The following is a 144179-nucleotide window of genomic DNA, read 5'->3' on the forward strand; positions in this document are numbered from 1 at the left end:
AGTATACATCGCGATCTCCCGGCCAGTGAAGAAGCCGCCGGGAGCTGCAACAGGGATCGGGAGCCGGGAGGAACATCGGGGACACCGGAGGGTGAGTATTAATGTATTTATTTTTATCATTGACTCGTGTATAAGCGTATATACGGTATATATACGGTAATATAGAGGAAATCTCATTTGTTTTTGCATTGCCATCTTTTCGGAGACGTAACTTTCATATTTTTTGGTTGACAGAGCGAGTTTAGGACTTATTTTTTACTTGTTGAGTTGTCCTTTTCAGTGGTACCATTTTGGAGCACATAAAATGTTCTAAAAAGTGATCAAAAAAAAGTTAAGAAAAATGTACATTTTTGGTGAGTTTTTCGTGTTTTGTTTTTACTCGTTCACTGAGTGGGCCCAATAATGTTTCTGAGTTATTTTACAGATTATTACGGACGCGGCGATACCAAATATGTGGGGGGGTTTTGGCGATTTTGTGGGGTTTTTTTTTTACTTTATTACATGTGTATAGGGAATGTTTGTGTTTAGGGGACTTTAACTTTAATTAATTCTTTTTATTAAAAAATGTTTTTATTTAATGTTTTTAACTGTTTTTATTCACTTTTACAGGTTAGCTTGAACAAACGATCAACTGATCACTTTCAAGCTATTCTTCACCTTACACAGTGTAATACAGATGTATTACACTGTGTAATGTAACACACTGAGCACAGAAGGCAGGACCCGGTTCCAGGAGGAGGATCGCACAGCGCCGGACTCAAACACGAAGCACAGAGAGCGACTGTGCAAAATGTGGTGAGTATAAACGCGACGGTGCAGATTCCTTTCATGGGCACAGACCCACACTATATATATATATATACACCCACACACATACATATACATATATATATACACCCACACACATACATACATATATATATATACACCCACACACATACATACATATACATACACACACATCAACTGCATTCTGGAGCATTGGTCCATCATAAATGGCTGCTGAGCTCCAAATCCTCAGGGGCTCCACCCGCCCTAACCTGGTCACCTCGGAGAGTCTCCAGCTCCCCTTCTCCTGGAAACTTGTATACTGGGAGGGGACCTGCCCCCCACTCATGATGCCCCTTTATAGTATTCACATTGAAGGTCTCCTTCCCAAGTGACGCCTTCGAGCCATTGGTGCATGAGGTGCGCCCCCCCCGACTAGCTGACGCTTATCAGTGCTGAGACCCCACAGACCATGGAAGCTCCATGGAGTTTAATGGTCCTGTGAGGCAGCGGAGGTACCTGGGACCCCATGTGTTCGTGATCTGTGGGAGTCTCATCCCTGAGACAACTTCTGTTCGTGGGAAAACCCCTTTAGGCCATTAACGCTCTGCGCCGCAGCTCTCTGAGCAGAGGTGGAGGGGGTGTATGAAGAGGGGTTCCGGGCTCAGTCCCCTTCATACACAGGTGGGGGATATTGCATATTGCAGCAAAGACCCATCGCTAATACCCGCAGTCCGAGCTTGCACTGATCACGGCTATTAACTCCTCCGATGCAGCCGCCATCTTGGCTCTGATCGTCGCTCCCCTGAACATCATCGCTATATAATGCATATACAGTAGTATTGCAGTATATGGTAGGAATGATCAGACCATCTAGGGTTAATGTACCCTAAAGGGTCTAAAAAAAATAATTAAAAATGTTATAAACCTAAAAATTCAAATCACCCCCCCCCCCCCAGAACTGACATAAAACGTAATAAACAGTAAAAGTCACGGACACAATAGGTATCAACGAGTCCCAAAATGCCCGATCTATGTGGTGACCAGGGGGATTGTGGGAGATGTAGTCTTCTAGCAGAGTGGGGGCAGCCATCTTGGAGTGATGCAGCGAGATGAGAAGTGACAAGTGAAGGAAAGGTAAGTATATACAGTCCCGGGGTGAGGTGAGGGAGTGCAACTATAATAAATGCAAAAGAACTGAACAGTTTAAAAAAATAAGTACATATAGCGACCGGAGAACAACGGAGGGGCGAGATGTATATATCGGGGGGGAACGTATCGGCGTATATATATCGGGGGGGAATGTACCGGCGTATATATATGGGGGGGGACACACACACACACACGTACCGGCGTATATATATCAGAGGGGGGGGGGGGGGTGAAGTACCGGCGTATATATATTGGGGCGGAACGTACCGGCGTATATATATCGGGGGGGGGGTTTACCGGCGTATATATATCAGGAGGGGTGGGGGGAATGTACCGGTGTACATATATTGGAGGGAATGTACCGGTGTACATATATTGGGGGGAATGTACCGGTGTACATATATTGGGGGGAATGTACCGGCGTACATATATTGGAGGGAATGTACCGGCGTATATATATTGGGAGGAATGTACCGGCGTATATATATCGGGGGGGAATGTACCCGTGTATATATACTGGAGGGAATGTACCGGTGTACATATACTGGAGGGAATGTACCGGTGTACATATATCGGGGGGAATGTACCGGTGTACATATATCGGGGGGAATGTACCCGTGTACATATATCGGGGGGAATGTACCGGTGTACATATATCGGGGGGAATGTACCGGTGTACATATATCGGGGGGAATGTACCGGTGTACATATATCGGGGGGAATGTACCGGTGTACATATATCGGGGGGAATGTACCCGTGTACATATATCGGGGGGAATGTACCGGTGTACATATATCAGGGGGAATGTACCGATGTATATATATCGGGGGGGAATGTACCCGTGTATATATACTGGAGGGAATGTACCGGTGTACATATATCGGGGGGAATGTACCGGTGTACATATATCGGGGGGAATGTACCGGTGTATATATACTGGAGGGAATGTACCGGTGTATATATATCAGGGGGAATGTACCGATGTATATATATCCGGGGGAATGTACCGGTGTATATATATCCGGGGGAATGTACCGGTGTATATATATCCGGGGGAAATCATCAGAGGGACAAACACAGGAGGCGGAGCTAAGCTTAGGTAATTGTAAGAACAAAAGATAAATGTGATATTCATGAGGTAAAAGTCAGACAGCAGTGAAAGGATCTAATCCTCAGGGAAAAGATAAGGGGGAGAGTTTCCTATAATCGGGGAGATCTACGGACAGGATTCTTATACCCAAGTAATAGAGATAACAGAATCCATCCACAATCTCCAATAATACCAAACGCCTCGTCTTACCACGTATTCACACAGGACCTCGTTCTCCTAATAACACCTCTATGGTAATAGTGACATGTAGGTCCCTCTCCTGAGGTAATTTCCCTGATCCTGAGGTAATTTCCCGCTCTTTTGTGAGCTTCTGGTCTTGCCCGGTGACAGCCAGTAATTAGTCAAAATACGGCCAATGGGGGAAAGACGTGGCAGCACCTGGAGACAGCTGTGGATTGGTGGAGGCCGGAGCTGGGGGTGAGGTGTTTATATCTCGGGTCTGACAGGATTTTTACCTCAGGCCTCTGTCAGACTTTGAAGCTGCTCGACCTCCCCAGAGAGTTTATATTTGGGCCTTTAGAAAGTTTTATGGAAAACAACATTTTTTATATTCTGTGAGGTCGTGCCACAAAAAAAAAAAAAGGTACTTCTTCCACCACAACTGAAGTTTATTGTAATTATTGTCTCCGTAGGTTATAAAATACCAAGGAAACTACAAAAAAAAAAAACTTTTAAAAAATGAGAACGATAGAACTACTTTTCTTTCCGATTCTGTTGCTGTACAAGGTGCGATAATCCACCAAGTGATGGGAACAGCCCTGGGGGCAGAGTGGTAATTACATACCTAGACGATGGGTTGGTGGCCACGGCCATGAAGGAACATATAAAGACTTAATGAGGGGGTCCCCACTAGTGCCCAATACCTCAAATATCAAAAAGACAATCCCAATCTCCTCCATCTCATAGGGGGAAGCTGCAATTTGTAAGCAAAGCAGCCAATTACTGAACAAAACAAACATGACCGCAGTGACGTACAGTGTGAATACGTAGACAACAAAATGATCCCTTCTGTGCGGAGACACCATAACGGCGATCTGTGACTATCCGGGAAATGCTGATGGGCGGGGCATAAGTAGCGCTCGCTGCATGCCTGTCTCGGTCACTCGTTATCTCCTCCCCTCGATGCATTGTATCCGGTCATACGGCCTCTAGCAGTCCGTATAATCCTGGTACACACTGCTGGAGCCCCGCGGGTGAGGAGCGGGAACTAAGCGACTAATCATTTACCACAGATGATAGTGAATGAGACCCCAATGTTAAGCATGAGCTTTATGGTTCATTGGGGGAAAGAATAGAACATGACTTGTGACATAAAACGACTTATTATAAAATTAATGAACACAGATGGTGCTGGGGGAGAGGGGGGGGGGGGCGGCAGAGCAATTTATATCCTAAGAATTTTCAAATGATTCAGTTATACTCTAAACAATGAGCGTAATGCCAGTCACCGTTGGGGTGAGCATGTAACCTCTAAAACAAAGTACCGCCGTAACCATAACCCACCATCAAGGAGAATGCGGACCCCTAACTTGGTTCGCCTTTGAGGTGAGAAGCTGCAACGCCTGCTCCACACCCTCCTGGAGACCTGACAGAAAGATGTCCAGGCCGGCCTCATTCAGATGGACCCCATCAGACAACAGCAGCGCACGATTGTCACCCTCCAGCTGCCGGTTTCTGATGGACATCCCTCCCAGGGAACGAATATAACGGGAGACCCTAGTATTCAGGAGACGTCTTGACTTCTCCACCGCTGACATCTTCCGGGCCCCAGGCCACACCGTCCTAGGCACCACCTCCGACCAGACCAGGACGACTTCACAGAAGAACGAACAAAAACGATCCAGGTCCGTGCAGATGAGCGTCAGCAGATCACCAAGTTTGGTCTTGCAGATATCATTCCCGCCGGCATGAATCACCACAACTGTGGGAGCGGACGTGGCGCGGCTCGCAGCCACCACAGCGGGCATCACCTGCAGCCATTTCAGGCCCCGGACCCCATTCCAAAAAATATCTGCATTCTGGAATCCTAAAGATGAACCTCCGGGGCGAGTCCTCGCCGCTTGCTCTGCACATTGGATGAAGCTGTCACCGATCATCCAGACGACTGGACGGCGCCCTGAAAAAGAACAAACAAACAATTAGAGAACCAAATAAGGACGGACAGAGCCAGCAAAAACACGAGGAGCAGAAAAAACTAATCCCGACGGGGGCACATTAACATCCAACAGCAATAGGAATTGCAAACCGCTGAAAGCCAGAAGCAAAGAAAGCAACTAAGTCGCCTTATAGAGGGAGAAGAACAGAGAAAAGGCACAATAAGAGGTCAAAAGAAACAGGAAAGCGGCAAGCGACTTCCAACCACACCTGATGGATAAGGGAATTCCCCGGTATATCCCCCAACCGCCCAATGCAATGGCCTCCTGCACCCAGACAACATGCAAGCCGGAGCCCAGAGCTTCCAGATCCAGCCACTCATGCCGAGACTTACCATGACTGAGCCGTGCAGAAGGTGCAACAGACGTTTGCATCAAAGGCAAGAGGCGACGTTCAGCATTCATAGGAAAGCTGGGCATCGGAAAGCCTTCTGATCCTCCTGTATGTAAAACTGCCGAAAAACCAGTCACTGGGAACGAGAGAGAAAGAGGCAGCAATAAGGTTCACAAATCCAGGAGTACGGCAAGCCCTGAGGCACATATTACATTGTACAGCGAGAACCAGGAGTCTGAGGAAGAGCCTTGTTGATCCAGTGACAGTGAGGAACCCTGAGGATAGGGGAGAACTCAATCTAACTTCTCTACCTCCTTCTTGGGACAATGCCCATGGTGGGAGACCTGGAGGATGCGTTAAGGGAGTGAGGAGTAAGGACACACCCTACCACCCATCTCCACCTTCTTCAGCACTTCCTGACACCTTAGAGATAGCACACGTAGGTGGCCTCCCATTTCTGAGGGTTCGGCTCCAGCAATGGGAGCTTCTCTACGACATGCATCGACATCCGCAGGCTGTCATGACCCCGAGTGCGTGATGATTGAGGCTGCTGATTGGTACATCCTGCAGGATGAAGACTTGTGGTGAAATTTCTAAGTGACAAAGAACCTGCAACGTCCCCCATGAAAGGGCCAGCAGGCCTAGGTCCTAATAGCAGGGGTGTGGGAGGTCAGGAAAGGGCCACTGGGACATCACAAGGCACAACCGTACATAAGCTGCCCTGGAATCCCAGACGACCTTGGGGCCTAGAGAAATCCGACTCCTGAACTCCTCGGAGACCGAACATCTAAACACATAGAAGAAGAGGACGGCCGCCATATTGGGAAACTTTACACTATAGACACAGACCAAACCCGAGAAGCTCTGGAGCCGGTTATTACAGGTTTTGGTTACCACCTCCTCTATCTCCGCTCCCGGAGTCGGCCATTGAGGCGTTGGAGGTCAGATATCAATACAATTATTTTGATAAATCTTGACCTGAGTCTCTCCAGACATAAGAGAGCAAAACACTGCAATAAGCACTGTCCCTAAAAGTCCACACAAGAGACAAGGGATGGGGGAGGGCTGAGCGCCCCTAACACAAGGGACATGAGACTCACCAATACCAGATGTCACAGGAGCAGAAGGCTGGGGTCTGGGCTCCACAGCGGGAGGTGCGGCCGGGGTCACAGGCTGGGCTGAACGTTCCTGGGATGACCGGGGAACCCTTCGCCTGCGGTGGCGCTGACGCCTACGACGGGTTCGTTCAGGACTGAGGGAACCAGAATAGGAGGATCCAGAGGAATATGAAAAGGATGAACCAGAGGTGGACGAGAACGATCGTGACCTCTTGTGGCGTCTGCGAGAGGACAATCTATCACGTGACCTCTTGTGGCGTCTGCGTGAAGTCGAGGACGATCTACCACGTGACCTCTTGTGGCGTCTGCAGGAGGTCGATCCATCACGTGACCTCTTGTGGTGTCTGTGGTGCCGGTGTCTCCGGCACCGGGAGTGTGAATGGCGAGACCTGCTCCGTCTGCGTCTATCAGACTCTGAGGGCCTGGCGGAAGGGGCAGGGGGCACATCCACATCGAAGTCCACAGGTAGCCCCCATGCAGATGGTGATGGGGCTGGCAGGAACCCCATGGCGGAGGAGGAGGGAGCGGCCACAGAGGACATGAGTGCTGTGAGGGGCACTAGAGAGCGAGCATCGTGGTCCCCAGCTGCAGGGAGCTCAGAGGAATTAGGATAGGAGCCTGTAGCATAGCGCGCTCTGGCCAGAAGCTCCTCCACTGCTGCCTGGACACGGGACACAGAAGACAGCGCCGCATCATGTGCAGGAGCTGCAGGATGACCGCCTGTGGAGGGCGCTCTAGTGGAGACCTGCGCTGCACTATAACCGCCTGTGGAGGGCGCTCTAGAGGAGAGATGATCTAATGCTGCAGTATAAGAGCCACCAGTAGATGGAGCTCTAGAGGAGAGATGATCTAATGCTGCAGTATAAGAGCCACCAGTAGATGGAGCTCTAGAGGAGAGCTGCTCTGCAGTATAAGAGCCACCAGTAGATGGAGCTCTAGAGGAGAGCTGCTCTGCAGTATAAGAGCCACCAGTAGCGGGCGCTCTGGAGTGAAGCTGCGCGGCTGCAGTATAGGCGCCACCATTAGAGGGCGCTCTGGAGACATGATGATAATCTATTGCTGCAGTATAGGCGCCACCATTAGAGGGCGCTCCGGAGAGAAGCTGCTCTACCGCCTCCCGCACACGTGACACCGGAGGCCGCGCTGCAGCCGGTGCGGGGATCCAGCCGGGGGAGGGGGAGCGGCGGCGGCCACGTGGTGGGGAGGGAGAGGGGGGCCGGGCAGGAGGCCGCGCAGCAGAGGCCGGGGCAGCGCGGGCCACCAGCGCGAGGAGCCAGCCGGTGCCTTCAGCCCGGACCCGGGCCCTGATCTGCTCCGCCAGCACCACATCATCCGCCATCGCTGAGTCTGAGTGAGGAGAGGGCGGGGCCACACACGTGGCTTGTGTCCGGACCATGTGATCAGCGACGTCACGGCAGGTCCTTCTGCCGGCGGGAAAGTCTAAAGTGGTAAAGAGCTTAACCACGTGACAATCCATGGGCGGAGTCTCCGGGAGACCTCCATTAACTCCTTCCTGCCGGTGTCCATTTCTTTACTCCCGCCCTTTAACCCCTTCAGGACTCCGCCCTTTTTCTTTTTTGCATTTCTGTTTTGTTTCTTCCCTCGTTCCAGAAGTGACGTCTCTTTTATTTCTACATTTAATAATAATCTTTCTATATTTCCATCAGATTCTGTAAAATATAACATTACATGTTTGGTTTTTTTTTGGAAAATAGACAAAAAAGAAAAGTGGTGAATCAGACATTTTGCCGCTATTTTTTGTTAATCTTTGTTATATTCCGATGGATCAGATCACGGCCATACCTACATGGTTTTACATGGTTTTATTTTTAAAAACATTGTCTTACTATTATTCCTTGCCCCCTAGGGTACTTTAACACTTGGGGGTCTGATTGCTCTTACAATACACTTCAGTATAACTTTGTTGCAGTATAAAGTACTTTTTCTTCTGATCCCTAATAACTGTCACCCGCAGGCGATTAGAGATCAGGATCCACGGCCGGGCTATTACCCCCTGAGACTGTAGGCTGTCATGACAACCAATCAGCATCCTCCGATGACATCACAGGGGGCACCGATCAGCCATCCAAGATGGCGGCGCCCACCGTCAGCAAGTGCCACAGTTGAGCAGGTTGACTGCCCCGATCAGAGCCAGCACCAAGCCCAGCAGTTAGGGGCAGGTGTTTGCTGCGTTATACTGCTGACACCTCTGTGCTACCGTACCCCAGAAATAGAGCAGCAGCGCCTCGCCATGGAGAGGGGAGGGGTGATCAGTGGCTACGGCCAGGGGAGAGAGGGGCATACGGCCAGGGAGGGGGCATATGGCCAAGGGGGGGGAATACGGCCAGGGGGGGGGGGGGGGCATACGGCAGTGTGAGACCAGCCATAGTCTCTATTATACTGTATGTATTGGTGCCCTCGTACGCTGTTATACTGCAGTATTGCAGCATGTGGGGGGCTGTGGTCACCCTGATAATGTTTCCTGCGTTGTGTGCGCCCGCGATAGGAAAGTACCATCTGCATTGTACCTTCTGCCATTAAAGAGACCGTGGGGCTCATTCACTAAGCTCCAGTGCCAGTTTTTTGTTGGACTTTGCAAGTTTTTTCTAGTACAAACTGCCTGGACATATATAAGAAGTGTCTGCGCCACATTTGTGCCTCACGTGACCATTTTGTGGCACAGCTGCGCTATTCTGCATGTGTCACATGTTTATGCACTGCGGGGGGGGGGGGGGGGGGCGGCCGACCGCGCGCCAGATTTATCATGGGGAGAACTATAAGTTACAGGCAGATAAGTTGTTTATCTGGGGAGACACAGCAGATCTAGTGTGTTGTGGAATAGCAGAGCTGACAATGCGTAATCTAATAGATCTCATCTCTCTGTCTATGTGTCAGTGTGTTAGTACAATGTGAGATGCCAGAAGAAAGTGCAAATACACCTTGTACCCTGATAATGTCACCCCACAAAACTAGATGGGTCATACTGGGGCTCATTTACTTACAGGGTCACCGGACGTCACAGAAAGTGCATTGTCCGTGTATAATGTGCTGTGCGGGGAGTCACTAAGATCCTGCGCCCGATATCCTGCATGTGTCACTTCCCTGCTCAGGTCCCCGGAGTTCACCTTCTTCTTCCTGGTGCATGTAAGTGCATTGTCCGTGTATAATGTGCTGTGCGGGGAGTCACTAAGATCCTGCGCCCGATATCCTGCATGTGTCACTTCCCCGCTCAGGTCCCTGGAGTTCACCTTCTTCTTCCTGGTGCATGTAACTGCATTGTCCGTGTATAATGCGCTGTGCGGGGAGTCACTAAGATCCTGCGTCCGATATCCTGCATGTGTTGCTTCCCCGCTCAGGTCCCCGGAGTTCACCTTCTTCTTCCTGGTGCATGTAAGTGTATTGTCCGTGTATAATGCGCTGTGCGGGGAGTCACTAAGATCCTGCGCCCGATATCCTGCATGTGTCGCTTCCCCGCTCAGGTCCCTGGAGTTCATCTTCTTCTTCCTGGTGCATGTAAGTGCATTGTCCATGTATAATGTGCTGTGAGGGGAGTCACTAAGATCCTGCGCTCGATATCCTGCATGTGTCGCTTCCCTGCTCAGGTCCCCGGAGTTCACCTTCTTCTTCCTGGTGCATGTAAGTGCATTGTCCATGTATAATGCGCTGTGCGGGGAGTCACTAAGATCGTGCCCCCGATATCCTGCATGTGTCGCTTCCCCGCTCAGGTCCCCGGAGTTCACCTTCTTCTTCCTGGTGCATGTAAGTGCATTGTACATGTATAATGCGCTGTGCGGGGAGTCACTAAGATCCTGCGCCCGATATCCTGCATGTGTCGCTTCCCCGCTCAGGTCCCCGGAGTTCACCTTCTTCTTCCTGGTGCATGTAAGTGCATTGTCCATGTATAATGCGCTGTGCGGGGAGTCACTAAGATCGTGCCCCTGATATCCTGCATGTGTCACTTCCCCGCTCAGGTCCCTGGAGTTCACCTTCTTCTTCCTGGTGCATGTAAGTGCATTGTCCGTGTATAATGCGCTGTGCGGGGAGTCACTAAGATCCTGCAGCTGATATCCTGCATGTGTCGCTTCCCCGCTCAGGTCCCCGGAGTTCACCTTCTTCTTCCCGGTGCATGTAAGTGCATTGTCCGTGTATAATGCGATGTGCGGGGAGTCACTAAGATCGTGCCCCCGATATCCTGCATGTGTCGCTTCCCTGCTCAGGTCCCTGAAGTTCACCTTCTTCTTCCTGGTGCATGTAAGTGCATTGTCTGTGTATAATGCGCTGTGCGGGGAGTCACTAAGATCCTGCGCCCGATATCCTGCATGTGTCGCTTCCCCGCTCAGGTCCCCGGAGTTCCCCTTCTTCTTCCTGGTGCATGTAAGTGCATTGTCCGTGTATAATGCGCTGTGCGGGGAGTCACTAAGATCCTGCGCCCGATATCCTGCATGTGTCGCTTCCCCGCTCAGGTCCCCGGAGTTCACCTTCTTCTTCCTGGTGCATGTAAGTGCATTGTCCGTGTATAATGCGCTGTGCGGGGAGTCACTAAGATCGTGCCCCCGATATCCTGCATGTGTCGCTTCCCTGCTCAGGTCCCTGAAGTTCACCTTCTTCTTCCTGGTGCATGTAAGTGCATTGTCTGTGTATAATGCGCTGTGCGGGGAGTCACTAAGATCCTGCGCCCGATATCCTGCATGTGTCGCTTCCCCGCTCAGGTCCCCGGAGTTCACCTTCTTCTTCCTGGTGCATGTAAGTGCATTGTCAGTGTATAATGCGCTGTGCGGGGAGTCACTAAGATCCTGCGCCCGATATCCTGCATGCGGCGCTTCCCCGCTCAGGTCCCCGTTGTTCACCTTCTTCTTCCTGGTGCATGTAAGTGCATTGTCCGTGTATAATGTGCTGTGCGGGGAGTCACTAAGATCCTGCCCCCGATATCCTGCATGTATAGCTTCCCCGCTCAGGTCCCCGGAGTTCACCTTCTTCTTCCTGGTGCATGTAAGTGCATTGTCCGTGTATAATGCGCTGTGCGGGGAGTCACTAAGATCGTGCGCATAATATCCTGCATGTGTCGCTTCCCCGCTCAGGTCCCCGGAGTTCACCTTCTTCTTCCTGGTGCATGTAAGTGCATTGTCCGTGTATAATGCGCTGTGCGGGGAGTCACTAAGATCATGCGCCCGATATCCTGCATGTGTCGCTTCCCCACTCAGGTCCCCGGAGTTCACCTTCTTCTTCCTGGTGCATGTAAGTGCATTGTCCGTGTATAATGCGCTGTGCGGGGAGTCACTAAGATCCTGCGCCCGATATCCTGCATGTGTCGCTTCCCCGCTCAGGTCCCCGGAGTTCACCTTCTTCTTCCTGGTGCATGTAAGTGCATTGTCCGTGTATAATGCGCTGTGCGGGGAGTTACTAAGATCGTGTGCCCGATGTCCTGCATGTGTCACTTCCCCGCTCAGGTCCCCGGAGTTCACCTCCTTCTTCCTGGTGCATGTAAGTGCATTGTCTGTGTATAATGCGCTGTGCGGGGAGTCCCTAAGATCCTGCGCCCGATATCCTGCATGTGTCGCTTCCCCGCTCAGGTCCCCGGAGTTCACCTTCTTCTTCCTGGTGCATGTAAGTGCATTGTCTGTGTATAATGCGCTGTGCGGGGAGTCCCTAAGATCCTGCGCCCGATATCCTGCATGTGTCACTTCCCCGCTCAGGTCCCCGGAGTTCACCTTCTTCTTCCTGGTGCATGTAAGTGCATTGTCCGTGTATAATGCGCTGTGCGGGGAGTCACTAAGATCCTGCATCCGATATCCTGCATGTGTCGCTTCCCCACTCAGGTCCCTGGAGTTCTCCTTCTTCTTGGTGCATGTAAGTGCATTGTCCGTGTATAATGCGCTGTGCGGGGAGTCACTAAGATCCTGCCCCCGATATCCTGCATGTGTCGCTTCCCCGCTCAGGTCCCTGGAGTTCACCTTCTTCTTCCTGGTGCATGTAAGTGCATTGTCCGTGTATAATGTGCTGTGCGCGGAGTCACTAAGATCCTGCACCCGATATCCTGCATGTGTCACTTCCCCGCTCAGGTCCCCGGAGTTCTCCTTCTTCTTCCTGGTGCATGTAAGTGCATTGTCCATGTATAATGCGCTGTGCGGGGAGTCACAAAGATCCTGTGCCCGATATCCTGCATGTGTCGCTTCCCCGCTCAGGTCCCCGGAGTTCACTTTCTTCTTCCTGGTGCATGTAAGGGCATTGTCCGTGTATAATGCGCTGTGCGGGGAGTCACTAAGATCCTGCGCCCGATATCCTGCATGTGTCGCTTCCCCGCTCAGGTCCCCGGAGTTCACCTTCTTCTTCCTGGTGCATGTAAGTGCATTGTCCGTGTATAATGCGCTGTGCGGGGAGTCACTAAGATCCTGCGCCCGATATCCTGCATGTGTCGCTTCCCTGCTCAGGTCCCCGGAGTTCACCTTCTTCTTCCTGGTGCATGTAAGTGCATTGTCCGTGTATAATGCGCTGTGCGGGAGTCACTAAGATCATGCGCCCGATATCCTGCATGTGTTGCTTCCCCGCTCAGGTCCCCGGAGTTCACCTTCTTCTTCCTGGTGCATGTAAGTGCATTGTCCGTGTATAATGCGCTGTGCAGGGAGTCACTAAGATCCTACATGCGATATCCTGCATGTGTTGCTTCCCCGCTCAGGTCCCCGGAGTTCACCTTCTTCTTCCTGGTGCATGTAAGTGCATTGTCCGTGTATAATGTGCTGTGCGGGGAGTCACTAAGATCCTGCGCCCGATATCCTGCATGTGTCGCTTCCCTGCTCAGGTCCCAGGAGTTCACCTTCTTCTTCCTGGTGCATGTAAGTGCATTGTCCGTGTATAATGCGCTGTGCGGGGAGTTACTAAGATCCTGCATCCGATATCCTGCATGTGTCGCTTCCCCACTCAGGTCCCCAGAGTTCACCTTCTTCTTCCTGGTGCATATAAGTGCATTGTCCGTGTATAATATGCTGTGCCGGGAGTCACTAAGATCCTGCCCCCAATATCCTGCATGTGTCGCTTCCCCGCTCAGGTCCCTGGAGTTCCCCTTCTTCTTCCTGGTGCATGTAAGTGCATTGTCCGTGTATAATGCGCTGTGCGGGGAGTCACTAAGATCCTGGGCCCGATATCCTGCATGTGTCACTTCTCCACTCAGGTCCCCGGAGTTCACCTTCTTCTTCCTGGTGCATGTAAGTGCATTGTCCGTGTATAATGCGCTGTGCGGGGAGTCACTAAGATCGTGCCCCCGATATCCTGCATGTGTCACTTCCCCGCTTAGGTCCCTGGAGTTCACCTTCTTCTTCCTGGTGCATGTAAGTGCATTGTCCGTGTATAATGTGCTGTGCGGGGAGTCACTAAGATCCTGCGCCCGATATCCTGCATGTGTCGCTTCCCCGCTCAGGTCCCAGGAGTTCACCTTCTTCTTCCTGGTGCATGTAAGTGCATTGTCCGTGTATAATGTGCTGTGCGGGGAGTCACTAAGATCCTGCGCCCGATATCCTGCATGTATCGCTTCCCCGCTCAGGTCCCCGGAGTTCACCTTCTTCTTCCTGGTGCATGTAAGTGCATTGTCCGTGTATAATGCGCTGTGCGGGGAGTCACTAAGATCATGCGCACGATATCCTGCATGTGTCACTTCCCCGCTCAGGTCCCAGGTGTTCACCTTCTTCTTCCTGGTGCATGTAAGTGCATTGTCCGTGTATAATGTGCTGTGCGGGGAGTCACTAAGATCCTGCACCCGATATCCTGCATGTGTCGCTTCCCCACTCAGGTCCCCGGAGTTCACCTTCTTCTTCCTGGTGCATGTAAGTGCATTGTCCGTGTATAATGCGCTGTGCGGGGAGTCACTAAGATCCTGCGCCCGATATCCTGCATGTATCGCTTCCCCGCTCAGGTCCCCGGAGTTCACCTTCTTCTTCCTGGTGCATGTAAGTGCATTGTCCGTGTATAATGCGCTGTGCGGGGAGTCACTAAGATCATGCGCACGATATCCTGCATGTGTCGCTTCCCCGCTCAGGTCCCCGGAGTTCACCTTCTTCTTCCTGGTGCATGTAAGTGCATTGTCCGTGTATAATGCGCTGTGCGGGGAGTCACTAAGATCCTGCGCCCGATATCCTGCATGTGTCACTTCTCCACTCAGGTCCCCGGAGTTCACCTTCTTCTTCCTGGTGCATGTAAGTGCATTGTCCGTGTATAATGTGCTGTGCGGGGAGTCACTAAGATCGTGCCCCCGATATCCTGCATGTGTCACTTCCCCGCTTAGGTCCCTGGAGTTCACCTTCTTCTTCCTGGTGCATGTAAGTGCATTGTCCGTGTATAATGTGCTGTGCGGGGAGTCACTAAGATCCTGCGCCCAATATCCTGCATGTGTCTCTTCCCCGCTCAGGTCCCCGGAGTTCACCTTCTTCTTCCTGGTGCATGTAAGTGCATTGTCCGTGTATAATGCGCTGTGCGGGGAGTCACTAAGATCATGTGCACGATATCCTGCATGTGTCGCTTCCCCGCTCAGGTCCCCGGAGTTCACCTTCTTCTTCCTGGTGCATGTAAGTGCATTGTCCGTGTATAACGCGCTGTGCGGGGAGTCACTAAGATCCTGCACCCGATATCCTGCATGTGTGGCTTCCCCGCTCAGGTCCCTGGAGTTCACCTTCTTCTTCCTGGTGCATGTAAGTGCATTGTCCGTGTATAATGCGCTGTGCGGGGAGTCACTAAGATCCTGCGCCCGATATCCTGCATGTGTCGCTTCCCCGCTCAGGTCCCCGGAGTTCACCTTCTTCTTCCTGGTGCATGTAAGTGCATTGTCCGTGTATAATGTGCTGTGCGGGGAGTCACTAAGATCCTGCACCCGATATCCTGCATGTGACACTTCCCCGCTCAGGTCCCCGGAGTTCACCTTCTTCCTGGTGCATGTAAGTGCACTGTCCGTATATAATGTGCTCTGCGGGGAGTCACTAAGATCCTGCCCCCGATATCCTGCATGTGTCGCTTCCCCGCTCAGGTCCCCAGAGTTCACCTTCTTCTTCCTGGTGCATGTAAGTGCATTGTCCGTGTATAATGCGCTGTGCGGGGAGTCACTAAGATCATGCGCCCGATATCCTGCATGTGTCGCTTCCCCGCTCAGGTCCCTGGAGTTCAACTTCTTCTTCCTGGTGCATGTAAGTGCATTGTCCGTGTATAATGCGCTCTGTGGGGAGTCACTAAGATCCTGCGCCCGATATCCTGCATGTGTCGCTTCCCCGCTCAGGTCCCCGGAGTTCACCTTCTTCTTCCTGGTGCATGTAAGTGCATTGTCCGTGTATAATGCGCTGTGTGGGGAGTCACTAAGATCATGCGCCCGATATCCTGCATGTGTCGCTTCCCCGCTCAGGTCCCTGGAGTTCAACTTCTTCTTCCTGGTGCATGTAAGTGCATTGTCCGTGTATAATGCGCTCTGTGGGGAGTCACTAAGATCCTGCGCCCGATATCCTGCATGTGTCGCTTCCCCGCTCAGGTCCCCGGAGTTCACCTTCTTCTTCCTGGTGCATGTAAGTGCATTGTCCGTGTATAATGCGCTGTGTGGGGAGTCACTAAGATCCTGCGCCCGATATCCTGCATGTGTCGCTTCCCCGCTCAGGTCCCCGGAGTTCACCTTCTTCTTCCTGGTGCATGTAAGTGCATTGTCTGTGTATAATGCGCTGTGCGGGGAGTCACTAAGATCCTGCACCCGATATCCTGCATGTGTCGCTTCCCCGCTCAGGTCCCCGGAGTTCACCTTCTTCTTCCTGGTGCATGTAAGTGCATTGTCCGTGTGTAATGCGCTGTGCAGGGAGTCACTAAGATCCTGCGCCCGATATCCTGCATGTGTCGCTTCCCCGCTCAGGTCCCCGGAGTTCACCTTCTTCTTTCTGGTGCATGTAAGTGCATTGTCCGTGTATAATGCGCGGTGCGGGGAGTCACTAAGATCGTGCACCCGATATCCTGCATGTGTCGCTTCCCCGCTCAGGTCCCTGGAGTTCACCTTCTTCTTCCTGGTGCATGTAAGTGCATTGTCCGTGTATAATGTGCTGTGCGGGGAGTCACTAAGATCCTACACGCGATATCCTGCATGTGTCGCTTCCCCGCTCAGGTCCCTGGAGTTCACCTTCTTCTTCCTGGTGCATGTAAATGCATTGTCCGTGTATAATGCGCTGTGCGGGGAGTCACTAAGATCCTGCGCCCGATATCCTGCATGTGTCACTTCCCCGCTCAGGTCCCTGGAGTTCACCTTCTTCTTCCTGGTGCATGTAAGTGCATTGTCCGTGTATAATGCGCTGTGCGGGGAGTCACTAAGATCGTGCACCCGATATCCTGCATGTGTCACTTCCCCGCTCAGGTCCCTGGAGTTCACCTTTTTTTCTGTGGAGCGCCTTTAACATGGGGTGTGCAACACCATTTAAAAGTTAAATCCTGCTCTCAGTCTGAATCAGTTAAATCGCTCGACAGATCGCCCCCTAGTTTGTGTCACATGGCAGCTGCGCCACAAGTGTCACGTGCGACACAATCCCAGTGCACACACTTATTATTCCTGTGCAAGACATTTTAATTCCAAAAAAAGGTGCACAGTCTGACTAACGTACACAGCATAACCCTTAGTAAATGAGCCCCATTGTGTCTGCTTAGAGAGACCCCACCCACACTCTGAAATTTTTCACTGAGCAGCCTAGGGAGTGATAGGAGCTACAACATTCAATAAAACAGCAAAATTGTGAAGTAAACAGTTAAAAATGATCCTGAATCTGGTGCCCGCTGCACACAACACAGGACACCCTGCACATAGTACACAGGACACTGCACATAGTACACCCCCTGCACATAGTACACCCCCTGCACATAGTACACAGGACACCCTGCACATAGTAGACACTGCACATAGTACAAAGTACACCCTGCACATAGTACACAGGACACTGCACATAGTACACACCCTGCACATAGTACACACACCCCCTGCACATAGTACACACTGCACATAGTACACACTGCACATAGTACACACACTGTACATAGCACACAGGACACTGCACATAGTACACAGGACACTGCACATAGTACACAGGACCCTGCACATAGTACACAGGACACTGCACATAGTACACAGGACCCTCACATAGTACACACCCCCTGCACATAGTACACACCCCCTGCACATAGTACACAGGACACTGCACATAGTACACACCCCCTGCACATAGTACACAGGACACTGCACATAGTACACATTGCACATAGTGCACACCCTGCAAATAGTACACAGGACCCTGCACATAGTACACAGGACCCTGCACATAGTACACAGGACACTGCACATAGTACACAGGACCCCTGCACATAGTACACAGGACCCCTGCACATAGTACACACACCCTGCACATAGTACACACCCCCTGCACATAGTACACCCCCCTGCACATAGTACACCCCCCTGCACATAGTACACAGGACACTGCACATAGTACACACCGCACATAGTACACACTGCACATAGTACACAGGACACTGCACATAGCACAGAGTACCCTGCACATAGTACACAGGACACTGCACATAGTACACACCGCACATAGTACACACTGCACATAGTACACAGGACACTGCACATAGCACAGAGTACCCTGCACATAGTACACAGGACCCTGCACATAGTACACAGGACACTGCACATAGCACAGAGTACCCTGCACATAGTACACAGGACCCTGCACATAGTACACAGGACACTGCACATAGTACAAACTGCACATAGTACACAGGACCCTGCACATAGTACACAGGACCCTGCACACAGTACACAGGACACTGCACACAGTACACAGGACACTGCACACAGTACACAGGACACTGCACACAGGACACTGCACACAGTACACAGGACCCTGCACATAGTACACAGGACCCTGCACATAGTACACAGGACCCTGCACATAGTACACAGGACACTGCACATAGTACACAGGACACTGCACATAGCACAGAGTACCCTGCACATAGTACACATGACACTGCACATAGTACAAACTGCACATAGTACACAGGACCCTGCACATAGTACACAGGACTCTGCACATAGTACACAGGACACTGCACACAGTACACAGGACACTGCTCACAGTACACAGGACACTGCACATAGTACACAGGACCCTGCACATAGTACACAGGACCCTGCACATAGTACACAGGACTCTGCACATAGTACACAGGACACTGCACACAGTACACAGGACACAGTACACAGGACACTGCACACAGTACACAGGACACTGCACACAGGACACTGCACACAGTACACAGGACCCTGCACACAGTACACAGGACCCTGCACACAGTACACAGGACCCTGCACATAGTACACCCCCTGCACATAGTACACCCCCTGCACATAGTACACATCCCCTGCACATAGTACACACCCTGCACATTGTACACACTGCACATAGTACACAGGACACTGCACATAGTAGACACTGCACATAGTAGACACTGCGTATAGTACACCCCCTGCACATAGTACACCCCCTGCACATAGTACACACTGCACATAGTACACATCCTGCACATAGTACACAGGACCCCTGCACATAGTACACAGGACACTGCACATAGTACACCCCCCTGCACATAGTACACCCCCCTGCACATAGTACACACCCCCTGCACACAGTACACTCTGCACACAGTACACACTGCACATAGTACATCCCCTGCACACAGTACACCCCCTGCACATAGTACACACCCCCTGTACATAGTACACACTCTGCACACAGTACACACTGCACATAGTACATCCCCTGCACACAGTACACCCCCTGCACATAGTACACCCCCTGCACACAGTACACACCCTGCACATAGTACAACCCCTGCACATAGTACAACCCCTGCACATAGTACACACACTACACATAGTACACACCCCCTGCACATAGTACACAGGACACTGCACATAGTGCACACAGTACACCCCCTGCACATAGTACACCCCCTGCACATAGTATACACCCTGCACATAGTACACACTGCACATAGTACACACTGCACATAGTACACACCCTGCACATAGTACACACCCCCTGCACATAGTACACACCCCCTGCACATAGTACACACCCCTGCACATAGTACACACCCCTGCACATAGTACACACCCCTGCACATAGTACACACCCCTGCACATAGTACACACCCCTGCACATAGTACACCCCCCTGCACATAGTACACCCCCTGCACATAGTACACACCCCCTGCACATAGTACACCCCCTGCACATAGTACACCCCCCTGCACATAGTACACACCCCCTGCACATAGTACACCCCCCTGCACATAGTACACACCCCCTGTACATAGTACACCCCCTGCACATAGTGCACACCCCCTGCACATAGTACACACCCCCTGCACATAGTACACACCCCCTGCACATAGTACACCCCCTGCACATAGTACACCCCCTGCACATAGTACACACCCCCTGCACATAGTACACACCCTGCCCATAGTACACATTACACATAGTACACACTGCACTGTTTTGATAAATGTGGGCTATCAGTGATACCGCAATGTTCCATCATATACTGCAATACTGGCTGGGATTATATTATACAGTGTATTACCCCTCGCTGACAGCAGGTGGCAGCACAGTAATAGAAATACATCATAGAGAATGTTCAGTGATTGGAGATACATATCAATGTGTCCGGGAGAGATAGGAAATAAAATCAGCTATAATCTGCTTATTTATTGTAAAAAGTATTAATAGGATGGTTACAGTTATATATATGCATTCTAATATATAAAGCTGAGTGTGTGTATGTATATGTATGTATGTGGGTGTGTGTATGTATATATGTGTATATTGTGTGTGTATGTATATGTATGTATGTGGGTGTGTGTATGTATATATGTGTATATTGTGTGTGTATGTATATGTATGTATGTGGGTGTGTGTATGTATATATGTGTATATTGTGTATGTATGTATATGTATGTATGTGGGTGTGTGTATGTATATATGTGTATATTGTGTATGTATGTATATGTATGTATGTGGGTGTGTGTATGTACATGTATGTATGCATGTGTGTGTATGTACGTGTATGTATGTGGGTGTGTGTATGTACATGTATGTATGCATGTGTGTGTATGTACGTGTATGTATGTGGGTGTGTGTATGTATATGTATGTATGTGGGTGTGTGTATGTACATGTATGTATGTGGGTGTGTGTATGTACATGTATGTATGCATGTGTGTGTAGGTACATGTATGTATGTGGGTGCGTGTAGGTACATGTATGTATGCATGTGTGTGTATGTACGTGTATGTATGTGGGTGTGTGTATGTACATGTATGTATGTGGGTGTGTGTAGGTACATGTATTAATGGGGGTGTGTGTAGGTACATGTATGTATGCATGTGTATGTATGTACGTGTATGTATGTGGATGTGTGTATGTACATGTATGTATGTGGGTGTGTGTATGTACATGCATGTATGTGGGTGTGTGTATGTACATGTATGTATGTGGGTGGGTGTAAGTACGTGTATGTATGTGGGTGTGTGTATGTACATGCATGTATGTGGGTGTGTGTATGTACATGTATGTATGTGGGTGGGTGTAAGTACGTGTATGTATGTGGGTGTGTGTATGTACATGTATGTATGTATGTGGGTGTAAGTACGTGTATGTATGTGGGTGTGTGTATGTACATGTATGTGGGTGTGTGTATGTATATGTATGTATGTGGATATGTGTTTGTACATGTATGTATGTGGGTGTGTGTATGTACGTGTATGTATGCATGTGTGTGTATGTACGTGTATGTATGCATGTGTGTGTATGTACATGTATGTATGTGGGTGTGTCTATGTATATGTATGTGGGTGTGTGTATGTACATGTATGTATGTATGTGGGTGTGTGTATGTACATGTATGTGGGTGTGTGTATGTATGTATGTGGGTGTGTGTATGTATATGTATGTATGTGGGTGTGTGTATGTACATGCATGTATGTGGGTGTGTGTATGTACATGCATGTATGTGGGTGTGTGTATGTACATGTATGTATGTGGGTGGGTGTAAGTACGTGTATGTATGTATGTGGGTGTGTGTATGTACATGTATGTATGTGGGTGGGTGTAAGTACGTGTATGTATGTGGGTGTGTGTATGTACATGTATGTGGGTGTGTGTATGTATATGTATGTATGTGGATGTGTGGATGTACATGTATGTATGTGGGTGTGTGTATGTATATGTATGTGGGTGTGTGTATGTACGTGTATGTATGCATGTGTGTGTATGTACGTGTATGTATGCATGTGTGTGTATGTACATGTATGTATGTGGGTGTGTGTATGTATATGTATGTGGGTGTGTGTATGTACATGTATGTATGTATGTATGTGGGTGTGTGTATGTATATATGTGTATATTGTGTATGTATGTATATGTATGTATGTGGGTGTGTGTATGTACATGTATGTATGCATGTGTGTGTATGTACGTGTATGTATGTGGGTGTGTGTATGTACATGTATGTATGTGGGTGTGTGTATATACATGTATGTATGTGGGTGTGTGTATGTACATGTATGTATGTGGGTGTGTGTAGGTACATGTATGAATGGGGGTGTGTGTAGGTACATGTATGTATGCATGTGTATGTATGTACGTGTATGTATGTGGATGTGTGTATGTACATGTATGTATGTGGGTGTGTGTATGTACATGCATGTATGTGGGTGTGTGTATGTACATGTATGTATGTGGGTGGGTGTAAGTACGTGTATGTATGTGGGTGTGTGTATGTACATGCATGTATGTGGGTGTGTGTATGTACATGTATGTATGTGGGTGGGTGTAAGTACGTGTATGTATGTGGGTGTGTGTATGTACATGTATGTATGTGGGTGGGTGTAAGTACGTGTATGTATGTGGGTGTGTGTATGTACATGTATGTGGGTGTGTGTATGTATATGTATGTATGTGGATGTGTGTATGTACATGTATGTATGTGGGTGTGTGTATGTACGTGTATGTATGCATGTGTGTGTATGTACGTGTATGTATGCATGTGTGTGTATGTACATGTATGTATGTGGGTGTGTCTATGTATATGTATGTGGGTGTGTGTATGTACATGTATGTATGTATGTGGGTGTGTGTATGTACATGTATGTGGGTGTGTGTATGTATGTATGTGGGTGTGTGTATGTATATGTATGTATGTGGGTGTGTGTATGTACATGCATGTATGTGGGTGTGTGTATGTACATGTATGTATGTGGGTGGGTGTAAGTACGTGTATGTATGTATGTGGGTGTGTGTATGTACATGTATGTATGTGGGTGGGTGTAAGTACGTGTATGTATGTGGGTGTGTGTATGTACATGTATGTGGGTGTGTGTATGTATATGTATGTATGTGGATGTGTGTATGTACATGTATGTATGTGGGTGTGTGTATGTATATGTATGTGGGTGTGTGTATGTACGTGTATGTATGCATGTGTGTGTATGTACGTGTATGTATAAATGTGTGTGTATGTACATGTATGTATGTGGGTGTGTGTATGTATATGTATGTGGGTGTGTGTATGTACATGTATGTATGTATGTGGGTGTGTGTATGTACATGTATGTGGGTGTGTGTATGTATGTATGTGGGTGTGTGTATGTATGTATGTGGGTGTGTGTATGTATATGTATGTGGGTGTGTGTATGTACATGTATGTATGTAGATGTGTGTATGTACATGTATGTATGTGGGTGTGTATGTATATGTATGTATGTGGGTGTGTGTATGTATATGTATGTATGTGGGTGTGTGTATGTATGTATGTATGTACATGTATGTATGTGGGTGTGTGTATGTATATGTATGTGGGTGTGTGTATGTATATGTATGTATGTGGGTGTGTGTATGTACATGTATGTGGGTGTGTGTATGTACGTGTATGTATGCATGTGTGTGTATGTACATGTATGTATGTATGTGGGTGTGTGTATGTACGTGTATGTATGCATGTGTTTATGCTTTTGTGTCCTCTCTATATTATTACTGACTGAGTTATAACAAATGCTTATTACTTTTACAATCAGCAGGAAGGAATAGACGAGCCGGAGCCGACACCACAGGATATTCCTCTGTGACCACAGAGCAGGTGTAAGTATTCACAGCTCTGCAGCTCATCTCTGGGGAAGGAGAGACCAAAGGGGGGACCTGTGTTATGTTCCTCCACAAGTTAGGACGAGACAAAGGAGATATCCTAGCAGTCCATGTTACAGGGGAGAGTTATAGGATCCAGATACCCTCTAGTAACAAAAAAGAACGAGCCATCTCCAGCGCAGACACTGAGGTCTCCTAAAATCCAATTCTTTATTAGTGATACAGCAAACGTTACATCGGGTAAAACACAGACTTGCGATCGAGGCGTTTGGGCTGAGCACCTAAGGCCGGCGGCACACGTGGCGTTTTGAATCCGTTTTTGGGACATTTTTCAGCAGTCCCTTAATGGGTTTCTTAGCCGTTTCAATTAGGATAATTGGTAAAACGGGTCAAAAGCGCAGGTGTTATTTAACGGACTGTTTAAAAACGGCCCAAAAACGTGTTCAAACATTTATGTGTGCCCCCGGCCTAAAGTGACGCGAGCGAGACGACACATTAAGGCTACATTCACACTGTAGCATAGCGGGCACACGGCAGTGCCGGGGAGAGGAGGAGGGGGGAGGTGAGCGCCCCTCTCCGTAGGAATATATGGCGCACTGTGCCGTATTCCAGAGAGAGATATGACAGGTCCTATTTTTCTACTGGGTACGGAGCGGTACAATGCCGCACATGTGGTGAACCGTACCGCTCCCGTTGGGCACGGTGAGCCCATTGCCATGTATGGGGGACGTATATCGTCCGTATATATGCCCCCCATATGTTTGTGTGAATGTAGAGGTTTATGGTATCAGACACGTGGCGTCTGATGCGAGTCTTCCCTGGACAGATCGTGCACCCTACATACTGAACCCGAAATGTAATACAAGCAGCTATGTAAATCACATGAGACAATGGGGCAGATTTACTTACCCGGCCTATTCGCGATCCAGCGGTGCGTTCTCTGCGCTGGATTCTGGTCCGGCCGGGATTTATTAAGGCAGTTCCTCTGCCGTTCACCAGGTGGCGCTGCTGCGCTGAAGAGCATCGGAACGCACTGGAATATACCGAGCCGGGCTGAGTGATGGTAAGTACAAGCTCCGCGACAGATTTTCCGTTTTTAAATGCGGCGGTTTTTCCGAATCCGTCGGGTTTTCGTTCGGCCACGCCCCCCCGATTTCCGTCGCGCGCATGCCGGCGCCGATGCGCCACAATCCGATCGCGTACGCAAAAATCCCGGGGCAATTCAGGGAAAATCGGCGCAAATCGGAAATATTCGGGTAACACGTCGGGAAAACGCGAATCGGGCCCTTAGTAAATGACCCCCAATGTGTCAGTTGATAAAATTCTTTATATTGAATGTAGTGTGTGTAGTGTAGGAGGTGAAGGTCTCCCCTCTGTGTATATAGTTACTCGCTTTGTATTCTCTACATGGAAAAAGTTAGGGGGGGGGGGGGGGGCGACTATCATAAAGTATTATATAGAGAATCCTATTGGATATTTGTTTAGGGCACTGGACACACAGAGCACTGAGCCCCCGACACGTTCCCATTACCAGTTATTACAGTGTGACCTGCTACTGAGATATTGGGGGTCATTTACTAAGGGCTGATTCGCGTTTTCCCGATGTGTTACCCGAATATTTCCGATTTGCGACGATTTCCCCTGAATTCCCCTGGATTTTGGCGCACGCGATCGGATTGCGGCGCATCGGCGCTGGCATGCACGCGACGTAAATCGGGGGGGGGATTCAGAAAAACCGCCGCACTTAAAACAAAAAATGTGTTGCGGAGGTTGCACTTACCTTCACTGGGAATAGGCTGGTGAACTCCAGTGCGTTCCGATGCTCTTCAGCGCAGCAGCGCCACCTGGTGGACGGTGGAGGAACTGCCTTATTGAATCTCGGCCGGACCCGAATCCAGCGCAGAGAACGCGCCGCTGGATCGCGAATGGACCGGGTAAGTAAATCTGCCCCATTAGCTATTCATGTCACATGTGATGGACATTGCCGTCATATTACTGTGTTTTGTGCAATGTTGTAATATTATATCACATAATATCAGCCCGATGGCTCATCGTAACGTTTGCTGTATCAGTAATAACCTCAGTGTCTGCGCTGGAGTTTGTTCTTCCCTGTCTGCTGATGCCTTTGCCTTGGGCACTCGGAGCGAATCAACGTCTCATCAGGTGAGAAGAGAATGAGCTGAATAGTATCAGGGACGAGACCTGAACGCCGAGGCCAAAGCTTCTTATTCTTTTTATTATTTTTTTTTATTTATTGCACAATAAATACAGTGTTTAAATATATGACATAAAAAAAGAAAAAGAAACACTGTTTGGTGTACATCTTACATCTAGTGCATTTTTTCTTCCCCTCTAAGAAAACCCACCCCAACCCCCCAATTGGTTACGTTCTTATTCCTAATCCATACCAACATACCTTAATAATAAACTTCTTAAAAACCACTCTGAAAAAAAAAAAGGGATTCTCTCTCTAGCCCCGCCCCCCCTCCCATCACTCCCCGCCCCCTCCTCCCATCACTCCCCGCCCCCCCTCCCATCACTCCCGCCCCCCTCCCTCACTCCCCGCCCCCCCCTCCCATCACTCCCCGCCCCCCCCCCCTCCCATCACTCCCTGCCCCCCCCCCTCCCATCACTCCCTGCCCCCCCCCTCCCATCACTCCCCGCCCCCCCTCCCATCACTCCCTGCCCCCCCCCTCCCATCACTCCCTGCCCCCCCCCCTCCCATCACTCCCTGCCCCCCCCCCTCCCATCACTCCCTGCCCCCCCCCTCCCATCACTCCCCGCCCCCCCCTCCCATCACTCCCCGCCCCCCCCTCCCATCACTCCCCGCCCCCCCCTCCCATCACTCCCCGCCCCCCCCTCCCATCACTCCCTGCCCCCCCCCCTCCCATCACTCCCCGCCCCCCCCCCTCCCATCACTCCCCGCCCCCCCCTCCCATCACTCCCCGCCCCCCCCTCCCATCACTCCCCGCCCCCCCCCTCCCATCACTCCCCGCCCCCCCCCTCCCATCACTCCCCCCCCTCCCATCACTCCCCCCCCCCTCCCATCACTCCCCGCCCCCCCCTCCCATCACTAACCCGCCCCCCCCCTCCCATTACTCCCCGCCCCCCCCTCCCATCACTAACCCGCCCCCCCCTCCCATTACTCCCCGCCCCCCCCTCCCACCACTCCCCCCCCCTCCCATCACTCCCCCCCCCTCCCATCACTCCCCCCCCCTCCCATCACTCCCCCCCCCTCCCATCACTCCCCGCCCCCCTCCCATCACTCCCCCCCCCTCCCATCACTCCCCCCCCCTCCCATATTTCAGCTTCTTATTCTAACAAAATGTCCCCTTGGTTTTACTTTCAGTTTCATGTCTCCATATAAAGGAGGAGGAGGAAGAGCGGGAAATAACCTGATAGACTTGTTTACAATCATGGAGAGAAGAGCCTCATACCCCCCGTCCTCTCCAGCACCGGAGGCGTCACTGCTGCTCAGTAAGTGACAGGAGAGGGAATTATATATACACAGATTATCACAGGCCAATAGAATAACACCAGACGTATCTAATCCTGTAGATACAGTGCAGGAGCCTATCGGGGGGGATTGCGAATACGAGTGGGACTAGATTCCTGTACATAGGGGGCAGTATTATAGTAGTTATATTCCTGTACATAGGGGGCAGTATTATAGTAGTTATATTCCTGTACATAGGGAGCAGTGTTATAGTAGTTATATTCCTGTACATAGGAGGCAGTATTATAGTAGTTATATTCCTGTACATAGGAGGCAGTATTATAGTAGTTATATTCCTGTACATAGGGGGCAGTATTATAGTAGTTATATTCCTGTACATAGGGGGCAGTATTATAGTAGTTATATTCCTGTACATAGGAGGCAGTATTATAGTAGTTATATTCCTGTACATAGGGGCAGTATTATAGTAGTTATATTCCTGTACATAGGGGGCAGTATTATAGTAGTTATATTCCTGTACATAGGGGGCAGTATTATAGTAGTTATATTCTTGTACATAGGGGGCAGTATTATAGTAGTTATATTCCTGTACATAGGAGGCAGTATTATAGTAGTTATATTCCTGTACATAGGGGGCAGTATTATAGTAGTTATATTCCTGTACATAGGGGGCAGTATTATAGTAGTTATATTCCTGTACATAGGGGGCAGTATTATAGTAGTTATATTCCTGTACATAGGAGGCAGTATTATAGTAGTTATATTCCTGTACATAGGGGCAGTATTATAGTAGTTATATTCCTGTACATAGGGGGCAGTATTATAGTAGTTATATTCCTGTACATAGGAGGCAGTATTATAGTAGTTATATTCCTGTACATAGGGGGCAGTATTATAGTAGTTATATTCCTGTACATAGGAGGCAGTATTATAGTAGTTATATTCCTGTACATAGGGGCAGTATTATAGTAGTTATATTCCTGTACATAGGGGGCAGTATTATAGTAGTTATATTCCTGTACATAGGGGGCAGTATTATAGTAGTTATATTCCTGTACATAGGGGGCAGTATTATAGTAGTTATATTCCTGTACATAGGGGGCAGTATTATAGTAGTTATATTCCTGTACATAGGAGGCAGTATTATAGTAGTTATATTCCTGTACATAGGGGCAGTATTATAGTAGTTATATTCCTGTACATAGGGGGCAGTATTATAGTAGTTATATTCCTGTACATAGGGGGCAGTATTATAGTAGTTATATTCCTGTACATAGGGGGCAGTATTATAGTAGTTATATTCCTGTACATAGGGGGCAGTATTATAGTAGTTATATTCCTGTACATAGGGGGCAGTATTATAGTAGTTATATTCCTGTACATAGGAGGCAGTATTATAGTAGTTATATTCCTGTACATAGGGGCAGTATTATAGTAGTTATATTCCTGTACATAGGGGGCAGTATTATAGTAGTTATATTCCTGTACATAGGGGCAGTATTATAGTAGTTATATTCCTGTACATAGGGGGTAGTATTATAGTAGTTATATTCTTGTACATAGGAGGCAGTATTATAGTAGTTATATTCTTGTACATAGGGGGCAGTATTATAGTAGTTATATTCTTGTACATAGGGGGCAGTATTATAGTAGTTATATTCCTGTACATAGGGGGCAGTATTATAGTAGTTATATTCTTGTACATAGGGGGCAGTATTATAGTAGTTATATTCCTGTACATAGGGGGCAGTATTATAGTAGTTATATTCTTGTACATAGGGGGCAGTATTATAGTAGTTATATTCTTGTACATAGGGGGCAGTATTATAGTAGTTATATTCTTGTACATAGGGGGCAGTATTATAGTAGTTATATTCTTGTACATAGGGGGCAGTATTATAGTAGTTATATTCTTGTACATAGGGGCAGTATTATAGTAGTTATATTCTTGTACATAGGGGGCAGTATTATAGTAGTTATATTCTTGTACATAGGGGGCAGTATTATAGTAGTTATATTCCTGTACATAGGGGGCAGTATTATAGTAGTTATATTCCTGTACATAGGGGGCAGTATTATAGTAGTTATACTCCTGTACATAGGGGGCAGTATTATAGTAGTTATATTCCTGTACATAGGGGCAGTATTATAGTAGTTATATTCTTGTACATAGGGGGCAGTATTATAGTAGTTATATTCTTGTACATAGGGGGCAGTATTATAGTAGTTATATTCTTGTACATAGGGGGCAGTATTATAGTAGTTATATTCTTGTACATAGGGGGCAGTATTATAGTAGTTATATTCTTGTACATAGGGGCAGAATTATAGTAGTTATATTCCTGTACATAGGGGGCAGTATTATAGTAGTTATATTCCTGTACATAGGGGGCAGTATTATAGTAGTTATATTCTTGTACATAGGGGGCAGTATTATAGTAGTTATATTCCTGTACATAGGGGGCAGTATTATAGTAGTTATATTCATGTACATAGGGGGCAGTATTATAGTAGTTATATTCCTGTACATAGGGGCAGTATTATAGTAGTTATATTCTTGTACATAGGGGCAGTATTATAGTATTTATATTCTTGTACATAGGGGGCAGTATTATAGTAGTTATATTCCTGTACATAGGGGGCAGTATTATAGTAGTTATATTTCTGTACATAGGGGGCAGTATTATAGTAGTTATATTCTTGTACATAGGGGCAGTATTATAGTAGTTATATTCCTGTACATAGGGGCAGTATTATAGTATTTATATTCTTGTACATAGGGGGCAGTATTATAGTAGTTATATTCCTGTACATAGGGGGCAGTATTATAGTAGTTATATTTCTGTACATAGGGGGCAGTATTATAGTAGTTATATTCTTGTACATAGGGGCAGTATTATAGTAGTTATATTCCTGTACATAGGGGGCAGTATTATAGTAGTTATATTCCTGCACATAGGGGGCAGTATTATAGCAGTTATATTCTTGTACATAGGGGGCAGTATTATAGTAGTTATATTCCTGTACATAGGGGGCAGTATTATAGTAGTTATATTCCTGTACATAGGGGGCAGTATTATAGTAGTTATATTCCTGTACATAGGGGGCAGTATTATAGTAGTTATATTCTTGTACATAGGGGGCAGTATTATAGTAGTTATATTCTTGTACATAGGGGCAGTATTATAGTAGTTATATTCCTGCACATAGGGGGCAGTATTATAGCAGTTATATTCTTGTACATAGGGGGCAGTATTATAGTAGTTATATTCCTGTACATAGGGGGCAGTATTATAGTAGTTATATTCCTGTACATAGGAGGCAGTATTATAGTAGTTATATTCTTGTACATAGGGGGCAGTATTATAGTAGTTATATTCTTGTACATAGGGGGCAGTATTATAGTAGTTATATTCTTGTACATAGGGGGCAGTATTATAGTAGTTATATTCCTGTACATAGGGGGCAGTATTATAGTAGTTATATTCCTGTACATAGGGGCAGTATTATAGTAGTTATATTCTTGTACATAGGGGGCAGTATTATAGTAGTTATATTCCTGTACATAGGGGGCAGTATTCTAGTAGTTATTGAAGGAAAAAAAGAAAAGAAAAGTAATGGTATCGGCTCACCCCAATGTAGCAGCAGCTTGTGTTCGACGTGAGATCAGGCCAGGTGCACGGAATGTTCCCACTCACTGGTCCGGCAGTCCACAGTGATATGCTTCATAATGAAAGGAAAACGAAGGAAAAAAGGGTCGGGAATCCGGCAGCCATACAAGAATGTCCAAGGGTAAACGACTTCTTAAAAAAGTATTCCAAAAAGGTTTATTTCAACAAAGTTAAAAACATCACTAGCCCACATGCTAGGATATGGACACAGAGGCAGGCAGACAAAAGAAACACAGCACAGTGTGGTGGAGGTAACGCGTTTCGGACTTTGTAAGCTTCTTAGTCCTTAATCATACCTGTCAAACTTCTAATCCCTGCTGGAGTTAAGTAGAATAGCTAATGGGTGTGTGTACGTCTGTTCAGGTGTGGGGATAGAACCACACCCCCACAAAGGTGGGGGGGAGTGAAGTGTAGCGAACTGACTGACAGGATGTGAGTTTTAGTAGAAATACAAAAGATCCTGTCTGTGGTTTAACCCTTTGGGGTAACGAGTGTCTAAATTCAAAATCCAATAAGCTTCTTTAGATAGAAGCTTTTTCTTCCAATCCCCTCCTCTCATGGGGCGAGATACTTGCTCAATAGCAGTCACTAGCATGCCCTTCATGTTGCCTGAATGCACTTCTTTGAAGTGTTTTGAAATACCCGACAGGTTACGGGTGCTGGAAATAGTTTTGGGGTTAGCCCCTGTGACATGTTCACTGATTCGGTCTTTGAGCTTTCTCATGGTACATCCTATGTATTGTAGCGAACATCTGGAGCACTGGATGAGATAGACTAGATGTGTAGATTCACAATTCATGTAAGTTCTTATGTTGTAAATGATATTCTTATGAATAGAGGAGAATTGTGTAGTTTTGTTAATGTATTTGCATACGTTGCAGCGCAAACCTCCACAACAATAACTACCTGTGGTTTGCAACCATGTTTTATTATGTACAGTGTTGGTGAAAGTATTGGGAGATAGGATATCACCTAGAGTTTTAGCTCTTGTGGACACAAATGAAACTCCATTGTCTAAGATCTTTCTGAGTGTAGGGTCACGGTTAAGGAGAGGTAAATGTCTCTTAATGATGTTAGTGATGTCATAAAATTGTGAACTGAATTCTGAGCTGAATGTAAGTTTGGGACTATCTTGTTTATTTTTAGGTAGAGTTTGTAGATATGCAGATCGAGTTTTTTTGTTGACAATATGCATGGCCCTTTTACAGGAATTTTTGGAGTAGCCCCTGGCTTTGAGGCGCTGGGTGATGGTGTAACATTCTTCCTTATACTTTGACTCTGTGGTACATGCTCTCCTGGCTCTGACAAATTCCCCGATGGGGAGATTCTTAACAGTATGAGGGGCATGGCAGCTAGTGGAGTGTAGCAGGGTATTACCAGATGTTTTTTTGCGAAACAATGATGTTTGAACCTGGCCTGTTATATTGTCTCCAACTAAAGTAATGTCAAGGAATGGAATGGTATGTTTCTCAAATGCACAAGTGAATTTTAGATTATAGGGATTCTTGTTGATGTACTCCATAAAAGGGATGACTGTCTCCTGGTCGGAATTCCAGACCAGGAGACAGTCATCAATGTATCTGCCGTACCATGTTATGTGGCAAGAGAAGGGGTTAAGAGGTGAAAATAAGTAATGTTCTTCCCATAGAGCCATATAAAGATTCGCTAACGAGGGCGAGAAACTAGCCCCCATAGGACAACCCAGTTTTTGGATGTAATACTTGGTGTTGAAAATGAAAAAATTGTTGGATAACAAAAAAGTCAAGACAGAAATCATATAGTCCTGTAACACAAGATCATAATTGCTGAACTTTCTGAGATGGTATTCCAGAGCTTGGTTACCTATCCAACCAAGTATACCTCAAGGCAGGCCAACCTCGGCATAAGTCAATTTTGAGGAGAAAACCAAAAAATAGAAAAATAAAACCTAAAGTTACCTTTTCATCCTCTGAGTGTGAATCGGAACCAAACTCTGACATGTCAGACACTGAAAGAAATACCAGTACTGCCACCATGTCAAAAAACGACAGAGCCAGGGGAAACAAACCCCCAAAAAAACACGACGAGCGGGTAGGAAACACCCCAAAAGACATCCAACCCAGAAGTTACACGACACGTCAAACGAAAAAATGATTCATTCTATAGATTCAGAAACCTATAACCCTACCACCCAGGATTCCACCACATATATACAGAATACAGAATCCACAGGTAATTGCAAGGAAAGAAGCCAGACCTCTCATTCTACAAGTGTTATCAATATTTCAGCATGCACCTTAACCAAGGATCAGATCAAGGTACTTAATAAAGGTCTGTCGTTTGCACCTACTAACAACATGAACTTGTACAACACAATTAAGGACGTCAATAAATTTATGCGCCTCCTAACAGTAAAAAGATATTTTTTCAATAACGCAGAAAATATTACTGATACGGACATCAAGCATATTCCAGCAGCGATAAACAACAAAGGCCAAGAAAGATTCCATCTCAAAAACTCGTTTGAGGAAAATGTCACACTATTAACCCTACTTGAACTGGACACAGTGGAGACACAGTCAATTCCAATGCTCAACACGTCTCATTTAGTTAGCACAAAAAACGCTTCCTTTTATCCAGTATCAAGTAGAACAATGGAAATGGATCTCTTCCAGGAGATCATCGAAGAAGAACTTAAGGAACTGTCCGTCAACTCCATGACCATACAGCCAAGATCTAACCTTACACAACAAGAATACAGAGCCATAAACCAACTTAAAAGAAATCCATACATTTACATACGTCCCTCCGACAAAGGGGGCTCTGTAGTAGTTCTTGACAAATCTCTGTATCTCCAGGAAGTCGAAAAAATGTTAAATGATACCAGCACTTACCAGAAATTGTCATCAGATCCTACAACCACTATCATGAAGAATCTTCAATCCTTGCTAGACGAAGGACGACTTCTGGGCATTCTGGACGATAAAATTGTTCAATTCTTGCTACCTAAAGATCCAGTTACCCCCTCACTCTACGCCTTACCTAAGACACATAAGTCTAATTTTCCACCTCCGTTTAGACCCATTGTCTCAAGTGTAGGCTCATTAAACGAAAGGCTGGGCATCTGGCTCGACAAACTCCTACAGCCTCTAGTTTTGCGTCTCCCTGGTTTTTTACAAGACTCAAAAGCGGTACTTTCAGTCATGGACAATTTCACCTGGTCTTCTTCTTCCAACTGGCTTACATGTGATGTAGTCGCATTGTACACGTCTATCTCGCATAACCTGGCTAACCAAGCTCTGGAATACCATCTCAGAAAGTTCAGCAATTATGATCTTGTGTTACAGGACTATATGATTTCTGTCTTGACTTTTTTGTTATCCAACAATTTTTTCATTTTCAACACCAAGTATTACATCCAAAAACTGGGTTGTCCTATGGGGGCTAGTTTCTCGCCCTCGTTAGCGAATCTTTATATGGCTCTATGGGAAGAACATTACTTATTTTCACCTCTTAACCCCTTCTCTTGCCACATAACATGGTACGGCAGATACATTGATGACTGTCTCCTGGTCTGGAATTCCGACCAGGAGACAGTCATCCCTTTTATGGAGTACATCAACAAGAATCCCTATAATCTAAAATTCACTTGTGCATTTGAGAAACATACCATTCCATTCCTTGACATTACTTTAGTTGGAGACAATATAACAGGCCAGGTTCAAACATCATTGTTTCGCAAAAAAACATCTGGTAATACCCTGCTACACTCCACTAGCTGCCATGCCCCTCATACTGTTAAGAATCTCCCCATCGGGGAATTTGTCAGGGCCAGGAGAGCATGTACCACAGAGTCAAAGTATAAGGAAGAATGTTACACTATCACCCAGCGCCTCAAAGCCAGGGGCTACTCCAAAAATTCCTGTAAAAGGGCCATGCACATTGTCAACAAAAAAACTCGATCTGAATATCTACAAACTCTACCTAAAAATAAACAAGATAGTCCCAAACTTACATTCAGCTCAGAATTCAGTTCACAATTTTATGACATCACTAACATCATTAAGAGACATTTACCTCTCCTTAACCGTGACCCTACACTCAGAAAGATCTTAGACAATGGAGTTTCATTTGTGTCCACAAGAGCTAAAACTCTAGGTGATATCCTATCTCCCAATACTTTCACTAATACTGTACATAATAAAACATGGTTGCAAACCACAGGTAGTTATTGTTGTGGAGGTTTGCGCTGCAACGTATGCAAATACATTAACAAAACCACACAATTCTCCTCTATTCATAACAATATCATTTACAACATAAGAACTTACATGAATTGTGAATCCACACATCTAGTCTATCTCATCCAGTGCTCCAGATGTTCGCTACAATACATAGGATGTACCATGAGAAAGCTCAAAGACCGAATCAGTGAACATGTCACAGGGGCTAACCCCAAAACTATTTCCAGCACCCGTAACCTGTCGGGTATTTCAAAACACTTCAAAGAAGTGCATTCAGGCAACATGAAGGGCATGCTAGTGACTGCTATTGAGCAAGTATCTCGCCCCATGAGAGGAGGGGATTGGAAGAAAAAGCTTCTATCTAAAGAAGCTTATTGGATTTTGAATTTAGACACTCGTTACCCCAAAGGGTTAAACCACAGACAGGATCTTTTGTATTTCTACTAAAACTCACATCCTGTCAGTCAGTTCGCTACACTTCACTCCCCCCCACCTTTGTGGGGGTGTGGTTCTATCCCCACACCTGAACAGACGTACACACACCCATTAGCTATTCTACTTAACTCCAGCAGGGATTAGAAGTTTGACAGGTATGATTAAGGACTAAGAAGCTTACAAAGTCCGAAACGCGTTACCTCCACCACACTGTGCTGTGTTTCTTTTGTCTGCCTGCCTCTGTGTCCATATCCTAGCATGTGGGCTAGTGATGTTTTTAACTTTGTTGAAATAAACCTTTTTGGAATACTTTTTTAAGAAGTCGTTTTACCCTTGGACATTCTTGTATGGCTGCCGGATTCCCGACCCTTTTTTCCTTCGTTTTCCTTTCATTATAGTAGTTATATTCTTGTACATAGGGGGCAGTATTATAGTAGTTATATTCCTGTACATAGGGGGCAGTATTATAGTAGTTATATTCCTGTACATAGGGAGCAGTATTATAATAGTTATATTCTTGTACATAGGGGGCAGTATTATAGTAGTTATATTCCTGTACATAGGGAGCAGTATTATAATAGTTATATTCTTGTACATAGGGGGCAGTATTATAATAGTTATATTCCTGTACATAGGGGGCAGTATTATAGTATTTATATTCCTGTACATAGGGGGCAGTATTATAGTAGTTATATTCTTGTACATAGGGGGCAGTATTATAGTAGTTATATTCCTGTACATAGGGGACAGTATTATAGTAGTTATATTCTTGTACATAGGGGGCGGTATTATAGTAGTTATATTCTTGTACATAGGGGGCAGTATTATAGTAGTTATATTCCTGTACATAGGGGGCAGTATTATAGTAGTTATATTCCTGTACATAGGGGGCAGTATTATAGTAGTTATATTCCTGTACATAGGGGGCAGTATTATAGTAGTTATATTCCTGTACATAGGGGGCAGTATTATAGTAGTTATATTCCTGTACATAGGGGGCAGTATTATAGTAGTTATATTCCTGTACATAGGAGGCAGTATTATAGTAGTTATATTCCTGTACATAGGGGGAAGAATTATAGTAGTTATATTCTTGTACATAGGGGGCAGTATTATAGTAGTTATATTCCTGTACATAGGGGGCAGTATTATAGTAGTTATATTCTTGTACATAGGGGGCAGTATTATAGTAGTTATATTCCTGTACATAGGTGCAGTATTATAGTAGTTATATTCTTGTACATAGGGGGCAGTATTATAGTAGTTATATTCCTGTACATAGGGGGCAGTATTATAGTAGTTATAATCTTGTACATAGGGGGCAGTATTATAGTAGTTATATTCCTGTACATAGGGGGCAGTATTATAGTAGTTATATTCCTGTACATAGGGGGCAGTATTATAGTAGTTATATTCTTGTACATAGGGGGCAGTATTATAGTAGTTATATTCTTGTACATAGGGACAGTATTATAGTAGTTATATTCCTGTACATAGGAGGCAGTATTATAGTAGTTATATTCTTGTACATAGGGGGCAGTATTATAGTAGTTATATTCTTGTACATAGGGGGCAGTATTATAGTAGTTATATTCCTGTACATAGGGGGCAGTATTATAGTAGTTATATTCTTGTACATAGGGGGCAGTATTATAGTAGTTATATTCCTGTACATAGGGGGCAGTATTATAGTAGTTATATTCCTGTACATAGGGGGCAGTATTATAGTAGTTTTATTCCTGTACATAGGGGGCAGTATTATAGTAGTTATATTCCTGTACATAGGGGGCAGTATTATAGTAGTTATATTCCTGTACATAGGGGGCAGTATTATAGTAGTTATATTCCTGTACATAGGGGGCAGTATTATAGCAGTTATATTCCTGTACATAGGAGGCAGTATTATAGTAGTTATATTCCTGTACATAGGGGGCAGTATTATAGTAGTTATATTCCTGTAAATAGGGGGCAGTATTATAGTAGTTATATTCCTGTACATAGGGGGCAGTATTATAGTAGTTATATTCTTGTACATAGGGGGCAGTGTTATAGTAGTTATATTCCTGTACATAGGGGGCAGTGTTATAGTAGTTATATTCCTGTACATAGGGGACAGTATTATAGTAGTTATATTCCTGTACATAGGGGGCAGTATTATAGTAGTTATATTCCTGTACATAGGGGACAGTATTATAGTAGTTATATTCCTGTACATAGGAGGCAGTATTATAGTAGTTATATTCCTCTACATAGGGGGCAGTATTATAGTAGTTATATTCTTGTACATAGGGGGCAGTATTATAGTAGTTATATTCTTGTACATAGGGGGCAGTATTATAGTAGTTATATTCTTGTACATAGGGGGCAGTATTATAGTAGTTATATTCTTGTACATAGGGGGAAGTATTATAGTAGTTATATTCTTGTACATAGGGGGCAGTATTATAGTAGTTATATTCTTGTACATAGGGGGCAGTATTATAGTAGTTATATTCTTGTACATAGGGGACAGTATTATAGTAGTTATATTCTTGTACATAGGGGGCTGTATTATAGTAGTTATATTCTTGTACATAGGGGGCAGTATTATAGTAGTTATATTCCTGTACATAGGGGGCAGTATTATAGTAGTTATATTCTTGTACATAGGGGGCAGTATTATAGTAGTTATATTCCTGTACATAGGGGGCAGTATTATAGTAGTTATATTCTTGTACATAGGAGGCAGTATTATAGTAGTTATATTCCTGTACATAGGGGGCAGTATTATAGTAGTTATATTCCTGTACATAGGGGGCAGTATTATAGTAGTTATATTCTTGTACATAGGAGGCAGTATTATAGTAGTTATATTCTTGTACATAGGAGGCAGTATTATAGTAGTTATATTCTTGTACACAGGGGACAGTATTATAGTAGTTATATTCTTGTACATAGGGGGCAGTATTATAGTAGTTATATTCTTGTACATAGGGGGCAGTATTATAGTAGTTATATTCTTGTACATAGGGGGCAGTATTATAGTAGTTATATTCCTGTACATAAGGGACAGTATTACAGTAGTTATATTCTTGTACATAGGGGGCAGTATTATAGTAGTTATATTCCTGTACATAGGGGGCAGTATTATAGTAATTATATTCCTGTACATAGGGGGCAGTATTATAGTAGTTATATTCCTGTACATAGAGGGCAGTATTATAGTAGTTATATTCCTGTACATAGGGGGCAGTATTATAGTAGATATATTCTTGTACATAGGGGACAGTATTATAGTAGTTATATTCTTGTACATAGGGGGCAGTATTATAGTAGTTATATTCCTGTACATAGGGGGCAGTATTATAGTAGTTATATTCCTGTACATAGGGGGCAGTATTATAGTAGTTATATTCCTGTACATAGGGGGCAGTATTATAGTAGTTATATTCCTGTACATAGGGGACAGTATTATAGTAGTTATATTCCTGTACATAGGGGGCAGTATTATAGTAGTTATATTCCTGTACATAGGGGGCGGTATTATAGTAGTTATATTCCTGTACATAGGGGGCAGTATTATAGTAGTTATATTCTTGTACATACTGGGCAGTATTATAGTAGTTATATTCCTGTACATAGGGGCAGTATTATAGTAGTTATATCCCTGTACATAGGGAGCAGTGTTATAGTAGTTATATTCCTGTACATAGGGGGCAGTATTATAGTAGTTATATTCTTGTACATAGGGGCAGTATTATAGTAGTTATATCCCTGTACATAGGGAGCAGTGTTATAGTAGTTATATTCCTGTACATAGGGGGCAGTATTATAGTAGTTATATTCTTGTACATAGGGGCAGTATTATAGTAGTTATATCCCTGTACATAGGGAGCAGTGTTATAGTAGTTATATTCCTGTACATAGGGGGCAGTATTATAGTAGTTATATTCTTGTACATAGGGGGCAGTATTATAGTAGTTATATTCCTGTACATAGGGGGCAGTATTATAGTAGTTATATTCCTGTACATAGGGGGCGGTATTATAGTAGTTATATTCCTGTACATAGGGGGCGGTATTATAGTAGTTATATTCCTGTACATAGGGGGCAGTATTATAGTAGTTATATTCTTGTACATACTGGGCAGTATTATAGTAGTTATATTCCTGTACATAGGGGCAGTATTATAGTAGTTATATCCCTGTACATAGGGAGCAGTGTTATAGTAGTTATATTCCTGTACATAGGGGGCAGTATTATAGTAGTTATATTCTTGTACATAGGGGCAGTATTATAGTAGTTATATCCCTGTACATAGGGAGCAGTGTTATAGTAGTTATATTCCTGTACATAGGGGGCAGTATTATAGTAGTTATATTCTTGTACATAGGGGCAGTATTATAGTAGTTATATCCCTGTACATAGGGAGCAGTGTTATAGTAGTTATATTCCTGTACATAGGGGGCAGTATTATAGTAGTTATATTTTTGTACACAGGGGGCAGTATTATAGTAGTTATATTCTTGTACATAGGGGGCAGTATTATAGTAGTTATATTCCTGTACATAGGGGGCAGTATTATAGTAGTTATATTCTTGTACATACTGGGCAGTATTATAGTAGTTATATTCCTGTACATAGGGGCAGTATTATAGTAGTTATATCCCTGTACATAGGGAGCAGTGTTATAGTAGTTATATTCCTGTACATAGGGGGCAGTATTATAGTAGTTATATTCTTGTACATAGGGGCAGTATTATAGTAGTTATATCCCTGTACATAGGGAGCAGTGTTATAGTAGTTATATTCCTGTACATAGGGGGCAGTATTATAGTAGTTATATTCTTGTACATAGGGGCAGTATTATAGTAGTTATATCCCTGTACATAGGGAGCAGTGTTATAGTAGTTATATTCCTGTACATAGGGGGCAGTATTATAGTAGTTATATTCTTGTACATAGGGGGCAGTATTATAGTAGTTATATTCCTGTACATAGGGGGCAGTATTATAGTAGTTATATTCCTGTACATAGGGGGCGGTATTATAGTAGTTATATTCCTGTACATAGGGGGCGGTATTATAGTAGTTATATTCCTGTACATACTGGGCAGTATTATAGTAGTTATATTCCTGTACATAGGGGGCAGTATTATAGTAGTTATATTCTTGTACATAGGGGGCAGTATTATAGTAGTTATATTCTTGTACATAGGGGGCAGTATTATAGTAGTTATATTCCTGTACATAGGGGGCAGTATTATAGTAGTTATATTCCTGTACATAGGGGGCAGTATTATAGTAGTTATATTCCTGTACATAGGGGGCAGTATTATAGTAGTTATATTCCTGTACATAGGGGGCAGTATTATAGTAGTTATATTCTTGTACATAGGGGGCAGTATTATAGTAGTTATATTCTTGTACATAGGGGGCAGTATTATAGTAGTTATATTCCTGTACATAGGGGGCAGTATTATAGTAGTTATATTCTTGTACATACTGGGCAGTATTATAGTAGTTATATTCCTGTACATAGGGGCAGTATTATAGTAGTTATATCCCTGTACATAGGGAGCAGTGTTATAGTAGTTATATTCCTGTACATAGGGGGCAGTATTATAGTAGTTATATTCTTGTACATAGGGGCAGTATTATAGTAGTTATATCCCTGTACATAGGGAGCAGTGTTATAGTAGTTATATTCCTGTACATAGGGGGCAGTATTATAGTAGTTATATTCTTGTACATAGGGGGCAGTGTTATAGTAGTTATATTCCTGTACATAGGGGGCAGTATTATAGTAGTTATATTCTTGTACATAGGGGGCAGTATTATAGTAGTTATATTCCTGTACATAGGGGCAGTATTATAGTAGTTATATCCCTGTACATAGGGAGCAGTGTTATAGTAGTTATATTCCTGTACATAGGGGGCAGTATTATAGTAGTTATATTCTTGTACATAGGGGCAGTATTATAGTAGTTATATCCCTGTACATAGGGAGCAGTGTTATAGTAGTTATATTCCTGTACATAGGGGGCAGTATTATAGTAGTTATATTCTTGTACATAGGGGCAGTATTATAGTAGTTATATCCCTGTACATAGGGAGCAGTGTTATAGTAGTTATATTCCTGTACATAGGGGGCAGTATTATAGTAGTTATATTCTTGTACATAGGGGGCAGTATTATAGTAGTTATATTCCTGTACATAGGGGGCAGTATTATAGTAGTTATATTCCTGTACATAGGGGGCGGTATTATAGTAGTTATATTCCTGTACATAGGGGGCGGTATTATAGTAGTTATATTCCTGTACATACTGGGCAGTATTATAGTAGTTATATTCTTGTACATAGGGGCAGTATTATAGTAGTTATATCCCTGTACATAGGGAGCAGTGTTATAGTAGTTATATTCCTGTACATAGGGGGCAGTATTATAGTAGTTATATTCTTGTACATAGGGGGCAGTATTATAGTAGTTATATTCTTGTACATAGGGGGCAGTATTATAGTAGTTATATTCCTGTACATAGGGGGCAGTATTATAGTAGTTATATTCCTGTACATAGGGGGCAGTATTATAGTAGTTATATTCCTGTACATAGGGGGCAGTATTATAGTAGTTATATTCCTGTACATAGGGGGCAGTATTATAGTAGTTATATTCTTGTACATAGGGGGCAGTATTATAGTAGTTATATTCTTGTACATAGGGGGCAATTTTTATTAGTATAAACAAACAAAATACATAGTACATTCCAATCAGAATTTAACAGAAATCATACATTGAAATTAATAAATAAATGTATAATAAGTAACTTAAATGTCCATCATTGGTTAAAGGGAAAAGGATTAAACATAATTACACGATGCATTAGTCCAAACATATATTTCTCCATAACTTCCTATTCGCATCTCTTTTCCCAATCTCTATGTATCTGATCCACCTGAGCTCAGACATTATAAGTGTGACTGCGGTCATGTGCTGGAAGGTCTCGCTGTGGATGGAGACTCGGGTCCTGTTGTGCCAGTGATAATACTTTATGGTGGTGATAATGAGGTACATGGTCTCACTGTTGATGCCATCTACATGTGATGTTACCCCATAGATGATATCTGGGTAGCTTAGAGACTGTAGACGTGGTATCCTAAGCCTGCGCGACACCTCCTGCCATATCTGCCTCCCTCCCTGGCACTCGGTGGTAAAGTGCTCCATGGTCTCCTCTTGGTGACATCCTAAGGGACACATACGGTCAGGGAGGCTCAGGAATTTTAAATTGCCCCTAACAAAGAGCCTCCCATGCAGGGACAACCAGGTGATGTCAAATAATTTTGCAGGAAGCCTAGGACTATTCAGAAACTTCAGACTCTCCTGCAGGGCGGCCGTTGTGCAGTCCCTCAGAGCTGGCTGTAATGTATAGAATGATCTACAGACACTCATATAAAGGTCCTTCCAGGTCTTACTCTCCAGATAGGTCTTATCTATTCTCCACTTTTTCAAACACCTGAGACCATACTCCAGATACTGGGGGAGGAAGCCAGGAGTCCATCGGCCCCTCTTGAGACTGCCGCCTCGCACCCAAGACTCTGCAAAAGGCAATATCCAGTCCCTGACACTACTTACCCACAGGAGACTGTTATTTGAGTCCAGGCAGCCAAAATTAACTTTCAGAAACATGGAGTCAAAGAAAACCCTTGGATTTAACATATCCAGTCCACCCTCTCTCCTCCGTAGGTAGGTTATCCCTCTATTTACTGGGTTCAACCTGTTCCCCCATAAAAGTTGGAAGAACAGGCTAAAGAGCCTAGCGGAGAAAGATTCTGGCAAAGGAAAGACGACAGAGACGTAAAGGAAGACAGGGACCAGGTAAGTCTTCAGCAGAGTAACCCTTTCTCTATAGGTCAGCCTCCAGTTCTTCCATCGCTGAACCTTTACATTTCCGGTTTCCAATTTCTCTTCCCAATTTAGTTTGGCATTATCTTCCCTCCCAAATTTAACCCCAAGGATTTTAATATGGGTGGAGGCCTTGGCGAACTGTGGCAGATCAAAGCCAGGAGCAGCATCCAATGTCCAGAAAGCCTGACTCTTCTCAAGGTTGACCAGAGACCCGGAGGCCTCTGAGTAACTTCTGATGGCTGCAGATAACATCTCCACCTCACGAGGTTCAGATATCACCACAGTCACATCATCCGCGTAGGCGACTACCTTCAAAGGCAAGCAATGGGGGACAGGCACCCCCTGAAAATCACACCGCTGCAGTGATCTCAGGAACGGGTCGATAGCAAACACATACAGCAGTGGACTCAGGGGGCAGCCCTGTCGCACCCCGGCCTCTACCCTGAAAGTGTCCCCCTGCCAACCATTGATCAGAGGAAAGCTCTTCGCCTCTCTGTATAAAGTTCTCAGCCAATCTATAAACTGTCCCGGAATACTGTACTTTGATAAAGTGGCCCATAGATAATCGTGATCAACCCTGTCAAAGGCTTTAGCCTGGTCCAGACCTACAACATATCTCCCACACCTCAGAGCTTTACATCTCTCAAACATCTCCCTTATCGAGATGACTGCTCCAGAGATGTTCCGCCCTCTTACTGTGCCGTACTGAGAGCCTGCCAACAGTGCCGGGGACAAACAGACTAATCTAGAGAATAGAATTTTTGCCAAAATCTTCCTGTCAACATTCAAGAGGGCGATCGGCCTCCAGTTCTTGATGTCACTAGGCTCCTTACCTTTGGACAGCAGAATAAGGGAGGACACTCTCATGGATGGAGGCATCAGGTGATTCTCTAGACAATTGGTAAACACATCCACAAGGATCGGGGCTAAGAGGTCTTTAAACTTTTTATAAAATTCAGCTGTAATACCATCAGGACCTGGTGCCTTCTTCAGATGTAACTTATCAATGGCCTCTTTAACCTCCTCCTCTGTTATTCCTGCTGTCAAAGGAGAAAAGTCCAAATCTCTAGTGTCAGGGCCTGGAGTTGCCTCCAAGAATTGAGCCATTTTGTCTTTATCCAAAACCTTCTTCTGAAATAACTCAGCATAGTAGGATCTCACCACCCCCAGGATACCCTCCCGAGATTCCTGCAAAACTCCCTGGGAGTCAGTGAGACCTGTGATCGATTTCTTGGCCACACGTTCCCGGCAATTTTCATACGGATCAGGAACGCCCAGTTTTCCGTAACTCTTTCTATTACCAGGGACGTGTAGCGGCTGTACTGATACTGCTTTATTTCAGACTTCAGTCGGTCTATCTTTTGTTTGTCCCCCCCTCCCGCCGAATACAGTGACTCCAATTCTTTCCGCAGCTTGAGATACTGGCTGTACTTATTCTTACCCTTCTTCACTGACAGTCTCTTTAAGAGGGACCGGATCTCCTCCTTGACATCCTCCCACCAGTCAGATATGTTGTCATAGAAGTCTTGTCTCTGGAGCTCCTGAAAAAGGGAGTGGATGCAATTCTGGACATATACATCATCCAGGATGCTGGAATTAAGCCTCCATAACCCCCGACCAATATCCGAGCGGTTAGTGGCTCCTAGGTGAAACAGTAGGACAAGATGGTCAGAATATGGGACGACTCTCTCGCTCATCCCACAAACAGTCTCTGAGGGACTTACAAACGCCATCTCAATTCTACTGTTCCTGTCAGCACATGTGTAGGTGTATTTAGGTTTCCTTCCGTCCAGGGTGAACACATCACATAAATGGGCCTGTGATACGATGTTCTGTAGGACTTTGGAGTCTCTGACCACTGCTCTGCCTGAGGACCTGTCACCCGATGTCATGGTAACATTAAAGTCGCCCGCCATTATCACAGGGATAGAGGTGAAAAGATACTGCTGTACCTCATGGAACAGCTGGATTCTCTCTGTCACTGTCTGTGGGCCATAGATGTTGATCAGCCGGAGCCGCCCACCATGGATGGTCACCTCTAGCACCAGGCACCTCCCCATAGCGACCTCCGTCAGCCTGTGCACCGTCACGTCTGTGGTGTTAAACAGTATAGCGACCCCGGCGTACGGCTCCACAGCCAGTGACCAGTAAGAAGGACCAGACCGCCACTCACGCTCAGCCTCACGGAGATGCCCTAAGGTGGTCAGACGGGTCTCCTGCAGGAAGATGACATCAGCGTCCAGATATCTCAGGTGGTCATACACGGCGTGTCTGGTCCTTCTTACTTTAATGCTGTTGATGTTGCTAGAAGCAACTTTTAGAGAGAATCCAGCCATCACAATGATAAAGAGCAGAGCAGCGACCCCCATCATCATATGTCAGAGTCTCCCTGTACACCACCAGTCTCCATGTCCGACTCCTCAGCAGCCTCTACAGGAGGGGGCTTCTTCTTAGTTGGGGGGTCTCCTGTGTCCACCTCACACTCATTATCAATGCGCTGTAACTCGCGCTCATAATCACCTTCTGACTCAGACAGAACATCATATCTGTTAGATAGGACCATGACCCCAGTATCACCACTGGACTTTTTCCTGGTTTTTGGACCTAAGTTGCTTTCTTCCTCTGGTTTACGGGAGGATTTATCTTTTTTCTTTCTTTTGTTCTTTTTCACCTCCTCATATTGACCAGGAGCTACAGAGGCTGCTGCCTGAGGCTGTTTGTGAGTCTCCACCTCCATACTCCCCTGAGTGCTCTCTGACTGCTGGGGTTCTGGTACTGTCTCACCTGACCCCTGTACCTCCCGCCTGGTCAAAATTTGCCCTGACAGCAAGGCCTCCTCCTCTAAGGCGTCTGCCTCCTGCACCATCTCATCATCTGAGAAGTCCCTGGCGATGTTATGCCAGGCCTCCGGGCAATCCTTGTGTGGGTGGCCCATCTCTCCGCAGAGGTTACATCGGACCGTCTCACAGGTGGCACTGAGATGGCCGACCTCCCCACACAGATTACATTTTACCACTGTGCATATATTGGCCACGTGCCCGATCTTACCGCATCTAAAACACTTTCTTGGTTGCCTGGGATAGAAGCAGACGCCTTTCTCTCTCCCTATAAAGAAGGAGTTGGGGAGGTGTAGGGTGATATTATTGAACTGTCTCAGTTTTACTAGAACCTTCCACCCTCCAGTCCAGATACCGTCGGCGTCCCTGTTCTTAGTGAGGTCAGACACCAGATCACAATGGCGCCTGAGCCACACTAGAACATCCTGACTCGTTCCAGAATATTATATTGACCACCACGGTACCCGGCCTGGATATGGGGACAAACACGAACTTGCTCCAACCATCAGTGTCCCTGAACCGGGGGAGTTTGTCCCAGAACCTGTCCAGACTGGACATAAGCTTAAAGCTGACATCATAGCCCTGTCTGTCTGGAAGGTTGATGACCGCCAGGATATCATCAGGCGTGAACCCCATCTGGCTGCACAGGAGATCTCGCACCACAAACCTCCTATCTGGGAGATCTTCCTTTGCGCCTCTGTGTTTAAAGCGCACCACGTTCCTCCTCTTAAATGCCTGCCCTGAGTATTGTGCGCCGGAGGTGAAGGAGGGAGCGCCGCGGCTCCAGGCATTTCTGGGAGGTTCATGACGGGGTTCACTCTGGGTATTGGGGGGAGGGTCTGATCTAGAGGGACCCGACTCAACTGGGGGGCTCGATGTTATAGGGGGGAAGTCACTTACATTGTCCTGTACAACCCCCTTTCTCCCATCCACCTCTATGTTATCCTCAGGTGACTGCACATCCCATACAGATTGAGGGTCCCCTCCATCCCCCGACCCCTCAGGAACATCATGATGACCCCCAGTGTCCCCAGTGTCTGCTCCAGCAGTAGAACGGTCCTGGGTTACCACATCACCCTGACACATAGGTGTATGTCCACTGTCCTGCTGCGGTGTAGTGCCTCCTGGGACTTGTGGTGCCTGTGCCTGCTCCTGCTGTGGTGTAGTGCCTCCTGGGACTTGTGGTGCCTGTGCCTGCTGCGGTGTAGTGCCTCCTGGGACTTGTGGTGTCTGTGCCTGTGCGTGCTCCTGCTGCGGTGTAGTGCCTCCTGGGACTTGTGGTGCCTGTGCCTGCTCCTGCTGTGGTGTAGTGACTCCTGGGACTTGTGGTGCCTGTGCCTGCTGCGGTGTAGTGCCTCCTGGGACTTGTGGTGTCTGTTCCTGTGCGTGCTCCTGCTGCGGTGTAGTGCCTCCTGGGACTTGTGGTGTCTGTGCCTGTGCGTGCTCCTGCTGCGGTGAAGTGCCTCCTGGGACTTGTGGTGCCTGTGCCTGTGCATGCTCCTGCTGCGGTGTAGTGCCTCCTGGGACTTGTGGTGCCTATGCCTGCTGCGGTGTAGTGCCTCCTGGGACTTGTGGTGCCTGTGCCTGCTGCGGTGTAGTGCCTCCTGGGACTTGTGGTGCCTGTGCATGCTCCTGCTGATGGACGGCTGCAGACCTTGGCAGCTGCTGTTTTCCCTTCTCGCCCTCATGAAACACAAAGCTTGGTGCCTGCAGTATGGGACGTGTTCCTCTCTCATCAGGGGACATGCTGGACACTGACGCAGCGTTAGAGGGTCTGGACATAGATGTAATGTTCTGTTTGGCAAAGCGTTCCTTGTTCCTATAGGACTCAGACAGTGGCCCCATCTTCTCCAGGACACAGTCCATCTCTCCCACCACCACCGCCAGCTCTTTGCTCAGTGAGTGCAGCTTAGAGTCATACAGGGCGCTACTCTCAGGGTGCGCAGTTTTTAGTGAGTACATACAGTCTATTTGCATTTGCAGCATCTGTTTGTGGTGACTTAGCTCCCCCATCCTCCTTACCAGTGCTGGGATCTCCTCCGCCATCTGCAGCTCCCCCATCCTCCTTACCAGTGCCGGGATCTCCTCCGCCATCTGCAGCTCCCCCATCCTCCTTACCAGTGCCGGGATCTCCTCCGCCATCTGCAGCTCCCCCATCCTCCTTACCAGTCCTGGGATCTCCTCTGCTAACCTCAGCTCCCCCATCCTCCTTACCAGTCCTGGGACCTCCTCTGCTAGCCTCAGCTCCCCCATCCTCCTTACCAGTCCTGGGATCTCCTCTGCTAGCCTCAGCTCCCCCATCCTCCTTACCAGTCCTGGGATCTCCTCTGCTAACCTCAGCTCCCCCATCCTCCTTACCAGTCCTGGGACCTCCTCTGCTAGCCTCAGCTCCCCCATCCTCCTTACCAGTCCTGGGATCTCCTCTGCTAGCCTCAGCTCCCCCATCCTCCTTACCAGTCCTGGGATCTCCTCTGCTAGCCTCAGCTCCCCCATCCTCCTTACCAGTCCTGGGATCTCCTCTGCTAACCTCAGCTCCCCCATCCTCATTACCAGTCCTGGGATCTCCTCTGCTAGCCTCAGCTCCCCCATCCTCCTTACCAGTCCTGGGATCTCCTCTGCTAGCCTCAGCTCCCCCATCCCCCTTACCAGTCCTGGGATCTCCTCTGCTAGCCTCAGCTCCCCCATCCTCCTTACCAGTCCTGGGATCTCCTCTGCTAGCCTCAGCTCCCCCACCCTCCTTACCAGTCCTGGGATCTCCTCTGCTAGCCTCAGCTCCCCCATCCTCCTTACCAGTCCTGGGATCTCCTCTGCTAGCCTCAGCTCCCCCATCCTCCTTACCAGTCCTGGGATCTCCTCTGCTAGCCTCAGCTCCCCCATCCTCCTTACCAGTCCTGGGACCTCCTCTGCTAGCCTCAGCTCCCCCATCCTCCTTACCAGTCCTGGGATCTCCTCTGCTAGCCTCAGCTCCCCCACCCTCCTTACCAGTCCTGGGATCTCCTCTGCTAACCTCAGCTCCCCCATCCTCCTTACCAGTCCTGGGATCTCCTCTGCTAACCTCAGCTCCCCCATCCTCCTTACCAGTCCTGGGATCTCCTCTGCTAACCTCAGCTCCCCCATCCTCCTTACCAGTCCTGGGATCTCCTCTGCTAGCCTCAGCTCCCCCATCCTCCTTACCAGTCCTGGGATCTCCTCTGCTAGCCTCAGCTCCCCCATCCTCCTTACCAGTCCTGGGATCTCCTCTGCTAACCTCAGCTCCCCCATCCTCCTTACCAGTCCTGGGACCTCCTCTGCTAGCCTCAGCTCCCCCATCCTCCTTACCAGTCCTGGGATCTCCTCTGCTAGCCTCAGCTCCCCCATCCTCCTTACCAGTCCTGGGATCTCCTCTGCTAGCCTCAGCTCCCCCATCCTCCTTACCAGTCCTGGGATCTCCTCTGCTAACCTCAGCTCCCCCATCCTCCTTACCAGTCCTGGGATCTCCTCTGCTAGCCTCAGCTCCCCCATCCTCCTTACCAGTCCTGGGATCTCCTCTGCTAGCCTCAGCTCCCCCACCCTCCTTACCAGTCCTGGGATCTCCTCTGCTAGCCTCAGCTCCCCCATCCTCCTTACCAGTCCTGGGATCTCCTCTGCTAGCCTCAGCTCCCCCATCCTCCTTACCAGTCCTGGGATCTCCTCTGCTAGCCTCAGCTCCCCCATCCTCCTTACCAGTCCTGGGACCTCCTCTGCTAGCCTCAGCTCCCCCATCCTCCTTACCAGTCCTGGGATCTCCTCTGCTAGCCTCAGCTCCCCCACCCTCCTTACCAGTCCTGGGATCTCCTCTGCTAACCTCAGCTCCCCCATCCTCCTTACCAGTCCTGGGATCTCCTCTGCTAACCTCAGCTCCCCCATCCTCCTTACCAGTCCTGGGATCTCCTCTGCTAACCTCAGCTCCCCCATCCTCCTTACCAGTCCTGGGATCTCCTCTGCTAGCCTCAGCTCCCCCATCCTCCTTACCAGTCCTGGGATCTCCTCTGCTAGCCTCAGCTCCCCCATCCTCCTTACCAGTCCTGGGATCTCCTCTGCTAACCTCAGCTCCCCCATCCTCCTTACCAGTCCTGGGATCTCCTCTGCTAGCCTCAGCTCCCCCATCCTCCTTACCAGTCCTGGGATCTCCTCTGCTAGCCTCAGCTCCCCCATCCTCCTTACCAGTCCTGGGATCTCCTCTGCTAACCTCAGCTCCCCCATCCTCCTTACCAGTCCTGGGATCTCCTCTGCTAACCTCAGCTCCCCCATCCTCCTTACCAGTCCTGGGATCTCCTCTGCTAGCCTCAGCTCCCCCATCCTCCTTACCAGTCCTGGGATCTCCTCTGCTAGCCTCAGCTCCCCCATCCTCATTACCAGTCCTGGGATCTCCTCTGCTAGCCTCAGCTCCCCCATCCTCCTTACCAGTCCTGGGATCTCCTCTGCTAACCTCAGCTCCCCCATCCTCCTTACCAGTCCTGGGATCTCCTCTGCTAGCCTCAGCTCCCCCATCCTCCTTACCAGTCCTGGGATCTCCTCTGCTAGCCTCAGCTCCCCCACCCTCCTTACCAGTCCTGGGATCTCCTCTGCTAGCCTCAGCTCCCCCACCCTCCTTACCAGTCCTGGGACCTCCTCTGCTAGCCTCAGCTCCCCCATCCTCCTTACCAGTCCTGGGATCTCCTCTGCTAGCCTCAGCTCCCCCATCCTCCTTACCAGTCCTGGGATCTCCTCTGCTAGCCTCAGCTCCCCCACCCTCCTTACCAGTCCTGGGATCTCCTCTGCTAGCCTCAGCTCCCCCATCCTCCTTACCAGTCCTGGGATCTCCTCTGCTAGCCTCAGCTCCCCCATCCCCCTTACCAGTCCTGGGATCTCCTCTGCTAGCCTCAGCTCCCCCATCCTCCTTACCAGTCCTGGGATCTCCTCTGCTAGCCTCAGCTCCCCCATCCTCCGTACCAGTGCCGGGATCTCCTCTGCCAACTGCAGCTCCCCCATCCTCCTTACCAGTGCTGGGATCTCCTTTGCCAACTGCAGCTCAGGCGCTCGGGTGGTCTCCTTCACCTGCTGTGCTGGTCGCTGTAGTCCTCCAGGCTGTGTGCATCCACCCGTCTCCTTGTGTGTCACATCTCCAGGCTTGCTGCTTGCACCGGCCTTTGCAGGGACATGTTGTGGCTTCACAGCAGATCTGGTGCGGCCTGGAGCGGCCATGCTGGACACCACATCCCTCTGCTGCAGGTTTTCTTGCAGGGTTTGCTTCTCTATTGATGTTCTCCTCTGTCTGGGTGCAGGAGTGGGGGGCTGTGCACCTGCTGCTGCTCTGACAATCTGCTTCACCTGTGCTGCTCCATGCTGGACTGGTGAGGAACTTTCTTCTTTCTTCTTTCTTTCTAGAATTGTTTGGGAGTTCACTCCCGGTGTAGGCCTGGAAGCCTGGGCCTCGCTTGGGGAATCTCCTCACCCAGGGTGGCCCCGCCCTGGGCTAGCTCCAGACATCAGGAGACTCAGGAGCTCAGCTCTAACACAACCTCCCAGCAAGGGGGCAGTATTATAGTAGTTATATTCCTGTACATAGGGGCAGTATTATAGTAGTTATATTCCTGTACATAGGGGCAGTATTATAGTAGTTATATTCCTGTACATAGGAGGCAGTATTATAGTAGTTATATTCTTGTACATAGGGGGCAGTATTATAGTAGTTATATTCCTGTACATAGGGGGCAGTATTATAGTAGTTATATTCCTGTACATAGGGGGCAGTATTATAGTAGTTATATTCCTGTACATAGGGGGCAGTATTATAGTAGTTATATTCTTGTACATAGGGGGCAGTATTATAGTAGTTATATTCCTGTACATAGGGGGCAGTATTATAGTAGTTATATTCCTGTACATAGGGGGCAGTATTATAGTAGTTATATTCTTGTACATAGGGGGCACTATTATAGTAGTTATATTCCTGTACATAGGGGGCAGTATTATAGTAGTTATATTCCTGTACATAGGGGGCAGTATTATAGTAGTTATATTCCTGTACATAGGGGACAGTATTATAGTAGTTATATTCCTGTACATAGGGGGCAGTATTATAGTAGTTATATTCTTGTACATAGGGGGCAGTATTATAGTAGTTATATTCGTGTACATAGGGGCAGTATTATAGTAGTTATATTCGTGTACATAGGGGGCAGTATTATAGTAGTTATATTCCTGTACATAGGGGCAGTATTATAGTAGTTATATTCTTGTACATAGGGGGCAGTATTATAGTAGTTATATTCCTGTACATAGGAGGCAGTATTATAGTAGTTATATTCTTGTACATAGGGGGCAGTATTATAGTAGTTATATTCCTGTACATAGGGGGCAGTATTATAGTAGTTATATTCCTGTACATAGGGAGCAGTATTATAGTAGTTATATTCCTGTACATAGGAGGCAGTATTATAGTAGTTATATTCCTGTACATAGGGGGCAGTATTATAGTAGTTATATTCCTGTACATAGGGGCAGTATTATAGTAGTTATATTCCTGTACATAGGAGGCAGTATTATAGTAGTTATATTCCTGTACATAGGGGGCAGTATTATAGTAGTTATATTCCTGTACATAGGGGGCAGTATTATAATAGTTATATTCCTGTACATAGGGGGCAGTATTATAGTAGTTATATTCCTGTACATAGGGGGCAGTATTATAGTATATTCCTGTACATAGGGGGCAGTATTATAGTAGTTATATTCTTGTACATAGGGGGCAGTATTATAGTAGTTATATTCCTGTACATAGGGGGCAGTATTATAGTAGTTATATTCCTGTACATAGGGGGAGTATTATAGTAGTTATATTCCTGTACATAGGGGGCAGTATTATAGTAGTTATATTCCTGTACATAGGGGGCAGTATTATAGTAGTTATATTCCTGTACATAGGGGGCAGTATTATAGTAGTTATATTCTTGTACATAGGGGGCAGTATTATAGTAGTTATATTCCTGTACATAGGGGGCAGTATTATAGTAGTTATATTCCTGTACATAGGGAGCAGTATTATAGTAGTTATATTCCTGTACATAGGGGGCAGTATTATAGTAGTTATATTCCTGTACATAGGGGGCAGTATTATAGTAGTTATATTCCTGTACATAGGGGCAGTATTATAGTAGTTATATTCCTGTACATAGGGGCAGTATTATAGTAGTTATATTCCTGTACATAGGGGGCAGTATTATAGTAGTTATATTCTTGTACATAGGGGGCAGTATTATAGTAGTTATATTCCTGTACACAGGGGGCAGTATTATAGTAGTTATATTCCTGTACATAGGGGGCAGTATTATAGTAGTTATATTCTTGTACATAGGAGGCAGTATTATAGTAGTTATATTCCTGTACATAGGGGGCAGTATTATAGTAGTTATATTCCTGTACATAGGGGGCAGTATTATAGTAGTTATATTCCTGTACATAGGGGGCAGTATTATAGTAGTTATATTACTGTACATAGGGGGGCAGTATTATAGTAGTTATATTCCTGTACACAGGGGGCAGTATTATAGTAGTTATATTCTTGTACATAGGGGGCTGTATTATAGTAGTTATATTCCTGTACATAGGGGGCAGTATTATAGTAGTTATATTCTTGTACATAGGGGGCTGTATTATAGTAGTTATATTCTTGTACATAGGGGGCAGTATTATAGTAGTTATATTCTTGTACATCGGGGGCAGTATTATAGTAGTTATATTCTTGTACATCGGGGGCAGTATTATAGTAGTTATATTCTTGTACATAGGAGGCAGTATTATAGTAGTTATATTCCTGTACATAGGGAGCAGTATTATAGTAGTTATATTCCTGTACATAGGGGCAGTATTATAGTAGTTATATTCCTGTACATAGGAGGCAGTATTATAGTAGTTATATTCCTGTACATAGGGGGCAGTATTATAGTAGTTATTTACTTGTACATAGGGGGCAGTATTATAGTAGTTATATTCCTGTACATAGGGGGCAGTATTATAGTAGTTATATTCTTGTACATAGGGGGCAGTATTATAGTAGTCATATTCTTGTACATAGGGGGCAGTATTATAGTAGATATATTCTTGTATATAGGGGGCAGTATTATAGTAGTTATATTCCTGTACATAGAAGCAGTATTATAGTAGTTATATTCTTGTACATAGGGGGCAGTATTATAGTAGTTATATTCCTGTACATAGGGGGCAGTATTATAGTAGTTTTATAGTAGTTATATCCCTGTACATAGGCGGCAGTATTATAGTAGTTATATTCCTGTACATAGGGGGCAGTATTATAGTAGTTATATTCTTGTACATAGGGGGCAGTATTATAGTAGTTATATTCTTGTACATAGGGGGCAGTATTATAGTAGTTATATTCTTGTACATAGGGGCAGTATTATAGTAGTTATATTCTTGTACATAGGGGGCAGTATTATAGTAGTTATAGTCCTGTACATAGGGGGCAGTATTATAGTAGTTATATTCCTGTACATAGGGGGCAGTATTATAGTAGTTATATTCTTGTACATAGGGGGCAGTATTATAGTAGTTATATCCTTGTACATTGGGAGCAGTATTATAGTAGTTATATCCTTGTACATAGGGGGCAGTATTATAGTAGTTATATTCCTGTACATAGGGGGCAGTATTATAGTAGTTATATCCTTGTACATAGGGAGCAGTATTATAGTAGTTATATTCTTGTACATAGGGGGCAGTATTATAGTAGTTATATTCTTGTACATAGGGGGCAGTATTATAGTAGTTATATTCCTGTACATAGGGGGCAGTATTATAGTAGCTATATTCCTGTACATAGGGGGCAGTATTATAGTAGTTATATTCTTGTACATAGGGGGCAGTATTATAGTAGTTATATTCCTGTACATAGGGGGCAGTATTATAGTAGTTATATCCTTGTACATAGGGAGCAGTATTATAGTAGTTATATTCTTGTACATAGGGGCAGTATTATAGTAGTTATATTATTGTACATAGGGGGCAGTATTATAGTAGTTATATTCCTGTACATAGGGGGCAGTATTATACTAGTTATATTCATGTACGTAGGGGGCAGTATTATAGTAGTTATATTCTTGTACATAGGGGGCAGTATTATAGTAGTTATATTCCTGTACATAGGGGGCAGTATTATAGTAGTTATATTCCTGTACATAGGGGGCAGTATTATAGTAGTTATATTCCTGTACATAGGGGGCAGTATTATAGTAGTTATATTCTTGTACATAGAGGGCAGTATTATAGTAGTTATATTCCTGTACATAGGGGCAGTATTATAGTAGTTATATTCTTGTACATAGGGGGCACTATTATAGTAGTTATATTCCTGTACATAGGAGGCAGTATTATAGTAGTTATATTCCTGTACATAGGGGGCAGTATTATAGTAGTTATATTCCTGTACATAGGGGGCAGTATTATAGTAGTTATATTCCTGTACATAGGGGGCAGTATTATAGTAGTTATATTCTTGTACATAGGGGGCAGTATTATAGTAGTTATATTCCTGTACATAGGGGCAGTATTATAGTAGTTATATTCGTGTACATAGGGGGCAGTATTATAGTAGTTATATTCCTGTACATAGGGGCAGTATTATAGTAGTTATATTCTTGTACATAGGGGGCAGTATTATAGTAGTTATATTCCTGTACATAGGGGGCAGTATTATAGTAGTTATATTCCTGTACATAGGGAGCAGTATTATAGTAGTTATATTCCTGTACATAGGGGGCAGTATTATAGTAGTTATATTCCTGTACATAGGAGGCAGTATTATAGTAGATATATTCTTGTATATAGGGGGCAGTATTATAGTAGTTATATTCCTGTACATAGAAGCAGTATTATAGTAATTATATTCTTGTACATAGGGGGCAGTATTATAGTAGTTATATTCCTGTACATAGGGGGCAGTATTATAGTAGTTATATTCTTGTACATAGGGGGCAGTATTATAGTAGTTATATCCCTGTACATAGGCGGCAGTATTATAGTAGTTATATTCCTGTACATAGGGGGCAGTATTATAGTAGTTATATTCTTGTACATAGGGGGCAGTATTATAGTAGTTATATTCTTGTACATAGGGGGCAGTATTATAGTAGTTATATTCTTGTACATAGGGGCAGTATTATAGTAGTTATATTCTTGTACATAGGGGGCAGTATTATAGTAGTTATAGTCCTGTACATAGGGGCAGTATTATAGTAGTTATATCCTTGTACATTGGGAGCAGTATTATAGTAGTTATATCCTTGTACATAGGGGGCAGTATTATAGTAGTTATATTCCTGTACATAGGGGGCAGTATTATAGTAGTTATATCCTTGTACATAGGGAGCAGTATTATAGTAGTTATATTCTTGTACATAGGGGGCAGTATTATAGTAGTTATATTCTTGTACATAGGGGGCAGTATTATAGTAGTTATATTCCTGTACATAGGGGGCAGTATTATAGTAGTTATATTCCTGTACATAGGGGGGCAGTATTATAGTAGTTATATTCCTGTACATAGGGGGCAGTATTATAGTAGTTATATTCCTGTACATAGGGAGCAGTATTATAGTAGTTATATTCTTGTACATAGGAGGCAGTATTATAGTAGTTATATTCCTGTACATAGGGAGCAGTATTATAGTAGTTATATTCCTGTACATAGGGGCAGTATTATAGTAGTTATATTATTGTACATAGGGGGCAGTATTATAGTAGTTATATTCCTGTACATAGGGGGCAGTATTATACTAGTTATATTCATGTACGTAGGGGGCAGTATTATAGTAGTTATATTCTTGTACATAGGGGGCAGTATTATAGTAGTTATATTCCTGTACATAGGGGGCAGTATTATAGTAGTTATATTCCTGTACATAGGGGGCAGTATTATAGTAGTTATATTCCTGTACATAGGGGGCAGTATTATAGTAGTTATATTCTTGTACATAGGGGGCAGTATTATAGTAGTTATATTCCTGTACATAGGGGCAGTATTATAGTAGTTATATTCTTGTACATAGGGGGCACTATTATAGTAGTTATATTCCTGTACATAGGGGGCAGTATAATAGTAGTTATATTCCTGTACATAGGGGGCAGTATTATAGTAGTTATATTCCTGTACATAGGGGGCAGTATTATAGTAGTTATATTCTTGTACATAGGGGGCAGTATTATAGTAGTCATATTCTTGTACATAGGGGGCAGTATTATAGTAGATATATTCTTGTATATAGGGGGCAGTATTATAGTAGTTATATTCCTGTACATAGAAGCAGTATTATAGTAGTTATATTCTTGTACATAGGGGGCAGTATTATAGTAGTTATATTCCTGTACATAGGGGGCAATTTTTATTAGTAAAAACAGACAAAAAAATATATATATAACAATACATTCTCATCAGAATGATCAAACAATTATTTAACAGAAATCATACATATCAGAATATAATAAATTGATGATAATATTAACTTAAACAAAATCCATCACTGGTAAGAAGGGAAATTAGGAAATTACATGACATGATCAATTACCCCAGATATATGTTCCTCCATAACTCAACATAATTACCCTTTTTGCTAATCTCTATGGATCGTATCCACCTCAGCTCTGATAGTATTTGGGTTACAGCGGTCATGGGCTGGAAGGACTCGCTGTGCGCAGACACTCTGGTCCTGGTGTGCCAGTGGTAATATTTGAGAACGGTGATGATCAGATACATGGTCCCCCTGTCGATGCCGGTTACTTGTGAAGTCATACCATAGATGATCTCTGGGTATTTGAGAGACTGTAGACTTGGTATCCTAAGCCTGCGGGACACCTCCTGCCATATCCGCCTCCCTCCCTGGCACTCGGTGGTAAAGTGCTCCATAGTCTCCTCCAGCTGACATCCTAAGGGGCACAAACGGTCAGTGACACTCAGAAACTTTAAATTTCCTCTGACAAAGAGCTTCCCATGCAAAGATAACCAGGCGATGTCATAGAACTTTGCGGGAAGCCTCGGACTATTGAGGAGCTTCAGACTCTCCTGCAGGGTGGCCGTTGTGCAGTCCCTCAGAGCTGGCTGAACAGTATAGAAGGTCCTACAGATATTAGTATACAGCGCCTTCCTGGTCCTACTCTCCAAAAATATCTTGTCTAGCCTCCACTTTTTCATGCACCTGAGACCATACTCCAGATACTGGGGGAGGAAGCCAGGAGTCCATCGGCCCCTCTTGAGACTGCCGCCTCGCACCCAAGACTCTGCAAAAGGCAATATCCAGTCCCTGACACTACTTACCCACAGGAGACCATTGTTTGAGTCCAGGCAACCAAAATTGACTTTCAGAAACATGGAGTCAAAGAAAACCCTTGGATTTAACATATCCAGTCCACCCTCTCTCCTCTGCAGGTAGGTGATCCCTCTTTTTACTGGGTTCAACCTGTTCCCCCATAAAAGCTGGAAGAACAGGCTAAAGAGCCTAGCGGAGAAAGATTCTGGCAAAGGAAAGACGACAGAGACATAGAGGAAGACAGGGACCAGGTAAGTCTTCAGCAGAGTAACCCTTTCTCTATAGGTCAGCCTCCAGTTCTTCCATCGCTGAACCTTTGCATTTCCGGCTTCCAACTTCTCTTCCCAATTTAGTTTGGCATTATCTTCCCTCCCGAATTTAACCCCAAGGATTTTAATATGGGTGGAGACCTTGGCGAACTGTGGCAGATCAAAGCCAGGAGCAGTATCCAATGTCCAGAAAGCCTGACTCTTCTCAAGGTTGACCAGAGACCCGGAGGCCTCTGAGTAACTTCTGATGGCTGCAGACAACATCTCCACCTCACGAGGTTCAGATATCACCACAGTCACATCATCCGCGTAGGCGACTACCTTCAAAGGCAAGCAATGGGGGACCGGCACCCCCTGAAAATCGCACCGCTGCAGTGATCGCAGAAACAAGTCTATGGCAAACACATACAGCAGTGGACTCAGGGGGCAGCCCTGTCTCACCCCGGCCTCTACTTCAAAAGTGTCCCCCTGCCAACCATTGATCAGAGGAAAGCTCTTCGCCTCTCTATATAAAGTTCTCAGCCAATCTATAAATTGTCCCGGAATACCGTACTTTGACAAAGTGGCCCATAGATAATCGTGATCAACCCTGTCAAAGGCTTTAGCCTGGTCCAGACCTACAACATATCTCCCACACCTCAGAGCTTTACATCTCTCAAACATCTCTCTTATCGAGATGACTGCTCCAGAGATGTTCCGCCCTCTTACTGTGCCGTACTGAGAGCCTGCCAACAGTGCCGGGGACAAACAGACTAATCTAGAAAACAGAATCTTTGCCAGAATCTTCCTGTCGACATTCAAGAGGGCGATCGGCCTCCAGTTCTTGATGTCGCTAGGCTCTTTACCTTTAGACAGCAGGATAAGGGAGGACACTCTCATGGATGGAGGCATCAGGTGATTCTCTAGACAGTTAGTAAGCACATCCACAAGAATCGGGGCTAAGAGATCTCTGAACTTCTTATAGAATTCACATGTTATACCATCAGGACCTGGTGCCTTCTTCAGATGTAACTTATTAATGGCCTCTTTAACCTCCTCCTCTGTTATTCCTGCTGTCAAAGGAGAAAAGTCCAAATTTTTAGTGTCAGGACCTGGAGTTGCCTCCAAGAATTGAACCATTTTGTCTTTATCCAAAACCTTCTTCTGAAATAATTCAGCATAGTAGGATCTCACCACCCCCAGGATACCCTCCCGAGATTCCTGCAAAACTCCCTGGGAGTCAGTGAGACCTGTGATCGATTTCTTGGCCACACGTTCCCGGCAATTTTCATACGGATCAGGAACGCCCAGTTTTCCATAGTCGCGCTCGATAACCAGGGACGTGTAGCGGCTGTACTGATACTGCTTTATTTCAGATTTCAGTCGGTCAATTTTATGTTTGTCCCCCCCTCCCGCCGAATACAGTGACTCCAATTCTTTCCGCAGCTTGAGATACTGGCCGTACTTGCTCTTACCCTTCTTCACTGACAGTCTCTTTAAGAGGGACCGGATCTCCTCCTTGACGTTCTCCCACCAGTCAGATATGTTGTCATAGAAGTCTACTCTCTGGAGCTGGTCCTGAAAAAGGAAGTGGACACAGTTCTGGACACAGACATCATCCAGGATGCTGGAATTGAGCCTCCATAACCCCCGACCAATGTCCGAGCAGTTAGAGGCTCCCATACAAAATAATAAGGCCAGATGGTCAGAATATGGGACAACTCTCTCGCTCATCCCACTTACATTCTCTGAGGGACTGACAAACGCCATATCAATCCTGCTATGTCTGTTAGCACAGGAGTACGTGTACTTAGGTGTCCTACCACCCAGGGTGAACACATCACATAGATCGGCCTGTGATACGATGTTCTGTAGTACTTTTGAGTCTCTGACCACTGCTCTGCCCGAGGACCTGTCACCCGATGTCAAAGTAACATTAAAGTCGCCCGCCATTACAACAGGGATAGAGGTAAAAAGATACTGCTTCACCTCATTGAACAGCTGGATTCTCTCTGTCACTGTCTGTGGGCCATAGATGTTGATCAGCCGGAGCCGCCTACCATGGATGGTCACTTCTAGCACCAGGCACCTCCCCATAGCGACCTCCGTCAGCCTGTGCACCGTCACGTCTGTGGTGTTAAACAGTATAGCGACCCCGGCGTACGGCTCCACAGCCAGTGACCAGTAAGAAGGACCAGACCGCCACTCACGCTCAGCCTCACGGAGATGCCCTAAGGTGGTCAGACGGGTCTCCTGCAGGAAGATGACATCAGCGTCCAGATATCTCAGGTGGTCATATACTGCGTGTCTGGTCCTTCTTACTTTAATGCTGTTGACGTTGCTAGAAGCAACTTTTGAGAGAATCCAGCCATTATAACCAGAAAAAGCAGAGCAGTGACCCCCATCATCATGAGTCAGAGTCAAAGCCCTCCTGTCTACCACCTGTCTCCATGTCTGAATCCTCAGCGGTATCTACAGGAGGGGGCTTCTTCTTAGTTGGAGGATCCCCTGTGTCCACCTCACACTCATTATCAATTCTTTCTAGCTCTTTTTCAAAGTCCCCATCTGACTCTGACAGAGCATCAAACCTGTTGGAGAGGACCATGACCCCGGCATCACCACTGGACTTCCTCCTGGTCTTAGGCTCCGCACTGTACTCCTCAGGCCGACGGGAGGATTTGTCTTTTTTCTTCCTTTTATTCTTTTTCACCTCCTCATATTCAGTGGGTACTACAGAGGTGGCGGCCTGAGGTTGGTGTTGAGTTACAACCTCCACACTCCCCTGAGCACTCTCTGACTGCTGGGGTTCTGCATCACCTGACCCCTGTACCTCCCGCCTGGTCAGAATTTCCCCCAACACCAAGGCTTCCTCCTCTAAGGCATCTGCCTCCTGCACCATCTCATCATCAGAAAAGTCCCTGGCGATGTTATGCCAGGCCTCCGGGCAATCCTTGTGTGGGTGCCCAATCTCTCCGCAAAGGTTACACTTGACCGTCTCACAGGTGGCACTGAGATGGCCGATCTCCCCGCACAGGTTGCATTTAACTACCGTACATACTTTGGCCACGTGACCAATCCTACCACACCTAAAGCACTTTCGTGGCTGCCCGGGATAGAAGCAGACACCCTTTTCTCTACCTATATAGAAGGAGTTGGGGAGGTGCAGGGTAATGTTGTTGTATTGCCTCAGCTTCACCAGAACCTTCCACCCTCCAGTCCAGATACCGTCGGCGTCTCGGTTCTTAGTCAGGTCTGACAGCAGATCACAATGACGCCTGAGCCACACTAGAACATCCTGGGGAGGAACCGACTCGTTCCAGAATATAATATTCAGCGCCACGGTACCCGGCCTGGATATGGGGACAAACACAAACTTACACCAGCCATCAGTGTCCCTGAACCGGGGGAGTTTATCCCAGAATCTATCCAGACTGGACATAAGCCTAAAGCTGACATCATAGCCCTGTCTGTCTGGAAGGTTGATGACTGCCAGGATATCATCTGGGGAGAACCCCATCTGGCGGCACAGGAGATCCCGCACCACAAACCTCCTATCTGGGAGATCTTCCTTTGCGCCTCTGATCTTCAAGCGCACCACGTTCCTCCTCTTAAATGCCTGCCCTGTGTAGTGTGCGCCGGAGGTGAAAGAGGGAGCGCCGCGGCTCCAGGCATTTCTGGGAGGTTCCTGATGGGGCCCACTCTGATTACTGGGTGGAGGATCTGATCTAGAGGGACCTGACTCTACTAGGGGGCTCGATGTTAAAGGGGGGAAGTCACAAGCATCATTCTGCACCACCCCCTGCCCCCCATCCACCTCTATGTTATCCTCCGGTGGCTGTACCTCCCAGATAGACTGAGAGTCCCCTCTGTCCCCCGACCCCTCAGTTACAGCAGAATGTCCAACAGTGTCCCCAGTCTCAAGCACATTAGAGTTCTCCTGGGTCACCGCATCACCAAGACACATAGATGAAAGTCCACCATCAACAAACACTGCTGGGACTTGTGGTACTACAGGTCCATGCACCTGCTCTGGGACCGCTGCGGGGGTCTGTGGCTGATCTTGTGTCTGTCCCTTCTGGAATGAGAAGCTTGCAGGCTTGATAATCTGTGCAACATGTGGGGGGACAGGTCCTGCTTGTGCTGTAGGGGCCCGGGGCCCAGAGTCACAGCTCTGCCTCTGCTGGGAGAAGCGCTCTTGGTTCCTGTATGACTCAGCAAGGGGTCCCATCCTCTCCAGGACACAGTCCATATCCCTGACCACCTGTGCCAGCTCTATGCCGAGTCCCTGCAGCTTAGTGTTATACAGGGTGCTGCTTTCAGGGTGCACAGTTCTAAGTGAATACATACAGTCAATTTGCATTTGCAGCATTTTCTTATGGTTAGTCAGCTCCCCCATCCTCCTTACCAGGGTAGGTATCTCCTCTGCCATCTGCAGCTCCGGTGCCCGTGCGGTCTGCTTCCCCTGCTGTACTGGTCGGGGTGCAGCTCCAGATGGTTTGGGTGCACCTGTCTCCTTCCCAGGCTTGTGGCTTGCACTGGCAGGGGCCTGTTCACACTGTGCAGTGCTCATGGTAACACTCTGTGGCTTTACTGCTGACCTGGTGCGGCCTGTGCAGGCCATGCTGGACACCACATCCCTCTGCTGCAGGTTCTCTCGCAGGGTCTGTCTCTCCAGGGACGTTCTCCTCTGTCTTGGTGCAGGAGTGGGGGGCTGTGCACCTGCTGCTGATCTCACACTCTGCTGCATCACCTGTGTTCCTCCACGCTGGCTGGTCATGGGACTTGCTGCTTTCACTACAGTATTCACGTTCAAATCTTTCTCTTTCTTCACAACAACAACATCATGTCCACAATCTTCATTACAAATCACTTTGGGATTTGCATCCCTTGTAGAAAGTTTGTGGGAGTTCACTCCCGATGTAGGCCTGGAAGCCTGGGCCTTGCCTGGGGAATCTCCCCACCCAGGGTGGCCCCGCCCTGGGCTAGCTCCAGACATGAGGAGGGTCAAGAGCTCACACCACACACAACCTCACCTCTAGGAGGCAGTATTATAGTAGTTATATTCTTGTACATAGGGGGCAGTATTATAGTAGTTATATCCCTGTACATAGGCGGCAGTATTATAGTAGTTATATTCCTGTACATAGGGGGCAGTATTATAGTAGTTATATTCCTGTACATAGGGGGCAGTATTATAGTAGTTATATTCTTGTACATAGGGGGGAGTATTATAGTAGTTATATTCTTGTACATAGGGGCAGTATTATAGTAGTTATATTCTTGTACATAGGGGGCAGTATTATAGTAGTTATAGTCCTGTACATAGGGGCCAGTATTATAGTAGTTATAGTCCTGTACATAGGGGCAGTATTATAGTAGTTATATCCTTGTACATTGGGAGCAGTATTATAGTAGTTATATCCTTGTACATAGGGGGCAGTATTATAGTAGTTATATTCCTGTACATAGGGGGCAGTATTATAGTAGTTATATCCTTGTACATAGGGAGCAGTATTATAGTAGTTATATTCTTGTACATAGGGGGCAGTATTATAGTAGTTATATTCTTGTACATAGGGGGCAGTATTATAGTAGTTATATTCCTGTACATAGGGGGCAGTATTATAGTAGTTATATTCCTGTACATAGGGGGGCAGTATTATAGTAGTTATATTCCTGTACATAGGGGGCAGTATTATAGTAGTTATATTCCTGTACATAGGGAGCAGTATTATAGTAGTTATATTCTTGTACATAGGAGGCAGTATTATAGTAGTTATATTCCTGTACATAGGGAGCAGTATTATAGTAGTTATATTCCTGTACATAGGGGCAGTATTATAGTAGTTATATTCCTGTACATAGGGGCAGTATTATAGTAGTTATATTATTGTACATAGGGGGCAGTATTATAGTAGTTATATTCCTGTACATAGGGGGCAGTATTATACTAGTTATATTCATGTACGTAGGGGGCAGTATTATAGTAGTTATATTCTTGTACATAGGGGGCAGTATTATAGTAGTTATATTCCTGTACATAGGGGGCAGTATTATAGTAGTTATATTCCTGTACATAGGGGGCAGTATTATAGTAGTTATATTCCTGTACAAAGGGGGCAGTATTATAGTAGTTATATTCTTGTACATAGGGGGCAGTATTATAGTAGTTATATTCCTGTACATAGGGGCAGTATTATAGTAGTTATATTCTTGTACACAGGGGGCAGTATTATAGTAGTTATATTCCTGTACACAGGGGGCAGTATTATAGTAGTTATATTCTTGTACATAGGGGGCACTATTATAGTAGTTATATTCCTGTACATAGGGGGCAGTATAATAGTAGTTATATTCCTGTACATAGGGGGCAGTATTATAGTAGTTATATTCCTGTACATAGGGGGCAGTATTATAGTAGTTATATTCCTGTACATAGGGGGCAGTATTATAGTAGTTATATTCTTGTACATAGGGGGCAGTATTATAGTAGTTATATTCCTGTACATAGGGGCAGTATTATAGTAGTTATATTCGTGTACATAGGGGGCAGTATTATAGTAGTTATATTCCTGTACATAGGGGCAGTATTATAGTAGTTATATTCTTGTACATAGGGGGCAGTATTATAGTAGTTATATTCCTGTACATAGGGGGCAGTATTATAGTAGTTATATTCCTGTACATAGGGAGCAGTATTATAGTAGTTATATTCCTGTACATAGGAGGCAGTATTATAGTAGTTATATTCCTGTACATAGGGGGCAGTATTATAGTAGTTATATTCCTGTACATAGGAGGCAGTATTATAGTAGTTATATTCCTGTACATAGGGGCAGTATTATAGTAGTTATATTCTTGTACATAGGGGGCAGTATTATAGTAGTTATATTCCTGTACATAGGGGGCAGTATTATAGTAGTTATATTCCTGTACATAGGGGGCAGTATTATAGTAGTTATATTCCTGTACATAGGGGGCAGTATTATAGTATATTCCTGTACATAGGGGGCAGTATTATAGTAGTTATATTCTTGTACATAGGGAGCAGTATTATAGTATATTCCTGTACATAGGGGGCAGTATTATAGTAGTTATATTCCTGTACATAGGGGGAGTATTATAGTATTTATATTCCTGTACATAGGGGGCAGTATTATAGTAGTTATATTCCTGTACATAGGGGGCAGTATTATAGTAGTTATATTCCTGTACATAGGGGGCAGTATTATAGTAGTTATATTCTTGTACATAGGGGGCAGTATTATAGTAGTTATATTCCTGTACATAGGGGGCAGTATTATAGTAGTTATATTCCTGTACATAGGGAGCAGTATTATAGTAGTTATATTCCTGTACATAGGGGCAGTATTATAGTAGTTATATTCCTGTACATAGGGGCAGTATTATAGTAGTTATATTCCTGTACATAGGGGGCAGTATTATAGTAGTTATATTCTTGTACATAGGGGGCAGTATTATAGTAGTTATATTCCTGTACACAGGGGGCAGTATTATAGTAGTTATATTCCTGTACATAGGGGGCAGTATTATAGTAGTTATATTCTTGTACATAGGAGGCAGTATTATAGTAGTTATATTCCTGTACATAGGGGGCAGTATTATAGTAGTTATATTCCTGTACATAGGGGGCAGTATTATAGTAGTTATATTCCTGTACATAGGGGGCAGTATTATAGTAGTTATATTACTGTACATAGGGGGGCAGTATTATAGTAGTTATATTCCTGTACACAGGGGGCAGTATTATAGTAGTTATATTCTTGTACATAGGGGGCTGTATTATAGTAGTTATATTCCTGTACATAGGGGGCAGTATTATAGTAGTTATATTCTTGTACATAGGGGGCTGTATTATAGTAGCTATATTCTTGTACATATGGGGCAGTATTATAGTAGTTATATTCTTGTACATCGGGGGCAGTATTATAGTAGTTATATTCTTGTACATCGGGGGCAGTATTATAGTAGTTATATTCTTGTACATAGGAGGCAGTATTATAGTAGTTATATTCCTGTACATAGGGAGCAGTATTATAGTAGTTATATTCCTGTACATAGGGGCAGTATTATAGTAGTTATATTCCTGTACATAGGAGGCAGTATTATAGTAGTTATATTCCTGTACATAGGGGGCAGTATTATAGTAGTTATTTACTTGTACATAGGGGGCAGTATTATAGTAGTTATATTCCTGTACATAGGGGGCAGTATTATAGTAGTTATATTCTTGTACATAGGGGGCAGTATTATAGTAGTCATATTCTTGTACATAGGGGGCAGTATTATAGTAGATATATTCTTGTATATAGGGGGCAGTATTATAGTAGTTATATTCCTGTACATAGAAGCAGTATTATAGTAGTTATATTCTTGTACATAGGGGGCAGTATTATAGTAGTTATATTCCTGTACATAGGGGGCAGTATTATAGTAGTTATATTCTTGTACATAGGGGGCAGTATTATAGTAGTTATATCCCTGTACATAGGCGGCAGTATTATAGTAGTTATATTCCTGTACATAGGGGGCAGTATTATAGTAGTTATATTCTTGTACATAGGGGGCAGTATTATAGTAGTTATATTCTTGTACATAGGGGGCAGTATTATAGTAGTTATATTCTTGTACATAGGGGCAGTATTATAGTAGTTATATTCTTGTACATAGGGGGCAGTATTATAGTAGTTATAGTCCTGTACATAGGGGCAGTATTATAGTAGTTATATCCTTGTACATTGGGAGCAGTATTATAGTAGTTATATCCTTGTACATAGGGGGCAGTATTATAGTAGTTATATTCCTGTACATAGGGGGCAGTATTATAGTAGTTATATCCTTGTACATAGGGAGCAGTATTATAGTAGTTATATTCTTGTACATAGGGGGCAGTATTATAGTAGTTATATTCTTGTACATAGGGGGCAGTATTATAGTAGTTATATTCCTGTACATAGGGGGCAGTATTATAGTAGTTATATTCCTGTACATAGGGGGCAGTATTATAGTAGTTATATTCCTGTACATAGGGGGCAGTATTATAGTAGTTATATTCCTGTACATAGGGAGCAGTATTATAGTAGTTATATTCTTGTACATAGGAGGCAGTATTATAGTAGTTATATTTCTGTACATAGGGAGCAGTATTATAGTAGTTATATTCCTGTACATAGGGGCAGTATTATAGTAGTTTTATTCCTGTACATAGGGGCAGTATTATAGTAGTTATATTATTGTACATAGGGGGCAGTATTATAGTAGTTATATTCCTGTACATAGGGGGCAGTATTATACTAGTTATATTCATGTACGTAGGGGGCTGTATTATAGTAGTTATATTCCTGTACATAGGGGGCAGTATTATAGTAGTTATATTCCTGTACATAGGGGCAGTATTATAGTAGTTATATTCTTGTACATAGGGGGCAGTATTATAGTAGTTATATTCCTGTACATAGGGGGCAGTATTATAGTAGTTATATTCTTGTACATAGGGGGCAGTATTATAGTAGGTATATTCCTGTACATAGGGGGCAGTATTATAGTAGTTATATTCCTGTACATAGGGGCAGTATTATAGTAGTTATATTCTTGTACATAGGGGGCAGTATTATAGTAGTTATATCCCTCTACATAGGGGGCAGTATTATAGTAGTTATATTCTTGTACATAGGGGGCAGTATTATAGCAGTTATATTCTTGTACATAGGGGGCAGTATTATAGTAGCTATATTCCTGTACATAGGGGGCAGTATTATAGTAGTTATATTCCTGTACATAGGGGGCAGTATTATAGTAGTTATATTCTTGTACATAGGGGGCAGTATTATAGTAGTTATATTCCTGTACATACGGGGCAGTATTATAGTAGTTATATTCTTGTACATAGGGGGCAGTATTATAGTAGTTATATTCTTGTACATAGGGGGCAGTATTATAGTAGTTATATTCTTGTACATAGGGGGCAGTATTATAGTAGTTATATTCTTGTACATAGGGGGCAGTATTATAGTAGTTATATTCTTGTACATAGAGGGCAGTATTATAGTAGTTATATTCTTGTACACAGGGGGCAGTATTATTGTAGTTATATTCCTGTACACAGGGGGCAGTATTATAGTAATTATATTCCTGTACATAGGAGGCAGTATTATAGTAGTTATATTCCTGTACATAGGGGGCAGTATTATAGTAGTTATTTACTTGTACATAGGGGGCAGTATTATAGTAGTTGTATTCCTGTACATAGGGGGCAGTATTATAGTAGTTATATTCTTGTACATAGGGGGCAGTATTATAGTAGTCATATTCTTGTACATAGGGGGCAGTATTATAGTAGATATATTCTTGTATATAGGGGGCAGTATTATAGTAGTTATATTCCTGTACATAGGAGCAGTATTATAGTAGTTATATTCCTGTACATAGGGGACAGTATTATAGTAGTTATATTCCTGTACATAGGGGCAGTATTAAAGTAGTTATATTCTTGTACATAGGGGGCAGTATTATAGTAGTTATATTCTTGTACATAGGGGGCAGTATTATAGTAGTTATATTCTTGTACATAGGGGCAGTATTATAGTAGTTATATTCTTGTACATAGGGGGCAGTATTATAGTAGTTATATTCTTGTACATAGGGGGCAGTATTATAGTAGTTATAGTCCTGTACATAGGGGCAGTATTATAGTAGTTATATCCTTGTACATTGGGAGCAGTATTATAGTAGTTATATCCTTGTACATAGGGGGCAGTATTATAGTAGTTATATTCCTGTACACAGGGGGCAGTATTATAGTAATTATATTCCTGTACATAGGAGGCAGTATTATAGTAGTTATATTCCTGTACATAGGGGGCAGTAATATAGTAGTTATTTACTTGTACATAGGGGGCAGTATTATAGTAGTTATATTCCTGTACATAGGGGGCAGTATTATAGTAGTTATATTCTTGTACATAGGGGGCAGTATTATAGTAGTCATATTCTTGTACATAGGGGGCAGTATTATAGTAGATATATTCTTGTATATAGGGGGCAGTATTATAGTAGTTATATTCCTGTACATAGGAGCAGTATTATAGTAGTTATATTCCTGTACATAGGGGGCAGTATTATAGTAGTTATATTCCTGTACATAGGGGCAGTATTAAAGTAGTTATATTCTTGTACATAGGGGGCAGTATTATAGTAGTTATATTCTTGTACATAGGGGGCAGTATTATAGTAGTTATATTCTTGTACATAGGGGGCAGTTTTATAGTAGTTATATTCTTGTACATAGGGGGCAGTATTATAGTAGTTATAGTCCTGTATATAGGGGCAGTATTATAGTAGTTATATCCTTGTACATTGGGAGCAGTATTATAGTAGTTATATCCTTGTACATAGGGGGCAGTATTATAGTAGTTATATTCCTGTACATAGGGGCAGTATTATAGGATTTACATTCTTGTACATAGGGGGCAGTATTATAGTAGTTATATTTCTGTACATAGGGAGCGGTATTATAGTAGTTATATTCCTGTACATAGGGGGCAGTATTATAGTAGTTATATTCTTGTACATAGGGGGCAGTATTATAGTAGCTATATTCCTGTACATAGGGGGCAGTATTATAGTAGTTATATCCCTGTACATAGGGGGCAGTATTATAGTAGTTATATCCCTGTACATAGGGGGCAGTATTATAGTAGTTATATCCCTGTACATAGGGGGCAGTATTATAGTAGTTATATTCTTGTACATGGTGGGCAGTATTATAGTAGTTATATTCCTGTACATAGGGGGCAGTATTATAGTAGTTATATTCCTGTACATAGGGAGCAGTATTATAGTAGTTATATTCTTGTACATAGGAGGCAGTATTATAGTAGTTATATTCCTGTACATAGGGAGCAGTATTATAGTAGTTATATTCCTGTACATAGGGGCAGTATTATAGTATTATATTCCTGTACATAGGGGCAGTATTATAGTAGTTATATTATTGTACATAGGGGGCAGTATTATAGTAGTTATATTCCTGTACATAGGGGCAGTATTATAGTAGTTATATTCTTGTACATAGGGGGCAGTATTATAGTAGGTATATTCCTGTACATAGGGGGCAGTATTATAGTAGTTATATTCCTGTACATAGGGGCAGTATTATAGTAGTTATATTCTTGTACATAGGGGGCAGTATTATAGTAGTTATATCCCTCTACATAGGGGGCAGTATTATAGTAGTTATATTCTTGTACATAGGGGGCAGTATTATAGCAGTTATATTCTTGTAAATAGGGGGCAGTATTATAGTAGCTATATTCCTGTACATAGGGGGCAGTATTATAGTAGTTATATTCCTGTACATAGGGGGCAGTATTATAGTAGTTATATTCTTGTACATAGGGGGCAGTATTATAGTAGTTATATTCCTGTACATACGGGGCAGTATTATAGTAGTTATATTCTTGTACATAGGGGGCAGTATTATAGTAGTTATATTCTTGTACATAGGGGGCAGTATTATAGTAGTTATATTCTTGTACATAGGGGGCAGTATTATAGTAGTTATATTCTTGTACATAGGGGGCAGTATTATAGTAGTTATATTCTTGTACATAGAGGGCAGTATTATAGTAGTTATATTCTTGTACACAGGGGGCAGTATTATTGTAGTTATATTCCTGTACACAGGGGGCAGTATTATAGTAATTATATTCCTGTACATAGGAGGCAGTATTATAGTAGTTATATTCCTGTACATAGGGGGCAGTATTATAGTAGTTATTTACTTGTACATAGGGGGCAGTATTATAGTAGTTATATTCCTGTACATAGGGGGCAGTATTATAGTAGTTATATTCTTGTACATAGGGGGCAGTATTATAGTAGTCATATTCTTGTACATAGGGGGCAGTATTATAGTAGATATATTCTTGTATATAGGGGGCAGTATTATAGTAGTTATATTCCTGTACATAGGAGCAGTATTATAGTAGTTATATTCCTGTACATAGGGGACAGTATTATAGTAGTTATATTCCTGTACATAGGGGCAGTATTAAAGTAGTTATATTCTTGTACATAGGGGGCAGTATTATAGTAGTTATATTCTTGTACATAGGGGGCAGTATTATAGTAGTTATATTCTTGTACATAGGGGGCAGTATTATAGTAGTTATATTCTTGTACATAGGGGGCAGTATTATAGTAGTTATAGTCCTGTACATAGGGGCAGTATTATAGTAGTTATATCCTTGTACATTGGGAGCAGTATTATAGTAGTTATATCCTTGTACATAGGGGGCAGTATTATAGTAGTTATATTCCTGTACACAGGGGGCAGTATTATAGTAATTATATTCCTGTACATAGGAGGCAGTATTATAGTAGTTATATTCCTGTACATAGGGGGCAGTATTATAGTAGTTATTTACTTGTACATAGGGGGCAGTATTATAGTAGTTATATTCTTGTACATAGGGGGCAGTTTTATAGTAGTTATATTCTTGTACATAGGGGGCAGTATTATAGTAGTTATAGTCCTGTATATAGGGGCAGTATTATAGTAGTTATATCCTTGTACATTGGGAGCAGTATTATAGTAGTTATATCCTTGTACATAGGGGGCAGTATTATAGTAGTTATATTCCTGTACATAGGGGCAGTATTATAGGATTTACATTCTTGTACATAGGGGGCAGTATTATAGTAGTTATATTTCTGTACATAGGGAGCGGTATTATAGTAGTTATATTCCTGTACATAGGGGGCAGTATTATAGTAGTTATATTCTTGTACATAGGGGGCAGTATTATAGTAGCTATATTCCTGTACATAGGGGGCAGTATTATAGTAGTTATATCCCTGTACATAGGGGGCAGTATTATAGTAGTTATATCCCTGTACATAGGGGGCAGTATTATAGTAGTTATATCCCTGTACATAAGGGGCAGTATTATAGTAGTTATATTCCTGTACATGGTGGGCAGTATTATAGTAGTTATATTCCTGTACATAGGGGGCAGTATTATAGTAGTTATATTCCTGTACATAGGGAGCAGTATTATAGTAGTTATATTCTTGTACATAGGAGGCAGTATTATAGTAGTTATATTCCTGTACATAGGGAGCAGTATTATAGTAGTTATATTCCTGTACATAGGGGCAGTATTATAGTAGTTATATTCCTGTACATAGGGGCAGTATTATAGTAGTTATATTATTGTACATAGGGGGCAGTATTATAGTAGTTATATTCCTGTACATAGGGGGCAGTATTATACTAGTTATATTCATGTACGTAGGGGGCAGTATTATAGTAGTTATATTCTTGTACATAGGGGGCAGTATTATAGTAGTTATATTCCTGTACATAGGGGGCAGTATTATAGTAGTTATATTCCTGTACATAGGGGGCAGTATTATAGTAGTTATATTCCTGTACATAGGGGGCAGTATTATAGTAGTTATATTCTTGTACATAGGGGGCAGTATTATAGTAGTTATATTCCTGTACATAGGGGCAGTATTATAGTAGTTATATTCTTGTACATAGGGGGCACTATTATAGTAGTTATATTCCTGTACATAGGGGGCAGTATAATAGTAGTTATATTCCTGTACATAGGGGGCAGTATTATAGTAGTTATATTCCTGTACATAGGGGGCAGTATTATAGTAGTTATATTCCTGTACATAGGGGGCAGTATTATAGTAGTTATATTCTTGTACATAGGGGGCAGTATTATAGTAGTTATATTCCTGTACATAGGGGCAGTATTATAGTAGTTATATTCTTGTACATAGGGGGCAGTATTATAGTAGTTATATTCCTGTACATAGGGGGCAGTATTATAGTAGTTATATTCCTGTACATAGGGAGCAGTATTATAGTAGTTATATTCCTGTACATAGGAGGCAGTATTATAGTAGTTATATTCCTGTACATAGGGGGCAGTATTATAGTAGTTATATTCCTGTACATAGGAGGCAGTATTATAGTAGATATATTCCTGTACATAGGGGCAGTATTATAGTAGTTATATTCTTGTACATAGGGGGCAGTATTATAGTAGTTATATTCCTGTACATAGGGGGCAGTATTATAGTAGTTATATTCCTGTACATAGGGGGCAGTATTATAGTAGTTATATTCCTGTACATAGGGGGCAGTATTATAGTATATTCCTGTAAATAGGGGGCAGAATTATAGTAGTTATATTCTTGTACATAGGGGGCAGTATTATAGTATATTCCTGTACATAGGGGGCAGTATTATAGTAGTTATATTCCTGTACATAGGGGGAGTATTATAGTAGTTATATTCCTGTACATAGGGGGCAGTATTATAGTAGTTATATTCCTGTACATAGGGGGCAGTATTATAGTAGTTATATTCCTGTACATAGGGGGCAGTATTATAGTAGTTATATTCTTGTACATAGGGGGCAGTATTATAGTAGTTATATTCCTGTACATAGGGGGCAGTATTATAGTAGTTATATTCCTGTACATAGGGAGCAGTATTATAGTAGTTATATTCCTGTACATAGGGGGCAGTATTATAGTAGTTATATTCCTGTACATAGGGGGCAGTATTATAGTAGTTATATTCCTGTACATAGGGGGCAGTATTATAGTAGTTATATTCCTGTACATAGGGGCAGTATTATAGTAGTTATATTCCTGTACATAGGGGGCAGTATTATAGTAGTTATATTCTTGTACATAGGGGGCAGTATTATAGTAGTTATATTCCTATACACAGGGGGCAGTATTATAGTAGTTATATTCCTGTACATAGGGGGCAGTATTATAGTAGTTATATTCTTGTACATAGGAGGCAGTATTATAGTAGTTATATTCCTGTACATAGGGGGCAGTATTATAGTAGTTATATTCCTGTACATAGGGGGCAGTATTATAGTAGTTATATTCCTGTACATAGGGGGCAGTATTATAGTAGTTATATTACTGTACATAGGGGGGCAGTATTATAGTAGTTATATTCCTGTACACAGGGGGCAGTATTATAGTAGTTATATTCTTGTACATAGGGGGCTGTATTATAGTAGTTATATTCCTGTACATAGGGGGCAGTATTATAGTAGTTATATTCTTGTACATAGGGGGCTGTATTATAGTAGTTATATTCTTGTACATAGGGGGCAGTATTATAGTAGTTATATTCTTGTACATCGGGGGCAGTATTATAGTAGTTATATTCTTGTACATCGGGGGCAGTATTATAGTAGTTATATTCTTGTACATAGGAGGCAGTATTATAGTAGTTATATTCCTGTACATAGGGAGCAGTATTATAGTAGTTATATTCCTGTACATAGGGGCAGTATTATAGTAGTTATATTCCTGTACATAGGAGGCAGTATTATAGTAGTTATATTCCTGTACATAGGGGGCAGTATTATAGTAGTTATTTACTTGTACATAGGGGGCAGTATTATAGTAGTTATATTCCTGTACATAGGGGGCAGTATTATAGTAGTTATATTCTTGTACATAGGGGGCAGTATTATAGTAGTCATATTCTTGTACATAGGGGGCAGTATTATAGTAGATATATTCTTGTATATAGGGGGCAGTATTATAGTAGTTATATTCCTGTACATAGAAGCAGTATTATAGTAGTTATATTCTTGTACATAGGGGGCAGTATTATAGTAGTTATATTCTTGTACATAGGGGGCAGTTTTATAGTAGTTATATTCTTGTACATAGGGGGCAGTATTATAGTAGTTATAGTCCTGTATATAGGGGCAGTATTATAGTAGTTATATCCTTGTACATTGGGAGCAGTATTATAGTAGTTATATCCTTGTACATAGGGGGCAGTATTATAGTAGTTATATTCCTGTACACAGGGGGCAGTATTATAGTAGTTATATTCCTGTACATAGGGGGCAGTATTATAGTAGTTATATTCCTGTACATAGGGGGCAGTATTATAGTAGTTATATTACTGTACATAGGGGGGCAGTATTATAGTAGTTATATTCCTGTACACAGGGGGCAGTATTATAGTAGTTATATTCTTGTACATAGGGGGCTGTATTATAGTAGTTATATTCCTGTACATAGGGGGCAGTATTATAGTAGTTATATTCTTGTACATAGGGGGCTGTATTATAGTAGTTATATTCTTGTACATAGGGGGCAGTATTATAGTAGTTATATTCTTGTACATCGGGGGCAGTATTATAGTAGTTATATTCTTGTACATCGGGGGCAGTATTATAGTAGTTATATTCTTGTACATAGGAGGCAGTATTATAGTAGTTATATTCCTGTACATAGGGAGCAGTATTATAGTAGTTATATTCCTGTACATAGGGGCAGTATTATAGTAGTTATATTCCTGTACATAGGAGGCAGTATTATAGTAGTTATATTCCTGTACATAGGGGGCAGTATTATAGTAGTTATTTACTTGTACATAGGGGGCAGTATTATAGTAGTTATATTCCTGTACATAGGGGGCAGTATTATAGTAGTCATATTCTTGTACATAGGGGGCAGTATTATAGTAGATATATTCTTGTATATAGGGGGCAGTATTATAGTAGTTATATTCCTGTACATAGGGGCAGTATTATAGTAGTTATATTCCTGTACATAGGGGCAGTATTATAGTAGTTATATTATTGTACATAGGGGGCAGTATTATAGTAGTTATATTCCTGTACATAGGGGGCAGTATTATACTAGTTATATTCATGTACGTAGGGGGCAGTATTATAGTAGTTATATTCTTGTACATAGGGGGCAGTATTATAGTAGTTATATTCCTGTACATAGGGGGCAGTATTATAGTAGTTATATTCCTGTACATAGGGGGCAGTATTATAGTAGTTATATTCCTGTACATAGGGGGCAGTATTATAGTAGTTATATTCTTGTACATAGGGGGCAGTATTATAGTAGTTATATTCCTGTACATAGGGGCAGTATTATAGTAGTTATATTCTTGTACATAGGGGGCACTATTATAGTAGTTATATTCCTGTACATAGGGGGCAGTATAATAGTAGTTATATTCCTGTACATAGGGGGCAGTATTATAGTAGTTATATTCCTGTACATAGGGGGCAGTATTATAGTAGTTATATTCCTGTACATAGGGGGCAGTATTATAGTAGTTATATTCTTGTACATAGGGGGCAGTATTATAGTAGTTATATTCCTGTACATAGGGGCAGTATTATAGTAGTTATATTCGTGTACATAGGGGGCAGTATTATAGTAGTTATATTCCTGTACATAGGGGCAGTATTATAGTAGTTATATTCATGTACATAGGGGGCAGTATTATAGTAGTTATATTCCTGTACATAGGGGGCAGTATTATAGTAGTTATATTCCTGTACATAGGGAGCAGTATTATAGTAGTTATATTCCTGTACATAGGAGGCAGTATTATAGTAGTTATATTCCTGTACATAGGGGGCAGTATTATAGTAGTTATATTCCTGTACATAGGAGGCAGTATTATAGTAGTTATATTCCTGTACATAGGGGCAGTATTATAGTAGTTATATTCTTGTACATAGGGGGCAGTATTATAGTAGTTATATTCCTGTACATAGGGGGCAGTATTATAGTAGTTATATTCCTGTACATAGGGGGCAGTATTATAGTAGTTATATTCCTGTACATAGGGGGCAGTATTATAGTATATTCCTGTACATAGGGGGCAGTATTATAGTAGTTATATTCTTGTACATAGGGGGCAGTATTATAGTATATTCCTGTACATAGGGGGCAGTATTATAGTAGTTATATTCCTGTACATAGGGGGAGTATTATAGTAGTTATATTCCTGTACATAGGGGGCAGTATTATAGTAGTTATATTCCTGTACATAGGGGGCAGTATTATAGTAGTTATATTCCTGTACATAGGGGGCAGTATTATAGTAGTTATATTCTTGTACATAGGGGGCAGTATTATAGTAGTTATATTCCTGTACATAGGGGGCAGTATTATAGTAGTTATATTCCTGTACATAGGGAGCAGTATTATAGTAGTTATATTCCTGTACATAGGGGGCAGTATTATAGTAGTTATATTCCTGTACATAGGGGGCAGTGTTATAGTAGTTATATTCCTGTACATAGGGGCAGTATTATAGTAGTTATATTCCTGTACATAGGGGCAGTATTATAGTAGTTATATTCCTGTACATAGGGGGCAGTATTATAGTAGTTATATTCTTGTACATAGGGGGCAGTATTATAGTAGTTATATTCCTGTACACAGGGGGCAGTATTATAGTAGTTATATTCCTGTACATAGGGGGCAGTATTATAGTAGTTATATTCTTGTACATAGGAGGCAGTATTATAGTAGTTATATTCCTGTACATAGGGGGCAGTATTATAGTAGTTATATTCCTGTACATAGGGGGCAGTATTATAGTAGTTATATTCCTGTACATAGGGGGCAGTATTATAGTAGTTATATTACTGTACATAGGGGGGCAGTATTATAGTAGTTATATTCCTGTACACAGGGGGCAGTATTATAGTAGTTATATTCTTGTACATAGGGGGCTGTATTATAGTAGTTATATTCCTGTACATAGGGGGCAGTATTATAGTAGTTATATTCTTGTACATAGGGGGCTGTATTATAGTAGTTATATTCTTGTACATAGGGGGCAGTATTATAGTAGTTATATTCTTGTACATCGGGGGCAGTATTATAGTAGTTATATTCTTGTACATCGGGGGCAGTATTATAGTAGTTATATTCTTGTACATAGGAGGCAGTATTATAGTAGTTATATTCCTGTACATAGGGAGCAGTATTATAGTAGTTATATTCCTGTACATAGGGGCAGTATTATAGTAGTTATATTCCTGTACATAGGAGGCAGTATTATAGTAGTTATATTCCTGTACATAGGGGGCAGTATTATAGTAGTTATTTACTTGTACATAGGGGGCAGTATTATAGTAGATATATTCCTGTACATAGGGGGCAGTATTATAGTAGTTATATTCTTGTACATAGGGGGCAGTATTATAGTAGTCATATTCTTGTACATAGGGGGCAGTATTATAGTAGATATATTCTTGTATATAGGGGGCAGTATTATAGTAGTTATATTCCTGTACATAGAAGCAGTATTATAGTAGTTATATTCTTGTACATAGGGGGCAGTATTATAGTAGTTATATTCCTGTACATAGGGGGCAGTATTATAGTAGTTATATTCTTGTACATAGGGGGCAGTATTATAGTAGTTATATCCCTGTACATAGGCGGCAGTATTATACTAGTTATATTCCTGTACATAGGGGGCAGTATTATAGTAGTTATATTCTTGTACATAGGGGGCAGTATTATAGTAGTTATATTCTTGTACATAGGGGGCAGTATTATAGTAGTTATATTCTTGTACATAGGGGCAGTATTATAGTAGTTATATTCTTGTACATAGGGGGCAGTATTATAGTAGTTATAGTCCTGTACATAGGGGCAGTATTATAGTAGTTATATCCTTGTACATTGGGAGCAGTATTATAGTAGTTATATCCTTGTACATAGGGGGCAGTATTATAGTAGTTATATTCCTGTACATAGGGGGCAGTATTATAGTAGTTATATCCTTGTACATAGGGAGCAGTATTATAGTAGTTATATTCTTGTACATAGGGGGCAGTATTATAGTAGTTATATTCTTGTACATAGGGGGCAGTATTATAGTAGTAATATTCCTGTACATAGGGGGCAGTATTATAGTAGTTATATTCCTGTACATAGGGGGCAGTATTATAGTAGTTATATTCCTGTACATAGGGGGCAGTATTATAGTAGTTATATTCCTGTACATAGGGAGCAGTATTATAGTAGTTATATTCTTGTACATAGGAGGCAGTATTATAGTAGTTATATTTCTGTACATTGGGAGCAGTATTATAGTAGTTATATTCCTGTACATAGGGGCAGTATTATAGTAGTTATATTCCTGTACATAGGGGCAGTATTATAGTAGTTATATTATTGTACATAGGGGGCAGTATTATAGTAGTTATATTCCTGTACATAGGGGGCAGTATTATACTAGTTATATTCATGTACGTAGGGGGCTGTATTATAGTAGTTATATTCCTGTACATAGGGGGCAGTATTATAGTAGTTATATTCCTGTACATAGGGGCAGTATTATAGTAGTTATATTCTTGTACATAGGGGGCAGTATTATAGTAGTTATATTCCTGTACATAGGGGGCAGTATTATAGTAGTTATATTCTTGTACATAGGGGGCAGTATTATAGTAGGTATATTCCTGTACATAGGGGGCAGTATTATAGTAGTTATATTCCTGTACATAGGGGCAGTATTATAGTAGTTATATTCTTGTACATAGGGGGCAGTATTATAGTAGTTATATCCCTCTACATAGGGGGCAGTATTATAGTAGTTATATTCTTGTACATAGGGGGCAGTATTATAGCAGTTATATTCTTGTACATAGGGGGCAGTATTATAGTAGCTATATTCCTGTACATAGGGGGCAGTATTATAGTAGTTATATTCCTGTACATAGGGGGCAGTATTATAGTAGTTATATTCTTGTACATAGGGGGCAGTATTATAGTAGTTATATTCCTGTACATACGGGGCAGTATTATAGTAGTTATATTCTTGTACATAGGGGGCAGTATTATAGTAGTTATATTCTTGTACATAGGGGGCAGTATTATAGTAGTTATATTCTTGTACATAGGGGGCAGTATTATAGTAGTTATATTCTTGTACATAGGGGGCAGTATTATAGTAGTTATATTCTTGTACATAGAGGGCAGTATTATAGTAGTTATATTCTTGTACACAGGGGGCAGTATTATTGTAGTTATATTCCTGTACACAGGGGGCAGTATTATAGTAATTATATTCCTGTACATAGGAGGCAGTATTATAGTAGTTATATTCCTGTACATAGGGGGCAGTATTATAGTAGTTATTTACTTGTACATAGGGGGCAGTATTATAGTAGTTATATTCCTGTACATAGGGGGCAGTATTATAGTAGTTATATTCTTGTACATAGGGGGCAGTATTATAGTAGTCATATTCTTGTACATAGGGGGCAGTATTATAGTAGATATATTCTTGTATATAGGGGGCAGTATTATAGTAGTTATATTCCTGTACATAGGAGCAGTATTATAGTAGTTATATTCCTGTACATAGGGGACAGTATTATAGTAGTTATATTCCTGTACATAGGGGCAGTATTAAAGTAGTTATATTCTTGTACATAGGGGGCAGTATTATAGTAGTTATATTCTTGTACATATGGGGCAGTATTATAGTAGTTATATTCTTGTACATAGGGGGCAGTATTATAGTAGTTATATTCTTGTACATAGGGGGCAGTATTATAGTAGTTATAGTCCTGTACATAGGGGCAGTATTATAGTAGTTATATCCTTGTACATTGGGAGCAGTATTATAGTAGTTATATCCTTGTACATAGGGGGCAATTTTTATTAGTAAAAAACAAACAAAATACATTTTACATACTTATCAGAATTTACAAGACATCATACATCAAAATTCCATTTCTAATAACTTAAATGTCCATCACTGGTTTAAGGGGAAAAAAAAAAAAAAAAAAAATCATAAATAAACAGAATTACATGATGCATCAGAATAGACTTATTTTCCTCCATAACTTCCTATTCCCATCACTTTTCCCAATCTCTATGGATCGGATCCACCTGAGCTCAGACATGATGAGTGTGACTGCGGTCATGTGCTGGAAGGTCTCGCTGTGGATGGAGACTCGGGTCCTGTTGTGCCAGTGATAATACTTTATGGTGGTGATAATGAGGTACATGGTCCCCCGGTCAATGTCCGTTATGTGTGGTGCTACCCCATAGATGATATCTGGGTATCTAAGAGACTGTAGACGTGGTATATTCAGCCTGCGGGACACTTCCTGCCATATCTGCCTCCCTCCCTGGCACTCGGTGGTAAAGTGCTCCATAGTCTCCTCTTGGTTACATCCTAAGGGACACATACGGTCAGAGAGACTCAGGAATTTTAAATTTCCTCTGACAAAAAGCTTCCCATGCAGAGACAACCAGGCGATGTCAAAGAATTTGGCTGGAAGCCTCGGTCCATTAAGGAACCTCAGGCTTTCCTGCAGGGTGGCCCTTGTGCAGTCCCTCAGAGCTGGCTGAACAGTATAGAAGGTCCTACAGACACTCATATAGAGGTCCCTTCTGGTCTTACTCTCTAAAAATGTCTTGTCTATCCTCCACTTTTTCAAACACCTAAGACCATACTCCAGATACTGGGGGAGGAAGCCAGGAGTCCATCGGCCCCTCTTGAGACTGCCGCCTCGCACCCAAGACTCTGCAAAAGGCAATATCCAGTCCCTGACACTACTTACCCACAGGAGACCATTGTTTGAGTCCAGGCAACCAAAATTAACTTTCAGAAACATGGAGTCAAAAAAGACCCTTGGATTTAACATATCCAGTCCACCCTCTCTCCTCTGCAGGTAGGTGATCCCTCTTTTTACTGGGTTCAACCTGTTCCCCCATAAAAGCTGGAAGAACAGGCTAAAGAGCCTAGCGGAGAAAGATTCTGGCAAAGGAAAGACGACAGAGACGTAGAGGAAGACAGGGACCAGGTAAGTCTTCAGCAGAGTAACCCTTTCTCTATAGGTCAGCCTCCAGTTCTTCCATCGCTGAACCTTTACATTTCCGGTATCCAACTTCTCTTCCCAATTTAGTTTGGCATTATCTTCCCTCCCAAATTTCACCCCAAGGATCTTAATATGGGTGGAGGCCTTGGCGAATTGTGGCAGATCAAAGCCAGGAGCATCATCCAATGTCCAGAAAGCCTGACTCTTCTCAAGGTTGACCAGAGACCCGGAGGCCTCTGAGTAGCTTCTGATGGCTGCAGACAACATCTCCACCTCACGAGGTTCAGATATCACCACAGTCACATCATCCGCGTAGGCGACTACCTTCAAAGGCAAGCACTGGGGGACCGGCACCCCCTGAAAATCACACCGCTGCAGTGATCGCAGAAACAAGTCTATGGCAAACACATACAGCAGTGGACTCAGGGGGCAGCCCTGTCGCACCCCGGCCTCTACTTCAAAAGTGTCCCCCTGCCAACCATTGATCAGAGGAAAGCTCTTCGCCTCTCTGTACAAAGTTCTCAGCCAATCTATAAATTGTCCCGGTATACCGTACTTTGACAAAGTGGCCCATAGATAATCGTGATCAACCCTGTCAAAGGCTTTAGCCTGGTCCAGACCTACAACATATCTCCCACACCTCAGAGCTTTACATCTCTCAAACATCTCCCTTATCGAGATGACTGCTCCAGAGATGTTCCGCCCTTTCACTGTGCCGTACTGAGAGCCTGCCAACAGTGCCGGGGACAAACAGACTAACCTAGAAAACAGAACTTTTGCCAAAATCTTCCTGTCGACATTCAAGAGGGCGATCGGCCTCCAGTTCTTGATGTCACTAGGCTCCTTACCTTTGGAGAGCAGAATAAGGGAGGACACTCTCATGGATGGAGGCATCAGGTGATTTTCTAGACAATTAGTAAATACATCCACAAGGATCGGGGCTAAGAGGTCTCTGAACTTCTTATAGAATTCACATGTTATACCATCAGGACCTGGTGCCTTCTTCAGATGTAACTTATCAATGGCCTCTTTAACCTCCTCCTCTGTTATTCCTGCTGTCAAAGGAGAAAAGTCCAAATCTCTAGTGTCAGGGCCTGGAGTTGCCTCCAAGAATTGAGCCATTTTCTCTTTATCCAAAACCTTCTTCTGAAATAACTCAGCATAGTAGGATCTCACCACCCCCAGGATACCCTCCCGAGATTCCTGCAAAACTCCCTGGGAGTCAGTGAGACCTGTGATCGATTTCTTGGCCACACGTTCCCGGCAATTTTCATAGGGGTCGGGAACTCCCAGTTTTCCGTAATCTCTCTCGATCACCAGAGACGTGTAGCGGCTGTACTGATACTGCTTTATCTCAGATTTCAGTCGGTCAATCTTTTGTTTGTCCCCCCCTCCCGCCGAATACAGTGACTCCAATTCTCTCCGCAGCCTGAGATACTGGCTGTACTTATTCTTACCCTTCTTCACTGACAGTCTCTTTAAGAGGGACCTGATCTCCTCCTTGACGTTCTCCCACCAGTCAGATATGTTGTCATAAAAGTCCTGTCTCTGGAGCTGGTCCTGAAAAAGGGAGTGGATACAATTCTGGACATATACATCATCCAGGATGCTAGAATTGAGCCTCCATAACCCCCGACCAATATCAGAGCGGTTAGTGGCGCCTAGGTGAAACAATAAGACAAGATGGTCAGAATATGGGACGACTCTCTCGCTCATCCCACTTAGATTCTCTGAGGGACTGACAAAAGCCATATCAATCCTGCTATGTCTGTCAGCACAGGAGTAGGTGTATTTAGGTGTCCTACCATCCAGGGTGAACACATCACACAGATTGGCCTGTGATATGATGCTCTTTAGGACTTTGGAGTCTCTGACCACTGCTCTGCCTGAGGACCGGTCACCTGATGTCATGGTAACATTAAAGTCGCCCGCCAATACTACAGGGATAGAGGTAAATAGATACTGCCGCACCTCATTGAACAGCTGGATTCTCTCTGTCACTGTCTGTGGGCCATAGATGTTGATCAGCCGGAGCCGCCTACCATGGATGGTCACCTCTAGCACCAGGCACCTCCCCATAGCGACCTCCGTCAGCCTGTGCACCGTCACGTCTGTGGTGTTAAATAGTATGGCGACCCCGGCGTACGGCTCCACAGCCAGTGACCAGTAAGAAGGACCAGACCGCCACTCACGCTCAGCCTCACGGAGATGCCCTAAGGTGGTCAGACGGGTCTCCTGCAGGAAGATGACATCCGCGTCAAGATATCTCAGGTGGTCATATACTGCGTGTCTGGTCCTTCTTACTTTAATGCTGTTGACGTTGCTAGAAGCAACTTTTAGAGAGAACCCAGCCATCACAATGAGAAAAAGCAGAGCAGTGACCCCCATCATCATGAGTCAGAGTCAGTGTCCCCCTGTCTTCCACCTATCTCCATGTCTGACTCTACAGCGGTATCTTCAGGAGGGGGCTTCTTTTTAGTTGGGGGGTCCCCTATGTCCACCTCACACTCATTATCAATACGTTCCAGCTCTCGTTCATAATCCCCATCTGACTCTGACAGAGCATCAAACCGGTTGGAAAGGACCATGACCCCGTTATCACCACTGGACTTCCTCCTGGTCTTAGGCTCCGCACTGTACTCCTCAGGCCGACGGGAGGATTTGTCTTTTTTCTTCCTTTTATTCTTTTTCACCTCCTCATATTCAGCAGATGTTACAGAGGTGGCTGCCTGAGGCTTCTCCTGGGTTACAACCTCCACACTCCCCTGAGCGCTGTCTGACTGCTGCGGTGCCGGTACTGTCTCACCTGAGCCCTGCTGTACCTCCCGCCTGGTCAGAATTTGCCCCGACACCAAGGCCTCCTCCTCTAAGGCGTCTGCCTCCTGCACCATCTCATCATCTGAGAAGTCCCTGGCGATGTTGTGCCAGGCTTCTGGGCAATCCTTGTGTGGGTGGCCCATCTCACCGCATAGATTACACTTGACCTTCTCACAGGTGGCACTGAGATGGCCGACCTCCCCACACAGGTTACATTTTACCACAGTACAAATTTTGGCCACGTGACCAATCCTACCGCACCTAAAGCACTTCCGTGGCTGCCCTGGGTAGAAACAGACACCTTTCTCTCTCCCTATAAAGAAGGAGTTGGGGAGGTGCAGGGTGATGTTGTTATATTGGCGCAGTTTTACCAGCACCTTCCACCCTCCAGTCCAGATACCGTCAGTGTCCCTGTTCTTAGTGAGGTCTGACACCAGATCACAATGGCGCCTGAGCCACACTATAATATCCTGAGGGGGAACAGACTCATTCCAGAATATTATATTAACTACCACAGTACCTGGTCTGGATATGGGGACAAATGTAAACTTATTCCAGCCATCCTTGTCCCCAAGCCGGGGTAATTTATCCCAAAACCTATCCAGACTAGACATGAGCTTAAAGCTGACATCATAGCCCTGTCTGTCTGGAAGGTTTATGACCGCCAGGATATCATCAGGCGTGAACCCCATCTGGCGGCACAGGAGATCCCGCACCACAAACCTCCTATCCGGGAGATCTTCCTTTGCGCCTCTGATCTTAAAGCGCACCACGTTCCTCCTCTTAAACGCCTGCCCTGAGTACTGTGCGCCGGAGGTGAAGGAGGGAGCGCCGCGGCTCCAGGCGTTTTTGGGAGGTTCCTGACGGGTCTCACTCTGGGTATTGGGGGGAGGGTCAGCTCTAGAGGGACCTGACTCTTCTGGGGGGCTCGATGTTAGTGGGGGAAAATCACACACATTATCCTGTACCCCCTGCCCCCCATCCCCCTGTACATTATCCTCCGGTGGCTGCACCTCCCAGATAGACTCTGAATCCCCCGACCCCTCAGACACATCAAGATGTCCACCAGTGTCCCCAGTCTCTGCCACAACAGTAAAGTTCTCCTGGGTCACCGCATCACCATGATGCATGGATGGAAGTCCGCTCTCCTGCTGCTGCATAGTCTCTGCTGGGACCTGTGGTACTACAGCATTTTTATCTGCTGCGGGGATCTGCGGCTGCTCTTGTGTCTGTCCCTTCTGGAAAGAAAAGCTTGCAGGTTTCAGTACTTGCACTGACATTTTTTGGGGTGCATCTGGGGGGACGGGTTCTGCTTGTGCTGCAGGGGCCCGGGGTCCAGGGTTATAGCTCTGCTTCTGCTGGGCAAAGCGCTCCCTGTTCTTATAGGACTCGGCCAGGGGTCCCATCCTCTCCAGAACACAGTCCATGTCCCTCACCACCACAGCAAGTTCCTTACTTAGTGCCTGCAGCTTACTGTTGTACAGGGCGCTGCTCTCAGGGTGCGCGGTCTTCAGGCTGTACATACAGTCTATCTGCATCTGCAGCATCTGTTTATGGTGACTTAGCTCCCCCATCCTCCTTACCAGTGCCGGGATCTCCTCCGCCATCTGCAGCTCAGGCACTCGGGTGGTCTCCTTCAGCTGCCGTGCTGGTCTCTGTAGTCCTCCTCCTGTCTCTGGCCTTGGCTCCCCAGGCTTGCTGCTTGTACTGGCAGTGGCTGTGGCTGGTGCACACTGTGCAGGCCTGGTCTGTGGCTTTACAGCAGATCTGGTGCGACCTGGACAGGACATGCTGGACACAACATCTCTCTGCTGCAGATTTTCTTGCAGGGTTTGTCTTTCCAATGATGTTCTCCTCTGCCTGGGTGCAGGAGTGGGGGGCTGTGCACCTGCTGCTGATCTCACACTCTGCATCACCTGAGCTCCTCCATGCTGGATGGACATGGGACTCACTGCTTTCACTGTTGTACTCACTTCCTTGTCTTGTTTCTTCTTTAATAAATCAACATTCTGTCCACAAACTTCTCTGTTAGTAACATTGGGATTTGCATCCCTAGTAGAAAGCTTTTGGGAGTTCACTCCCGGTGTAGGCCTGGAAGCCTGGGCCTTGCTTGGGGAATCTCCCCACCCAGGGTGGCCCCGCCCTGGGCTGTCTCCAGGCATCAGGAGACTTCAGGAGCTCTGCTCTCACACAACCTCCCAGCAAGGGGGCAGTATTATAGTAGTTATATTCTTGTACATAGGGGGCAGTATTATAGTAGTTATATTCCTGTACACAGGGGGCAGTATTATAGTAATTATATTCCTGTACATAGGAGGCAGTATTATAGTAGTTATATTCCTGTACATAGGGGGCAGTATTATAGTAGTTATTTACTTGTACATAGGGGGCAGTATTATAGTAGTTATATTCCTGTACATAGGGGGCAGTATTATAGTAGTTATATTCTTGTACATAGGGGGCAGTATTATAGTAGTCATATTCTTGTACATAGGGGGCAGTATTATAGTAGATATATTCTTGTATATAGGGGGCAGTATTATAGTAGTTATATTCCTGTACATAGGAGCAGTATTATAGTAGTTATATTCCTGTACATAGGGGGCAGTATTATAGTAGTTATATTCCTGTACATAGGGGCAGTATTAAAGTAGTTATATTCTTGTACATAGGGGGCAGTATTATAGTAGTTATATTCTTGTACATAGGGGGCAGTATTATAGTAGTTATATTCTTGTACATAGGGGGCAGTTTTATAGTAGTTATATTCTTGTACATAGGGGGCAGTATTATAGTAGTTATAGTCCTGTATATAGGGGCAGTATTATAGTAGTTATATCCTTGTACATTGGGAGCAGTATTATAGTAGTTATATCCTTGTACATAGGGGGCAGTATTATAGTAGTTATATTCCTGTACATAGGGGCAGTATTATAGGATTTACATTCTTGTACATAGGGGGCAGTATTATAGTAGTTATATTTCTGTACATAGGGAGCAGTATTATAGTAGTTATATTCCTGTACATAGGGGGCAGTATTATAGTAGTTATATTCTTGTACATAGGGGGCAGTATTATAGTAGCTATATTCCTGTACATAGGGGGCAGTATTATAGTAGTTATATCCCTGTACATAGGGGGCAGTATAATAGTAGTTATATCCCTGTACATAGGGGGCAGTATTATAGTAGTTATATCCCTGTACATAGGGGGCAGTATTATAGTAGTTATATTCTTGTACATGGGGGGCAGTATTATAGTAGTTATATTCCTGTACATAGGGGGCAGTATTATAGTAGTTATATTCTTGTACATAGGGGGCAGTATTATAGCAGTTATATTCTTGTACATAGGGGGCAGTATTATATTAGTTATATTCCTGTACATAGAGGGCAGTATTTTAGTAGTTATATTCTTGTACATAGGGGCAGTATTATAGTAGTTATATTCTTGTACATAGGGGGCAGTATTATAGTAGTTATATTCTTGTACATAGGGGGCAGTATTATAGTAGTTATATTCCTGTACATAGGGGGCAGTATTATAGTAGTTATATTCCTGTACATATTGGGCAGTATTATAGTAGTTATATTCTTGTACATAGGAGGCAGTATTATAGTAGTTATATTCTTGTACATAGGGGCAGTATTATAGTAATTATATTCCTGTACATAGGGGCAGTATTATAGTAGTTATATTCCTGTACATAGGGAGCAGTATTATAGTAGTTATATTCTTGTACATAGGGGGCAGTATTATAGTAGTTATATTCCTGTACATAGGGGGTAGTATTATAGTAGTTATATTCCTGTACATAGGGGGCAGTATTATAGTAAATATATTCTTGTACATAGGGGGCAGTATTATAGTAGTTATATTCTTGTACCTAGGGGGCAGTATTATAGTAGTTATATTCTTTTACATAGGGGGCAGTATTATAGTAGTTATATTCTTGTACACAGGGGGCAGTATTATAGTAATTATATTCCTGTACACAGGGGGCAGTATTATAGTAGTTATTTTCCTGTACACAGGGGGCAGTATTATAGTAGTTATATTCCTGTACACAGGGGGCAGTATTATAGTAGTTATATCCCTGTACATAGGGAGCAGTATTATAGTAGTTATATTCTTGTACATAGGGGACAGTATTATAGTAGTTATATTCTTGTACATAGGGGGCAGTATTATAGTAGTTATATTCCTGTACACAGGGGGCAGTATTATAGTAGTTATATTCCTGTACAAAGGGGCAGTATTATAGTAGTTATATTCCTGTACATAGGGGGCAGTATTATAGTAGTTATATTCCTGTACAAAGGGGCAGTATTATAGTAGTTATATTCCTGTACATAGGGGGCAGTATTATAGTAGTTATATTCTTGTACAAAGGGGCAGTATTATAGTAGTTTTATTCCTGTACATAGGAGGCAGTATTATAGTAGTTATATTCCTGTACATAGGGAGCAGTATTATAGTAGTTATATTCCTGTACATAGGGGGTATTATTATAGTAGTTATATTCCTGTACATAGGGGGCAGTATTATAGTAAATATATTCTTGTACATAGGGGGCAGTATTATAGTAGTTATATTCTTGTACCTAGGGGGCAGTATTATAGTAGTTATATTCTTGTACATAGGGGGCAGTATTATAGTAGTTATATTCTTGTACACAGGGGGCAGTATTATAGTAATTATATTCCTGTACACAGGGGGCAGTATTATAGTAGTTATATTCCTGTACACAGGGGGCAGTATTATAGTAGTTATATTCCTGTACACAGGGGGCAGTATTATAGTAGTTATATCCCTGTACATAGGGAGCAGTATTATAGTAGTTATATTCTTGTACATAGGGGACAGTATTATAGTAGTTATATTCTTGTACATAGGGGGCAGTATTATAGTAGTTATATTCCTGTACACAGGGGGCAGTATTATAGTAGTTATATTCCTGTACAAAGGGGCAGTATTATAGTAGTTATATTCCTGTACATAGGGGGCAGTATTATAGTAGTTATATTCCTGTACAAAGGGGCAGTATTATAGTAGTTATATTCCTGTACATAGGGGGCAGTATTATAGTAGTTATATTCTTGTACAAAGGGGCAGTATTATAGTAGTTTTATTCCTGTACATAGGAGGCAGTATTATAGTAGTTATATTCCTGTACATAGGGAGCAGTATTATAGTAGTTATATTCTTGTACATAGGGGGCAGTATTATAGTAGTTATATTCCTGTACATATTGGGCAGTATTATAGTAGTTATATTCTTGTACATAGGGGGCAGTATTATAGTAGTTATATTCTTGTACACAGGGGGCAGTATTATAGTAATTATATTCCTGTACACAGGGGGCAGTATTATAGTAGTTATATTCCTGTACACAGGGGGCAGTATTATAGTAGTTATATTCTTGTACATAGGGGGCAGTATTATAGTAGTTATATTCCTGTACATAGGGAGCAGTATTATAGTAGTTATATTCCTGTACACAGGGAGCAGTATTATAGTAGTTATATTCCTGTACACAGGGGGCAGTATTATAGTAGTTATATTCTTGTACATAGGGGGCAGTATTATAGTAGTTATATTCCTGTACATAGGGAGCAGTATTATAGTAGTTATATTCTTGTACATAGGGGGCAGTATTATAGTAGTTATATTCTTGTACATAGGGGGCAGTATTATAGTAGTTATATTCCTGTACATAGGGAGCAGTATTATAGTAGTTATATTCTTGTACATAGGGGACAGTATTATAGTAGTTATATTCTTGTACATAGGGGGCAGTATTATAGTAGTTATATTCCTGTACACAGGGGGCAGTATTATAGTAGTTATATTCCTGTACAAAGGGGCAGTATTATAGTAGTTATATTCCTGTACATAGGGGGCAGTATTATAGTAGTTATATTCCTGTACAAAGGGGCAGTATTATAGTAGTTATATTCCTGTACATAGGGGGCAGTATTATAGTAGTTATATTCTTGTACAAAGGGGCAGTATTATAGTAGTTTTATTCTTGTACATAGGAGGCAGTATTATAGTAGTTATATTCTTGTACATAGGGGCAGTATTATAGTAGTTATATTCCTGTACATAGGGGCAGTATTATAGTAGTTATATTCCTGTACATAGGGAGCAGTATTATAGTAGTTATATTCTTGTACATAGGGGGCAGTATTATAGTAGTTATATTCCTGTACATAGGGGGTAGTATTATAGTAGTTATATTCCTGTACATAGGGGGCAGTATTATAGTAAATATATTCTTGTACATAGGGGGCAGTATTATAGTAGTTATATTCTTGTACATAGGGGGCAGTATTATAGTAGTTATATTCTTGTACATAGGGGGCAGTATTATAGTAGTTATATTCTTGTACACAGGGGGCAGTATTATAGTAATTATATTCCTGTACACAGGGGGCAGTATTATAGTAGTTATATTCCTGTACACAGGGGGCAGTATTATAGTAGTTATATTCCTGTACACAGGGGGCAGTATTATAGTAGTTATATTCCTGTACAAAGGGGCAGTATTATAGTAGTTATATTCCTGTACATAGGGGGCAGTATTATAGTAGTTATATTCTTGTACAAAGGGGCAGTATTATAGTAGTTTTATTCCTGTACACAGGGGGCAGTTTTATAGTAGTTATATTCCTGTACACAGGGGGCAGTATTATAGTAGTTATATTCCTGTACACAGGGGGCAGTATTATAGTAGTTATATTCCTGTACACAGGGGGCAGTATTATAGTAGTTATATTCCTGTACACAGGGGGCAGTATTATAGTAGTTATATTCCTGTACAAAGGGGCAGTATTATAGTAGTTATATTCCTGTACATAGGGGGCAGTATTGTAGTAGTTATATTCCTGTACATAGGGGGCAGTATTATAGTAGTTATATTCCTGTACAAAGGGGCAGTATTATAGTAGTTATATTCCTGTACATAGGGGGCAGTATTATAGTAGTTATATTCCTGTGCATAGGGGCAGTATTATAGTAGTTATATTCCTGTACAAAGGGGCAGTATTATAGTAGTTATATTCCGGTACATAGGGGGCAGTATTATAGTAGTTATATTCTTGTACATAGGGGGCAGTATTATAGTAGTTTTATTCCTGTACATAGGAAGCAGTATTATAGTAGTTATATTCCTGTACATAGGGGGCAGTATTATAGTAGTTATATTCCTGTACATAGGGGGCAGTATTATAGTAGTTATATTCCTGTACATAGGGGACAGTATTACAGTAGTTATATTCTTGTACATAGGGGGCAGTATTACAGTAGTTATATTCTTGTACATAGGGGGCAGTATTATCGTAGTTATATTCTTGTACATAGGGGGCAGTATTATAGTAGTTATATTCTTGTACATAGGGGGCAGTATTATAGTAGTTATATTCCTGTACATAGGGGGCAGTATTATAGTAGTTATATTCCTGTACATAGGGGGCAGTATTATAGTAGTTATATTCCTGTACATAGGGGGCAGTATTATAGTAGTTATATCCCTGTACATAGGGGGCAGTATTATAGTAGTTATATTCCTGTACATAGGAGGCAGTATTATAGTAGTTATATCCCTGTACATAGGGGGCAGTATTATAGTAGTTATATTCCTGTACATAGGAGGCAGTATTATAGTAGTTATATCCCTGTACATAGGGGGCAGTATTATAGTAGTTATATTCCTGTACATAGGGGGCAGTATTATAGTAGTTATATTCCTGTACATAGGAGGCAGTATTATAGTAGTTATATTCTTGTACATAGGGGGCAGTATTATAGTAGTTATATTCTTGTACATAGGGGGCAGTATTATAGTAGTTATATTCCTGTACATAGGGGGCAGTGTTATAGTAGTTATATTCTTGTACATAGGGGACAGTATTATAGTAGTTTTATTCCTGTACATAGGGGGCAGTATTATAGTAGTTATATTCTTGTACATAGGGGGCAGTATTATAGTAGTTATATTCCTGTACATAGGGGGCAGTATTATAGTAGTTATATTCCTGTACATAGGGGCAGTATTATAGTAGTTATATTCTTGTACATAGGGGGTAGTATTATAGTAGTTATATTCCTGTACATAGGGGCAGTATTATAGTAGTTATATTCTTGTACATAGGAGGCAGTATTATAGCAGTTATATTACTGTACATAGGGGCAGTATTATAGTAGTTATATTCTTGTACATAGGGGACAGTATTATAGTAGTTATATTCCTGTACATAGGGGGCAGTATTATAGTAGTTATATTCTTGTACATAGGGTGCAGTATTATAGTAGTTATATTCCTGTTCATAGGGGGCAGTATTATAGCAGTTATATTCCTGTACATAGGGGGCAGTATTATAGTAGTTATATTCTTGTACATAGGGGGCAGTATTATAGTAGTTATATTCTTGTACATAGGGGGCAGTATTATAGCAGTTATATTCCTGTACATAGGGGGCAGTATTATAGTAGTTATATCCCAGTACATAGGGGGCAGTATTATAGTAGTTATATTCTTGTACATAGGGGGCAGTATTATAGTAGTTATATTCTTGTACATAGGGGGCAGTATTATAGTAGTTATATTCTTGTACATAGGGGGCAGTATTATAGCAGTTATATTCCTGTACATGGGGGCAGTATTATAGTAGTTATATTCTTGTACATAGGAAGCAGTATTATAGTAGTTATATTCTTGTACATAGGGGGCAGTATTATAGCAGTTATATTCCTGTACATAGGGGGCAGTATTATAGTAGTTATATCCCAGTACATAGGGGGCAGTATTATAGTAGTTATATTCTTGTACATAGGGGGCAGTATTATAGTAGTTATATTCTTGTACATAGGGGGCAGTATTATAGTAGTTATATTCTTGTACATAGGGGGCAGTATTATAGTAGTTATATTCCTGTACATAGGGGGCAGTATTATAGTAGTTATATTCTTGTACATAGGGGCAGTATTATAGTAGTTATATTCTTGTTCATAGGGAGTAGTATTATAGTAGTTATATTCCTGTACATAGGGAGCAGTATTATAGTAGTTATATTCTTGTACATAGGGGGCAGTATTATAGTAGTTATATTCCTGTACATAGGGGGCAGTATTATAGTAGTTATATTCTTGTACATAGGGGGCAGTATTATAGTAGTTATATTCCTGTACATAGGGGGCAGTATTATAGTAGTTATATTCTTGTACATAGGGGGCAGTATTATAGTAGTTATATTCCTGTACATGGGGGGCAGTATTATAGTAGTTATATTCCTGTACATAGGGGGCAGTATTATAGTAGTTATATTCTTGTACATAGGGGGCAGTATTATAGTAGTTATATCCCTGTACATAGGGGGCAGTATTATAGTAGTTATATTCTTGTACATAGGGGGCAGTATTATAGTAGTTATATTCTTGTACATAGGGGGCAGTATTATAGTAGTTATATTCCTGTACATAGGGGGCAGTATTATAGTAGTTATATTCCTGTACATAGGGGGCAGTATTATAGTAGTTATATTCCTGTACATAGGGGGGCAGTATTATAGTAGTTATATTCTTGTACATAGGGGGCAGTATTATAGTAGTTATATTCCTGTACATAGGGGGCAGTATTATAGTAGTTATATTCCTGTACATAGGGGGCAGTATTATAGTAGTTATATTCCTGTACATAGGGGGCAGTATTATAGTAGTTATATTCTTGTACATAGGGGGCAGTATTATAGTAGTTATATTCCTGTACATAGGGGGCAGTATTATAGTAGTTATATCCCTGTACATAGGGGCAGTATTATAGTAGTTATATTCTTGTACATAGGGGGCAGTATTATAGTAGTTGTATTCCTGTACATAGGGGGCAGTATTATAGTAGTTACATTCTTGTACTTTCTTGTCTGTTGTCTGTTTTACAAGACCATCTACCAACATTGTGGCTGTGATTTTGTGTGATTCTTTTGGCGTTTTGTGTTTTAATGTAAGCCCAATGTTATCTTAAAGTGTGATGGTGGCAGAAACCTTTGATTTGTCTTTCAAAATGTAAACAAAATCCCACGTGAGAACGTGGCCTCAGGCATCATAAGGATGTCACACACAGAGATTGCTTGTATCCTTGGTGTGTGACCGAGTAGTTCTCACATGATCACACATGATGTTACTCCTAACATGGAACAAGTCTACACTAGTTATATACATTTTAATCCCCTCATAGGGGGCATTTTGCAAATTGAAGTGAAAATGTGATGGGGAAGGAGAGTTTACAGCAATGGATTGAGGGAATTGCATTGGGAGAGTCCCTGCAGGAAATCTGCCTCGTTTACCGGGAGGTCCGAGACCTCGTCCTCTATAGACTATACAGGGGATATATCTGAGGGTGGGCTCCAGAGCTTCCTGTAGGACTCATAGGAGTCAGACCCGGTGACCTCCAAATTCTCATGTATCACAATGTGACTGCTCATCTCCTGTGTAGCTTTGTACCGTGTAGGGCCGTGGTTGGTTTGTGAATCCCGGATCATGTAGTGAACAGATTTCATGGTCCGTCCAAACATCCTAGTGATATATAATCATGATTGTAGTCTGGTGCTGCTGTTCTGTGGGGAAGCAGGGACTCCCTGCATCATATGTCACTATAATGTACAGAGTCCCCTGCTTAATGATATCCGGCCCAAAACATTACTGATGCACCGGCCGCAGTCATATGTTTTAGACATAGAGAGCAAAAGAAGAGTGAAGAGATGAGGCGATACCTCTATGATTACTTTATTTGATGGTGAGTTTTCAATAATTGTGGGGCCAGAGTAATATACAGGTCCAAGGACTGGTACAGCCTTTACAGAAGTGAAGTGCAGTGACCTGTGTAGTGTGCAGGGGGCGTCAGATTCAGGATTTCTGGTACCCACTCTTTGTGAATCTGACGCCCCCTGCACTGCACCACTTTTTTTAAATTTTACATGGGGCGTGCGACTCGATTCTTTCAAATCACATTCACTGTAATGTTAAACGATGCAATTTTATTTGTATGTAAATTGTTGCTTACCACGGAAAATGAAATAATAATTATGTAGCTTTTCTTGTGCGTCCTTGTGGATTTTTGCATGCTGTTTTTTTTTTCATTGAAATCTATGGAAGAGTGAAAATGTGCATCAAATCCAAAACATGATGCGGAATATGGGCTGGATCTGGCCAGTACACAGCCTCCAGATGGTCCACGCACTCTACAACCTGTAAGGGTGCAAAAACTAAAGTGCACTTTGGGTGAAATGCTTGACTATGTGCAGTGTAGGGGAGACAAGCCACCCACAGTCCTGGCTATAGGAATCGAGGTTGGTGCTGGACTAAGTGACATAATTGAGGACCATACAGTTTGTCCCCTAAAGGCCCGAGAGGCCGCACAATACTGAGGTCAGGATTTGACAAATACAAAGACATTCAGACACAGTCTTATCCACTTGGCTGCAAAGCCTATCAAATGCAAACTGATATATAGTATTGACTACTATACTAGTGCAAACATCGCATTGGTTGAATCAGTCCAATGGGTTATCAAACACTACATAACGTTACACAGTATGGCTTCTATTAGTATCAACAGAAATGTCCTTTCCCTGTAAAAGTAGACATAACGGGGCAGATTTACTTACCCGGCCCATTCGCGATCCAGCGGTGCGTTCTCTGCGCTGGATTCTGGTCTTCCGGCGATTTACTAAGGCAGTTCCTCCAACGTCCACCATGTGGCGCTGCTGCGCTGAAGTTCCCCGAGGCCCGCCAGAATGCCCTGAAATTCACCGGCCTATTCCTAGTGAAGGTAAGCGCGAGTCCCGCGACATTTTTTTTTTTTAAATGCGGTTTTTCAGAATCAGTCAGGTTTTCGTTCGGCCACGCCCCCGATTTCCGTCGGGTGCATGCTGGCGCCGATGCGCCACAATCCGGTCACGTGCACCAAAATCACGGGGAAATACAGGGAAAATTGGCGCAAATTGGAAATATCCGGGTAACTCGTCGGGAAACCGTGAATCGGCCCCTTAGTAAATGACCCCCAATATTGATAACAAAGAATAGTATTCAGCAAGAGCCCTTTTTACCTGAAAGGGAAGACATAAAGTGCATATCAATAAACTTTTTCCTTACAGTCTCTCAGAGAGCTCAGATACAAGTCCAATGTCTGGGCACAGTTCTTGATGAAGGAAAAAGAAAAAAAAAGGCAAAGGATCTCCTCTTGATTTGAGAGACACAGTCCTTTGCAGAAGTAGCTCTGCGTTCCCTTCCCTCCCCGTATAGTCCTCAGTAGTGAATCCAAATCTGCGCCTCTTGTCAAAGGAGCGGACCTGCCCCGTGGTGTGGTCCGGTTGCACCCAGGCACCCTTGGTTGACCGACCTGCCATAAATCTTAGGGGGTCTCGTTCTCGGTGGAGCTGGTCTGGACGCGCCTCCCAGAGATTCTGTTGGAGGATTTCACCTGAAGCCCCCGGAGGTACCGGTGCAGGTGGGGGTTGTTCATCCGCAGGCTTGGGCGCCACTTCTGAGCTGCCGGAGATCACCACCGGTGGGACAGCAGCAGCAACCTACCTCCGTCCAGCCAGTAAATCACAAGATTTGGATGTAAAAGACCCCTATATTTGTTGGTCTAAATTTTCAGTATATGTGTGTTTTAGATGATTTGCATTTTGTCTCTTTGTATTGGATCGTTAGGAATCTGTCACCAGGACCCCTTTTCCTGTCTCCCCCTTGTCCCCATAGACAATTGTGAGCACATTCCCAAAGTGGTTTTTTCTAACAAAAACTTATATCAAAGTTTAGCTGCTCCTCATTTCTGCAGTTTCCCCACCCCCTTTCCGTCCCCCCACTGGGGAGACCGCCGCGCCATAAGCCAGTTTAAAAAACCAGCTACCCATTCCCCTGCCCCCTAGCTTGTCCCCTCTATACATCATTCCAATCCCCCCGCTCCTGCCTCCTCTTCTTGTTGACCACATCAGGCAATCTTCAGCATCAGCATCTTCCTGCGGACATGCGCAGATGAAGCGTAGCCGCCTGCCCGGTCTCCGCATGCGCTGCAACTCGCTACAGGGTTGTGTACCTCCCGCCTCCTCACTGCCTAGCAACCCAAAGCATAAGGTGGCGCATGCACACATTGATGCGGAGAGCCGTGTAACCAACATCAGAAGAGAAGAGAGATCCGTCTTCAGTCCTGAAGATTTTCCATAATAACGGACAAGTAACATTGTAGCTAAGTGGCACATCACACTCAGTTTCTTTACAAGCTAAACAGTATTGCTTAATGGAGGATCTTAGGAAAATGTTCACAACCCCCCACAATAAATAACTAGTATTTTATGACATGAAATAAGTATTTGATTACTGACCAACTAGCAAGAATTCTGCCTCTCACAGACCTGTAGAAACTCCTCCTACTGGGCACTTAATACCTATAGCTCCTCCTACTCTGCACTCATTACCTATATAATAGAGTCTGGGATGGGCTACAGGACAATAGGCAGCATCTTGGGGAGAAGCGAGAATATAAGAAGCAGAAGATGACTATCCATCCTCCTTAATCTTGGGTTCCATGTTAAATCTCTATGAGGAATATTCCGAGAAAAGTCAGCAATCAGTCAATGACCTGAAGAGATCTGGGCCCACAGTCTCATAGGTTACCTCTAGTCACACTCCAACATCATAGATTATAATCCTGTAGGACGCACATGGTCCCCCTGATAACACCATGAGATCACACATATCCAGGCCCATTTGAAGTCCCCCAATGACCAATGGGATGATTCACAGAAGGTTGGGGAGAAGGCAGGGCCGGCGCTATGGGTAGGCAAAGGGGGCAATTGACCAGGGGGAAAGGGGAGAATTTGCTGCACCTCAGATAATGGAAATATTCACTTTATATGTTACTACATTTTGAGAAGGAATAATATCACCTAATATTCATGTTTTTGAGCCTTCTCTATGCAGAACTATCTAAGAACACATTGGGGGTCATTTACTAAGGGCCCGATTCACGTTTTCCCGACGTGTTACCCGAATATTTCCGATTTGCGCCGATTGTACCTGAATTGCCCCGGGATTGTGGCGCACGCGATCGGATTGTGGCGCATCGGCGCCTGCATGCCCGCGACGGAAATCGGGGGGGCGTGGCCGAACAAAAATCCGACGTATTCGGAAAAACCGCCGCATTTACAAACCGAAAAAGTGTCGCTTGGGAAGCGCTTACCTTCACCTGGTCCAGCTCGGTGCATTCCGGCGCGTTGAGATGCTTTTCAGCGCAGCAGCGCCACCTGGTGGACGGCGGGGGAACTACCTTCATAAATCCCAGCCGGACCCGAATCCAGAGCAGAGAACGCGCCGCTGGATCGCGAATGGGCCGGGTAAGTAAATGTGCCCCACTTTCTCTCTTATTGCCTTTTATATTGTGATAGTTATTTTTTGTTGGGAAAATTGACTGATACGATGAACATTCAATCCTCTTCGCCTAATGTGACTACACCGCGACCAGAACATGTCCATAAAGTTATATGTAACACCAAAAACACACACATGTCCTGGAATAACGTTATTATTTCCCACCCTCCTCCATTACTTACACCCATGTTATGACGTTCTCACTCTCATCCTTATGATCCGCGGAGGGTTCTGTTATTGTGCGGATAATACAATGGCGACATCTAAGAGTGACTTTATTACCTCATTAGCTTGGGTTATGGATATATAGTTATTTACTTGGGTCACCATTGTGTAAGAGAGCATATCATGATAGATCTGTGTGACGCTCAGTGTCATTTTCTGCAGTTCCCTTTGCTGCATATTTTGGTGAATATATTGGTATGCGGTCTGTATGATCTCCTCACATCTTGCTGTTTTAGGAAAATATATATATATTTTTTATAAGTATTCTGGATTTGTACATATTTTAGAGGAGATTTTGAATGTCTGCTTTCAAAATTCTATAGGTTTTATGGCACATTTACTTTTTGTTCTGTTTTCTTGATATATTTTGCAGGCTGTGACTGTCTTAAAATTTGTAGCTGAAAAGCAGATATCTAGTTATTTGTATATACAGTTTTAGTGATATTATGTGGATTTATTCATGTGAACATATCAATAGGGCACATTTGTGAACTCTACACATGTCCATCTATTACATTTAGGATGTGAAGGTAGATATTTTCTGTTTGGAACAAATTTTTTGCCATCAAAGTCAAATTTTAAGTATTTTTAATAAAATGTTTCAGTTTGAATCAAAATTGCATGAAGGTGCCTATGTCTATAAACTGATGCAATTTTGAAAATGGGGCAAGTGTCTGCTTTCAGAAAAGGGCCTCAGTCTAATCAACCTACCAGTATTTTTTTGGAGTTTGGGGGGAAACCGGAGGACCCTGAGGAAACCCACGAAATGGACAACCCCCACGAACACATCCCAACCATAAAGCATGGGGAGGGGGCATCATATTTTGGGGGTGATTTTCTGTAAAGGGGAAAAGATGTCTGCACCAATCATGGTCATGGCTAATAGCAGGAATTTTCAATTTGCCCCGTCGTTCGCCAACCTGTACATGGAAAAATGGGAAGAACAATATGTTTTTGGAGATATGAACAAATTTCGAGGAAACATTGTACTTTTTAAACGTTTCATCGATGATTGTATTATTATTTGGAAAGGAACGAAGAATGAACTAGAAAAATTCATGGAGTATATCAATATTAATGAATTTAATCTAAAGTTTACATATGAAAGTAGTCGTGATATGATCCAATTTTTGGATCTGGAATTATTTCGTGAAGGGAATATTATTAAGAGTAGGAATCATTTTAAACAAGTAGATGTTAACAGTTTCATCGAATTTGATAGCTGTCATCATAAACCATGGATTAATAATATCCCTAGAGGCCAAATAAAAAGAATCGAGAGGAATTGTACAAACGAACAGGATGTAGTGAATCAGACAGAAATTATTAAGAGTAGATTCAGGGAAAGGGGGTATCCGGAGGAACTCTTTTTAGAGAAACAGGTAATAGCAAAACAACACATCGATAATGAAGCCATTAATCCTTTGTTTATAACCACGTTTTCCAAGGAAGCGCTGAAAGTGAAATCAATCATTCATAGATACTGGCATATATTGAGAGGAGACCCTGTAATAGGGGCCAAACTAACAAACAAACCAACAACTATTTTTCGCAAAGCTCCCTCCTTGAGAGATTTACTCACAAGGAGCTACATAAATACGAAAGGAGAAGTGGACAATAGAGACAAAAAAGGTAAATTCACATATTGCAAAAAATGCAAAGCATGTAAAGAAACTAAATCTTCCTTGACTAACATAGAAATTAATGGCCAGAAAATTATAGCTAATTGTGACATGAACTGCAATACAAGTAATGTAGTTTACCTAATAATTTGTCCTTGTAATATGGGATATGTAGGAAGAACTGGCCGCAAAATTAAAACTAGGATTGGTGAGCACTGTAGAAATATAAAAAAGGGACTATCGAGTCACAGTGTCTCAGCCCACTTTAAGAGATTCCATAATTCGGATCCGAAAGGATTAACTTTTTGCGGTATTGAAAAAATAAAATCACACTGGCGAGGGGAAAATATGGGCACTAAGTTGAGCAGAAGAGAAGGATTTTGGATCCACAAACTGGACACCTTGGCCCCGAGGGGTCTAAATATTGATTTTGAATTAAAATGCTTTTTAAAAGATTACTAAGTATAGTTATATGCACACTGTCTGGCCACTAATAAAGAAAAAGATATTATATTGAAAAGGGATATATAATTGGACATTTCACAAATAGATGACACTAAAACATATTTATTGAGTCACATTAAATTTATCACAATAGGATGAATAACAATAGATAGACACAAAAAAGATTTGATAGTACCCACAATGTATACAAATATTAAAGAAGTACTCTTAAGACATAAAAAAACACATATGGCATAAAATTGGAATGCACGAGGCACTTTAATAATTTAGTTAGAAGATAGGCTATTTTGGGCATTTTTATAAAACATCACAATATATAGGACATTGAACACTTAGACAATTATGGAATCTAAATTAAAGTATAGGAATTTATCATATGCATACATTATACTATACTTTTAGTCATATGTAACACCGAGTTCTCACCTATTGAGGAAGCTCTGGAATGAGGTAGCTGTTCACACTAGACTAGTATGGTGTATACAGGTCCATTTGGAAACTATAGTGGAAGCAGTAGGGTTAAGCGATGGCTTCGGGTAGAGACGGAGAAGAAAGGGGGTGTGTCACTGAGAAGTCAGGAGAGATTAATTAACGGAGTAGGAATCCTAGTGTTAGAGCGACACCTGGTGGTGGAAATTTTGATCGTCCCTACTTGTAAACTGTATGTATAATTTATACGATCGCAATATTGTAACATTTGTTCAGAGGATCGTAACGATTGTAGTATCATTGTATCTGATATCTAATATGGAATTATCTGATATCTAATATGGAATTATATGGGAAATATAAAAACATTGCTGATGAGAAACCTAATGGAATACTAATCATTTTATATTATTAAACCTTATGTGTAAACTGATTTTATAGGGGTTTTGGAATGTATACAGAATAATGTTTGTTGAAAATAAAGTTTTTAGGAATATGTATAAAAGAAGGGACGAATGTTTGAGACGCTAGCAACGCCCCGGAAGAAGCCTTGCCGGCGAAACCCTGGGTCGGGCGGAGAGAAAGCTAGCGTCCCGTTATGTGAATTTTTGATATGCGCATTTTTACTTGATTTTTGTGAGTATAATGAACTGGAATAAATTTTAACCTTGTTGGAACGTACCACACCATCTGCCTGCATATTTTCTTCCAGTTACAATAGAATAAAGGAGGAGAATGAGAGTGCGATGGTGCTAGTCTGAATGGTGACACACTTTCAGCAGGAGAAATTGAAGATTGGTGCTGTTCATCGAAGTTTTAGAAATCCTGGAGCTCCGGTTATAGTGAAAATATTTTTCTCTATTTTGTGGACATTTGTGAACTGTACACATGTCCATGCATTACATTTAGGAGATGTGAAGGTAGATATTTTCTGTTTGGAACAAATTTTTTGCCATCAAAGTCAAATTTTAAGTATTTTTAATAAAATGTTTCAGTTTGAATCAAAATTGCATGAAGGTGCCTATGTCTATAAACTGATGCAATTTTGAAAATGGGGCAAGTGTCTGCTTTCAGAAAAGGGCCTCAGTCTAATCAACCTACCAGTATTTTTTTGGAGTTTGGGGGGAAACCGGAGGACCCTGAGGAAACCCACGAAATGGACAACCCCCACGAACACATCCCAACCATAAAGCATGGGGAGGGGGCATCATATTTTGGGGGTGATTTTCTGTAAAGGGGAAAAGATGTCTGCACCAATCATGGTCATGGCTAATAGCAGGAATTTTCAATTTGCCGGACTGGCTGTTCGTCCTGCAAAACATTCATGGCCTAATCTAAACAAATCCAAACTAAAAGTACGGGGTTGTTTCTACTCTGTGGTCAGACCTTTGAGTCCCGCACTCCACACTCGGCCATGGATTGCACCAGGTTTCCGGCCACCTGACCTTGCTCATTCCTTGTTTTCCTCTTACTTCTATTCAGTCTGGGACTAACAGGTTAACAGGGATGTGCTGCTCAGGTGGAGAGGCCCCATGGCTCCTCTATTTCACCATCCGGCTTTTCTTCCTGGGGTTGGTAGACACAGATTACTCTGTTGGGAAGCCTCGTCCGATGTCTGAATAGGCCTCTCACCCTGATCTTGCCATCTCTTGGCTGGAACATAGGCAGCTAAAGGGTTTTGTGTCCTCTGCCGCGGGTCATTGAAGTTTTGGGTCTGATCCCACAGCGCTGAAAGCACTTTTCAAGATGCCTTCTCCTCCAGAACATTCCCTGTTGACACTGTCTATCAGAGACAACTACCCCTGGCCTTACCGGGTTTGCTAGCACGTGGGAAGAATGGAGCACATTGGAGGAAGAATGGCAAAAAGTTTTCCTATTCTCCCACAAGATGCCTCTGCCTTGCAGCTCCCAGGAAAACAAATTTTAGGATGCTTTCCCGGTGTTATTGTTACCGCCAATTACTTCATAGGATTTGAGGTGCCATACCTGTGTTGGCGGTGCGGTGCTGAGGTGCCATACCTGTGTTGGCGGTGCGGTGCTGAGGTGCCATACCTGTGTTGGCCGTGCGGTGCTGAGGTGCCAGACCTGTGTTGGTGGTGCTGAGGTGCCAGACCTGTGTTGGCGGTGCGGTGCTGAGGTGCCAGACCTGTGTTGGCGGTGCGGTGCTGAGGCGCCAGACCTGTGTTGGCGGTGCGGTGCTGAGGCGCCAGACCTGTGTTGGCGGTGCGGTGCTGAGGTGCCAGACCTGTGTTGGCGGTGCGGTGCTGAGGTGCCAGACCTGTGTTGGCGGTGCGGTGCTGAGGTGCCAGACCTGTGTTGGCGGTGCGGTGCTGAGGTGCCAGACCTGTGTTGGCGGTGCGGTGCTGAGGTGCCAGCCCTGTGTTGGCGGTGCAGTGCTGAGGTGCCAGACCTGTGTTGGCGGTGCGGTGCTGAGGTGCCAGACCTGTGTTGGCGGTGCTGAGGTGCCAGACCTGTGTTGGCGGTGCGGTGCTGAGGTGCCAGACCTGTGTTGGCGGTGCGGTGCTGAGGCGCCAGACCTGTGTTGGCGGTGCGGTGCTGAGGCGCCAGACCTGTGTTGGCGGTGCGGTGCTGAGGTGCCAGACCTGTGTTGGCGGTGCGGTGCTGAGGTGCCAGACCTGTGTTGGCGGTGCGGTGCTGAGGTGCCAGACCTGTGTTGGCGGTGCGGTGCTGAGGTGCCAGACCTGTGTTGGCGGTGCGGTGCTGAGGTGCCAGCCCTGTGTTGGCGGTGCAGTGCTGAGGTGCCAGACCTGTGTTGGCGGTGCGGTGCTGAGGTGCCAGACCTGTGTTGACTGTGCGGTGCTGAGGTGCCAGACCTGTGTTGGCGGTGCTGAGGTGCCAGACCTGTGTTGGCGGTGCGGTGCTGAGGTGCCAGACCTGTGTTGGCGGTGCGGTGCTGAGGTGCCAGACCTGTGTTGGCGGTGTGGTGCTGAGGTGCCAGACCTTTGTTGGCGGTGCGGTGCTGAGGTGCCAGACCTGTGTTGGCGGTGCGGTGCTGAGGTGCCAGACCTGTGTTGGCGGTGTGGTGCTGAGGTGCCAGACCTTTGTTGGCGGTGCGGTGCTGAGGTGCCAGACCTGTGTTGGCGGTGCGGTGCTGAGGTGCCAGACCTGTGTTGGCGGTGCGGTGCTGAGGTGCCAGACCTGTGTTGGCGGTGCGGTGCTGAGGTGCCAGACCTGTGTTGGCGGTGCGGTGCTGAGGTGCCAGACCTGTGTTGGCGGTGCGGTGCTGAGGTGCCAGACCTGTGTTGGTGGTGCGGTGCTGAGGTGCCAGACCTGTGTTGGCGGTGCTGAGGTGCCAGACCTGTGTTGGCGGTGCTGAGGTGCCAGACCTGTGTTGGCGGTGCGGTGCTGAGGTGCCAGACCTGTGTTGGCGGTGCGGTGCTGAGGTGCCATACCTGTGTTGGCGGTGCGGTGCTGAGGTGCCAGACCTGTGTTGGCGGTGCTGAGGTGCCAGACCTGTGTTGGCGGTGCTGAGGTGCCAGACCTGTGTTGGCGGTGCGGTGCTGAGGTGCCAGACCTGTGTTGGCGGTGCGGTGCTGAGGTGCCAGACCTGTGTTGGCGGTGCGGTGCTGAGGTGCCAGACCTGTGTTGGCGGTGCTGAGGTGCCAGACCTGTGTTGGCGGTGCTGAGGTGCCAGACCTGTGTTGGCGGTGCGGTGCTGAGGTGCCAGACCTGTGTTGGCGGTGCGTTGCTGAGGTGCCAGACCTGTGTTGGCGGTGCGGTGCTGAGGTGCCAGACCTGTGTTGGCGGTGCGGTGCTGAGGTGCCAGACCTGTGTTGGCGGTGCGGTGCTGAGGTGCCAGACCTGTGTTGGCGGTGCGGTGCTGAGGTGCCAGACCTGTGTTGGCGGTGCGGTGCTGAGGTGCCAGACCTGTGTTGGCGGTGCGGTGCTGAGGTGCCAGACCTGTGTTGGCGGTGCGGTGCTGAGGTGCCAGACCTGTGTTGGCGGTGCGGTGCTGAGGTGCCAGACCTGTGTTGGCGGTGCGGTGCTGAGGTGCCAGACCTGTGTTGGCGGTGCGGTGCTGAGGTGGGTTCCATCCTCCACATTTGGTGGGGATGTTCTTTGCTGCAGACGTTTTTGAATACGGTTTTTAAGGTATACCACCCAGCTACAGGTAAGCATGCAATTGCCTCCCCGCAAATGGCGATATTGTTTTTTTTGCCAGGCTCCATATCCTCCATCAAAAAGGCCTTACTACACCATTTTTGGAGGCACCAAGGACTGTGATCCTCCGGCACAGGAGGAGCCCTCAGCTTCCTACTATGGTCAATTGGATTCAGGAAATTAGACATATTCAAAAGATGGAGGACTTGGTGGCTGATGACTCCGCAAACCCGGGTAAAACGATTTCTTGTGGATTCCTTGGGAGACTTTCCAGGCCATTCAGGGCTTGTAGGACCTATTTGTTTGATTTTAGATCCCTGTGAGCACAACTAGATTTGTGAGGACTACACCCGTCCCGTTCTCCTACCTCTTCTGTCCTACCCCGGTTAGTAATTTTCTGATAGTTTGAGTGGTTCTTCTATACATCATATCCTACAGTTTTACCCCTGTTGTCTCATTTTGGCTTTGATGGGGCCCTGCGAGGCCGGATCTGTATGTTGATTATATGCTTAATCTTTTTATTAGTAAACTTCGGATTAAACTTTAAAACTGCGGGTCCAGGCGTCTCCAGTAATAACCTGATCATATCTGCCTTGTTATTGCTGAATTTGTCTCATCATTATGAACTTCACCGTTCACCAACACAACTATTTTATCCAGAGGTATCTCATCTGATCAGTCTCCTCTTGTGTCTACACAGGTATCCTCTTCACTAGACTATCACTCTCATCGGGAAGAGTCTATGTGCGGAGAGGATCAAACATCACTGACTGCAGCCTGAAGTGTCCTCATAGGGAAGGTGTCCTGGAGCTGTACAAAGAGTGTGGGCGAGAAGAGACCCATCTCCTGGAGCTGTGGTGTAATACCGGGTGGCACAGTAACAGGTTTGAGCCCCGAATTCACCTGGACCCGAGCAGCGGGTGCTGGACCCTGACCGACGCCAGGACAGACGACTCCTGCGTGTATAATGTTGTGCACTATGGAGGAAACCTCCAGACAAGTTTGTCCATCCGTGTATTAGGTAAGATCTCCACTCGCCGCAGTCCAAACACCTACACCAGGGGACCACACAAATTAGTCCCTACCAATCAATTCTCATGTCAGGGAAACCAAATGCATCCGAATCCCAGACACTACACTACTGCTAGCACACAGACACACACTGCCTATAGCTACTACTAGCACACAGACACACACTGCCTATAGCTACTACTAGCAAACAGACACACACTATCTATAGCTACTACTAGCACACAGACACACACTGCCTATAGCTACTACTAGCACACAGACACACACTGCCTATAGCTACTACTAGCACACAGACACACACTGCCTATAGCTACTACTAGCACACAGACACACACTGCCTATAGCTACTACTACCACACAGACACACACTGCCTATAGCTACTACTAGCACACAGACACTGCCTATAACTACTACTAGCACACAGACACACACTGCCTATAGCTACTACTAGCACACAGACACACACTGACTATAGCTACTACTAGCACACAGACACACACTGCCTATAGCTACTGCTAGCACACAGACACACACTGCCTATAGCTACTACTAGCACACAGACACACACTGCCTATAGCTACTGCTAGCACACAGACACACACTGCCTATAGCTACTGCTAGCACACAGACACACACTGCCTATAGCTACTACTAGCACACAGACACACACTGCCTATAGCTACTACTAGCACACAGACACTGCCTATAACTACTACTAGCACACAGACACACACTGCCTATAGCTACTACTAGCACACAGACACACACTGCCTATAGCTACTACTAGCGCACAGACACACACTGCCTATAGCTACTACTAGCACACAGACACACACTGCCTATAGCTACTACTAGCACACAGACACACACTGCCTATAGCTACTGCTAGCACACAGACACACACTATCTATAGCTACTACTAGCACACAGACACACACTGCCTATAGCTACTACTAGCACACAGACACACACTGCCTATAGCTACTACTAGCACACAGACACACACTGCCTATAGCCACTACTAGCACACAGACACTCACTGCCTATAGCTACTGCTAGCACACAGACACTGCCTATAACTACTACTAGCACACAGACACTCACTGCCTATAGCTACTACTAGCACACAGACACTCACTGCCTATAGCTACTGCTAGCACACAGACACTCACTGCCTATAGCTACTGCTAGCACACAGACACTCACTGCCTATAGCTACTGCTAGCGCACAGACACACACTGCCTATAGCTACTACTAGCACACAGACACACACTGCCTATAGCTACTACTAGCGCACAGACACACACTGCCTATAGCTACTGCTAGCACACAGACACACACTGCCTATAGCTACTACTAGCACAGACACACACAGACACACACTGCCTATAGCTACTACTAGCACACAGACACTCACTGCCTATAGCTACTACTAGCACACAGACACACACTGCCTATAGCTACTGCTAGCACACAGACACTCACTGCCTATAGCTACTACTAGCACACAGACACACAGTGCCTATAGCTACTACTAGCACACAGACACTCACTGCCTATAGCTACTACTAGCACACAGACACACACTGCCTATAGCTACTGCTAGCACACAGACACTCACTGCCTATAGCTACTACTAGCACACAGACACTCACTGCCTATAGCTACTACTAGCACACAGACACACACTGCCTATAGCTACTACTAGCACACAGACACACACTGCCTATAGCTACTACTAGCACACAGACACTCACTGCCTATAGCTACTACTAGCACACAGACACACACTGCCTATAGCTACTGCTAGCACACAGACACACACTGCCTATAGCTACTACTAGCACACAGACACACACTGCCTATAGCTACTGCTAGCACACAGACACACACTGCCTATAGCTACTGCTAGCACACAGACACACACTGCCTATAGCTACTGCTAGCACACAGACACACACTGCCTATAGCTACTGCTAGCACACAGACACACACTATCTATAGCTACTACTAGCACACAGACACACACTGCCTATAGCTACTACTAGCACACAGACACACACTGCCTATAGCTACTACTAGCACACAGACACTCACTGCCTATAGATACTACTAGCACACAGACACTCACTGCCTATAGCTACTACTAGCACACAGACACTCACTGCCTATAGCTACTGCTAGCACACAGACACTCACTGCCTATAGCTACTGCTAGCACACAGACACTCACTGCCTATAGATACTACTAGCACACAGACACACACTGCCTATAGCTACTGCTAGCACACAGACACACACTGCCTATAGCTACTACTAGCACACAGACACTCACTGCCTATAGCTACTACTAGCACACAGACACACACTGCCTATAGCTACTGCTAGCACACAGACACACACTGCCTATAGCTACTACTAGCACACAGACACACACTGCCTATAGCTACTGCTAGCACACAGACACACACTATCTATAGCTACTACTAGCACACAGACACACACTGCCTATAGCTACTACTAGCACACAGACACACACTGCCTATAGCTACTACTAGCAAACAGACACACACTGCCTATAGCTACTACTAGCACACAGACACACAGGGGGTCATTTACTAAGGGCCCGATTCGCGTTTTCCCGACGTGTTACCCGAATATTTCCGATTTGCGCCGCTTGTACATGAATTGCCCCGGGTTTTTGGCGCACGCGATCGGATTGTGGCGCATCGGGGCCGGCATGCGCGCGACAGAAATCGGGGGGGCGTGGCCGAACGAAAACCCGACGTATTCGGAAAAACCGCCGCATTTAAAAACCGAAAATGTGTCGCTTGGGGAGCGCTCACCTTCACCTTCTATGGGATGGTGCATTCCGGGGCGTTAAGATTATTTTCGGCGCTGCAGCGCCACCTGGTGGACGGCGGAGGAACTACCATCTTAAATCCCAGCCGGACCCGAATCCTGTGCAGAGAACGCGCCGCTGGATCGCGAATGGGCCGGGTAAGTAAATGTGCCCCACACTATCTATAGCTACTACTAGCACACAGACACTCACTGCCTATAGCTACTACTAGCACACAGACACACACTGCCTATAGCTACTACTAGCACACAGACACACACTGCCTATAGCTACTGCTAGCACACAGACACTCACTGCCTATAGCTACTGCTAGCACACAGACACACACTGCCTATAGCTACTACTAGCACACAGACACTCACTGCCTATAGCTACTACTAGCAAACAGACACACACTGCCTATAGCTACTGCTAGCACACAGACACACACTGCCTATAGCTACTACTACCACACAGACACACACCGCCTATAGCTACTACTAGCACACAGACACACACTATCTATAGCTACTGCTAGCACACAGACACACACTGCCTATAGCTACTACTAGCACACAGACACTCACTGCCTATAGCTACTACTAGCGCACAGACACTCACTGCCTATAGCTACTACTAGCACACAGACACACACTGCCTATAGCTACTACTAGCGCACAGACACTCACTGTCTATAGCTACTACTAGCGCACAGACACTCACTGCCTATAGCTACTACTAGCGCACAGACACTCACTGTCTATAGCTACTACTAGCGCACAGACACTCACTGTCTATAGCTACTACTAGCGCACAGACACTCACTGCCTATAGCTACTACTAGCACACAGACACACACTGCCTATAGCTACTACTAGCACACAGACACACACTGCCTATAGCTACTGCTAGCACAGACACACACTGCCTATAGCTACTACTAGCGCACAGACACACACTGCCTATAGCTACTGCTAGCACACAGACACTCACTGCCTATAGCTACTGCTAGCACACAGACACGCACTATCTATAGCTACTACTAGCAAACAGACACACACTATCTATAGCTACTACTAGCACACAGACACACACTGCCTATAGCTACTGCTAGCACACAGACACTCACTGCCTATAGCTACTGCTAGCACACAGACACGCACTGCCTATAGCTACTGCTAGCACAGACACACACTGCCTATAGCTACTGCTAGCGCACAGACACACACTGCCTATAGCTACTACTAGCACACAGACACACACTGCCTATAGCTGACTCCTCTCCTCATGTAATAGAGGTAACACGGGGTCAGGGGGTGGAGGTCACATGACTAGTGGTCAGTATAGGGGGCAAGTACTGCAGAGCTAGCACTCTATAGCCAGGACCTAGACTAGAGAAGGTGATGTCACATGACTGATAGTGACCGTCCTTCTCCTTATTCTTATAGATCCAGTCCTCATCTCCAACATAACCAGTAACTCCAGCAGAACCAGAACCTCCATCCTTCTGGGTCAGAACATTGCTGTGAGTGTCCAGTTCACTGGAGAGGAGGCGGCTGTGACCTGGGATGTGGTCGGGGGTCGTCTTCCGGACCGGTACCGGCTGATAGATGACAATAGGACGATGATTATCCCGAGCGCCCAGAGAGACGATACCGGGAGGAGACTCCGTGTCCGGATCACAAACCCAATCAGTGAGGAGACCCGGGAATACCGGCTGGAGATTACAGGTAAGAGGGGTATTACTGGGTATTATACCCCATGTACTGGAGATTACAGGTAAGAGGGGTATTACTGGGTATTATACCCCATGTAGTGGAGATTACAGGTAAGAGGGGTATTACTGGGTGTTATACCCCATGTACTGGAGATTACAGGTAAGAGGGGTATTACTGGGTATTATACCCCATGTACTGGAGATTACAGGTAAGAGGGGAATTACTGGGTATTATACCCCATGTAGTGGAGATTACAGGTAAGAGGGGTATTACTGGGTATTATACCCCATGTAGTGATATTACAGGTAAGAGGGGTATTACTGGGTATTATACCCCATGTAGTGGAGATTACAGGTAAGAGGGGTATTACTGGGTATTATACCCCATGTAGTGGAGATTACAGGTAAGAGGGGTATTACTGGGTATTATACCCCATGTAGTGGAGATTACAGGTAAGAGGGGTATTACTGGGTATTATACCCCATGTACTGGAGATTACAGGTAAGAGGGGTATTACTGGGTATTATACCCCATGTACTGGAGATTACAGGTAAGAGGGGTATTACTGGGTATTATACCCCATGTACTGGAGATTACAGGTAAGAGGGGTATTACTGGGTATTATACCCCATGTAGTGGAGATTACAGGTAAGAGGGGTATTACTGGGTATTATACCCCATGTAGTGGAGATTACAGGTAAGAGGGGTATTACTGGGTATTATACCCCATGTAGTGGAGATTACAGGTAAGAGGGGTATTACTGGGTGTTATACCCCATGTAGTGGAGATTACAGGTAAGAGGGGTATTACTGGGTGTTATACCCCATGTACTGGAGATTACAGGTAAGAGGGGTATTACTGGGTATTATACCCCATGTAATGGAGATTACAGGTAAGAGGGGTATTACTGGGTATTATACCCCATGTACTGGAGATTACAGGTAAGAGAGGTATTACTGGGTATTATACCCCATGTACTGGAGATTACAGGTAAGAGGGGTATTACTGGGTGTTATACCCCATGTAGTGGCGATTACAGGTAAGAGGGGTATTACTGGGTATTATACACCATGTAGTGGAGATTACAGGAAAGAGGGGTATTACTGGGTGTTATACCCCATGTAGTGGAGATTACAGGTAAGAGGGGTATTACTGGGTGTTATACCCCATGTACTGGAGATTACAGGTAAGAGGGGTATTACTGGGTGTTATACCCCATGTACTGGAGATTACAGGTAAGAGGGGTAATACTGGGTGTTATACCCCATGTAGTGGAGATTACAGGTAAGAGGGGTATCACTGGGTGTTTTATCCCATGTACTGGAGATTACAGGTAAGAGGGGTATTACTGGGTGTTATACCCCATGTACTGGAGATTACAGGTAAGAGGGGTATTACTGGGTGTTATACCCCATGTAGTGGAGATTACAGGTAAGAGGGGTATTACTGGGTGTTATACCCCATGTAGTGGAGATTACAGGTAAGAGGGGGATTACTGGGTATTATACGCCATGTACTGGAGATTACAGGTAAGAGGGGTATTACTGGGTGTTATACCCCATGTAGTGGAGATTACAGGTAAGAGGGGTATTACTGGGTATTATACCCCATGTACTGGATATTACAGGTAAGAGGGGTATTACTGAGTATTATACCCCATGTACTGGAGATTACAGGTAAGAGGGGTATTACTGGGTATTATACCCCATGTACTGGAGATTACAGGTAAGAGGGGTATTACTGGGTATTATACCCCATGTACTGGAGATTACAGGTAAGAGGGGTATTACTGGGTATTATACACCATGTAGTGGAGATTACAGGTAAGAGGGGTATTACTGGGTGTTATACCCCATGTACTGGAGATTACAGGTAAAAGGGGTATTACTGGGTATTATACCCCATGTAGTGGAGATTACAGGTAAGAGGGGTATTACATGGTATTATACCCCATGTAGTGGAGATTACAGGTAAGAGGGGTATTACTGGGTATTATACCCCATGTAGTGCTATTACAGGTAAGAGGGGTATTACTGGGTATTATACCCCATGTAGTGGAGATTACAAGTAAGAGGGGTATTACTGGGTGTTATACCCCATGTAGTGGAGATTACAGGTAAGAGGGGTATTACTGGGTATTATACCCCATGTACTGGAGATTACAGGTAAGAGGGGTATTACTGGGTGTTATACCCCATGTAGTGGAGATTACAGGTAAGAGGAGTATTACTGGGTATTATACCCCATGTACTGGAGATTACAGGTAAGAGGAGTATTACTGGGTATTATACCCCATGTACTGGAGATTACAGGTAAGAGGGGTATTACTGGGTATTATACACCATGTAGTGGTGATTACAGGTAAGAGGGGTATTACTGGGTGTTATACCCCATGTACTGGAGATTACAGGTAAGAGGGGTATTACTGGGTATTATACCCCATGTACTGGAGATTACAGGTAAGAGGGGTATTACTGGGTATTATACCCCATGTAGTGGAGATTACAGGTAAGAGGGGTATTACTGGGTATTATACACCATGTAGTGGAGATTACAGGTAAGAGGGGTATTACTGGGTATTATACCCCATGTAGTGGAGATTACAGGTAAGAGGGGTATTACTGGGTGTTATACCCCATGTAGTGGAGATTACAGGTAAGAGGGGTATTACTGGGTGTTATACCCCATGTAGTGGAGATTACAGGTAAGAGGGGTATTACTGGGTGTTATATCCCATGTATTGGAGATTACAGGTAAGAGGGGTATTACTGGGTATTATACCCCATGTAGTGGAGATTACAGGTAAGAGGGGTATTACTGGGTGTTATACCCCATGTAGTGGAGATTACAGGTAAGAGGGGTATTACTGGGTGTTATATCCCATGTATTGGAGATTACAGGTAAGAGGGGTATTACTGGGTATTATACCCCATGTAGTGGAGATTACAGGTAAGAGGGGTATTACTGGGTGTTATACCCCATGTAGTGGAGATTACAGGTAAGAGGGGTATTACTGGGTGTTATACCCCATGTAGTGGAGATTACAGGTAAGAGGGGTATTACTGGGTATTATACCCCATGTACTGGAGATTACAGGTAAGAGGGGTATTACTGGGTATTATACCCCATGTAGTGGAGATTACAGGTAAGAGGGGTATTACTGGGTATTATACCCCATGTAGTGGAGATTACAGGTAAGAGGGGTATTACTGGGTGTTATACCCCATGTACTGGAGATTACAGGTAAGAGGGGTATTACTGGGTGTTATACCCCATGTAGTGGAGATTACAGGTAAGAGGGGGATTACTGGGTGTTATACCCCATGTACTGGAAATTACAGGTAAGAGGGGTATTACTGGGTGTTATACCCCATGTACTGGAGATTACAGGTAAGAGGGGTATTACTGGGTGTTATACCCCATGTAGTGGAGATTACAGGTAAGAGGGGTATTACTGGGTATTATATCCCATGTACTGGAAATTACAGGTAAGAGGGGTATTACTGGGTGTTATACCCCATGTACTGGAGATTACAGGTAAGAGGGGTATTACTGGGTGTTATACCCCATGTAGTGGTGATTACAGGTAAGAGGGGTATTACTGGGTGTTATACCCCATGTACTGGAGATTACAGGTAAGATGGGTATTACTGGGTATTATACCCCATGTAGGGGAGATTACAGGTAAGAGGGGTATTACTGGGTGTTATACCCCATGTACTGGAGATTACAGGTAAGAGGGGTATTACTGGGTATTATACCCCATGTACTGGAGATTACAGGTAAGAGGGGTATTACTGGGTATTATACCCCATGTAGTGGAGATTACAGGTAAGAGGGGTATTACTGGGTGTTATACCCCATGTAGTGGAGATTACAGGTAAGAGGGGTATTACTGGGTGTTATACCCCATGTAGTGGAGATTACAGGTAAGAGGGGTATTACTGGGTATTATACCCCATGTAGTGGAGATTACAGGTAAGAGGGGTATTACTGGGTGTTATACCCCATGTAGTGGAGATTACAGGTAAGAGGGGTATTACTGGGTATTATACACCATGTAGTGGAGATTACAGGTAAGAGGGGTATTACTGGGTGTTATACCCCATGTACTGGAGATTACAGGTAAGAGGGGTATTACTGGGTGTTATACCCCATGTACTGGAGATTACAGGTAAGAGGGGTATTACTGGGTGTTATACCCCATGTAGTGGAGATTACAGGTAAGAGGGGTATTACTGGGTGTTATACCCCATGTAGTGGAGATTACAGGTAAGAGGGGTATTACTGGGTGTTATACCCCATGTACTGGAGATTACAGGTAAGAGGGGTATTACTGGGTATTATACCCCATGTACTGGAGATTACAGGTAAGAGGGGTATTACTGGGTGTTATACCCCATGTACTGGAGATTACAGGTAAGAGGGGTATTACTGGGTGTTATACCCCATGTACTGGAGATTACAGGTAAGAGGGGTATTACTGGGTGTTATACCCCATGTACTGGAGATTACAGGTAAGAGGGGTATTACTGGGTGTTATACCCCATGTAGTGGAGATTACAGGTAAGAGGGGTATTTCTGGGTATTATACACCATGTACTGGGGATTACAGGTAAGAGGGGTATTACTGGGTATTATACCCCGTGTACTGGAGATTACAGGTAAGAGGGGTATTACTGGGTATTATACCCCATGTAGTGGTATTACTGGTGTATTTCCCCCTGTGCTGCGGCTGCAGGTATATTCGTGTCGTTGTGTAGATGTGTCCGTCCTTCTGTCTGTGGATGATGGGAGGGATCAGTAATACTGGGGGGATGTTATAGAGCACACAGAGCAGTTCTGTGTATTGTAGTGTCTCCTGCAGTACAGGACTGATCCCCTGTATATTATCACATAATTCTATGTACTGATGTCTCCGGGGGGCGCTCTCTCCCCTCTTTCTCTCCTCTCTCTCCCCCCTCTCTCCCCCCCCCCTCTCCCCCCCTCTCCCCCCCTCTCTCCCCTCTCTCTCCCCCCTCTCTCTCTCTCCCCTCTCTCTCTCCTCTCTCTCCCCCTCTCTCCCCCTCTCTCTCCCCCTCTCTCCCCCTCTCTCTCCCCCTCTCTCCCCCCTCTCTCTCCCCTCTCTCTCCCCTTCTCTTTCCCCCTCCCCCCCCCCTCTCTCCCCTCTCTCTCCTCTCTCTCTCCTCTCTCTTCCCCCTCTCTCCTCTCTCTCTCCCCCTCTCTCTCCCCCTCTCTCCTCTCTCTCCCCTCTCTCTCCCCTCTCTCTCTCCTCTGTCTCTCTCTCCTCTCTCTCTCCTACTCTCTCTCCTCTCTCTCTCCCCTCTCTCTCCCCCTCTCTCCCCTCTCTCTCCCCCTCTCTCCCCCCCTCTCTCCCCTCTCTCCCCTCTCTCTCCCCTCTCTCTCTCCTCTCTCTCTCTCTCCTCTCTCTCTCCTACTCTCTCTCCTCTCTCTCTCCTCTCTCTCTCCTACTCTCTCCCCTCTCTCTCCCCCTCTCTCCTCTCTCTCTCTCCCTCTCTCTCCCCCTCTCTCCTCTCTCTCCTCTCTCTCCCCCTCTCTCCTCTCTCTCCCCCTCTCTCCTCTCTCTCTCCCCCTCTCCCCCTCTCTCTCCCCTCTCTCTCCCCCTCTCTCCTCTCTCTCTCCCCTCTCTCCCCCCCTCTCTCCCCTCTCTCTCCTCTCTCTCTCCTACTCTCTCCCCTCTCTCTCCCCTCTCTCTCCCCCTCTCTCCTCTCTCTCCCTCTCTCTCCCCTCTCTCCTCTCTCTCCTCTCTCTCCCCCTCTCTCCTCTCTCTCCCCCTCTCTCCTCTCTCTCTCCCCCTCTCTCCCCCTCTCTCTCCCCTCTCTCTCCCCTCTCTCTCCCCTCTCTCTCCCCTCTCTCTCCTCTCTCTCTCCCCTCTCTCCCCCCTCTCTCCCCCCCTCTCTCCCCTCTCTCTCCTCTCTCTCTCCTACTCTCTCCCCTCTCTCTCCCCCTCTCTCCTCTCTCTCCCTCTCTCTCCCCCTCTCTCCTCTCTCTCCTCTCTCTCCCCCTCTCTCCTCTCTCTCCCCCTCTCTCCTCTCTCTCTCCCCCTCTCTCCCCCTCTCTCTCCCCTCTCTCTCCCCCTCTCTCCTCTCTCTCTCCCCTCTCTCCCCCCTCTCTCCCCCCCTCTCTCCCCTCTCTCTCCTCTCTCTCTCCTCTCTCTCCCCTCTCTCTCCCCTTCTCTCTCCCCTTCTCTCTCTCCCCTCTCCCCCCTTCTCTCTCTCCCCTCTCCCCCCCTCTCTCTCTCCCCTCTCTCCTCTCTCTCCTCTCTCCCCTCTCTCTCTACCCCCTCTCTCTTTCTCCTCTCCCTCTCTCCCCTTCTCTCCCCCTCTCTCCCTCTCCCTCCCCCTCCCCCCCTCTCTCCCCCTCTCTCCCTCTCTCTCCCCTCTCCCCCCCTCTCTCTCTCTCCCCTCTCCCCTCTCTCCTCTCTCTCTCTCTCTCCCCTTCTCTCTCCCCTTCTCTCCCCCCCTCTCTCTCCTCTCTCTCCCCCTCTCTCCTCTCTCTCTACCCCCTCTCTCTCTCCCCCCCCCTCTCCCCCTCTCTCCCCCCCCTCTCTCCCCTTCTCTATCCCCCTCTCTCTCCCCTATCCTCTCTCCCCTCTCTCCTCTCTCTCTCCTCTCTCCCTCCTCTCTCTCCTTTCTCTCCTCTCTGTCCTCTCTCTCCACTCTCCCCTCTCTCCTCTCTACTATCTTTCCTCTCTCTCTCTATCCTCTCTGTCCTCTCTGTCATCTCTGTCCTTTATCTCCTGACAGATGTGCACAGATCGCGGCTTCCTCTTGGAGCTTCTGTGGCTCTCGTGGTATCAGTGGCTCTGGGGGTATTCGTGCTATTGGTCTTTCTGGTAAGTCGGTTTTGAGGGAATTAATTTTTTTGTCTAAGAATATATTATCATAAATGATAGAAAACTGCGAGGAGACGAGTCATCTACAAGATCTGTCATCTGCTCTGTTATTAGAGGAGGAAGATGATGAGCAAGAAGACAAAGTCCTTAGATGCAGAGATGAAAGGTTACAGAGCCCAGGAAGACGGTCATTCAGGAGACGATGGTGCCCCCCAGGAGCCGCTCCCTCTGAAGCCAATGGGGCCCCCCCCCAGGAGTAGCTCCATCTGAAGCCAATGGGGCCCCCCCCCAGGAGTAGCTCCCTCTGAAGCCAATGGGCGCCCCCCAGGAGTCGCTCCCTCTGTAGCCAATGGGAGCCCCCCCAGGAGCCGCTCCCTCTGAAGCCAATGGGCGCCCCCCAGGAGCCGCTCCCTCTGAAGCCAATGGGCGCCCCCCAGGAGCCGCTCCCTCTGAAGACAATGGCCCCCCCCCCCCAGGAGTAGCTCCATCTGAAGCCAATGGGTGCCCCCCAGGAGCTGCTGCCTCGGAAGCCAATGAGTGCCCCCCGGGAGACGATCCCTCTGAAGCCAATAGGCATCACCCGGGAATTGCTCCCTCTGAAGCCAATGGGCACCCCCAGAAGCTGTTCCCTCTAAAGCCAATGAGCGTCCCAGGGAGCCAATCCCTCTGAAGGCAATGAGTGCCCCCCGGGAGCCGCTCCCTCTGAAGCCAATGAGTGCCCCCCGGGAGCCGATCCCTCTGAAGCCAATGAGTGCCCCCCGGGAGCCGATCCCTCTGAAGCCAATGAGTGCCCCCCGGGAGCCGCTCCCTCTGAAGTCAATGAGCGTCCCCGGGAACTGTCTGACTTTTACTGACATCACTTTGTTTCCCTCAAGATCCTCCAGATGTGACCTTGGGAATGCTGGATATTTGAAAACCTCCTGCCGTCTGATAATTACATGTCCTGTGTAATGTATAAAGGCAGGTCTGTATTTGCCATTAAAGGAAACCTACCATGTGATGTGATGCAGTATGAAGCACACATACCATGAGAATGCTGTAGCTACACTGATGCAGGGTCTTATCTTGGTTAATCCTTGAGCTGAATGGTTTTGCTGATAAAACAGATATAACATTATGATAATGAAGCTCTGTCTCTTCTATGGCTCCTTCAGTGCTTGGTTCAGCGCTTCTCCTAGCACGTGAGTTATTCTCTTCAGGAGAGGATGATGTAATCCCTGGGTTGTGCCTAAAGGCAAAATAATCAATTGCTGCACCATCCCCCAGCTGCTGTGTATGAGTGATCTAGCTCAGATTGATTAGCCATGTCTGGACTAACCTCCATTTGTAATTACAAGCTTTGTGTGTAATGTTCACCTTGGCAGCCAGCCTGACCCAGTTTTTCCAAGGTCCTGAATGTTAGAATTGTTTTATCAGCAAAACCACTCAGCTCAGGGATTAACCAAGATATGATCCTGCATCAGTGTATCTACAGCATTCTCAGGGTATGTTTGCTTCATACTGCATCAAATCACATGGTAGGTGTCCTTTAAGCACTTGAGGACCTGTGCCTCGGGCGTCTAGTACAGAGGGGCGTCCTCAGGAGAAGAATCTTTTTCTTTTGGTAATGTCCGATTACCACCACAGGCTGACACTAAGTCACTGTATATGGTAAAGGAATCCTAGTATATAGGAAGGAATGGCGAACACTGAGCTTAACCCCTTATGTTCCAAGACGTGCAGGTTTGTCCTAATCAGGGGACAGATTATGCCTTGAGACGATCAGCAGCAAGGAGACGGCTGTACCACATAGCAGGAGAGATCGGCTGATCGCGTGCGACACAATCCCAGCGCAGACACCTGTTATATACTTGTCAAAGCTGCGCAAATCCTGAAAACGGCGAACAGTCCGACAAAAGTGCAGCGTGCGAGCCTTAGTAAATAAGCCCCACTGTGTGAGAAATGTCATTGTTTTTGCTTCGCCACATAAGAATAGGCAGAACATTTTCTATTTTTCTGTTTATGGAGCTGTTTTAGAGCTTATTTTTTGCATTGCTTTTTCTTGGTATTATGTCGGGGTAAATGTTGCTTTTTCATCACTTTTTATGCTGTTTTATGTCGTCCGGTGTGAAAATGTAATAATTTTTGTGAGTTTATTTACATCGTTTTCTCCGTACGGGTTCAGCGACCATTTTATTCTATTGTACGGGTTGTAATGGACGTGGTGATACCCATTGGGGCACATTTACTTACCCGGTCCTGTCGCTATCCCGCGGTGCTTGTCCGACGAGGAATTCGGGTTCGTCGCGATTCACTAAGGTCGTGCGCCCGATATCCTTCCTGTGTCGCTGCTGCGCTGAAGTCCGCCGGAGTTCACCTTCTTCTTCCTGGTGCATGTGAGCGCTTGATCTTCCGACACAAATCCTTTTTTAAATTATGCGGTTTGTCCGAATCCGTCGGGTTGTCTGACGGCCATGTCCCCCCATTTCTGTCGCATGTCAGATGCGCCACAATCTGATCGCGTGCGCCAAAATCCCAGGGCAATTCAGGGCAAAAGAGAAATATTCGGGAAACCGACGAAAGTGCTGCAATCGGACCTTTAGTAAATGAGCCCCAATGTGTTGAGATTTTGGTCCATAGTGACATGATGGCATCACACAGTTGCCGCAGATTTGTCAGCTGCACATCCATGATGCGAATCTCCCGTTCCACCACATCCCAAAGATGCTCTATTGGATTGAGATCTGGTGACTGTGGAGGCCATTTGTGTCCAGTGACCTCATTGTCATGTTCAAGAAACCAGTCTGAGATGCTTCCAGCTTTATGACCTGGCGCATTATCCTGCTGAAAGTAGCCATCAGATGTTACAGGGTACATTGTGCTCATAAAGGAAGATAGCGGAAAGGGAACACAACAGCGCTCATAGGGTGATATTGTCTGGTTCAAGGTATTGGACGTGAATTGACAGTCGCTTACCAGGGTTAGTTGTGCTTACATGTAAGGCACAACTCTCGCAATGGCATGTATGGTTTAGGTCGAGGTGCCGCCTGCGTCTTGAGGTAATCCAAGCACGAGATGCTAGGTCGGTTGGAGTCAGAGTATCGGTATAGTGGGGTCAAGAACAATTGGCGCACATCAAGACCGGATATTGGTTTCAAGGATAATTTTAGCTTTATTAATTCGATTATGATATGGGCACGGAAAAAGACACAACGCGTTTCGGGGATCTGGGTCCCATTTTTCAAGTGTATGGGTATTCTGTTGGTTGGTGAAGAGACAAAAACAAAAACAAAAATACACAACATATCAAAATATCATATTATATCTAAAAGGAATGGGGGATGAGGTATAATACCTATTGAGGAACATCTCAAATCCTTGGACCATTATAAACAGACCGAAAGAGGAAAAATCAAACATTGTATTGACGTTTGGACCCAACAAGACGCAGAGCACTTTTTACTTGGTGACCTCACGTTGGGACCTTTCGTGTATCTGACACTTTGATAACTTGTACCATACAAACCTTTTTTCATACAAAAAATTTTTTTTTTGCCATTTTTGAATTATTTGGTTCATATTTGACGTTTGCTACAAAACACTTATTCACAGGGCACCGATATCAGATGCCAATTGAGGCAGAGACATAATATATTGTGGATTATGGGATGGATCTTATGCCATGGATCTGTGCAGACCTTGGATGTGGTCAGAGGAGGATGGAGGCTGCGTAATTATCAGCATTTGGATTAGGGGGACACAATTTTAAATTTGTTGATAGACCTGAATGGTAAATGTGCGGGCACAGGAGATGCCCCGGGTTCATAACCCCGCGAGGGTGGCATTGTGTTGGCAGTATGGCCACTATTTCTAGAGGGGGTATAATATTTGTTCAGTGCAGTGTTTTGTTTTTTCCTCCTTATACAATTAATTATTATTTCTTTGTAACAATGAGTTAGGAACGTGCAAACCCTGGAGCCACATGGAGGGAATAGGTGTTCAATATTTCATCACTGGCAGCCACTAAACACCATAGAGATCACGATAATGTCGCTTTTATATCTTGTCAGAGGGAGGTCCACATCTCTATGATCATTACGTCGCTATATTTTGGTTGTTTTATTACATTGATTTGTATAAACAAGTTGGAGAGTACAATCGCATATTACGGTGCTATCTGGCAATTTTGTAATCACTTGGCCCCGGCCGGGGAGCGCAAGCGCAGTTCTATTATATTATCGTCCTATTACGCCAATCTTTATTTATAATAAGGAATGCTGCTGTTTTACATATTACTGATGATGCCGACCTCTATAATAAGTTACACCGCAAAACCCCCATGGTTCTGCTTGAAGAGAGCGATTTCATATATGTTGTCCTCCTGTTAGCAACCGTACAAACACTGGGCCCCGGCCGGTGTGCGCAAGCGCATTAGCATGCCTCTGCTCCATACTGCCATCTGCCCACTTCCGGTCCTGCGCCGTAGTTTGCACAGGATGCCGAACAGGTGGAGAAGCTCTGGATTGGGCGCATTTAAGGCAAGTCTGGTATGTTCATGGCCACTTACCCCTGAGGAAGTCGTCCTTGGACAAAGATAGGCGTGGGGAGTCTTCCACCAGCGTCCTTCTTGTATCCTCTGGTCTGCATGGCTACCTTATAGGAACCTCTCGGTGCACTAGTTGTTGGGATATGGTTACTGTTTCTATGCTGATTTTTGCTTCATTTATATGTGCTATTATGCCCGTCACACTTGTATGGGAGACGATTAGCAGCTCTGACATAGGGCAGAGTGCAATAGCGAGTATTTGGACCCTTGGTTACACAATTACAGGTTCCAAGGTTAGGACTTGCATACTTGTTCGACACTTTTTGGTTTTGATTCTTGCTACGTCGGGAGGTACTTCATCATCACTGGATGACTTGATGTTGGTGGTGTGCGTGTGCCTTATGTAGGTCACCGCTCTGAAATTTTTTGTAAATTATATTTTTCAATGGTCTTAAATGTATTTCTATGTGTTCGTTCTGTCTCTTAATAAATAAAATACATTTTTTCACTAAACAGAGTTCTCTTTCTGAGCTGTTTCGTGCTTTCTTTGGTCTTTGGATGTGATGCACATTGAAGGAACTGGTTAAGGACGAATGGAATGAACCCGAAAAAAATACTTCAGTTAACTAGAGGATTTCAGAACCGGCTAGCCTTTGATAAGGATGAAACCAAAGTCTGGGATAATATTCCCAAAATGGACGTTCAAATGTCTAAGGTGGCAAAAAATACAGATCTTCCTTTTGAAGCTCAACTCAAAGATCCCATGGATAGAAAATCTAAAAAAGACCCGGGAGGCCTCTATGGTCAGTTTAAAGTCTAACAATGCAGCCACTTCAGTTGCAAGAACTAGAAGCTCATATTAAAGCGGATACGTCCAAGGAACTACTTCTGGAATCTTTACCGGTACTAAAGGTATATAACACCAATACAGTATAGATGAGGTAAAGAAGTACTGGGCCACTAACTTCCAGCCCAAAACAGACAAACAACAAAAATAGAACCAAAAAACTATAATAGAATAATAATAAATATACAAACACCGTGGTCCAAATCAATAACTTTTATTAATCAATGTTAAAAACAGACAAACATTAGGAGCAGCAACAGAAATAAAGGTTGCACATAGCCCGGGTATAAACTAGTAGAACACGTGTCCCTGTATATAATAAAGTGCCATACAATATAAAGACCAAGTAGGTCCTGGAATCACCTAAATACAATGCAAACAGGGCAACAAGACCCTTAAAACCAATAAATCATCTCAGACATACAAGGAAGTCATAGGAGGAGGCATAAATAGAGGGAACATAACATGGAGCACATATACAAACCACAAAGGCTGTGAGCACCCGCCCCGACACGTGTTTCGCCAAATGCGGCTTCGTCTGGGGGACTGAGTTATCAAAGAAGTTCCTCAGGAAGAACGAGGACAGGGGTTCTACTCCCCACTCTTCTTAGTACCCAAACCCAACTGATCATCAATCTGAAACAACTCAATGGGGGTCGTTTACGAAGGGCCCGAATCGCAATTTTTCGTCGGGTTTCCCGAATATTACCGATTTGCGCTGTTTTTCCCTGAATTGCCCCGGGATTTTGGTGCATGTGATCGGATTGTGGCGCATTACCACCAGCATGCATGCGATGGAAATCGGAGGCGGGGGGGGGGGGGCGCGGTCGTCGGAAAAACTGCGGAATTAAAAAAAAAAAAAATGTGTCGCTTGACACTGCATCCAGGATAGGTTGGTGAACTCCGGCGGAAGCAGCGACACCTGGTGGCCATCGGGCACACTACCTTATTGAATCCCGGCCGGACCTGAATCCAGCGCAGAGAACGGGCCGCTGGATCGCGACTGGACCGGGTAAGTAAATCTGCCCCAATGGGTTCATCGCTTATCAGAAGTTCTTAATGGAATCGGTGAGTTCAGCTGCTCCACTCATCAACCTCAACCTTTCCTTTGCACAATAGACTTAAAAGATACTTCCTATCATGTTCCCATACACCACTCCTCACATATCTAAGAATGCCTTTCACTCTCCACAGGGAGAACGGACACATTTTCAGTTTTCTGCTTCACCCTTTGGTATCTCTTCTGCACCCCACATTTTTTTCTAAAATCATGATAGAAGTAATAGCCTTCCTATAATCCCTTACTTAGACGACCTTTTCATTGTGGCAGAATCACGAGCAGCTCTCGGTCTATCGTCTTAACCCCTTAATGCCTTTTTTAGTTTTTTCACTTCCATTTTTCACTCCCCACCTTCAAAAATCTATAACTTTTTTTTTTTCCACATAAAGAGCTCTGTTATGGCTTATCTTCTGCGTAACAAATTGCACTTCATAGTGACGGTATTTAATATTCCCTGCCGGGTACTGGGAAGCGGGAAAAAAATTCCAAATGCAGTGAAAATGGTGGAAAAACACATTTGCTACGTATTCTTGTGGGCTTGGATTTTACAGCTTTCACTGAGCGCCACAAATGACATGTCTACTTTATTCTTTGGGTCGGTACGGTCACGTGGATACCAAATTTGTATAGGTTTTATAATGTTTTCATACATTTAAAAAAATTAAAACCTCCAGTACAAATTTTTTTTTTTATTTTGCCATCTTCTGGCGCCAATAACTTTTTCATACTTTGGTGTACGGAGCTGTGGGTGGTGTCATTTTTTGCGACTTTTGATGGCGTTTTCATTGCTATTATTTTTAGGGGGTGCAACCTTTTGATCACTTTTTATTAATTTTTTTATATTTTCCAAAATGGCAAAAAAAAATTCATTTTCATCTTTGGACGCTATTTTCCATTACAGGGTTAAACGCAGCGAAAACCCGTTATTATATTTTGAAATATCGGACATTTTCGGACGCGGCGATACCTAATGTGTTTATGATTTTTACTGTTTAACCCCTTAACGCTCAGCGTCCGATATATCGGACGCTGAGCCCATGCCGGTTCAGCTCAAGATCTGAGCCGAACCGGCATCGGGAAACACGGGGTGCCGGCTGTGACTGATAGCCGGCACCCCAGTGTAACACCCGCGATCGGAGTTGACTCCGATCGCGGGTGCTTAACCCGTTAAATGCCGCGGTCAGCGCGACCGCGGCATCTAACATGTATCTGGGGGATCTTTCCCCCACGATCGGCCCCCCCGAACCGTTTTCGGGGGGCGCCGATCGTTGCTATAGTAACTCTGGGGTCCGATCTGGACCCCAGAGTTACTTGCTAGAATTGCCAGTAAGATGGCGTCTGTGACGTCATCTTACTGGCACAGTGCCAGCCTATGCAAGTGTATAGGCTGACACTGATAATACTCTGCAATACATGAGTATTGCAGAATATTATCATGAAGAAGCAATCAGAGGATTGCTTCTTCATGTCCCATGGTATAAAAGTGAAAAAGTAAAAAAAAAAATGTTATTCAATAAAAAAATAAAGTAATAAATCACTAAAAATGCCCCAAACCCCCAAAACATATAAAGAGACATATAACTAAAAAAAAAGTCTAAATCATAACACAAACCCCACATATATAGTATCACCGCATCCGTAACAACCCGTAGAATAAAAGTAAATCATTATTGAACCCCCACGATAAACGCCGTAAAAAAAAACTGCTATAAACCTTCCAAAAATTATGATTTTTAGCTATTCAATCCCACAAAAAATGCTATAAAATGCGATCAAAAAACCATGTGTACTCCGACATGATACTGGTGCAAAGTACAACATGTCCCGCAAAAAATAAGCCATCAACCAGCTCCGTAGCCAAAAAAGTAACAATGTTATGCCACTTGGAAGACGGCAATACATAAATGATAGATTTTTCCCCACATTAGGGTTTTGTTTGACAAATTTAGTAAAACGTAAGAAAATATATTCATGTCTGGTATCCCCGTAATCGTATCAACCCATAGAATAAAGATAACAGGATTATTAGTCTATACGGTGAACACCAAAAAAAAAAGAGTAAAAAATCCAGTACAGAATTGATGCTTTTCTACTCCTGCCCTCAAAAAAAGTTCCTAAATTTTCAACAATAGGTGATACCAACCCCAAAATGGTAACAATGGAAAAAGCATCTCATCGCGCAAAAAAAATGGCATCACATGGCCCAAATAACGAAAAAGCTAAAATTTTATAGCCTTCAAAAGGGGGCAATGAGGAAACTAAAATCCTGGCAGCTGCAGGGCGCTCCTTCCCTTCTGTGCCTCGCTGTGCCCCCATAACACAAGTAACGGCCACATGTGGGGGGTCTCTGTACTCAGGAGAAATTGCAGAACAAATTGTATGGTGGGTTTTCTCTTTTTATATTTTGGAAATGTGTAAATTTTAGGGCTAAATGAACGTATAAGGGAACAATATGACCATTCTAAATTTCACCTCCATTTTGATTCAATTACTATGAAGATCTCAAGGGGTTAACAATCTTTGTAAATGCTGTTTCTGATAGCTTGAGGGGTGCAGATTTGAAAATGGGTTGGTTATATAGGGGGTTTTGATGCTAAATATGTAAAATTTCATTCCAAACTGTATTTATCCCCAAAATAGTCAATTCTGAAAATCCGGAAAAGCGATATTCTTTTTGTAAGCCGCGTGACATCAAAATAAATTATCCAAACATTTCAGAAATTATGAAAATGTAAAGTAGACAAATGGGAAATGTTATTCAGCAACTTATTTAGGTGGTAAATCTATCTGCCTGGAAACGCAATGATTTTGAATTTCGAAAATGGCAAATTTTTCAAAAAATTTATCATATTTTCTTTTTTTTTGTAAATAAACGCAAAACTTATCAGCCAAAATTTACCACTAAAATGAAGTACAACATGTGGGGAAAAAACTATCTCAGAATCGTTTTGATAAGTAACAGTGTTCAAAAGTTATAACCATATAAAGCGACGCAGGTCAGAATCCAAAAAATCGGGCTGAGCCTTAAGCTACAAAATGGCTGCGTCCTTAAGGGGTTAATAATATTAATATCAGTTCTAGGGAAAGGGGGGGGATTTGAATTTTTAGGTTTTTTTATTGTAATTTTTAACTTTTTTTTACTTTTACTATTTTTCAGACTCCCTGGGGTACTTTAACCCTAGGTTGTCTGATCGATCCTACCATATACTGCCATACTGCAATATGGCAGTATATGGGGATTTTACTCCTCATTTCATTACAATGTGTTGATAGCACATTGTAATGAATGGGTTAAAACGAGACTGCTTCAGGCCTTCGTGAGACCCGAAGCTGTCATGGCAACGGATCACCACTCCCCGTGACGTCATCGGGGAGTGACGATCCGCGGCAAGATGGCGGCAATCGCCGTGAAAGCACCTGCGATCGGTGCTCGGCCCGCAAGCCCTCTCCATGCACCGGGACCCGCACGCGCGTCGTGAAGGGGTTAACAGACCTTAAACATTTTAAGAAGATTAGGTTGGTTGATACATTTCGAAAAATCGGATCTGGCACCAGGAGGACAGAAGAAGTTTCTGGGGGTTTTGTTAAATTCACAAAGACAAATGTTTTTTCTTCCACAGGAGAAAAGGAACGACTCGGTGCAGCAGATCCGGATGTTTATCAAGAAGGATCAAATATCCAAAGAAACTGCCAGGGAAATTTCCTTCCTGTATTCAGTGCGTTACATGGGCCCAGAATCATCCCAGAACCCTGCAGAAATGGATTCTTTCATCTTGGGACAAAAATCTGTGTCATCTGAATTCCAAAATAAAGAATCCGCTTCAGGTAAAAACATCCCCTCGGTGGTGGACCGAAATAAAAAATCTTCTGAAAGGTATTCATTGGCATTGTCATCCACAGATCACTATCCAGAGAGATGCAACCCAGACAGGATGGGGAGCCAAATTCCTGGATCAGTTAGTACAAGGTTCCTGGAAGAAGAAGACCCAAAGAAGTTCTTCAAACTACAAAGAACTCAAAACAGTTTGGCAAATACTAATATCACAGCCTCTCCGTCCATACAACCATCACCTACGAATACTGTCCGACAACATGACGACGCTTTCCTACATCGAAAGACAAGGGGGAATGAGATCAGAAAAACTCCTCAATCTTTCCCCAAAAAATTTTTATTGGGCAGAAAATCAGACAGCAGAAGAGACTGGATCCACGCGAATGGGGCACGCATAAGGACGTTTTTCGTTCCTTAACTCTAAGATGGGGAGAACCCAACGGGGTTTGCGACACGCCAAAATACCAAGTGCAGCCATTTATTTTCGCTAGCAATCAGCGAGGCTTACCAAGCGAGGGACACATTCAGTCACCAATGGGACATGGACCTAGCATATGCTTATCCACTGATACCGCTAATAGCAAAGGTTCTGCAAAAGATCTACCAGGACAAGACTAAGATCATCTTAATAGTTCCAGACTGGCCAAAAAAGAGTTGGTATCCAACTCTGAAGAAATGATCTTTAGTGCTACCTCCAATAGCAGATCTACTCCATCAGGGGCTGGTTCTGCACCCACAGCCTGCCGTTCTCAGATTGTCAGTATGGATCCTGAAGGGTCATTACTAGAATCCAAGGGACCGTCTCAAACGGTAATCCAGACATTGAAGGCAAGTAAAAAAAAACAGTTACCTCTGCAATTTACCTAAACATATGGGAAAAGTTTGGTTTATTTTGATTTTGTGGTTTATCTTTACAGAATGATACAAATATTTTACAGATCCTGGAATTCCTACAATCTGGAGTCTAAGGACAAGTAGTCTGAAAGTACAAGTATCGGCCTTGGGTCGCTTCTTGGACACACCCATTGCAGGTCACAGTTGGGTCAAACGCTTTATAAAAACCTCTTCCCGCCTTAGACCTCAAACTCGGAGAGCAGTCCCATCCTGGGATCTGTCATTGGTTCTTAATGTCCTTATAAAAGACCCCTGTGACCCATTAACAGATATCAATATCAAACTCCTAACACTCAAGGCTGTGTTTCTTGTGGCTATAACCAAGGCCGGATTAAGGTTGGTGGGGACCCCTGGGCGCAAACTCGTGGGGGCCCTTCCAACAATGTTTTTGGAGGTATATAGCCTGCCAGCCCCCTGTATTATATAACCTGCAGCCCCCTGTAGTATACAGCCGCCAGCCCCCTGTAGTATACAGCCGCCAGCCCCCTGTAGAATTTAGCTGCCAGTCCCCTGTAGAAAATGGCCATCTCCCCCAGCAAAGGCAGCTGTGTCTCACTGACACAGCTGACATTCTAGACCCCTATGTGCATTGCGGACGGCTACAGGCCGCTGCGCATTGCGCACAGAGCCAGTCAGCATCAGAGCCAGTTGCTGACTGTCAGAAATTGGTGGGGGCCCCTTAAAATGTGAAAGTGGTGGGGGCCCCGGGGCTCGAGCCCCAGGAGCCCCTCCTTTAATCCGGCCCTGGCTATAACTACGGCCAGAAGACTTGGAGAAGTGCAACCTACTACTATATATGAACCCCATCTTAGAATACTGGAAGATAGGATCATCATTTCTCTCCATCCAAATTTCTCTCCTAAAGTAATGTCTAATTTTCACAGGCATCAAGAGATAAACCTTCCATCATTCAACCAGAATGCAAGTAACCGCAAAGAATCTGAATGGCACAACCTGGAAGAACTATTATACATTACATCAAGGTAACAGAAACTTAGAGGAAGGACTCAATGTACATCCAAGGCGACTATAGCAAGGTGGTTGAGACTTGCCCATCTCAATATGTTATGATGTAGAACGGTCCCGGAAATCCTTAAAACTAATTCAACACGTGCCATGGCAGCAACTTGGGCCGAAAAAACAGGGAGCTTCTTTAAACCAGATTTGCAAAGCGGCCACCTGGTCTTCTTCCTCTACATTCGCAAGACATTACCGTTTGGATTTGCAAAGATCAGAAGTCCTATCTTTTGGACGAAATTTTACAAGCAGTCATCCCGCCCTATAATTGTCATCTCATTTGTTATATCTCCAGGTGGGCCGTCATGGGGGACGAAGTGGAAATGAGTAAATAATGCTTACCAGTAATTAGGTTTCCATTAGTTCACCATGACGGCCCCAATATTCCCTCCTGTTTGCTTGTAAAAATTTTTCATTTTCTAATGTGTGATATTAACATATTAATAACATTTTGTTGCATTCATTCCAGTGTGGTAACATATGTCCCCCCCCCCCACCTGGAAGGTGAGAGAGAACCTCTCACCTCCTGACCGGTGTAGGAGGGAGGCTGCGGGAGGGGCCTGTTGGCTTCACTTGTTTCTGTCCCTATAGGTCAAGGGGCATCCTCTAGGTCAGTGATGGCGAACCTTTTAGCAGTCGAGTGCCCAAAAAGGATCCCAAAACCCCATTTATTTATCGGTAGGTGCCAACCAAAAGTTAAAGCAGTGACTTATTGCTCCCTAATCTTCAACAACTTTCAATCATATTGGCCTCTAGAGGACAGCAACACAGTAGAAAGATAGGAAATTTGCATAATTTTAGCTTGTTTCCAGTGTCCCTCTGTGCATAGAGAATCAATGGGGCCAGCAGGAGGTCCTCCAAAGATAATTCGTTCCTGCCTATTCATTCTCCCTCTTCCTACAGTCCCAAGTAGTGAAGTATCACTTAATTATATGACTGAAAGCAGCAACTTTTAAGTTGCTTGGAAGTTGCCTGCAATTAAGTTGCAGGAAAATGCTTTGAGCTCTGTCTGGTGTGCAGGGCGATGGCCGGGTGCCCACAGAAAGAGCTCGGAGTGCCACCTCTGACACCCGTGCCATAGGTTCACCTTCACTGCTCTAGGTCATGGTGGACTAATGGAAACCTAATTACCGGAAAGTCTAATTCTCAGTTTCTTCTTTTCATGATGAAGTTAACATTTGAATGGAGAGACTGTGTGACGTGTAACACTCTTGTAATAACATAAGTAGATGTAGCGATCAATCCAATCCAGGCCTCTTATTATTTCCCCATGACAACTACGCCTGAGAGGTCTCCATAGCCAGGGTTGTATTTAGTGCTGATGCTGTCTTAGGCTTCAAAGCAGCAGCTCCTATGCATCGCTACAGCAATAAATAGTATCAGGCATCTTAAAGGGGTATTCCGGGAATATGAACGTCTGACACAAAAATCCATGATGATATAACTAAATGAATGTAACAATACTCAATGTCATTAGTCACAAAACGGAGCCTAAATAGTTTGATTTTATGATTTACAAAGTTTATGGCCTCTGTAAAGTAGGTGGAGTTATCATTAAGATGGCCACCACTGGAAACTTCAAGTCCCAAGATCCTTTAGTTCTCAGTAACTCCTCCTACCTCTCAGGCTCTGCTAACAGTGATGATATAACAGACTTTCTTGCTCTGTTACCATAGTAATGATGTGTAACTGCCATCACCACAACACTGTCCATACTGGATGCACTGCAACCAACCCACTACAGCCAAACATAGTGGTTATCACATGACCTGCCCAGGCAGCTACAGAACATGTGATGTGGACATGTGACCAGCAGCCATCTTCTGTCCTGCAACGGACCGCGCGGAGGAAATTAACGGACTGATTAAAGGGCCAGTAGCATTTTAATTCTTCATTACATTCTATGTCACCAGCATTTTCTGCTAAGGGGAGCAAAATTTTAAATAACAACTAATTACACATTAGCTTATATTTTGAGTGCCCACTTGTATATGAATTATGCTGATTCCTGGAATACCCCTTTAACTGGTTCACGAACGCCCACAGAGTGTTCACGGCGGCGGTCGGGTCGCGCTGCATGGAGAGGGCTCACGGGCTGAGCACTCTCCATAGCCGGTAAGTCTTTGCTGTATATTGCTAACACAGATCGCCGGTGTTATCACAGCGATCACTGCCGGCAGCCTCAAAAAGATGGCGGCGCCTAGAATCGTTGCTCCGATCCGTCTCCATGGTAGCCTCGGGTCTAACCCACTCATTACAATGTGCTGATAGTATGGCAGCATATGATAGGATCGATCAGACAACCTAGGGTTAAAGTACCCTAGGGAGTCTGAAAAATAGTAAAAATAAAAAAAAAATTTCAAAAAAAATTAAAACATAACATAAAAATTATGTTAATTAATTATATAATTTATATATATAAAATTTCAAATCCCCCCCCCTTTCCCTAGAACTGACATAAATATAAATAAACAGTAAAAATCATAAACACATCAGGTATCACCGCGTCCGTCAAAATATATTAACGGTTTTTCAATGAGTTTAACCCCGTAACGGAAAATAGCGCCCAAAGTCGAAAATGGCACTTTTTTGCCATTTTGAAAAATAGTAAAAAAAAAATCTATAAACAAGTGATCAAAAGGTCGCACAGTCCTAAAAATGATATCATTGAAAATATTTTTAAAAAATGACACCCCCCACAGCTCCGTACAACAAAGTATAAAAAAAGTTATTAGCACCCGAAGATGGCAAAATCAAAAAAAATAATTTTTGTACAGGAGGTTTTAATTTTTGTAAATGTATGAAAACATTATAAAACTTATACAAATTTGGTATCCCCGTGACCGTACCGACCCAAAGAATAAAGTAGACGCGTCATTTGTGGCGCTCAGTGAAATCCGTAATATCCAAGCCCACAAGAAAACATCGTAAATGCGTTTTTTTCACTATTTTCACTGCATTTGGAATTTTTTTCCTGCTTCCCAGTACACGGCATGGAATATTAAATACCATCACTATGAAGTGCAATTTGTTACGCAGAAAACAAGCCGTCACACAGCTCTTTACGTGTAAAAATAAAAAAGTTATGGATTTTTGAAGGTGGGGAGTGAAAAATGGACATGAAAAAGACAGGAAAGGGAATTTTGGGGCCCCAAACTGGCAAATTTTATGTTCCCCCACCGACATTTCCTGCTTGGTGTAGGTGAGAATGATATGATTTTATGAAGCCTTGGTTTTCCTTTTTTGTGTTTCAGATTCGTGTAGAACTACTTGTTGACCTGGAATTTTTAATAAAATTAATAACCTGCGTGGTTTAGGGAGTTTTTTTTATTTTAGAACATTTGAAAAATTACCCCAGCAACCAAAATCACCAAGGATTCAATGGAGAACCAGGGACTGGGGATTATTAAGCTGGTCTCAGCCCAATAATAGCAGCCTGCAGCTTTCCCATCTATAGATGGTCCCATACTGGATTGGATTGTTCCTCTTCTTGTTCACCGTGGAAACAAGTCTTACATAACACCTGCCGCCCCAACCCCCCAAACTGCTAACAAACATTATAATTAAGGTACCCCCATCAATTTCCCCCCTTACACCCCCAATGAATCTAATATGAAAAAGATGTGCTACCTCCTAATCTCGTCACTGACCCCCTATTGAGCAGAGCACAAGCATGTGGGTTTTTGTTACTTCCTCAATAAGTGGAGGTGCACATGGGGGTCACCAGCCTGGCACTGCAGCAGCCACTCCTCACATACTATTCCCAAAGGTGTTGTGTCGTCACTTATCCCACCCCTGCCCTTATGAGCCGCCCGGTGCTCTGTGTCCATGGTGCCTAGCGGAAAATACAGCCCTGTCCATCGTCTCCCTGCCCTTCTCCGGATAGATTCTTCTAGTTCTACCCTATTCACTACAAAAAGGAGACATCTGCTACAATAACTTATCCAGGGAGCACCCCATTAGTAACCCACATCCCCTCTAATACCCCAATTACCTGCAATAGTAACTGCGCCCCCCCCCCAGTACTGATCAAACAGTGAGCGTCCGATTCTTATTCTAAAAGATAGAGATGATGTAATAATAAATAATAATAATAATTCCTTTACTAATATAGCGCACACAGATTACAGCGCTGCACGGAGTTCGCTAAATTAGGCTCGGCAGCAGGTTGTGTTCTGACCCGTTTGCGGATCCATGAGGATATGAAGAATCTGATGAGGAGACACAACTACAATGTGACAGAAAAGATCCAGACACATTGGGGGTCATTTACTAAGGGCCCGATTCGCGTTTTCCCCGATGTGTTCCCCGAATATTTCCAATTTGCGCCGATTTTCCCTGTATTGCCCCGGGATTTTGGCGCACACGATCGGGTTGTGGCGCATCAGCACCGGCATGCACGCAACGGAAATCGGACGTGGCCGAACAAAAACCCGGCAGATTCGGAAAAACCGCCGCATTTAAGGAAAAAAAAAAGTGTTGCGGAGCTTGCACTTACCTTCACCAGGAATAGGAAGGTTAACTTCAGTGCATTCCGATGCTCTTCAGCGCAGCAGTGCCACCTGGTGGACGTCGGAGGAACTACCTTAATGAATCCCGGCCGGACCCGAATCCACTGCAGAGAACGCGCCGCTGGATCGCGAATGGACCGGGTAAGTAAATGTGCCCCAATGAGAGAACCAATGGGGGGATGTAACAATGTGTCTCAGGTTCCGCCAGTTTCTAGCTGGAAAACACTCGCCTTTGCTGCGCCACATTTATCACGGTCATGATGAATTCTGGTGCAGGAGGTCTTTGCAATGGCCAAGAGTAGATATCTGTGGGTGTGAGACTGAGACAGACAGAGAGAACAGAGTCCCCCTTATTGGGGGGGGGGGGAGAAGACAGAGACACACGTTGTTTAGTGCTCTATCTCATTCCTTCACCCCCCCCCCCCTCCCTGAGCATTCAAATAAACGTTATAATTTATAATGAAATCCTGGGACTGCCCCTCACAATCTACATAGACATGTGACTGATGACATAAGAGAACACACTGGGGCACATTTACTAAGGGTCCGAATCGCGCATTTCCGTCGGGTTTCCAGAATTTTTCCAATTTGCGCTGAATTTCCCCGGGATTTTGCCGCACACGATTGGATTGTGGTGCATCGGCGCCGGCTTGTATGCAACGGAAATTGGGGGGGGGGGGTGCGTGGTCATCGGATAACCCGACAGATTGGGAAAAACAGCGGAATTTAAAAAAGGAAATGTGTCACAAGATCAGCACTCACATGCACTGGGAAGAAGAAGGTGAACTCAGGCACACGACCTTAGTGAATCCCAGAAGACCCGAATCCACGTCGGAGAACTCGCCGCGGGATCGCGAATGCACCGGGTAAGTAAATGAGCCCCTTGATGCCATATATGTCCTTTACATAAAGCTGTGGGGGATGAGTCTTGCAGAGTCCAGCTACAGCTGTCATTCAAAGAGTTGTACAATGTCTATTCTCATCAGAGGTCAATGTGAGACAGCTAGCACATGTGGTCATATAAACTAATTACATTTATTAATTTATTTGCATTCACAAGGATAAGCCTGTCGGTTCCAACTTTAGACCTACGTTTAGTTGGTCTAAACTGTGCGCCAGAATTATTGGGACGATTTCCCATAAGCCACGCCCCATTCCTGCAAGGTCACGCCCATTCCCCCCAAGGCCACGCCCCTTAGTTGGACAAGTCGGAAAGCTGCCAAAATATGGTCTAAAATAATAATAATAATAATAATAATAATAATAATAATAAATAATACTTTATTATTTCAAACGGGAGCTTAAAAAGTGCCACATCCGCAATACATCAATTTGACAGAGACATCACACATATATATATATATAAAAAAAACCTTGTTAAATGAATTATTAAAAAGTAATTAAATAGCACCCTCCCTTTCTTGGAGTTGTACAGTATGATCCTTACATATTCTACCCCTGATCGCTGTATGTGACAGCTCGAGAGCGGCCGGTATAAACGTCTTCTTGAATCTCTCCGACCGGCATCGCATAAGAATAAAACGGGAACTAAAGCCACTGATCTGTGCCTGCAGCGCGCCAGGCATGGGGTGGTCACTGTTATATCCACTTTCCTGAGTATCCCACACCTTACTAGCTCCTCCCATCTATCAAAGGGCGAGGCCACTATCCAGGAGGCTTTCTTAATTATCTTATCCATCCTCTGACAATCCCTACTAGAGATACAGTTGCCCCAAGCCACTAGGGCAAATGCAAATGCACTCACCATAACCGTATTATAGAAACCGACCATCATAGTCCTTGGGATGTCAAATGCCCTCAGTCTACCTGAGTGAAGTTGCCCCCCCCCCCCACCTTGTTCAAATCAAACAAAATTGGTGACAAACGTTTGCGCTACGTTTGTGCAGAAGAAATTTTCGTTTGTGCCGCTATCGTTTCTAAGATTTTAACCCCTTGCCGCTCTGCGTCGTAGCTGTACTGCGCTGAGTCCCGCGAATAGCGCTCAGCCCAGTACAGCTACTGCGCAGAGACGATGCCGGTTCAACGCTGTACAGCAGCCGAACCGGCATCATTAGCCGCGGGATTGCAGCGGTAATCTACCGCTGACATCCCCGGCTAACACCTGCGGTCGGAGTGGGCTCCGATCGCGGGTGTTTAACCCGTTAACATGCCTTCTTGGGGTCTTTACCCCACGATCGGCCCCCCCGCACCGTTTTCGGGGGGGGGGCCATCGCTGTTTTGGCTCCTCTGGGGTCCGATCGGGACCCCAGAGATGCCTGAAGGCATTGCCTTTAAGATGGTGTCTGTGACGTCATCTTAAAGGCAAAGTGTCAGCCTATGCATCTGCATAGGCTGGCACTGATAATACCCTGCAATACATTAGTATTGCAGAGTATTATCAAGAACAAGCAATCAGATGATTGCTTGTTCATATCCCATGGTGGATCATGTAAAAAATGTACAAAATAATGTTTTTCAATAAAAAATTACTTTATAAATCACTAAAAATGCCCATAAGCCCCAAAACATATAAAGAGACTTTTAACGCTCAAAAAAGTCTAAATCATAACACAAACCCCACATATATAGTATCACCGCGTCCGTAACAATCCATAGAATAAAACTAAATAACTATTGAACCCATATGATGAACGCCGTAAAAAAAAAACCCGCCAAAAATTATGATTTTTACCTATTATATCCCACTAAAAATGCAATAAAAAGTGATCAACAAAACATATGTACTCCAGAATGATACTGCTGCAAAGTACAACATGTCCCGCAAAAAACAAGCCATCAACCAGCTCTGTAGCCAAAAACGTAACAATGTTCTGCCACTTGGAAGACGGCAATGCAAAAATTATAGATTTTTCCCCACATTAGGGTTTTATTTGGCAAATTTAGTAAAATATAAGAAAATATATTCATGTCTGGTCCCCGTAATCGTATCGACACATAGAATAAAGATAACAGGATTATTAGGATATACGGTGAACACGAAAAAAAGAAAAAGTAAAAAATCCAGTACAGAATTGATGCTTTTCTACTCATGACCTCAAAAAAAGTTCCTAAATTTTCAACAATAGGTGATACCAACCCCAAAATGGTAACACTGGAAAAAGCCTCTCATCCCGCAAAAAAAATGCCATCACATGGCCCCAATAACGGAAAAGCGAAAATTTTATAGCCTTCAAAAGGGGGCAATGAGGAAACTAAAATCCTGGCAGCTGCAGGGCGCTCCTTCCCTTCTGTGCCTCGCTGTGCCCCCATAACACAAGTAACGGCCACATGTGGGGGGTCGCTGCACTCAGGAGAAATTGTAGAACAAATTGTATGGTGGGTTTTCTCTTTTTATCTTTTGGAAATGTGTAAATTTTAGGGCTAAATGAACGTATAACCGACAAAATTTGACCATTCTAAATTTCACCTCCATTTTGATTCAATTACTATGAAGATCTCAAGGGGTTAACAATCTTTGTAAATGCTGTTTCTGATAGCTTGAGGGGTGCAGATTTGTAAATGGGTTGGTTATATAGGGGGTTTTGTTGCTAAATATGTAAAATTTGATTTCAAACAGTATTTATCCCCAAAATAGTCAATTCCGAAAATCCGGAAAAGCGATATTCTATTTGCAAGCCGCGTGACGTCAAAATAAATTATCCAGACATTTCAAAAATTATGAAAATGTAAAGTAGACGAATGGGAAATGTTATTCAGCAACTTATTTAGGTGGTAAATAATAACGCGGTGATTTTAATTTCGAAAATGGCAAATTTTTCCAAAAATTCATCATTTTTTTTGTAAATAAACGCAAAACTTATCAGCCAAAATTTACCACTAAAATGAAGTACAACATGTGGGGAAAAAACAATCTCAGAATCGCTTTGATAAGTAACAGTGTTCAAAAGTTATAACCATATAAAGAGACGCAAGTCAGAATCTAAAAAATGGGACTGAGCCTTAAGCTGTAAAATGGCTGCGTCCTTAAGGGGTTAATGAAAGTTTCCAGAGGTCATCAGAGGTCAACCCCCCCCACACATTGCCCAAATCAAACAAAACTGGGACCGAACAATTCTGCTACGTTTGTGCTGGTTTGTGCTGCTCAAATTTTTGTTTGTGCTGCTTTTGTTTTGAATATATGAACGAAAAATTAAAGTTCAAAAGGTCAACCAGCCCCCCCACATTAACCGAATCAAACAAAACTGGTGTCAAATGTTAGTGCTACGTTTGTGCTGGTTTGTGCAGCAAAAAATTTCGTTTGTGCCGCTATCATTTTTAATATATTCATACTTTTTTGCAGAGGTCATTAGAGTTCATTTCTTCCAAAGTACAATGTGTTTGCTAGCTCCCCCTGGTGATCAAACCAGGGAAGTGTCACTAAGTTTGTTTTTTACCAGTTCATCCTAAACACCTTAAACACCTGAACATACCTTAAAAATGATAGCGCCACAAATGAAAATTTTTGCTGCACAAACCAGCACAAACGTAGCACTAACATTTGACACCAGTTTTGTTTGATTCGGTTAATGTGGGGGGGCTGGTTGACCTTTTGAACTTTAATTTTTTGTTCATATATTCAAAACAAAAGCAGCACAAACAAAAATTTGAGCAGCACAAACCAGCACAAACGTAGCAGAATTGTTCGGTCCCAGTTTTGTTTGATTTGGGCAATGTGGGGGGGCTGGTTGACCTCTGATGACCTCTGGAAACTTTCATTAAAATCTTAAAAACTATAGCGGCACAAACGAAAATTTCTGCTGCACAAACCAGCACAAACGTTTGACAGCAATTTTGTTTGATTTGAACAAGGTGGGGGGGGGGGGGGGGCAACTTTACTCAGGTCCTCAGTCTACGTAAAAAAAATAGATTACTATTAGCACGTCTGGATACCTTTTCGATATGCTCCTGCCAGCTTCATTTAATGTCTAAGATCACGCCCAAATATTTATAGCTACCAACCTGCTCCACTTCTGTCCCTGCTATAGTGAGCGGTTTGGGTGTAGCGCCCTTCTCCTCGAAAAAAATCTATAACCAATTCTTTCGTCTTATTTACATTTAGTACAAGACCATTTGAGCTGCACCATTCAGTAAATGTATTCACTGACTCTTGATATTCACTGTCGTCCCCCTCTGTGATACAGCCCACCAATACCGAATCATCCGAGTATTTCTGAAGAAAACAGACCAGAGCATTTTTCCGAAAATCTGAGGTGTACAGAATGAACAAGAAGGGAGCTAACACAGTACCCTGGGGGGCCCCCGTACTGCACACCACCTCATCAGACCATGTGTCACCTAAACTGACCTTTAATCATGGACGGTTCCATCTGCATAGCCTGTAGTTTAGACTCCAGCAGTGCCGGAACGATCGTATTAAATGGAACCTGTCACCAGGAGAGCCATTTTTAGCACTCCCCCAGCCCCCACAGAGCATAGCACATACACTGCCAAAGTGTTTTTGTATAAAAAATAGGTTTTACAGAAAAAAAGATATGTTATATTGTACCTTTCATTAGCATCTGCTGTGTGATTAGGCAGTTGCCAACTGGGAGGGGCTGGAAAGGAGCAGTTCCACCCACCCTTGGGAAACATGTGACCTTTTCAAATATATGAATAACTCCCCACACTCGGGATTGGCTGTAGAGGAGCAGGGGGCGTCGCTAAGCTCAGTGATGGGTGTTTTCATATATTTGAAAAGGTCACATGGAGTAGCTGTTTCCCAAGGGTGGGGAGAAACTGCTCCTTTCCAGCCCCTCCCAATAGGCAACTGCCTAGTCACACAGCAGATGCTAATGAAAGGTACAATATAACAGATCTATTTTTCTGTAAAACCTATTTTTTATACAAAAACACTTTGGCAGTGTATGTACTATGCTCTGTGGGGGCTGGGGGAGTGCTAAAAATGGCTCTCCTGGTGACAGGTTCCCTTTAAATGCGCTGCTGAAGTCAAAAGACGTCAAGCGAACCTCTGTTTTGGGGGATTCAAGATGAATCAAAAGCTTTGATAACTGTGGTGCGAGGCATTTTAGACTGTTTTAGGCGCAAAACCACCAGAATTGTGGCGCACAAATGTGTACATATAAATATAGACAGAACAATATAGACAGAACAATATAGACAGAACAATATAGACAGAATATAATAATCTATACAGGAAATCCAATCATCTGAGGCCAGGAGGGGGGAGGTCGCTCACAATGGAGGTTTCCCAGGATCCAGCAGTCACAGGATCTAGAGGAGACAGAGTGATGTCATCAGTGTGATGTCAGACAATATCACAGGAAATAGAAACCACGACTGTTAAATATCAATATAAATAGATATTTCTTGCAATTCCTTAATTTGAGAAGAACCACGAGGATGAGCAATGTTTAAAAAAAAAAAATCAGAAGCGATCCCTCGTTCCAGATGAAAAATAAAAAAAACTTGGACTTCAACAAAAATAAAGTTTTGATATTCAATTCGGATGAAAAATAAAAATAGAGTTACAAAAAGTAAAATAAACATAAAAGTAAAGTAACGGTTTTACAACATAATGTGGAGAAAAGATTGAGAGAGTGAAGAGTCTTTGGGGCAGATTTACTTACCCGGTCCATGCGCGATCCAGCGATGCGTTCTCTGCGGTGGATTCGGGTCCGGACGGGATTCACTAAGGCAGTTCCTCCAACGTCCTGCAGGTGGCGCTGCTGCCCTGAAGTCCGCCGAGGTTCACAATCCTATTCCTAGTGAAGGTAAGTGCGTATCCCGCAACAATTTTTTTTTTTTTAATACGGCGGTTTCTCCAAATCCGTCGGGTTTTCGTTCGGTCACGCCCCCGATTTCCATCACGTGCATGCCAGCGCCGATGCGCCAAAATCCGATCACGTGCGCCAAAACCCCGGGGCAATACAGGGAAAATCGGCGCAAATCGGAAATTGGGAAATTTGGGTAACAAGTCGGGAAAACACGAATCGGGCCCTTAGTAAATGATCCCCATTGTTGTTGTGTGGAGACAAAAGACCTGATGGTTGTGTCCAATGATGTCCCCCCCCCCCTAGTCACTAGTACGGTAACTCTTTATACACAAACTAACATTTCCCAAGTGAATATTCCCAATCTCCTATTGGTTCATGTTAGGCTACATTCACACTGCCGTATGGAGGACGTATATACGGCCGATATACGTCCCCCATAGACAGCAATGGGCGCACAGCACCCTACGGGAGAGGTACGGTGCGGCACCGTACCGTTCCGTACCCGGGAAAAAGATAGGACCTGTCCTTTCTTTTCCCGTAATACGGCGCAGTGCGCCATGTATCTCTATGGAGAGGGGCGGGGGTGAGCTGCGCTCACCTCCTCCTCCTCTCCCCGTACACTGCCGTTGCCCGCTACGGTACGGTACGGGCAGGCAACGGCAGTGTGAATATAGCTTTAGTCCGTATATCATCTGAGGACCAGAGATGATCTCATTCTACTTCATAAATATGTAAACAACTTATATATACATAACTATTAACATATACGGGCTCATTTACTAAGGGTCCGAACGCCGCAGTTTTGTCAGGTTTCCCGAATATTTCCGATTTGCACCGAATTGCCCCGGTATTTTGTCGCACGGAATCGATTGTGGCGCATCGGCGCCGGCTTTCATGCGACAGAAATCGGGGGCGTGGCCAGCGGAAAAACCGCAGAATTTAAAAAAGAATTTGTGTCACAAGATCAGCTCTCACATGCACCGGGAAGAAGAAGGTGAACTCCAGCGGACCTCAGCGCAGCAGCGACACCTGCAGGATATCGGGCGCACCACCTTCGTGAATCCCGGCAGATTCGAATCCACATTGGACAACGCGCTGCAGGATCGCGACTGGACCGGGTAAGTAAATGAGCCCCACAGATGTGATATTATAAAGGTTTACTCTCTGGATGTCGGCAATTTTCTGTACTTTAGTCCTAGGCTACAATCATCAGATGTAACAGTTATCACCGGTGTCTAATGAAGCTTTATTATTAATCCTGGTTCTTCTGACAACCAAACATTTGGAAAATCCAAATCACAGAGACCGAAAAAAATTTGGTTGGGGCTTATAAAATATACAGTTCCGACTTACATACAAATTAAACTTAAGAACAAATCCACAGAACCTTGTATGTAACCCGGGGACTGCCTGTACTCCATAGGAACTCTGAGACCATAATGTGCCATGAAAATCCAAGATAAATGACAATAGTTACAAAGGCAACTGACCGTCTACCTATAAAGTACAATGGAATATCCCCAACTATATCATTCATTGGGGCTTATTTACTAAGGGTCCCGCGGCCGCATTTACGCCGGGCTTCAC

General features: G+C 44.2%; 2 protein-coding genes and 1 long non-coding RNA gene across 3 annotated transcripts in view; 1 reads left to right on the forward strand and 2 right to left on the reverse strand.

Annotated features, from left to right (window-relative positions):
• Positions 1-3619: 3619 nt before the first annotated feature.
• On the reverse strand, positions 3620-8236 carry LOC140108407 (uncharacterized). Its single transcript, XM_072131718.1, has 3 exons — positions 6620-8236; positions 5521-5655; positions 3620-5148 (listed from the first exon to the last, which is right to left on the reverse strand). The coding sequence occupies exons 1-3, from the start codon at positions 8112-8114 to the stop codon at positions 4538-4540; spliced, it is 2241 nt and encodes a 746-aa protein (XP_071987819.1). The 5' UTR covers positions 8115-8236; the 3' UTR covers positions 3620-4537.
• A 15470-nt stretch (positions 8237-23706) lies between these two features.
• On the forward strand, positions 23707-120180 carry LOC140108406 (uncharacterized). Its single transcript, XM_072131717.1, has 6 exons — positions 23707-23837; positions 27190-27317; positions 107422-107742; positions 112046-112327; positions 119084-119172; positions 119287-120180. Exons 2-6 carry the CDS (start codon positions 27194-27196, stop codon positions 119440-119442), a joined length of 972 nt encoding a protein of 323 aa, XP_071987818.1. The 5' UTR covers positions 23707-23837; positions 27190-27193; the 3' UTR covers positions 119443-120180.
• Positions 120181-141742: 21562 nt separating this feature from the next.
• LOC140108410 (uncharacterized) overlaps positions 141743-144179 on the reverse strand; it is a 10362-nt gene continuing 7925 nt past the window's right edge. The window contains exon 3 of the long non-coding RNA XR_011851058.1: positions 141743-142089. This is a non-coding gene — a long non-coding RNA (uncharacterized lncRNA). The remainder of the gene's footprint in view (positions 142090-144179) is intronic.

Source organism: Engystomops pustulosus, unplaced genomic scaffold (assembly GCF_040894005.1).
Source record: "Engystomops pustulosus unplaced genomic scaffold, aEngPut4.maternal MAT_SCAFFOLD_127, whole genome shotgun sequence".
Classification (NCBI taxonomy): domain Eukaryota; kingdom Metazoa; phylum Chordata; class Amphibia; order Anura; family Leptodactylidae; genus Engystomops; species Engystomops pustulosus.

What these genes read in the sequence shown, in the direction of transcription:
- LOC140108407 (XM_072131718.1), bottom strand. Translation starts at nt 8,114, where the DNA reads ATGGATTGTCACGTGGTTAAGCTCTTTACCACTTTAGACTTTCCCGCC. An exon ending in TCCTGTGACATCTGGTATTG is followed by an intron (nt 5,656 to 6,619) that starts GTGAGTCTCATG and finishes TCTCGTTCCCAG; the next exon opens with TGACTGGTTTTTCGGCAGTT. An exon ending in TTCTGCACGGCTCAGTCATG is followed by an intron (nt 5,149 to 5,520) that starts GTAAGTCTCGGC and finishes GTTCTTTTTCAG; the next exon opens with GGCGCCGTCCAGTCGTCTGG.
- LOC140108406 (XM_072131717.1), top strand. Translation starts at nt 27,194, where the DNA reads ATGTCTCCATATAAAGGAGGAGGAGGAAGAGCGGGAAATAACCTGATA. An exon ending in GGAGGCGTCACTGCTGCTCA is followed by an intron (nt 27,318 to 107,421) that starts GTAAGTGACAGG and finishes GTGTCTACACAG; the next exon opens with GTATCCTCTTCACTAGACTA. An exon ending in TCGTGCTATTGGTCTTTCTG is followed by an intron (nt 119,173 to 119,286) that starts GTAAGTCGGTTT and finishes CTCTGTTATTAG; the next exon opens with AGGAGGAAGATGATGAGCAA.